The sequence below is a fragment of the Bubalus bubalis genome, chromosome 4, assembly GCF_019923935.1.
Source record: "Bubalus bubalis isolate 160015118507 breed Murrah chromosome 4, NDDB_SH_1, whole genome shotgun sequence".
In the NCBI taxonomy this organism is placed as follows: Eukaryota; Metazoa; Chordata; class Mammalia; order Artiodactyla; family Bovidae; genus Bubalus; species Bubalus bubalis.
The window spans coordinates 119,342,034-119,486,212 of NC_059160.1; the positions used below are offsets into that span (position 1 = coordinate 119,342,034).

Genomic DNA, 144,179 nt, shown 5'->3' on the forward strand with positions numbered 1-144,179 from the left:
TCCCTTCTCCAGCTGATCTTCCCAACCCAGGGATCGAACCCAGGTCTCCCACATTGCAGGCAGATTCTTCACCAGCTGAGCCACTAGGGAAGCCCAAGAATACTGGAGTGGGTAGCTTATCCCTTCTCCAGTGGATCTTCTCAACCCTGGGATAGAACTGGGGTCTTCTGCATTGCCCTCAGTTCAGTTCAATTCAGTGGCTCAGTTGTGTCCGACTGTTTGTAACCCCATGAACCACAGCATGCCAGGCCTCCCTGTCCATCACCAACTCTCAGATTTTACCCAAACTCATGTCCATTGAGTCCGTGACGGCATCCAGCCCTCTCATCTTCTGTTGTCCCCTTCTCCTCCTGCCCTCAATCTTTCCCAGCATCAGGGTCTTTTCAAGTGAGTCAGCCCTTCACATCAGGTGGCCAAAGTATTGGAGTTTCAGCTTCAACATCAGTCCTTGCAATGAACACCCAGGACTGATCTCCTTTAGGATTGCAGGCAGATTCTTTACCAACTGAGCCATCAGGGAAACAGATGGAGAGATATTCCATGTTCCTGGGTAGGAAGAATCAATATTGTGAAAATGACTATACTACCAAATGCAATCTACAGATTTAATGCAATCCATATCAAATTACCAATGGCATTTTTCACAGAACTAGAACAAAATATTTCACAGCTCATATGAAAACAGAAAAGACCCCAAATAGTCAAAGCAGTCTTAAGAAAGAAGAATGGAGCTGGAGGAATCAAGCTTCCTGACTTCAGATTATACTACAAAGCTAAAGTCATCAAGACACTATGGTACTGGCAAAAAAATCCCAGAAATATAGACTAATGGAACAAGATAGAAAGCCCAGAATAAACCCATGGATGTATAGGTACCTTAGTTTTGACAAAGGAGGCAAGAATATACAATGGGGCAAAGACAGCCTCTTCAATAAATAGTGCTTGGAAAACTGGACAGCTACATGTAAAAGAATGAAATTAGAACACTTCCTAACACCATACACAATGATAAACTCAAAATGGATTAAAGATCTAAATGTAAGACCAGAAACTATAAAACTCTTAGAGGAAAACATAGGCAGAACACTTGATGACATAATTCAAAGCAAGATCCTCCATGATCCACTTCCTAGAGTAATGGAAATAAAAACAAAAGTAAATAAAAGGGACCTGATTAAACTTAGAAGCTTTTGCACAGCAAAGGAAACTAATAAGCAAGGTGAAAATACAACCCTCAGAATGGGAGAAAATAATAGCAAATGAAACAACTGACAAAGAATTAATTTCCAAAATATACAAGCAGCTCATACAACTCAATACCAGAAAAACTAACAACCCAATCAAAAAGTGGGAAAAAGACCTAAACAGACATTTCTCCAAAGAAGACATACAGATGGCTAACAAACACATGAAATGATGCTTCGACATTGCTCATTATTAGAGAAATGCAAATCAAAACCACAATGAGTTATCACCTCACACTGGTCAGAATGGCCCTCATCAAAAAGTCTACAAACAATAAATGCTGGAAAGGGTGTGGAGAAAAGCACTCTTGCACTGTTGGTGGGAATGTAAATTGATATAGCCACTATGGAAGATGGTATGGAGATTCCTTAAAAAACTAGGAATAAAGGTCATCAAATGACACAACAATCCCATTCCTAGGCATATACCCTGAGGAAACCAAATTGAAAGAGACACCTTGTTCATTGCCCACTATTTACAATAGCTAGAACATGGAAGCAACCTAGATATTCATCGACAGATGAATGAATAAAAAAGTTGTGGTATATATACACAATGGAATATTACTTAGCCATAAAAAGGAACACATTTGAGTCAGTTCTAACAAGGTGGATAAACCTAGAATCTATCATGCAGAGTGAAGTGAGTCAGAAAGAGAAAGATAAATACCATATTCTAACACATATATATGAATCTAGAAAAATGTTACTGAAGAATTTATTTATAGGGCAACAATGGAGAAACAGAAATAAAGAATAGACTTATGGACATAGGGAGAGAGGAGGAGAGGGTAAGATGTATGGAAACAGTAACATGGAAACTTACATCACCATATGTAAAATAGATAGCCAGTGGGAATTTGCTGTATGGCTCAGGAAACTCAAACAGGGGCTCTGTATCATCCTAGAGGGGTGGGATGGGAGGGAGATGGGAGGGAGGCTCAAAAGGGAGGGGAATATGTATACCTATGTCTGATTCATGTTGAGATTTGACAGAAAGGAGCAAAATTCTGTAAAGCAGTTATCCTTTAATAAAAGATAAATTAATTAAAAAAAACTCAACATTTAAAAGAAAAAGCAAGGAAATACTACTACACACCTATTAGAATAGCCAAGCCTGGAACACTGAAAACATTAAATTCTGGAAAGGATATGGAGCAATTGAAACTCGTTCATTGCTGGTAGGAATGTAAGACAGTACAGCCACTTTGGAAGACAGTTTGTTGGTTTCTTTAGAAACTAAACATACTGTCACCATATGATCCAGCAGTCACACTCCTTGGTGTTTAATCAAATGAGAAGAAAACTTTAAAAAACACACCAAAAACCAGCACACGAGTGTTTAGAGCAGCTTTATTCATCATTGCCAAAATTTGGAAGCAGACAAAATGTCCTTTAGTTACCAAACGGATAAATGGTACCTCCAGATAATGAAATCCTATTGTTGCTGTTCAGTCGCTAAGTAGTGTCCGACTCTTTGTAGCTGCAAGGGCTGCATCACGCCAGACTCCTCTGTCTTTCACTATCACCCAGAGTTTGGTCAAATGCATGTTCATTGGGTTGGTGATGCTGTCTAACCATCTCATCCTCTGCTGCTCCCTTCACCTTTTGCCTTCAACCTTTCCCAGCATCAAGTTCTTTTCCAGTGAGTCAGCTCTTCACATCAGGTGGCCAAAATATTGGAGCTTCAGTTTTAGTATCAATCCTTCCAGTGAATATTCAGGGTTGATTTCCTTTAAGATTGACTAGTTTGTTCTCCCAGTCTCCAAGGGACTCTTGAGAATCTTCTCCAGAACCACAGTTTGAAAGCATCAATTCTTTGGCACTCAGCCTTCCTATGAGTGGGTGCATGCTTTAGCCGTGTCCTAATCTTTGTGATCCCTTGGACTGTAGCCCTCCAGGCTCCTCTGGCCATGGGATTCTCCAGGCAAGAATACTGGAGTGGGTTACCATGCCCTCCTCCAGGGGATCTTCCCAACTCGTGGATCAAACTCAGGTCTCCCTCATTGCAGGCAGATTCTTTACTGTCTGAGCCACCAGGGAAGCACATAAACAATGATATATTGAAAGGAAATATTAAGGCTCTATTTGATCAGCTGTGCTTGGTGTGTCCCACAGAACAGTGACTCAGAGATGGAGGAGAGAAGGGTGTTTCTAAATTCATGTTTGGGAAAACTGGGACTGATGGTACTATTAGCTCCATACACACTTCATCACTCACTCTCATCTCCATGACCTAAAGCAGATGGAATATAAGATACCATGTTGCAGTGGAGAAAAGAATATAAAAAATGGAACCATAGTGAATTTATTTCAAATAGTAAATGCTCAAGTACAAGACCAAATGTATCATAAAAGGAAGGACAGTGGCTATTAGATGAATCAAAAATACTTAGTCCAGGGACTTCCCTGGTGGTCCAGTGGCTAAGACTCCACACATCCAACGCAGGGAGTGTAGGTTCGATCCCCGGTCAGGGAACTAGATCCCACATGCCACAACTAAAAAGTCTGCATGCTGCAATGAAGATGAAACAGTCTGCATGCTGCAACGAAGACCTAGGGAAGCCAAATAAATGTTAAAATAAGTTTTAAGAAAAATTAAAAATATATTGAGTCCATTTTTATTAAGAATATTGAGTATGTTATATGATTGCAAAGAAATGTTACAAGGTGGTGAAATGTGCTGAAGGAAAATATTATTGTAACATGACATTTAAACACTTCAGGTAAACAAGGACTATAACCATCATTTTATTCCAAGGAAACTATGCATGCTATGGCTGACAGAATTGGCCCTTATTTTTCTCATGTAATTGGTCTCCTTTTGTCATGTTATTCTGCCAACTAAAGAAGCCCACTGAGATGCTTCCTGAAGGTTTGCAGCAGACTGAGTCTGCACTCCCAGAGCATGGTTATTTTTCCAAGTGAAAACAACTTTATTGACTTATAAAAAGTTGTTACAACACATTCCTAACCTGTAAGTAGGCAACTGTGACAATTCTCATAGTTATAATATAGTGTAATGGGATCTAAAGTGGAAATATTTTGGTTCATGTTACATAAATGGCAAGAGAACAGTAGAGGTTCAGCTCTGTACTTACTATTACAAATTCATCATCAGCAGAAATAATGGCTATATTTCATTATTATCATTTTTAGTCTCACTGTTAGTGAACTTAAGCAGAAAGTCAGTTATGCACATATTAGACAATTTACAATTTCTTATGACTTATAATAAAAGGATTACTTTTGAATTATTTTCCCAAGTGTGTGAAGAAACACTAAAATTAAATTTGTTTACTCATGACTAGTAATTTAATACAAAACAAAGGAAAACTTGTTCTCCTCAAGCATCAAGGACAATAGAAACATCCCAGTGCCTACTGTGGTTCACTGTGAAAAATAGTGGGTTTACATCAATAAAAACTAGACTAACGTTTCTGATGACTGTTTCTCAGGAGTAAGTAGACTGATCATCACAGCTTTACTTCCAGTGAGACACACTTGGAGGAGATGAACCTGAAGCGCCTTCTCTGATGAAGGAGGAAGTGCACTGTTTGTTCCAGTGACTGTGGGATCAAGCCCCACTCCCTGGCTTTGTTCTCACCTGAGAAGCAGTTCCTACTGCCCAATGGCTCAGTGCTAAAGGGTCTGCCTGCCAAGCAGGAGGCATGTGTTCAATTCCTGAATATATCCCCTGGAGAGGGGAATGGCAATCCACTCCAGTATTCTTGCCTGGGAAATGCCCGTGGACAGAGGGGCCTGACAGGTTATAGTCCGTGAGTCTCCAAAGAGTTGGACACAACTGAGTGACTAACGCTCTCACTTTGAATGAGCACCCACAAGGCAAAAGGAGGCATTGAATCACATCCACAGACCACCAGCATTTACAGCCACAGAGAGACCTGGGCTGTGAAGTCACCCAGCCCTGGGACCAAAGGCATGAGATGAAGAGGAGGAGCTATGAGAGCTTTGTGTCCCCTATCCTCTGCCCTCAGGTAAAGGTGTCTGTCTCCTTTCTACAGAATGGCATTCGAACTTCCTGCTGCAGTCAGGTCCCCAGCGTTGGTTAGGTAACCTGGATTAGCCTGCCCCGCCCCCGGCTCCCACCTCTCCAAGGAAGCCGTCTCTCATTCAGGGACCACGTGAAGCATCAGAATTCTCCACGAATTGTGGGCATCTCCACTTTCCTAGGGGTGGAGACCACACCTCTGCAGAGGAGCCCTCAATCGCACCTGCATGGAGTCAGGGGCATGACACGTTTGTGAGCCTAAAACTAACATGCCAAGATCCAGGGGCACAGTGTCAAGTATCAAGACTAACAGGTGGGACTTCCCTGGTGGTCCAGTGCCTAAGCATCCACCTCTCGGTGCAGGGGACGCGAGTTCAATCCCTGGTCTGGGAAGATCCCACATGCTGCTGGGCAACTAAGCCTGAGTGCTACAGCTACAATATGCTTCACAACAACAAAACAGAAGCCATTGCAATGAGAAGCCCTCCCACTCAGGGGAACTAGATAGTAGCCCCCTGTTGCAGCAATTAGACAAAGCCTGAGTGCAGCAAGGGAAACCCAGCACAGCCAAAAATAAAATAAAAGTCACCCCCCCTAAAAAAAAAAAAAAAAGATTAACAAGTGGTCCATGCTGTAAGTCTTAAATAGCAAAACTGTAATTGTGCAGACAAGTATGAATAACCCATTTATTGACTGCAGTGATCTACTCCAAGAAGGGAGTTTAAAAATAAATCATTTTAATGATCTTTTTGCTGAGTGTTTATCTGCTTTTTTAAAATAACTTTCTGTTAAATACTTTCTAATGGTCAATAAACCATGATATTACTATCTTACATTCTTTACAACAGAAAAAATACATACACATGAAATATATGAAAATGGGAAAATGCCTTTTTTAGAGTACTATGGATATAGAAGGATTTGTATACCAGAGAAAGTGTGTATAATCTCCTAAGATGGTTTCACATTCATGAGACGATCAACATCTCATGTTTCAGCTGCCACTGGACCCATGGGCATTTATAATGCTTTTCTTCATTTAACAATATGCTCAGTTGCTCAGTCGTGTCTGACTCTTTATGACCCCATGGCCTCCACCAGGCTTCTCTGTCCATGGGATTGTCCAGGCAAGAATACTGGAGTGACTTGCCATGCCCTTCTCCGGGGGATCTTCCTGACCCAGGAATCGAACTCCTGTCTTTTGCATCTTTTGCACTAGGAAGTGGATTCTTTACCATTGCAATCCCAAAGAAAGGCAATGCCAAAGAATGCTCAAACTACTGCACAATTGCACTCATCTCACACACTGGTAAAGTAATGCTCAAAATTCTCCAAGCCAGGCTTCAGCAATACGTGAACCGTGAACTTCCAGATGTTCAAGCTGGTTTTAGAAAAGTCAAAGGAACCAGAGATCAAATTGCCAACATCCGCTGGATCACAGAAAAAGCAAGAGAGTTCCAGAAAAACATCTATTTCTGCTTTATTGACTATGCCAAAGCCTTTGACTGTGTGGATCACAAGAAACTGTGGAAAATTCTGAAAGAGATGGGAATACCAGACCGTCTGACCTGCCTCTTGAGAAACCTATATGCAGGTCAGAAAGCAACAGTTCGAACTGGACATGGAACAACAGACTTATTGCAAATAGGAAAAGGAGTATAACAAGGCTGTATTGTCACCGTGCTTATTTAACTTATATGCAGAGTACATCATGAGAAACACTGGGCTGGAAGAAGCACAAGTTGGGATCAAGATTGCTGGGAGAAATATCAGTAACTTCAGATATGCAGATGACACCACCCTTACAGCAAAAGGGAAGAGGAACTAAAAAGCCTCTTGATGAAAGTGAAAGAGGAGAGTGAAAACGTTGGCTTAAAGCTCAACATTCAGAAAACTTAAGATCATGGCATCTGGTCCCATCACTTCATGGGAAATGGATGGGGAAACAGTGGAAACTGTGTCAGACTTTATTCTGGGGGGCTCCAAAATCACTGCAGATGGTGACTGCAGCCATGAAATTAAAAGATGCGTACTCCTTGGAAGGAAAGTTATGACCAACCTAGATAGCATATTCAAATTATTCAAAAGCAGAGACATTACTTTGCCAACAAAGGTTCGTCTAGTCAAGGCTATGGTTTTTCCAGTGGTCATGTATGGATGTGAGAGTTGGACTGTGAATAAAGCTGAGCAGTGGTGTTGGAGAAGACTCTTGAGAGTCTCTTGGACTGCAAGGAGATCCAACCAGTCCATTCTAAAGGAGATCAGTCCTGGGTGTTCTTTGGAAGGACTGATGCTAAAGCTGAAACTCCAATACTTTGGCTGCCTCATGCGAAGAGTTGACTCATTGGAAAAGACTCTGATGCTGGGAGGGATTGGGGGCAGGAGGAGAAGGGGACGACATAGGATGAGATGGCTGGATGGCATCACTGACTCGATGGACATGAGTTTGAGTGAACTCTGGGAGTTGGTGATGGACAGGGAGGACTGGCGTGCTGCAATTCTTGGGGTCGCCAAGAGTCGGACATGACTGAGTGACTGAACTGAACTGAACTGAACCTAAGAAGCCTTAATAGTATACTGGAAATTTAAGAACAAATCCCTGGTTTGACAGAATTGGAGGCTAAATGTAAATCTAACAGCTGTTCACAATAAGTCGACAAAGCCTCTCTTTACCACCCCCTCCAAAGCCATCCTGTCACTAGCAGCAGGAGCTACAGTCGTCACAATAGATAACCTGCAAGCACTGTGTCTCCTCGGTCCTCCTCCCTCTCCCTGGCTCCAGACAAACAGCTTTCCTTGCTGAGCCCCTGCCTTGGAGTCTTTGCAGGTCTGTTTCCTCTCCTGAGAACATGCTCCACAAGTGTCCCGTCGTCTCTGGCACACACAGAGCTCTTTCACTCTTAGAGGGATATCCTTAGCCATCTTTACAAACACTGTGTCATCAACCAGAAATTCCCTAAATCGTTTCCCTGCTCATTTTGTTCACAGCATTTAATGACATATGTCTCTTCGGTTTCCTTTGTTTATGGATTTATTAATCCCGTCTTCTCTTTCTCCCCACTAGACCTTGGACTTCATGAGGACAGGTTTTGATTGCTTACCCAATGCTTGCAACCCGAGAGCCTACACAAGTGACTTGTCTGCAATCAGCTTTTTAAAAAAAAATGGGGTATAGATGCTTTACAATGTTGTGTTCATTTCTAGCATACAGCAGAGTGAATCAGTTATATGTATACATAAACCCCCTCATTTCTGGATTTCCTTCCCACTTAAATCACCACGGAGCACTGAGAAGAGTGCCTTGTGCTGTACAGTAGGCTCTCCTTAGCTATCTATTTTATGCATAGTAATGAGGGCTGAGGGTTAATTTCATATCAAGGGAAATATCACTTCTTTTTTCCTATTCAATAATATCTGCCTGTGAAGTCGCACCTTAAAATGTGAATTATCACCAGCACAGCAACTGAGACCAACCATGATCATTCTGCCTGAGACTCTGAATGTCTCCTGTGTTCTCCTGTGGTCCATGCTGAAATGGGGCAGCACGAAGCCTTACTAGTAAAATCCCAGCACCCGGTTCTGGTGACTCAGCCCTGACAGTACACTGGAAGTCAGACTCAGTGCTGTGGATGGAACTGTTTCAAAGGCTGAGTGTGGTAATCAGAACCAATATTCAATCAATACAGTATTTAAACAAAAAGTGGGTACTCTCATCTCCTCACAAATATGTTTTTATTGATTTTTCTCTTATTTAAATCTTTGTCCTTTTTATTTCAGTACTACAAAATGGACATGAAGCCATTTATTTGGAGGGCTATTTTCTTTTTCATGTCATTTTAAATTGTCTTATGAAACAATATCGTGTTTTTTTCCTTTTTTATCTATTTATTTATTTTATTTTTAACTTTACAATATTGTATTGGTTTTGCCATATATCAATATCAATATCATGTTTACTCAAGCAAACGAAATGCCATAGTCAAAACAGTTTAAATTGGTGTTTATTTTAAAATAGTTTCTGCTCTGTTCTCCAGCTGATTCACCTGACTTTGCTTCTTACCCATCAACACTATTGACATTTTGGACAAATTTAGTCATGGTTCTGGATTTCCAGGGAAAATTTTTATGTAAATATACAAACCCAGAATTATTCCAACTATGGGGATGATATCATTAGAGTGCACACATAATGTGACCTTGAGATATCTTCCACTTGGGTTCAGTATCAAGATGTCTGTCTAGATAAAAAAGAAGGATCTTTAAACAAAGCAATCTGCATTTCACCCTGAAAGTGCACCAACTAATTTGTTTGAGCACAAACAAATTATCCACAACTTATGTTTGCTTTCCCAAGCTAAAAAGTGTCTTTTACTTTATTGCTTGATTCTTCTGTGACTCCCAATCTTATTTTTATTCTTGTTCTAAAACACTTATTTCTTTGTGGAGAACAGCGTTCAGGTATGATAGTTTCAGCTTTGTTCTAGGTGGTTTCTGTTCTTTTGTTCACACAAGTTCAAACATTTCTGAGAGTTTTCAAAGAAGAGATTGGAGTTCATTGAACAGCAGCATTTTCTGTGATAAAACAGCACATATGAAAGGTGTGAAGAAAAACTCACTGAGGGAAACTAAACTCAGGTCACGGGAAAAATGAGAAAATCAATCAATGTCTGGGCTTTCTTCTTCCTTAGGCTTTTCTGGTCTCAAAAAATATCAGAATATATGTGGATCCAAAGGTAGATGACAATGTAGTGAAAGGTGGATGTTTGGATGTACTAAAGTCAAGGATGACATTAGTGGTTAAGATGAGTTCATCTAAGAAAGGATTTATTTACCATGATTCCATACTGATTAATGATTGAAACTGTGCACACTTGAAAATCGATTCTGGGACAGGGGTAAAGACACACATTTCTGAAAAACACTGCAACTTCAGGCAGGGAAGATACACCTAGATGTACAGTTAAAACTTTTTCTCTCTTCTGAAACAGTTTGTGCAAACACTTTGTTGTTTTAATACAACTTTAATCAATGTCAGATCACCACTGTAGGGACTTGTGTTAAAAGTTAATTTAATTAGATATTTCTTCTCTGATACACAGTTTCAAAGATGACTTTACCCTTTAGTTCATCACATTGTTTCATTAATAGAAAAATATCAAAATTTGATTCTGTGTTACCTTGTTCAGCTCAAAAATGCACAGTATTTGTAGTAATTTATTTTTGAAAATGGACTTCCCTGGTGGCTAAGTGGTCAAGAATCTGCCTGTCAATGCAAGAGATGCAGGTTCAATCCCTGGATGGGGAAGATCCCCTAGAGGAGGGCATGGCAACTCACTCCAGTATTCTTGCAGAGAATCCCATGGACAGAGCAGCCTGATGTGCTATGGTCAATGAGGTCACAAGAGTCGGACGCAATTTAGTGACTAAGCAATCACCACCAATATTGAAAATAGAAATAAACTCCCTAGAGCAAAAGAGTTAACATATTCATTTGGTATTGATTCTGAAACTTTAAATGAAAGCTTTAATGAATACACAAACACTTGCATATGTATTTACTCACCTTTCTGAATTCTGATCCAATAATTAAAAATAGCCAGGCTCCATGTGAGTTACCAATGACAGCATCTTGAGTCATTTAGAAAGTATTCATGAGAGAAAAAGGAAAAATTCATAAAGTGATTTAGCTATTGAATCTGCACAAGCCAATAAATATTTGTAAATTTGCTGCAATTCTTCTCAAATATTTGTCTTTCTTGAATATATTCTGTTTTACTTCATGAGATTGCCACCCCCAAGCACTGGGAAGGGAAAGACTTAATGCATAAGCCAGGAAGATAAGGCAAATTTCATGACTTTTAAATTTCTTTTTCATTTAAATTTATATATTTTTTATTTTTTCAAATAAATGAGTTTTGACCTATATACCTTCATTACACATTCCACTGATTTTTTCGGGGGAGGGTGCTGATATTACTTTTTAAAAAAATTTCTTGTTTGGAAGATAATTGTTTTACAGTGTTGTGTTGGTTTCTGTTGTACAACAATATGAATCAGCCATGAGTATACATATGTATCAGCCTAGAGGGGTGGGATGTGGTGGGGTGCAGGAGGGAGGGAATATTTTTATTTTTTATTTTTCCTGTTCTGGCTCTTCCTTGCAGCACATAGCTCTTCTCTGGTTGTGGCTCGTGGGCTTGGTTGACTGGTGGCATGTGGGATCTTAGTTTCCTGACCAGGGATCAAACCTGAGCCCCCTGCATTGGAAGCATGGAGCCCTAACCCATGGACCACCAGGGAATTCATTTCTCCCTTTTCATTTATTTTTTTTTAATTTCTCCCTTTTCTTATCTAAAAATAATAGAAAGTATTTTACATGCCACCTGGATGATGTGATTTTTTAAAACATCAAGTTAAGCTGTAAAAAACCATAAAAATAACAGACAGGGAAGGAGAAAATGAGGATCAGGTGAAGAAGGCTTTGCATAAAAAATAAATAAAAATATGATTACAAAATTTAAAAAAATTAATTCATGCCAAAGTATCATCCATAATTTAAGCCACAGTTGTGGAATTCACAAATAATATGTTGACATCATGAGATGTACTTATGTAGAAATGGACTTATTTCAGTAAGAAACAAAAACCCAGTAAGCATACACAAAAATATTAAATGTGAATGATAAAAAAATATATTAAAATAAAATCCTTCAACTATAACCTGCTGAGATATGTGTCTTACAAGCCTTCCATAACAGGATTAAGCCAGAGAAGCTGAGCTCATGGAAACAGACAGAGTACTAATAGATGGTGGTGAATGCACTTTACCTGAAAATGGACATTAAACATCAATATTCAACATGTCTTTGGTACAATTACATAACAAATTGAATAATGAATTTAAAATGCATATTATTGTGTGGTACACAGCGAGCACTCAGTAAATACCAGTGATTATTATTAGGGGGATGAATGCGAGTAAGATGACCATTGTCATCTGTGAGGCTCAGTTATCTCTTTTTGAGACTAACTTCTTAAAAGAGTAACTCCAAGGCTTCTCTGGTGGCTCAGGGATTAAAGAATCCACCTGCCAAGGCAGGAGACATGGGTTCCATCCCTGGTCCAGGAAGATCCTGCATTCTGTGGGGCAACTAAGCCTATGGCCACAACTGCTGGGCATGCACACCATAGAGCCCGTGTGCTGCAAGTACGGAAACCTGCATGTCCCCGAAAGAGAAGCCACTGCAGTGAGAAGCCCTGTGCTGCAACTAGAGAGTAGTCCCCATTCACTGCAATGAGAAACGCCCACACAGCCACAAAGACCCAGCACAGCCATAAATAAATACATATAAACATTTTCTTTTAAAGTCTAACTTCAAAGATCCATGCATGATTTTGACCCTGTTTAGTTCTGCCTCATCACAGAACTGTTAATATTTAATGGAAGCAACATGAGGAGTGAAATCAGTTCACTAAATAACTTGTTTGTGAGGCCTTCCTCATAACCTGCTGGACGTCAGAACTTGCGCATATTTGACTCACCAGCTTCTGCTGCTTCACACAACAACTGACGTAGGTCCAATCACACTCTCCAGTAAAAACAGGTCAAGGGGTTCAGAAATGGGTGTCCCATCTGCCCACTAGAATGTACAGTTCATGGGATGGGAACCTGTCTGGCACATCACACAATATTTCCTTAATAAATACTGGTGTGGCCTTTTCCACCATCTTTCTTGTTTTTGGACTTGCACTTGTCTCGCACTTAAAGCAAAGTGTTACTTGCCCTTTTCCCTGTTTTGCTTTATTTACCACAACAAAACTCTTCTCTAAGTCTTCTATTCTTAAATTCTTCATCATATCCAGACCTTTATATATAGAGCCTTAGTTGACATATTCAAAGCTAACAACTAAATAAAAATTAGGGGGAAAAAATATACTTTTCTCCCAATGCAAGGGGCCTAGGTTCAATCCCTGGTCAGGAGACTAGGTCCCACATGTCACAAACAAGACCAGGTACAGAAAAATAAATATTTAAAAACTAAATACAAGCTTCTATTTTCTATGAGATTATTTCAGAAACATTTCAGACCAATGATACTGTATTTTCATATGTATGTAAAATGGTTTTACAATAATCAATGCTATAGCTTCATAGAACATGATGTTGAGAATAATTCTCACCAAAGACCGAATAGGTCTTAAGTGATATGACATTGCTGAATTTACCACAGTCCAATACTGGTCTTCCATTTTGTCTGTATTACAGTAGTAAAATGTACTAATAAAAGTATAAAGGTACCACACAAAAAATAAAATAAATAAGTACTGTGGTCAAGAAACCGTGGTCAAGGTCCCTCTGTAGTTTCTCTGGACCTGGAGCTCCCCCAGGCCACACCTGGGCCCCGGTCCCACTCCAGCTCCTCGGCATGCCGTGCTTCTTGACCCCTCTGCCAGCTTTTCAGATGAATTCAGGAGCCCTCCTGCAGCCCCTCCTAACAGTCATGAGCAACAGTGCCAGTGAGGTGAGTGTGTGATGTGTTTACATTTTTAAAGATAAAATTATCAATGCCAATAAACTGTCAAATATGTGAATTTTCAAGACAAGACTTCAAAATGTGTGAAATTATGAGTACTATGTGACTGAAATTTGACAAACTATCCAAGACCATTATCACTGCATAGATTTTGTGTTCTGTTGAAGGGAAGGGATATTTATATAAATAATTGAAAACAGTGATTTTGTTAAAATGAAGGTAATACAACTTTACAAAATATGACTCAATATTTTCCATGTAAATATTACTTTCCCTTTAATAGATCACCTTGATTTGTTCAATGAAAATTTTATTACTTCAAAATTATCTTTAAAATTAAAAGATAAATTATAACAAAAAATATAGAGAAATCAGAATGACTTAAATTAAGCTGAATTTAAATGTTTTTGAAGATATAATTAAATCTTATTTATTTTTATAAATATAAGACTAATGCTTATCTAGTTTGATATAGTTTATCTGCCAAAATAAATTACAGATGTAACATTCCACTCATATTTCATCTAAAGCTACCAATTTGAGAATGGTGCTAATCGTTTAACATGGTAAAATGTTTGTAAAGTATTTGTCCTTTAAGACTGTATGATTTCTATGAAATGTGGGGCAAATTGATAATTTTATTCTCCTCACACTTTTCTATTTTGTTGGCATTTTCCATCTTCTTTCAGAATGACTCGATTGCTTTATTTATACAGACCCTGTGCCTTTCTTCTGGACATTGTTTGTAAGCATTTTATTATTGCTCTGTGTATCATGGGAAAACTGTTTCCCAATTCTATTTCTAGACATGCCTTGTTATTCTAGAGATAAACTATTGATTTTTGTGCTAATTATAGCTTTTGTCAATTTTCAGTTCAGTTCAGTTTAGTCGCTCAGTCGTGTCCGACTCTTTGGACCCCATGAATTACAGCACGCCAGGCCTCCCTGTTCATCACCAACTCCCGGAGTTCACTCAAACTCACATCCATCGAGTCGGTGATGCCATCCAGCCATCTCATCCTCTGTCGTCCCCTTCTCCTCCTGCCCCCAATCCCTCCCAGCATCAGAGTCTTTTCCAATGAGTCAACTCTTTGCGTGAGGTGGCCAAAGTACTGGAGTTTCAGCTTTAGCATCATTCCTTCCAAAGAACACCCAGGACCGATCTCCTTTAGAATGGACTGGTTGGATCTCTTTTCAGTCCAAGGGACTCTCAAGAGTCTTCTCGAACACCACAGTTCAAAAGCATCAATTCTTCAGCACTCAGCTTTCCTCACAGTCCAACTCTCACATCCATACTTTAGGCTTTAGCAAAACACTGTCAAAACCCCCCACTGAACAGAAAAGGCTTACTTTGCTGGATTTGCTGAAATAAGAGGAAAATACCCTGGTAGAATCTTAACAGCCCAGACATGAATAGTGGAGCAATTGGTTTGTAGGGTCTGGCTGGGTGACAGATTCTCAGATGAGTCTTATGAGGCCGGGAGCTCCTTGGGACCTGGTAGCATATGAGACACAGTAACTTTATACTCATGCATAGGAGACCAAGTTCTGAGGAGAGTTTGCTCAACAGTCTTGGTAATTCAGGTGTTTTTGCTGATTTATAGGTAATATTCAGGGCTAAGTATTTCCCAGAGCCAGACTTACCCTTTCATTTTTCTCAGCCTTCACATGACAAGAATGTATCTTGGGAATGTATAGTTTCTAATCACGGAGAAAAACAAAATCATGTGGGTTTTAAGCTCTCAGCCCCTCCCTCTTGACATCCATGTCAGCCCAGGATGGAGATTATAACACCATTGTCTGCAAACAGAAGAGATTTCCATTTTCACTGCTTTTTGGTGAGTTGTGGATATAGGATAAGACTCTGCTGGCAGTTTTCCAGAATCTATTACTGTCAGATTTGCTATTTCTCTTTTTTCAAAGATCACTTGTTGGATCAATTGAAGGGACAAAGTCCATTTCTCAGTATTTCAGATTATGGTGATGATACATTTGAGCAAAGTGACACGGAATAATACTAAGAAAGACATGTCATTGGGTTTGTAGTCCTGTATTCAGCAAGAGCTAAGGGTGCTCAAGCTATATTTCTGTGAAACATGGGCTACAAAATTGCCAACTGTCATTATTGCTCATGTCTAGGTTTAATGGGAGTTTTATTTTTATGGCCACTTGACCCATTGTTTTGTCATTTACAAAGCACTTATTACTTGATTCCAATTACACAGAAAATCACCTTTCCTATTGCAATGAACTAACAACATCAGAGGAAGCTGGTTGTCATTCAAAGGAACACAAGTAAAAACAATAATTATACTGAACGTGCATCTTAATCAAAAGACACACAAAGCAGTGACTCAAAGCATCAAAAGAAAAATTAAAGATGGAAACATATACACATTATCTACAATATACACACTGTAGATAAGAAGTTTGAGTATCTGTTAATAATCTAGATTCTTAAGTAAGTGAAGAAGAAAGCAAAGATCAAGGACAGAACACAGGAGAGCAGACTGAAAGAGGACAACCCGCCTCTGATATTGGGAGCTTGCTTCCTGGGTCTTCTGGAGAAGTTGTCTCCTGGATGAGTTGTCATCTTGGTTGGTGTTCTGGGATTAGGTTTATGGCCCCTGAAAAACTGACTATAAACTTCTTGAGGAGCCTGGCTTGAGATCTCTGGACCCTTTAACCTAAAGACATATGCTTAGTCCTGCTAAAAGTGGCAGGGGGGAAAGTTTGGAGTAGAGACCAGGAGTAGCTCTGGTGACAGCTGGAGGCATTTTGAGAAGAAGCCACAGAAATTCAGACCATGAAGAGCAAGGTACAGTCCCAACAGATCTTAACAAGACAGTCCTAATTTATGAGAGTATGAACAAAAGATACCTAGATTTTTTTTTTTTTTTTTTTGCTTGAGAAAAATTGAAAGTCAAAGTGTTAGTTTCTCAGTCGTGTTTGACTTTTTGCAACCCCATGGACTGTAGCCTGCCAGGCTCATCTGTCCATGGGATTTTCAAGGCAAGAATACTGGTGTGGGTTGCCATTTGTAAAAATTTAATGAGCTGTAATTAATAATTTATGAACTTTTCCACAATGTAAGCACGTTATGATTAAACAAGAATTAAGTATTCTTGCCTTGAGAATTCCATGGACAGTATGAAAAGGCAAAATGATAGGATACTGAAAGAGAAACTCCCCAGGTCACTAAGTGCTCAATATGCTACTGGAGATCAGTGGAGAAATAACTCCAGAAAGAATGAAGGGATGGAGCCAAAGCAAAAAGAATACTCAGCTGTGGATGTGACTGGTGATAGAAGCAGGGTCCCATGCTGTAAACAGCAATATTGCATAGGAACTGGAATGTCAGGTCCATGAATCAAGGCAAATTGGAAGTGGTCAAACAAGAGATGGCAAGAGTGAGTGTCAACATTCTAGGAATCAGCGAACTGAAATGGACTGGAATGGGTGAATTTAACTCAGATGACCATTATATCTACTACTGCAGGCAGGAATCCCTCAAAAGAAATGGAGTGGCCATCATGGTCAACAAAAGGGTCTGAAATGCAGTACTTGGATGCAATCTCAAAACGACAGAATGATCTTTGTTCGTTTCCAAGGCAAACCATTCAATATCACAGTAATCCAAGTCTATGCCCCAACCAGTAATGCTGAAGAAGCTGAAGTTGAATGGTTCTATGAAGACCTACAAGACCTTTTAGAACTAACACCCAAAAAAGATGTCCTTTTCATTATAGGGGACTGGAATGCAAAAGTAGGAAGTCAGGAAACACCTGGAGTAACAGGCAAATTTGGCCTTGGAATACGGAATGAAGCAGGGCAAAGACTAATAGAGTTTTGCCAAGAAAATGCACTGGTCATATCAAACACCCTCTTCCAACAACACAACAGAAGACTCTATACATGGACATCACCAGATGGTCAACATCGAAATCAGATTGATTAATATTCTTTGCAGCCAAAGATGGAGAAGATCTATACAGTCAGCAAAAACAAGACCAGGAGCTGACTGTGGCTCAGACCATGAACTCCTTATTGCCAAATTCAGACTTAAATTGAAGAAAGTAGGGAAACCACTAGACCATTCAGGTATGACCTAAATCAAATCCCTTATGATTATACAGTGGAAGTGAGAAATAGTTTTAAGGGCCTAGATCTGATAGATAGAGTGCCTGATGAACTATAGAATGAGGTTCGTGACATTGTACAGAAGACAGGGATCAAGACTATTCCCATGGAAAAGAAATGCAAAAAAGCAAAATCGCTGTCTGGGGAGGCCTTACAAATAGCTGTGAAAAGAAGAGAAGCAAAAATCAAAGGAGAAAAGGAAAGATATAAACATCTGAATGCAGAGTTCCAAAGAATAGCAAGAAAAGATAACAAAGCCTTCTTCAGGGATCAATGCAAAGAAATAGAGGAAAACAACACAGTGGGAAAGATTAGGGATCTCTTCAAGAAAATTAGAGATACCAAAGGAACATTTCATGCAAAGATGAGCTTGATAAAGGACAGAAATGGTATGGACCCAACAGAAGCAGAAGATATTAAGAAGAGATGGCAAGAATACACAGAAGAACTGTACAAAAAAGATCTTCACGACCCAGATAATCATAATGGTGTGATCACTGACCCAGAGCCAGACATCCTGGAATGTGAAGTCAAGTGGGCCTTAGAAAGCATCACTACAAACAAAGCTAGTGGAGGTGATGGAATTCCAGTTGAGCTATTTCAAATCCTGAAAGACGATGCTGTGAAAGAGCTGCACTCAATATGCCAGCAAATTTGGAAAACTCAGCAGTGGCCACAGGACTGGAAAAGGTCAGTTTTCATTCCAATCCCAAAGAAAGGCAATGCCAAAGAATGCTCAAATTACTGCACAATTGCAGTCATCTCACACGCTAGTAAAGTAATGCTCAAAATTCTCCAAGCCAGGCTTCAGCAATATGTGAACCGTGAACTTCCAGATGTTCAAGCTGGTTTTAGAAAAGGCAGACGAACCAGAGATCAAATTGCCAACATCTGCTGGATCATGGGAAAAGTAAGAGAGTTCCAGAAGAGCATCTATTTCTGCTTTATTGACTATGCCAAAGCCTTTGACTTTGTGGATCACAATAAACTGCGGAAAATTCTTCAAGAGATGGGAATACCAGACCACCTGATCTGCCTCTTGAGAAATTTTTATGCAGGTCAGGAAGCAGCAGTTAGAACTGGACATGGAACAACAAACTGGTTCCAAATAGGAAAAGGAGTTTGTCAAGGCTGTATATTGTCACCCTGCTTATTTAACTTTTATGCAGAGTACATCATGAGAAATGCTGGACTGGAAGAAACACAAGCTGGAATCAAGATTGCCAGGAGAAATATCAATAACCTCAGATATGCAGATGACACCACCCTTATGGCAGAAAGTGAAGAGGAACTCAAAAGCCTCTGGATGAAAGTGAAAGTGGAGAGTGAAAAAGTTGGCTTAAAGCTCAACATTCAGAAAACGAAGATCATGCATCCGGTCCCATCACTTCATGGGAAATAGATGGGGAAACAGTGGAAACAGATGGGGAAACAGTGGAAACAGTCAGACTTCATTTTTCTGGGCTCCAAAATCACTACAGATGGTGACTGCAGCCATGAAATTAAAAGGCGCTTACTCCTTGGAAGGAAAGTTATGACCAACCTAGATAGCATATTCAAAAGCAGAGACATTACTTTGCCAACAAAGGTCCGTCTAGTCAAGGCTATGGTTTTTCCAGTAGTCACGTATGGATGTGAGAGTTGGACTGTGAAGAAGGCTGAGCGCTGAAGAATTGATGCTTTTGAACTATGGTATTGGAGAAGACTGTTGAGAGTCCCTTGGAGTGCAAGGAGATCCAACCAGTCCATTCTGAAGGAAATCAGCCCTGGGATTTCTTTGGAAGGAATGATGCTAAAGCTGAATCTCCAATACTTTGGCCACCTCATGCGAAGAATTGACTCATTGGAAAAGACTCTGATGCTGGGAGGGATTGGGGGCAGGAGGAGAAGGGGACGCCAGAGGATGAGATGGCTGGATGGCATCACTGACTTGATGGACGTGAGTCTCAGTGAACTCCGGGAGTTGGTGATGGACAGGGAGACCTGGCGTGCTGTGATTCATGAGTCGCAAAGAGTCGGACATGACTGAGTCACTGTTCTGATCTCATCTAAAGTGTGGTAGACCCTTTCTGTCATATATTGAAAAGTCCTGCCTACCTCCTGGGATATATGAATGTGAAATTTAGAACCTATCTTCAGAAAATATTTGAAGCAGTATTAACTACCCCTACTCAAAGAAACAGAAACTTCAATTTATTTAAAAAGTATATCAAATGTATTCTTTTTAATGGCTAAGTAATACTCCATTGTGTTTATTACCACAGCTTTCTTATCCATTCATCTTCTGATGGGTATCTAGGTTGCTTATATGTCCTGGCTATTATAAACAGTGCTGTGATGAATATTGTGGTACACGTGTCTCTTTCAATTATATACACAATGGAGTATTACTCAGCCATTAAAAAGAATACATTTGAATCAGTTCTAATGAGGTGGATGAAACTGGAGCCTATTTTACAGAGTGAAGTAAGCCAGAAAGAAAAACACCAATACAGTATACTAATGCATATATATGGAATTTAGAAAGATGGTAACAATAACCTTGTATATGAGACAGCAAAAGAGACACTGATGTATAGAACAGTCTTTTGCACTCTGTGGGAGAGGGAGAGGGTGGGATGATTTGGGAGAATGGCATTGAAATATGTATAATATCATATATGAAACGAGTCGCTAGTCCAGGTTTGATCCACGATACTGGATGCTTGGGGCTGGTGCACTGGGACGACCCAGAGGGATGGTATGGGGAGGGAGGAGGGAGGAGGGTTCAGGATGGGGAACACATGTATACCTGTGGTGGATTCATTTTGATATATGGCAAAACCAATACAATATTGTAAAGTTAAATAAAATAAACTTAAAAAAACAAAATAAAAAGCATATCAACCTGATTGCCAGCGTGTGTTAATGGCTGAGAGAGTATTCTAAAAATATTCTGGGGGCATTTCTGGTGGTTCAGTGGCAAAGAATCTACCTGCCAATGCAAGAGACAAAAGTTCAATCCCTGGTCCAGGAGCATCCACATGCTGCAGAGTAACTAAGCCTGTGCCACAACTGTTGACCCTGTCCTTTAGAGTCTGGGAGCTATGACAAGAGAAGCCACCACTCACCACAACTAGGTAAAGCCCACACAGCAGTGAAGACCCAGCATAACCATAAACAAAAAATTTTAGAAAGATTCTGTGCTATACAGTACGTTCTCATTAATTATCTATTTTATTCATAGTATCAATAGAGTATATATGTCAATCTCAATCTCCCAAATCATCTATCCATCTGTCTCCCTTGGTGACCTAACTGAGAAGGAAATCCAAAAAAAGAGGGGATGTAGTTACACATACAGCTGATTCACTCTGCTGTACAGCAGAAACAAACAGAACACTGTAAGGCAATTATACTCCAATACATTTAAAAAAAAAAAAAAAGGAAAAAAGAGATTCTGGTTTCATGCACCATGTAAACCCTACCTTACAAACAGATCTCTTTCTAAAAAGAATGAGTCAGGTGAAAGCAGAAGTGGCCTTGAACCTGCTAAAATGTTTTAGGTGGCTGGTACAGTCACGTAAGACAACACTTGTGAGCTTCTATATTGCACAAAAACAGCTTATCAAGGACTCAGGGTGGCTCAGTATCTCAGGTAACGATTCATTATGCAAACAAACACTTGATGAGGAGACGTTCGTGTGGTTCCCAGGAACAGGCTACTTATTCTTCAAAGTCTGTCATTTAGAAATAGCCCTGTTGGGAAGGCCTCAGTCAAAATAATGTCTGAACTGTCTTCCTATGTGTCTTGAATATGTTGTCTCCAAGACAAGCAGTCACTCACACACGTGTCTGCCACGGAGCTCATCACATCCTGCTGGCACAGTCACGTTCTCAGGCTTCCCTGAATGACTTGTGCAGATGTCCTCCCAGCTTGTACTTATAATGTGTGGCTTCTGAGTATAGAGAGGATGAAGTCAGACTAACAAAAGTGCATTTTAAAAACTTTAACAGTTATTATCATATAAATGTCATTGAAAACATCATGTCACTGGTGACATCTTGCTCCATTACACTGGTAAGAAGCAAAAGTGTGTCATTCACTTGAATTGTGGCCTACTGTTTGCGACTGCATGGACTGTAGCCCACCAGGCCCCTCTGTCCATGGAGTTCTCCAGGCAAGAATCCTGGAGTGGATTCCATTTTCCAAGGGATCTTTTCGACTCAAGGATCAGTGATCAGTAAATCAAGTCAAAACCTAATGTGCACTTTTTATTGGCACTAAGGAATGTTCCCTTTGCTTATATGGATCATGGACTTCTCCTTGACACTTTAATATTTGAGTGTCATTTATTCTCAGGGCTCCAGGTCTTCACCAGACCTGACCTCAATAGAAACCCCTTTCAGAGGCCAACCTACTCAGGTTTCCTCACTGCCGAGCTGCCTCAAGGCCAGGACTACCTGCCTCTACTCCACTCCTGCATCTCACATGGGAGAACAAAACATCTGGAGTGGAGACACACAGATGGAAATTACCACAAGGAGCCAGTCCAGGGGTAGGAAGGCCTTAACTTTAATTTATGAGTTGCCAGAGGCTCAGTGCAGACAACCTGTGTTAAAAACTCCAGAAAGACCTGGTGATGGGGGAGACACCCACAAGTTCATGGGGTTTAGCCTGAGGAGTTCAACCAAGTCCTCTCATTAAATATCAGTGAGAAAACCCTTAATGCTCTAACAGAGAGAGCGCTCTGTTCTTCTTAATAAGGTTGCCCTTGGGGAAACCTAGGAAGGAGAACCTAACCCACCTGGGGTCATCAGAGCCTAACCGAAGGAGCAGGGGGAAAAAAACAAATGAAACACATGAAACAGTTCATTGTTGTTCAGTCACTGAGTCGTGCCTGACTCTTTGGAACCCCATGGACTACCACACTCCAGGCTTCCCTGTCTTTCACCGTCTCCTGGAGCTTGCTCAAACTCATGTCCATTGAGTCAGTGATGCCATCCAACCATCTCATCCTCTGTCATCCCCTTCTCCTCCTGCCTTCAATCTTTGCCAGCATCAAGGTCTTTTCTAATAAGTTGGCTCCTTGCATCAGGTGGCCAAAGTATTGGAGCTTCAGCATCCGTCCTTCCAATATATATTCAGGCTTGATTTCCTTTAGGATTGGCTGGTTTGATCTGTTTGCTGTCCAAGGGACTCTCAAGAGTCTTCTCCAGCATCACAGTTTGAAAGCATTAATTCTTTTGAAAGACACAAATAGGTACAAAGATACATAAAGACCCCTGACTTGTGTCCTGTCTACAAGGAGGGTTGGACGACGGCCACTTTGCCTTCATTGTGGCCATTTGACTTCAATGATTTGCATTTCTAATAATGAGTGATGTTGAGTATCTTATTATGTGCCTGTTGTCCATCTATTCAGTTCAGTTCAGTTCAGTCACTCAGTCATGTCCGACTCTTTGCGGCCCCATGAATCACAGCACGCCAGGCCTCCCTGTCCATCACCAACTCCCAGAGTTTACCCAAACTCATGTCCATTGAGTCAGTGATGCCATCCAGCCAACTCATCCTCTGTCATCCCCTTCTCCTCCTGCCCCCAATCCCTCCCAGCATCAGGGACTTTTCCAATGAGTCAACTCTTTGCATGAGGTGGCCAAAGTACTGGAGTTTCAGCTTCAGGATCAGTCCATCCAATGTACATCCAGAACTGATCTCCTATAGGATGAACTGGTTGGATCTCCTTGCAGTCCAAGGGACTCTCAAAAGTCTTCTCCAACACCACAGTTCAAAAGCATCAATTCTTCAGTGCTCAGCTTTCTTCATAGTCCAACTCTCACATCCATACATGACCACTGGAAAAACCATAGCCTTGACTAGATGGACATTTGTTGGCAAAGTAGTGTCTCTGCTTTTGAATATGCTATCTAGGTTAGTCATAACTTTCCTTCCAAGGAGTAAGGGTCTTTTAATTTCCTGGCTGCAATCACCATCTGCAGTGATTTTGGAGCCCCCAAAATAAAGTCTGACACTGTTTCCACTGTTTCCCCACCCATTTCCCATGAAGTGATGGGACCAGATGCCATGATCTTTGTTTTCTGAATGTTGAGCTTTAAGCCAACTTTTTCACTCTCCTCTTTCATTTTCATCAAGAGGCTTTTGAGTTCTTCTTCACTTTCTGCCATAAGGGTGGTGTCATTTGCATATCTGAAGTTATTGATATTTCTCCCAGCAATCTTGATTCCAGCTTGTGCTTCTTCCAGACCAGGGTTTCTCATGATGTACTCTGCATATAAGTTAAATAAGCAGGGTGACAATATACAGCCTTGATGTACTCCTTTTCCTATTTGGAACCAGTCTGTTGTTCTATGTCCAGTTCGAATTGTGGCTTCCTGACCTGCATATAGATTTCTCAAGAGGCAGGTCAGGTGGTCTGGTATTCCCATTTCTCTCAGAATTTTCCACAGTTTCTTGTGATCCACAAAGTCAAAGGCTTTGCATAGTCAATAATGCAGAAATAGATGTTTTTTCTGGAACTCTCTTGCTTTTTCTGTGATCCAGCAGATGTTGGCAATTTGATCTCTGGTTCCTTTGCCTTTTCTAAAACCAGCTTGAACATCAGGAAGTTCACAGTTCACACATTGCTGAAGCCTGGCTTGGAGAATTTTGGGCATTACTTTACTAGCGTGTGAGATGATTCCATCTATTAGTTTGGGCCAAAAACAATGGGGCAAATGTGGTTTTGAACAATGACTTTTAAATCATTATAACTAGGCTGAAACATATATTTATTAATAAAAACAGGAACCATTTGAATCATTGCATTTTTGCCAATGAGAAATGTTTGTTTATTCCTATAGCAGAAAAAAAAAAATCCATGCTTCAGGATATGACGAACTCTTGGACAGCACTTTTTGCATCCTTCTGGTTGAGGAAGCATTTTCCCTGCAAAAAGTTGCCAAGATGCTTGAAAAAGTGGTGGTCAGTTGGCAAGAGGTGAGGTGAATATTGCTGGTGAAAATGGCGTAGCCCAATTCATTCAACTTTTGAAGTGTTAGTTGTGTGATGTGCGGTGGGGCACTGTCATGGAGAAGAACTGGGCCCTTTCTGTGGACCAGTGCTGGCTGCAAGCCTTGCAGTTTTCAGTGCATCTCATTGATTTGCCGAGCACACTTCTCAGATGCAATAGTTTCTCTGGAATTTAGAAAGCTGTAGTTAATCAGTTTGGGCAGCAGACCGCCAAACAGTGACCATGGCATTTTTTTTCTTGCAAGGAAGTGTGGCTTTGGGAAGTGCCTTGGAGCTTCTACTTAGTGCATCCACTGAGCTGATCTTCAACAGTGCGTATTTAGGAAAATGGTACATATTGAATAATTTCATTGAGATCTTTGCTTTTATAAGTCCATCTAGGCAAAGTGTATGCTATATTACACATACATCAATATATGTATTACTGTTGCATTACCTGAAGAGAGAAGTTACATTTTTAAAGGCTCTCATTTGAGGTTCAGTAGAGAAGAAAAGCTAAACCCTTTTGCTAAGTAGTCGTTATAGAATAAACAGAATACAATAACATTTACAGAGCCTTAGCTTCCATCAAGGAGAAAGAAAAGGAGTACACAAGTCAGGTAAAGCATCGTTTCCTTTACCTTGGTTCCCCAGACACATTAGAGAGGACGAGAACAACTGTCTTGCTGCTGCTGTTATGAAGGCAGAAAACCCTTCCTCCTCAACTCAGAGGGACACCATGTCTCAGAGGTGGCTGAGGCCATACAAAATAAGAGATGAAGCATTTCAGTATCAGAACCAGAAAAGACAGAGATGCACTGGACAGTCAGAGTCCACAAAAGGATTATAAAATGGATTTCACTGTCTGTGTTTGCTCCAACTCAGCCCATTCTTCCTGTATTTTCTTAGAGTTTCCACAGAGATAAGACAGTCTCACAAAATGAGCCTCTTCTAAGCCACAGATAAATGACACAGACAAGAGAACAAGGAAACAAAGAGAGGAGAGAATTTAATTTAAACATAGTGATGGGAAATGGAAAAGAAATCCTTTTCTTTTGCTGGTGTGATTACTTGGAAAGGCAGTAATTTTGCTAAACAGACTTTTCTGATAGCGTTCAAGAAAGGCCTTGCATTTACTGTTCTATCACAAGCCTCAAATAATGGCATTCTGTAGGATGAAAATTCTGGGGAGAAGTATCTAAATGCTCTTTTACAGTGAAACATTGATTTTTCCCCCCCCCGAAGTATTCTCTTTTTAAAAAATTATCAAAGTTGCACATATATGGGAGAAAATTCATAACTTACTGCAAAGCAAACAGAAAATTTTAAACATTTTCTGTGATTCTGCTACCCAGAGAAAACAGCCACTAATGATGCTTCTAATTAGTGTGTGTAAATATCCACACAGCTCCTTGCTATCTCTCTACAGCATTCCACTACATCAACTTCCTGCTTGGAGGCATGTGTATTGCTGTGTTTTTAAGAAATGATTTTAAATTAGTATGCAAGCAAAGCTTTAAATATAAAACTGAAATGATACGCTCATTACTTCCTTCTGAAGAATTCCAACTACTGGAATTATCTGCATGTACAGCTTCCATAAAATTCTCTTGTGTATAAATTACTTCATGGGCTTCCTTGGTGTTCCAGTGGTGAAAAGTCTGCCTGCCAGTGCAGGGGACACGGATTTGATCCCTGGTCCAGGAAGATCCTACATGTCATGGAACAACTAAACCTATGCACCACAACTACGGAGCCCACGCCCTAGAGCCCGTGCTCTACAACAAGAGAAGCCACCTCAATGAGAGGTCCAGGCACCACAGCTAGAGGAGTCTCCACTTGCCACAACTAGACAAAAGCCTGAGCAGCAGCAGAGACCCAGCATAGCCAAAAATAAATAAACTAACTAATTAATTCTATAAAATTAATTACTTAATTTGATTTTTAAAGCCATCATGTGAGCTGGGTAGGCCCACTCGGACCATGGTTAAAAGTTTATCATATGGATGAGTAAATTGAAGCTATATAATGGAAAGTCACACTTGAACTGAGCTGTATCACCATACATTCTGCATAGTTTTACAACAGTAAACAGCAGAGATACCCATGGTGTATCAAAGTGCTGTTGAATGTTCAGTTCAGTCCAGTTCTGTTGCTCAGTTGTGTCTGACTCTTCGCGACCCCATGAACTGCAGCATGCCAGGCCTCCCTGTCCATCACCAACTCCCGGAGTTTACCCAGACTCATATCCATTGAGTCAGTGATGCCATCCAACCATCTCATCCTCCGTCATCCCCTTCTCCTCCTGCCCTCAATCTTTCCCAGCATCAGGGTCTTTTCCAATGAGTCAGCTCTTGGCATCAGATGGCCAAAGTATTGGAGTTTCAGCTTCAACATCAGTCCTTCCAATAGATCTCCTTGCAGTCCAAGGGACTCTCAAGAATCTTCTCCAGCACCACAGTTCAAAAGCATCAATTCTTCGGGGCTCAGCTTTCTTTATAGTCCAACTCTCACATCCATACATAACTACTGGAAAAACCATAGCCTTGACCAGACAGACCTATGCTGACAAAGTAATGTCTTTGCTTTTTAATATGCTGTCTAGGTTGGTCATAACTTTCCTTCCAAGGAGTGTCTTTTAATTTCATGTTGAGTGTAGCAGTTGTAATAAATTGACAAAGTGAAAGTGAAAGTCACTCCATCGTGTCCAATTCTTTGCAACCCCATGACTATACAGTCCATGGACTTCTCCAGGCCAGAATACTGGAGTGGGTTGCCATTCCCTTCTCCAGGGGATCTTCCCAACCCATGAATCGAATCCAGGTCTCCTGCACTGCAGGCAGATTCTTTACCAGCTAAGCCACAAGGGAAGCCCAAGTTCCAGTCTACTAATGTCTAATGTTGATACAATTACATGTGCAATTATTTGTGTCAGATCTCTAAACAATGAATGGTTGATAATGGTCTCTAAACATAGAAGTTTAAATGAAGCAGACACCAGGTGCACAAAAACTATGCCTTGTGTAACCCTGCCCCGTGGGAAACAGCAGGGTTGAAAGGTAAGCCATAACAGGAGGCTCAGCAGGTGGAGAATCCACCTGCAATGCAGGATACACAGAAGACACAGGTTCCATCCCCAAGTTGGGAAGATCCCCTGGAGGAGGGCATGGCAACCCACTCCAGTATTCTGGCCTGGAGAATTCCATGGACTGTATAGTCATGGGGTTGCAAAGAATTGGACACGATGGAGTGATTTTCACTTTCACTTTGTCAATTTATTACAATCTCATAGATTGGCAGATTACAATCCATGGCATCAAGAAGAATCGTACATGACTGAGAGACCAAACACACACAAGAGGAAGTCTGAGTAAGTTGTAATAACCAATTAGGGTTGGCACATTGTATGTTAGCCACTTTGGTCCTAAGATCAACTCGTATCAGTAGAAATCCAGAGTAAAGCATGTTAAAGATTATCTCAAAATTAAGTCCTAGTGAAGCTGTAAAAATCCATAGCTGAAAGAAAATAAGCTACAAAATAAAATTAACACTGTGTATGCATCATATGAAAGTTAAGAGAGTCTTAAGAGTTCTCAAAGGGAAAATATTTTTCCTATTTATTTAATGTTGTATTTATATAAAATTGGATGTTCACTACATTTTTTATGGTAATCATTTCATCATGTATGTATGTTGACTTATTATGCTATATATTTTAAAATTATACAGTCTCTATATTTTGATTGCACATCAATAAAAGTGAAAGAGAATATATATATGTATATATATAAGAAAATATGCTGCTGCTGCTACTGCTAAGTCACTCCAGTCGTGTCTGACTCTGTGTGACCCCATAGACGGGCAGCCCACCAGGCTCCACAATCTCTGGGATTCTCCAGGCAAGAACACTGGAGTGGGTTGCCATTTCCTTCTCCAAGAAAATATATAAGTATATAAATATGACTTTAACATTTCTGATTACACCACAATGACAATCCACACTAGAATTAGATATCCCTCTACACAGCCCTACATTCACATAATTATAACAACAAAATTATTCATCAGAATAGGATTAGTATCAGCCTAAAAGTCAGAGAACTTGGTGGCGATTCATGCTTCTCTAGAGGAACTTGTTTGATAATCGACAGACTCTGGTAAACTCCATTCTCAGGAACCCTGGTGAGGAGCAGCAGAAAGCATAATTACCATAATTATCAGATGTTCTGTCAAGGTGTAGCCCAGGGGTGAGGAAAATGCAGGCTACATTTTGTACTCCAGGAACATAACTTATACAAAAGTTTTTATGAAATAAAAAACCAAAGGAGAATTTAGTAGTAAATAAACAATAGAGAGCTTGATTGAGTCATGAAGCACACACATTCACCCACTCCAGAATGAGTAATTTCATAGCTCCTAACATACAGGAGGAGATAAATCCTGACAAGATGAACATCCTGGAAAGTGTGCTTGGATGGATCAAAGTGAAGCCTAGAGGAGATTTTAAACATCAGAACACTTTGTGCTAAAACCAGACCAAACTTCCCACCAGACTCAACTCTCATAAGTAAATAAAAGACTTAGCATCTATGTGTAGAAGATAGAAATTTATAGCTGGTGCTATGGTTAAAGTACCATAAAGGATGATGAAAAAAGTTAAATATCCTGGAGCCAGAGGAGCTGCTTTTGGACAGTTTATGACCACAAACTCCTCCTATGATTTATGAGTAGAGTTAATAAGCCTTATAGGCCTGGTGATAGGTGGTTGTCCAGAAAAGAACTTTAGTTCAACTTTAAATATTAATTAAATCATAATTTTAACATAACTTTTAGTGTTATTTTAAAAGACATGTTTTTAGATACAGGTTTTTAGTTACAGGGTACAAATGTCTCTGGGTTTCCCTGGTGGCTCAGTGGTAAAGACTAACCTGCCAATTCAGGGGACTCAAAGATCCTTGGGTTGGGAAGATCCCCTGGAGGAGAGCATGGCTCTCTACTCCAGTGTTCTTGCTTGGAGAATCCCCATGGCCAGAGGAGTGTGGCAGGCCATGAGTCCATGGGTTCACAAAGAGTCAGGCATGATTAGGCAACTAAACAACAACAAACATATCTAGAAAACAAGCATATACAATACCACAGTTAGTTTAAAAGCAGCCATCTATGAAGAAAGCATTCTAGGTCAACCATACAATCACCTAAATATTTATTATTAATAAATACATCAACTACTAATTATTATCAGACTAATTTATTAATTATACAAGAATACACAGAAGAACTATACAAAAATGATCTTAATGACCTAGATAACCACAATGGTGTGATCACTCACCTAGAGCCAGACATCCTGGAATGTGAAGTCAAGTGGGCCTTAGGAAGCATCAACGAACAAAGCTAGTGGAGGTGATGGAATTCCAGTTGAGCTATTTCAAGTCCTAAAAGATGATGCTGTTATAGTACCACACTCAATATGTCAGCAAATTTGGAAAACTCAGCAGTGGCCACAGGACTGGAAATAGTTTTCATTCCAATTCCAAAGAAAGGCGATGCCAAAAAATGCTCAAACTATTGCACAATTGCACTCATCTCACAGGCTAGCAAAGTAATGCTCAAAATTCTCCAAGCCAGGCTTCAACAATACATGAACCATGAACTTCCAGATATTCAAGCTGGATTTAGAAAAGGCAGAGGAACCAGAGATCAAATTGCCAACATCTGTTGGATGGTAGAAAAAGCAAGGGAGTTCCAGAAAAACACCTACTTCTACTTTATTGACTATGCCAAAACCTTTGACTGTGTGGATCACAAAAAACTGTGGAAAATTCTTCAAGAGATGGAAACACCAGACCACCTTACCTGCATTCTGAGAAATCTGTATGCAGGTCAAGAAGCAACAGTTAGAACTGGACATGGAACAAGAGACTGGTTCCACATTGGGAAATGAGTATGTCAAGGCTGTATATTGTCATCCTGCTTATTTAACTTCTATACAGAGTACATTATGCAAACTGCCAGGCTGGAAGAAGCACAAGCTGGAATCAAGATTACTGGAAGAAATATCAATAACCTCAGATACGCAGATGACACCACCCTTATGGCAGAAAGTAAATAGGAGGCTCCTGATGAAATTGAAAGAGGAGAGTCAAAAAGTTGGCTTAAAACTCAGCATTCAGAAAACTAAGATCATGGCATCCAGCCCCATCATTTCATGGCAAATAAATGGGGAAACAATGGAAACAGTGACAGACTTTATTTTGGGGGCTCCAAAATCACTGCAGATGGTGACTGCAGCCATGTAATTAAAAAACCTTGAAAGAAAAGCTATAATCAATCTAGACAGCATATTAAAAAGGAGAGACATTACTTTGCTGACAAATGTCCGTTTATTCAAAACTATGGTTTTTCCAGTAGTCATGTATGGATGTGAGCATTAGACCATAAAGAAAGCTGAGCACCGAAGAATTGATGCTTTTAGACTGTGGTGTTTGAAAAGACTGTTGAGAGTCCCTTGGATTGCAAGGAGATCAAACCAGTCTATCCTAATGGAAATCAGTCCTGAATATTCATTGAAAGGACTGATGATGAAACTGAAACTTCAATACTTTTGCCAGCTGATGTGAAGAACCGACTCACTTGAAAAGACCCTGATGCTGGGAAAGATTGAAGGCAGGAGGAGAAGTGAATGACAAAGGATGAGATGGTTGGATGGCATCACCGACTTGATGGACATGAGTTTGAGCAAGCTTGGGAGATGGTGATGGACAGGGAGGCCTGGCATGCTGCATATCTGGGGTCACAAAGAGTCAGATACCACTGAGTGACTGAGCTAAACTGAATTTATTAATTAATAGAAGCAATACTGTTCATTTTAGTAGCAAGACATATTTCTGCTTGCATAAAGCTATATCAGAATGTGTATACTCACTGATAGTTAAGAGTAAAATAAGCCTAAATCTATATCTAGTTATTTATTAAAGCAATTGTGAATTAGCGTGTTACTGAACAAGTATGTGGGGTCTGGCTGCTCGCTGCTCAAAAGCCAATAAACAGGCCAGGCTGGTGGAAAGGAAAGTGTGTTGTATTTTAGATGCCAGCAACTGCAAGGAGTGGATGGTGGATGTCTGTCCAAAGGCCGTTCCCACCACCAATAAGCAGGGGATGAGAGCTTTTATAGATGGGGTGGGGGTGGGAATAGGGGAGAGGGGCTACATGCAGAAACAGCACAGTCAGCTCAGACAGTTATCTTGGAATTGGTCATCAGTGGTCCGACCAGCATCATCTTGCTCTAGGTACAGTTAATCTTCAGTTCCAGGGTCAGTTTTTTCCCATTTCTTTGTGGCCAGTTCTCTGAATTGTGGTAGCTAATGTCCTGGGTACAGTCTGATTATCATGTAGTTAACTTCTCCACCTGATATTTTGGTATCTATAAGACAGCTCACAGGATATGGCTCAGAATATTATCTACAGGCCTAAAGAAAGAACTAAAGGTCCTTGATGATGCTTAATGACAGCATTTTAATGTGTAGTTTCCCTTGATTGTTTTCCTTTGTTTCAGCATTTGTCATTTCTCTAATTAAACTTATTTGTCTGAAACTTTCCACAGACAAAAGGCAGGCAGAGGGCATGGTGGGGGAGAAGGGGCAAGGGCGACGGGGTCCCACTCTGTTTCAACCACAGACTACATTCAAAGAAAGAGTAAAACAAGTGAATGAACTCAGCGACCACGAATCCTGCCTGTTTACCTGGAACACTGCCTCTTTTGGTTCTGGTATTAGAGGCACGGCCTCTCTGGTGACTGACTGTCATGGGATCCTGTCTGCAGATAGGTAGCATGGCCATGTGTTCTCTGAATAAGAACTTTAAGAATAGCTACATAAGGGTTTTACCAAGTATTTTATTCTTTTTTTTTTTATTCTTTTTCAGTGTATTTACAAGGTTATGCAAGCATTACCACTAATTTTAAAATATATTCATCTCCCCTAAGAGATGAATATATAACCATTATCCTTCACTTCCCTTTTTCTCAGAACCCTCCACAACATGCCCTGTCCTCAGCCACTGGCAACAACTAATATACTTTGTATTTCTATGGCCTTTAAATTATGGACACCTTATATAAATGGAATCATATAGTGTATAGTTTCTTGTGACTATTTTCTTTACCTTAGAATAATATTTCCAAAGTTCATCCATGTTGTAGGATTTAGCATTACTTGATTTCTTTTTTAAAGTGGAATAATATTCTTTGGTATGGATATAACCACATTTTGTTTATCCATTCATCAGTTGATAGTTGAGGTGTTTCCATTCTTCTTTATTGTGAATAATGCTGCTTTCTTAATTAAAATTTTTTGGTTTTTATATTTGTAATTTATTTATCATAATTCTTGGCTGGGGCCAGTCTGACACAAGGGATCTTTTAGGTGTGGCATGTGGGATCTAGTTCTCTGACCAGGGAATGACTCTGTAAGCGCAGACTGTTAGCCACTGGACCACCAGGGAAGTCCCTACCGTGTCCTTTAGTCACTGAAATTGACCTTCCTGGGAAGAGGTGGGAATAAAACAAGAGGAGAAGATCCTACAAAGCATTGATTAATCCATTAATCCAAAAAATAATCAAATCTTAGGGGAAAACGTAGCATGTCCTCTCCTCTGCCTGCCGCCTGTTAGTAGAAAACCTTTAGACTCCCAGGCTTCTCTGAGTTCCAAATAGTACATTGAACGAGAGAAGTGAGAACATGCAGAAAGACAGGAAAACTGTTAAAGAAGACAAAACAATAACTTAGCCATTAAACAAGGTCAAGGACCTATGTTCCTCTTCAAGGGCTGTAGATAATATTCTGAGCTGTGTCGTGTGAGCTGTCTTATAAATGCTGAGATTCCCCACCAGGTAGAGAAGTTGACTGCAGGCTGCCCACAAGCGCGCAGACTCCAGACCTGTTAGAACCAGAAGGTGATGATGTTGTCTCCCGATGACCTCACCACCAGCCAATCAGAAAAAGATCCCTGAGCTGATCACCCACTCCATAACTCCTTCCTTCTCCTTGTTTTTAAACTTACCGTGAAAGCCTTCAGGGAATGTGAGCCTTCTTAGCATGGTCTGCCCTGGACTCCTTGCTCAGCACCGGCAACACAGGCTTCCTTTCCTTCACTACAACGTGGGGTCAGTGGACGGGCTTCACTGTGCTGGGGCCAGAATCTCAAGTGGGGTTCAGAAACTGCACACCAAGGGTTATCAGTCACTCAGTAGAACAGGGAGCACAGCTGCCCCAAAGCTCCTGACCTCATATGAATGCAACAAGAGCAGACAATGGACCACAGGAAAATCAGGGCAACACCGTCAACTCAGATGCTGCAAATCTCAGGGGAACAAGATACGCTACAGGAAAAGGAGAGAGAGGGGGTCTCTGGGTATACACGATCCTGACTCGTGCAGAGGGGTGAGACCCACACAATCTTCAAACCCCGCACCTGAGGTCATCTGTAAACACTCTCATAGGTGACCCCACCCCCAGATCCTGTACATGGGTCACACATCCACAGTCTCCAGGGTGACTCCCTCTCCCAGACCCTGAAACTGGGTTACATGTTCACAGTCTCCAAGGTGAACCCCTTCCTAGACCCTGCAGCTGGGATCACACGTCCACAGGTATGCACAGGGATGGACCTTAAAGGATCATTTCTAAGGGCAGTCGGTCAAGCATAGGAAGACAATAGTGTGTAATGTACCTTCTCGGTAAAATATCAATAGACACACAAAGAACCAAATTTATGAGCCCAAAGCGACTCTGAGATTTCAAACACAAACAAAGGATTCCAAGAAAAGAAAAGTAAAAAAGAAAAGAATGTGAAGGCCCTGAAAATGAATTAGGAGCTCTGAACTAACATAGACATAGAAACCTGTATGTGTAATCAATAATCCCCAAGGATTATTGTCTTCCTTTCTCTCTTCCTTCCTTTCCCATATACATGGGAATTTGTACCTCTCACCTACACATGGAAATATATATCTCTAGGAGAGAATCCACAGAAATTATCTGCTACCTTCCTTCTTTGTATACATAGAAAACTGTGTGAGATACATAATCCAACAGGATCTGCTGCTCACCACTCTGTTTGACCTTCTATGGCAAAAAAAAATCCAAATAAGAATAGACATATCTCATAGATACATTATACTGAATCAGGCAGCTATATACGACAACAGTCAGAACTTTGCAAATCAACTATACTGCAAAATAACATTGGCATGATATTAAAGAGAAGGAAAGAGAAGCAGTGCCTACTTTATTCCCTCCAACCTCCCTGACTAGAGCTGCTATCCCATCCCTAGAGCCTAAGCAGGCTTAGGTCCCACTGCTGGACTGGGATGAGTTTGACACAGCCTGGCAGGGTGCCCTTCACTGAATCCTTTTTAAACATCTACTGTCTGCTATGTTCTGGCTCAGACCAGACTCCCCAGTGGGATCCAGGCCTCCTGGGACTTGGGAGCAAATATTACAGACCATGCACATGCCCTGGTGCTGGGCATTCCAGCTCAAGCCTTCTTTTTGGAGTGCAGCCTCCTAGGCACCTAAGCACATTCAGCAGGGTGCTGTTGACCCAGTAGTAATTAGTCTGGAAGAAACACAAGCTGGAATCAAGATTGCCGGGAGAAATATCAATAACCTCAGATATGCAGATGACACCACCCTTATGGCAGAAAGTGAAGAGGAACTAAAAAGCCTCTGGATGAAAGTGAAAGTGGAGAGTGAAAAAGTTGGCTTAAAGCTCAACATTCAGAAAACGAAGATCATGGCATCCGGTCCCATCACTTCATGGGAAATAGATGGGGAAACAGTGGAAACAGTGTCAGACTTTATTTTTCTGGGCTCCAAAATCACTACAGATGGTGACTTCAGCCATGAAATTAAAAGATGCGTACTCTTTGGAAGGAAAGTTATGACCAACCTAGATAGCATATTCAAAAGCAGAGACATTACTTTACCAACAAAGGTTCGTCTAGTCAAGGCTATGGTTTTTCCTGTGGTTGTGTATGGATGTGAGAGTTGGACTGTGAAGAAGGCTGAGCACCGAATAATTATGCTTTTGAACTGTGGTGTTGGAGAAGACTCTTGAGAGTCCCTTGGACTGCAAGGAGATCCAACCAGTCCATTCTGAAGGAGATCAGCCCTGGGATTTCTTTGGAAGGAATGATGCTAAAGCTGAAACTCCAGTGCTTTGTCCACCTCATGTGAAGAGTTGACTCATTGGAAAAGACTCTGATGCTGGGAGGGATTGGGGGCAGGAGGAGAAGGGGACGACAGAGGATGAGATGGCTAGATGGCATCACTGACTTGATGGACGTGAGTCTGAGTGAACTCCGGGAGTTGGTGATGGACAGGGAGGCCTGGCGTGCTGCGATTCATGGGGTCGCAAAGAGTCGGACATAACTGAGCAACTGATCTGATCTGATCTGATCTGATGGGTGTGTGTGTGTGATGCTTTTCGGGGGAAAGCAGTGAAACAGAAGCCCTTAGGTATTTGCTTAGCTTAACTATAATTCACTCTACTCCACAGCTCAGGATGCTGACTTTCCCAGGAACCAGAGATGAACTTTAAAAAGTGCCTGTAAACATTTCCTGTAACTACAACTTGACCAAAGAGGCTGACTAGCACTTCTAATTCACAAGGCCTGGGATTTTTGTTAAGGACAGCTGCCCTCAGGAAATCTCCCAGGGCAGGGGTTGTAGAAATAAATTCCAAACACAACAGAGTTTCAAGAAATCAATTGCCACAGTAAATTTTCCTCACACCCTTTAATGTAAAGGAAATAAGAAAAAAAAAAAAAAAAGCCAACCTCCACCATAGGAGTAGATGCACAGCAACCCTAACTGCTGCAGGAATGTCAATCAAAACAATGAGAAATCAAATACCACCAGTCAGACTGGCCATCCTCACAGGTCTACAAACAATAAATGCAGGAGAGAGCTGGCAGGTGAGGTGACCGTGGTGCATGTTCAGTGGAAATGGACTTGACAACAGCCCCTAAAAAGCATGGCCTCCGCATGTCAAAAAAAAAGAAAAAACAAAAAAAAAAACCACCTCTCAAGGGAGCCAGTCCTAGGATCAGACATCCGCACACCTGGGCTGATATCCTGAGAAAGTCATCATTCAAAAAACACGTGCACCCCAACCTTCACTGCAGCTCTACTTGCAACAGCCAAAACAGAACCTGCAAAATGTCCACTGACATTAAAGGTTAAAGAAGATGTGTTACATACAGACGATGGGTGATTACTCAGCCATGAAAAGGCACCACTGAAATTATGAAATTATGCCACTGGTTACTAGGAGGATGGACCTTGAAGGATCATACGCTAAGTGAAATCAGCCAAACTGAGGAAGGCAACAGCCTTTGATGTCCCTTGTAGGAAAAATAAAAAAGAGATACAAAGGAACTAAGTTTCAACCCAAAAAGAGACTCTGAGAATTCAAACACAATGAAAAAAAAGGAAGTTAAAAAAAAAAAGAAGAAAGGGTGGGGATGAATTTGGAGGTAGGGACTTACCTATACACATAAATAAATAGCTGTAATAGATAATCCAAAAGGATTATCTCTTTCCTTCCTTCCATACATACACAGAAATCTGTAGCTGTCATAGATGCTCAAGAAGGACCTGATGTTCAGCAAGTCAGCTTTGCTTGAGCTTATGCAATCATATCTGTGGCTAAAGAATCCAAAGAGGAACAGATATACTGTCATAACTGAATCAGGCGGTTGTACACTATCAGGAGGCACAAAACTGCAAATCAACTGCACTTTGACATAACTTCAGCATGTCCTAGACAAAAAGAAAAAAAATCAGTGCCTAATTTATTCCCTGCAACCTCCCTGATTTGGGCTGCTATCCCATCCCTGGAGCCTGAGCCAGCTTGTGTCTTGTGTTTGAACTGGGGTGGGGTCCAGAATACAGCCAGAATATTGAAAAAAAAAAAAAAAGATGGATAACCTTGTGATTTTGACCCCCTAAGGTACAATCGCCAAGGCTGGAAATCAAGCTAATTGTAGAAGCACAGTTGAATTGATACATGGCATACATGAACACAATGCAGTATTTCTCAACTGTAAAGAAGTAGGAAATAATGCCAAGGCACGCCACAGGAGCAGAAGTAGAGATGATCATTCCGAGTGAAGTAAGGGACACAGAAGAGACAAGTATCAGTATCATATGATAGATGTAATCTAAAGATGGATGCAGTTGAACTTCTTGTCCAGAGACAGAGCCTCACAGACTAGAAACTTCTAATCATCAGGATATAATGATGTGGGGCATGGAGAAATGAGTTGCTTCAGACTAATATATGCACACTACTATTTATAAAATAAATGACCAGGATCCACTGTATAGCACAAGGACACTTATTCCACACTCTGTAATAACTTATATGGAAAAAAACCTCAATATGTATTAATAGAAGTGTAACTAGTTGTGGTAGAAGGAAAAAAAAAGCCACCCACAAGACTGTAATTCACCTATATACTCCAGTTCAAATGATGAGATAAAAACGGTAAAAGCAAAAAAGAAATAGTGACTCTATTTCCCTCAGGACACAGTAACCTGGAGCCTGATTAGCTTGGGTCCCAAGGCTGGAGTGTCCTGGGGCTGAGGGAGCTGGGGACATGTGGCAGGCAGTGTGCCTCCACGATGAACCTGGAATGCCTGTTGCCCTCCAGACACAGGCTTGATAATTGAAGGGATTGGAATTAACATATACACATTAATATATATCAAATAGATGATCAAAAAGTACTTACTGAATAACATAGGGAAGTTTATTGAACACACTGTGATCATCTACATGTGAAAAAGAAACCAAAAGAGAATAGATAAATGTCTAGGTATTAATGTAACCGAATCTAGTTCCTGTACATCTGAAACAAACACATTAGAAATCAATTATATCCAATAGAAAATAAGGAAATTACAGGTTAAAACAAAACAAAAGAGCGCAGCATGGAGAAGTGCTGCCGCCTTGTGGCCATTTTCTATAACAACACCATGAAGAGTAGTGCTGCCGGGCATTTATGTAAGGATTCAAGGTCTGTTGTCAACTAAAAAATACAGTCACAACCTGAAAGGATAAAGTTATTTTACTTGGTGGGAATGTTTACAACTCCAAGTCTGGGAGACAGCATCTCAGTAGCTCTGAGATAACTGCTCCAAGGAGGCAGGAGGGGAAGTCAGGCTATACAAGTTTACACCAAGGGAAGCAGGCGGTCTGTAAAGCAAAGATCAGATATGCAGTTAAGGAATTCAGCGTTCTCTGGGAAGGTGCAGCCTCCGGGCTCGCTGAGTCCGTTCCTTTCACAATCGCCTCAACCGTCCGAGGCCAGCCTTGCTTCCCTGCTCACCTTGCTCTTGCATCCCCCCCGCTCCTCAGCCATCACCGTGGGGGTGACGGCATCCTCTGGGTCGCCGTTTGGGGAGCACTCATTCACATTTGGACACCAGAAATCACTGATGTCTGTGACGTTTCACGTTTACGAATATGGCAGGAGATACTCACATTTCACAAAGTAAAAAACATCTGCCCTCCTAAGGCATGGAGAGCTGCCTTAGGGGTGGTCATCGGAAAAGAATTCAAAACAAGGCAGGCATTAATGAAGCCAATTTCAAGAAGTAAGTTTAACTCACACCCTTTAAAATGATTACAAGAAAAGATGCCAACATCACTATTTATTAGAGAAATGCAAATCTAAACTACAGCGAGGTATCACATCACACCAGTCAGAAGTACCATGGTCAAACACTCTAAAAACAGTAACTGCTGGAGAGGGTGTGCAGACAAGGAACCGTCCTCCACTGATGCTTGGAATGTAAGTTGGTAACAGCCACTATGGAGGACACTGTGAAGCTTCCTTCAGCCATGAAAATGAGAAAGAGATTAGAATACTCCTTAACACCATACACAGAAATAAACTCCAAATAGATTTAAAAAATCTAATTGTTAAGGATGGATACTATGAAATTCTTCAGAAAGATAGAAATAGGACACAATTTGACATGAATGCAGCAAGTTCTTTGTGGATCCACCTCTTAGAAAAATAAAAAAATAAAAAATGAAAATATGCACAAATCAGAAAATGAGACCGAATTAACCTTAAAAGCTTTTGCATACCAAAAGAAAACCCTCAAGGAAAGACAAGGGCAGCCCTCAGAATACAAAGAAATATTTGCAAAGGAAGAGACCCACAAGGAATTTATCTCCAAAACATACAAACAGCCTGTGCAGCTCAATATCAAAAATACATACAAACCAAGAAAAAAAAAGGGGGGCCAAAGATTGAAATGAATGTTTCTCCAAGGAAAACTTACAGAGAGCAGACAGGTACATGAAAAGATGCTCAGCATCACTAATGACTAGAGAAATTAAAATCAAAAGTCCAATGAGGTAAGCACTCACATTCATCAGATTGGCCACCTCAAAACATCTTAAAGAATAAGTGCTAGAGAGGTTGTGGAGAGAAAGAAACCCTCCTGAGCTGTTGTTTGCAATGTACTTAGGAGAATGTATGGAGGGTCACGTAAAAATAACCTACAAGTGTTGCTGGCCAAAATCTTGGCTTTCTCGGTCCACCGTATTCAAAAAAATACGGAGACAAAGCTTGGAGGAATTGAAAGGTGGCTTTAATCCTCAGCCAGTGGAGAGGGGAACACAGTGGGCTCATGCCTCAAAAACTGTGCCGCACCCCCCTCCACGAGGAGTCTAGCGGCTTATATAAGGCAAGGGCTCACAGTGAGGAGTTGGTGAGGAGGAACAAACGTGTTAGAATCGTCTCAAAAAATAGTCACAGGCCAGCATCAGTAACCCAGTAATTGAGTCTGGTAGTTCGGTGGCTCTGCAGCCTTCTTTCTGATTTGTAACTACAAGGGGAAGAAGGGTGTTGTAATGGTAATCAAAGGACAATAGGTGTGTAATGTAGCTCCTGCAGAGTGAGGGGGCAGAGAAGCAAACTAAGTTACAGACATGCAAAGTTAGGAGCGGCTAAAGTAAAAAAAAAAAACAAAAAAACAAACAAAAAAAACCTAGAAATGCTCAGGCCTGCTCACTGTTCTGTTTATCTTCTTTGTTCTCAGGAAAGAAGAAAAAAAACTCACTTTTTTTTTTTCCTTTTCACTGCAACAAATTCCCCTGTCATTTTATTTCCTCCATATGAGTGAAAAGGTAAATGGGTGTCGTTCTTGTTCTTGCCTGGCTGAGGACAAAACCTCAGTTTTGCTCTGTGTGACAATCACCAGCTGTTCAGCCCAGGGGCCCATCTTTTCTTCAGCCCAGGGGCCCATCTTTCTCCTACTTCAATTTTTCCTTGAGAGATGTGAACTCCAAGAAATCTTTATTGGGGTGACAAGGGACAGAAGGTCAATCTTTCACAGCATCTTGAATGCTGACATGGAACTCAAAGACCCTGTCTAATCGGGGTCATGGCACTCTTGCCTTGTTTGATTAAGGGGCCCCAGGGTGACTTTTGTGGTTATTCCCACAGGATCTGTTCAGAGGAGTGGCTGTAACAGCTTTGGGGGCGTGGCTTTTCTCTCTTCATCGTTATTATCTTTATATAAATCTGTTGTCATCTGGAGGAGACAAGTTTAGAAAACAGAGGCCATAGATGAGTAAAAGAGTTATTGTAACCAGGGCTCAAAGAACGAGTAAGAACCAAGTTATGTTTGATGGCGATTTTGACTGTGGTCAAGACAGGGTCAGTGCTTGGGTCATCCTGTCCAAAGTGCTGGAGCCATTAGGACTCAGAAATAGTCGGAGGAATGACAACCTGAACATTAATAGACAAATTAGAAGAAATTAAGCCTGAAATTGAGCCTGAGTCCTAATTTAGACTTAACACTTTGAGGGGACTTGTAGCCAGGTCACCAGTTGTCTAGGTTTATTTAGGTAGGTCTTAACCTTTAATGTGGCTATTGGTCATTACACATAATTTTTCTTGTCAACATATGATCCAGAGCAATTTCCTTGTCTAAACATATAACAGTTACAAGAATTTTTAACCGTACTTTAAAAAGTACCGTTGTTGTCACCTACTGCTAGCAGACTTGGTTATCAAAATGGCTGATGACATCCTAAGTTTGATACAGCTCAGAAACCTCAAGTTCTCAACAATACAAGGACTTGTCTGAAATCACACCATGGTGTCACCTAGTTATTTACTCTATTTTGACTTTAATTGTAAATTTTTTTCTTAATAGCTAAAGTGGCTGTTGCTGTCAGAGATGTTAGTCTTTCTCCAGGTTTAAGATACAAGAATCAGGGGTCATAAAAATTTCCTCCCCAAAGTGTGCAACTATCTGAAGGCCTTTTCTGCAGTTTTTTTCAGAGCACAGAGTGCCTCATTCCTAATTTCTACCCTGAACTCCTTTCAGGGGGTGTTAAAGGTCAGTGGCCTCAGTGGCAGATGGCAGAGCCTCTTCAGGGTCATGAATCTGACCATAGTTTGGGGGCATTACATAACCATTTTGTCACACACTTGGTAATGTAGAGGACACTGCTTTTTAAAAATTCTTTAAAAAATTAATTAATTTATTTTAATTGGAGTATAATTACTTTAAAATATTGTGGTGGCTTTCTGCCACACATCAACATGAATCAGCCAGAGGTGCACATGTGTTCCCCGATCCCGAAACCCCTCCCACTTCCCTCCTCCTCCCTTCCCTCTGGGTTGTCCCACAGCACCAGCTTTGAGTGCCCTGCTTCATGAATCAAACTTGCAGTGGTCACCTACTTTACACATGGTAATACACATTTCAATGCTATTCTCTCAAATCTTCCCACCCTCACCTTCTCCCACAGAGCCCCAAAATGTGTTTTTACATCTGTCTCTTTTGCTGCCTTATAGGGCTGTCATTGCCATCTTTCTAAATTGCATACATATACTTTAATATACTATATTGGTGTTTTTCTTTCTGACTTACTTCAATGTGTATAATAGGCTCAGGACAAGACTTTTGAGACAGGCAATATAGAAAACAATATAGCTAGCAATAATGATAAGCTCATCAGTAAGAACTTGAGTCAAGAACTTCCATTATGCATAGCCCAGTATATATGTAAGTCATCTGCCTTAGTTTGTTCCATACCAATCCTTATTTTTTAGGGAAACTATATACTGGCATTGTTATAAGGCACCCAGCCTAGCTTTCTAGTGTTATTAGACTGATTGTCCTTTGTATGATTTAACTGTTCCCAGTATAGAGGAGATTTTACATAGGGCAAAGTGTAGTTCCTACAGAGTTAGGGGCAGGAAAGCAAACTTGGCTGCAGACATGCAAAGCTAGGAGTGGCTAAAGTAAAAAAGTAAAAAAAAAAAAAAAAGAAAAAAGAAATCTAGGAATGTTCAGGTCTGCTCACAGTTCTCTTTATTGCCTTTGTTCTTAGGAAGGGGAAAGAGAAAAATTCATTTCTCTCTCTCTCTTTTTTCCCTTTTCATTGCAACACAAGTACCTTAGGACCCAGCAGTCCCACACCTGGGCATAAACCCAGAGAAAATAAAATTTAAAAGACATGGGAACCCCTGCAATCTTGGCCCAACAAGGTAAAATAGTCAAGTCTGGAAAGCAAGCTAAATGTAGAAATTACAGATGAATGGAAACAGAGGATGGGACACATGTACACAATGCAATATTTCTCGACAATAAGGAAGTAGGGAATAATGCCAAGTCCAGCCGCAAGAAATAAAGTAGAGATGATCATGCCGAGTGAAGTAAGGGAGACAGGGAGAGACAACTATCATATCACAAGTCTCGTATCATTACACAACACTAGGTATAATCCAAAAATGGATACAAATGCAGTTCTTTCCCAAAGAAACACAGCCTGACAGATTTAGAAAAGAAACTTCTGGTCACCAAGAAAATCAAGTTGCATTAGATTGAAAAGCAAAAAAAGCCCCACAAAATTGTAATTCACCTATATACTCCAGTTTAAATCATAGTGTAAAAACAGAAAAATATGGAAGAAGAAATGCTGATTCTATCCCCCTCAGGCCATAGCGATCTGGGCTGGTGTCTCATCCTTGGAGCCTGCTTGGCTTGTGTACCAAGGCTGGAGTGTCCTGGGGCTGAGGGAGCTGGGGGCACGAAGCAGGCCACGTGCCTCCACAATGGACCAGGAGTGCCTGTTGCCCTCTGCAGAGCCCCCAACCTTCAGAATCAGTGGGAGAAATTAAGAGTTTGGAATTAATATATACACAGTAATATATATCAAATAGATGATCAAAAAGTAACCACTGAAAAGCATAGGAAAGTTGATGAATACACTGTAATCACCTATACGTGAAAATGAACCCAAAGAGAATAAATAAACATCTATGCATATCTGAATCATGTATTTGTACAACTGAAACAAACACATCAGAAATCAAAAACATTCCACACTAAAATAACAAGGAAATTACCGGAAGAAAACAGTGGGACATGAAGAAGTGCTGCCCCCTTGTGGCCTTTTAGTTAACAACGCCATGAAAAGCAGTGCTCAGGTCCATTCAGTTGCTCAGACGTGTACGACTGTGACTGCATGTACTGAAGCACACCAGGCTTCCCTATCCATCACCAACTCCCGGAGCTTGCTCAGATTCATGTCCATCGAGTCAGTGATGCCCATCCAACCATCTCAACCTCTGTTGTCCCCTTCTCCTCCCGCCTTCAATCTTTCCCAGCATCAGGGTCTTTTCAAATGAGTCAGTTCTTCTCATCAGGTGGCAAAAGTATTGGAGTTTTGGCTTCAGCATTAGTCCTTCCAATGAATATTCAGGACTGATTTCCTTTAGGATTGACTGGTTGGCAGGAATCCCTTAGAAGAAATGGAGTAGCCACCATAGTAAACAAAAGAGTCCGAAATGCAGGACTTGGATGCAATCTCAAAAACAGCAGAATGATCTCTGTTCATTTCCAAGGCAAACCATTCAATATCATGGTAATCCAAGTCAATGCCCTGGCCAGTATCTCTGAAGAAGGTGAAGTTGAACCGTTCTATGAAGACCTACAAGACCTTCTAGTACTAACACTCAAAAAAGATGTGGTTTTCATTATAGTGGACTGGAATGCAAAAGGAGGAAGTAAAGAAATGCCTCAAGTAACAGGCAAATTTCACCTTGGAGTACAGAATGAAGCAGGGCAAAGGTTAATAGAGTTCTGCCAAGAGAATGAACTGGTCATAGCAAACACCCTCTTCAAACAACACAAAAGAAGACTCTACACATGGACATCACCAGATGGTTGACACTGAAATCAGATTGATTATATTCTTTGCAGCCAAAGATAGAGAAGCTGTATACAGTCAGCAAAAACAAGGCCAGGAGCCGACTGTGGCTCAGCTCATGAATGCCTTATTGCCCAATTCTGACTTAACTTGAAGAAAGGGAGGAAAACCACTAGACCATTCAGGTATGACCTAAATCAAATCCCTTTACAGTGGAAGTGAGAAATATATTTAAGGGACTAGATCTGATAGACAGAATGCCTGATGAAATGTGGACAGAGTTTCATGACATTGTACATGAGACAGGGATCAAGACCATCCCCAAGAAAAAGAAATGCAAAAAGCAAATGGCTGTCTGAGGAGGCCTTACAAATAGCTGTGAAAACAAGGGAAGTGAAAAGCAAAGGAGAAAAGGAAAGCTACACCCATTTCAATGCAGAGTTCCAAAGAATAGCAAGGAGAATTATGGAAGACTTCCTCAGTTATCATTGCAAAGAAATAGAGGAAAAGAGTAGAATGGGAAAGACTAGAAATCTCTTCAAGAAAATTACAGATGCCAAGGGAACATTTCATGCAAAGATGGGCTCAATAAAGGACAAAAATGATATGGACCTAACAGAAGCAGAAGATGTTAAGAAGTGGTGGCAAGAATACAAAGAAGAACTATACAAAAAAGATCTTCAAGATCCAGATAATCATGATGGTGTATCACTCACACTTAGCTAGAGCCAGACATCCTGGAATGTGAAGTCAAGTGGGCCTTAGAAAGCATCACTATGAACAAAGCTAGTGGAGGTGATGGAATTCCAGTTGAGCTATTCCAAATCCTGAAAGACGATGCTGTGAAAGTGCTGCCCTCAATATGCCAGCAAATTTGGAAAACTCAGCAGTGGCCACAGGACTGGAAAAGGATGTTTTCATTCCAATCCCAAAGAAAGGCAATGCCAAAAAATTCTCAAACTACCACACAATTGTACTCATCTCACACGCTAGTAAAGTAATGCTCAAAATTCTCCAAGCCAAGCTTCAGCAATACATGAACCATGAACTTCCAGATGTTCAACCTGGATTTAGAAAAGGCAGAGGAACCAGAGATCAAATTGCCAACATCTGCTGGATCATCAAAAAAGCAAGAGAGTTCCAGAAAAACATCTATTTCTGCTGTATTGACTATGCCAAAGCCTTTGACTGTGTGGATCACAAGAAACTGGAAAATTCTTCAAGAGATGGGAATACCAAACCACCTGACCTGCCTCGTGAGAAACCTGTATGCAGGTCAGGAAGCAACAGTTAGAACTGGACATGGAACAACAGACTGGTTCCAAATAGGTAAAGGAGTACGTCAAGGCTGTATATTGTCACCCTGCTTATTTAACTTATATGCAGAGTACATCATGAGAAATGCTGGACTGGAAGAAGCACAAGGTGGAATCAAGATTGCCGGGAGAAATATCAATAATTTCAGATATGCAGATGACACCACCCTTATGGCAGAAAATGAAGAGGAACTAAAGAGCCTCTTAATGAAAGTGAAAGAGGAGAGTGAAAAACTTGGCTTAAAGCTCAACTTTTAGGAAACAAAGATCATGGCATCCGGTTCCATCACTTCATGGCAAATAGATGGGGAAACAGTGGCTGACTATTTTTCTGGGCTCCAAAATCACTGCAGATGGTGATTCTAGCCATGAAATTAAAAGACGCTTGCTCCTTGGAAGGAAAGTTATGACCAACCTAGATAGCATATTAAAAAGCAGAGACATTTCTTTGTCAACAAAGGTCCATCTAGTCAAGGCTATGGTTTTTCCAGTGGTCATGTATGGATGTGAGAGTTGGACTGTGAAGAAAGCTGGGTGCCGAAGTATTGATGCTTTTGAGCTGTGGTGTTGGAGAAGACTCTTGAGAGTCCCTTGGACTGCAAGGAGATCCAACCACTCCATCCTACAGAAGATCAGTCCTGGGTGTTCGTTGGAAGGACTGACGTTGAAGCTGAAACTCCAATATTTTGGCCACCTCATACAAAGAGCTGACTCATTGGAAAAGACCCTGATGCTGGGAAAGATTGAGGGCAGGAGGAGAAGGGAATGACAGAGGATGAGATGGTTGGATGGCATCACTGACTCAGTGGACACGGGTTTGGGTAAACTCTGGGAGTTGGTGATGGACAGGGAGGCCTGGCGTGTTGCCAGGGTCTCAAACAGTCGGAAACGACTGAGCGACTGAAGTGTACTGAGACTGGTTGGAGATCCTTGTTGTCCAAGGGACTTTCAAGAGTCTTCTCCAACACCACAGTTCAAAAGCATCAATTCTTTGGCGCTCAGGTTTCTTTATAGTCCAACTCTGACATCCACACATGACTAATGGAAAAACAATAGCTTTAACTACATGGACCTTTGTTGGCAAAGTAATGTCTCTGGTTTTTATATGCTGTCTAAGTTGATCATAACTTTTCTTCCAAGGAGTAAGTGTCGTTTAATTTCATGACTGCAGTCACCATCTACAGTAAATTTGGAGCCCCCCAAAATAAAGTCAGTCGCTATTTCCACTGTTTCCCCATCTATTTCCCATGAAGTGATGGCACCAAATGCCATGATCTTAGTTTTCTGAATGTTGAGTTTTAGGCCAACTTTTTTACTCTCCTCATTGAATTTCATCAGGAGCCTCCTGTTTACTTTCTGCCATAAGGGTGGTGTCATCTGCATATCTGAGGTTATTGATATATCTCCCGGAAACCTTGATTCCAGCTTGTGCTTCCTCCAGCCCAGCGTTTCTCATGATATACTATGCATATAAGTTAAATAAGCAGGTTGACAATATATAGCCTTGACATACTCCTTTTCCTATTTGGAACCAGTCTGTTGTTCCATGTGCAGTTCTGTTTCTTCCTGACCTGCATATAGATTTCTCAAGAGGTAGGTCAGGTGGTCTGGTATTCCCATCTCTTGAAGAATTTTCTATAGTTTATGGTGATCCACATAGTCAAAGGTTTGGCATAGTCAATAAAGCAGAAATAGATGTTCTTCTGGAACTCCCTTGCTTTTTCTATGGTGCAACAGACGCTGGCAATTTGATCTCTGGTTCCTCTGCCTTTTCTAAATCCAGGCTGAACATCTGCAAATTCATGGTTCACCTATTGCTCAAGCCTCGCTTGGAGAATTTTGAGCATTTCTTTACAAGCATGTGAGATGAGTGCAGTTGTGTGGTAGTTTGAGCATTCCTTGGCATTGCCTCTCTTTGGGATTGGAATGAAAACTGACCTTTTCAGTCCTGTGGCCACTGCTGAGGGCTGCTGGTATGCACAAGGATTAAGGGGCTGTAAGTGAAAAACACCTGCCTTCAAGAAATATCCTAGGTGTCACTAAAAAAATTTCAAAACAAGGCAGGCATTCAAGTGGCAAGTTTCAAGAGGTAATTTAAATTCACACCCTTTGAAAGAATCACACGAAAATGTGTCAACATCAATAAATATGAGATGTGCAAATCAAAACTACAATGAGGTACTTCCTCACATGGTTCACAATGACCAATATCCAAAAGTTGATAAACAATAAATGCCAGAGAAAGTGTGGAAAAAAGGAAACCCTCCCACACTGTTAGTGAAAAGGTGAATTAGTAGCAGCCACTATGAAGAACACTATGAAGGCAGGTTTTTTAAGAATTGTCATGAAAATAAAATTAAAATACTGCCTAACAGCATATACAAAAATAAACCCTAAATAGATTAAAGACCTAAATAAAAGGACAGACAACATGAAATGCTTAAGGGAAAAAGCAGAACACACTTTGACATAAAATGCAGCAAGTTTTTCTTTGACCCATCTCTTAGAATCATAAAAAAATAAAACAAAAATAAATAAATGGGACTTAATTCCCCTTAAAAGTGCTGGCACATACCACCCAGAACAATCTATAGATTCAATGCAATCCCTATCAAGCTACCAACAGTATTTTTCAGAGAACTAGAACAAATAATTTCAAAATTTGTATGAAAATACAAAAAAAAAAACAAAAAACAAAAACAAAAAACAAAAACAAAAACTCAAATAGCCAAAGCAATCTTGAGAAAGAAGAATGGAACTGAAGGAATCAACCTGCCTGACTTCAGGCTCTACTACAAAGCCACAGTTATCAAGACAGTATGGTACTGTCACAAAGACAGAAATAGAGACCAATGGAACAAAATAGAAAGTCCAGAGATAAACCCACGCACCTATGGACACCTTATCTTTGACAAAGGAGGCAAGAATATACAATGGAGAAAAGACAATCTCTTTAACAAGTGGTGCTGGGAAAACTGGTCGACCACTTATAAAAGAATGAAACTAGAACACTGTCTAACACCATACACAAAAATAAACTCAAAATGGATTAAAGATCTAAACGTAAGACCAGAAACTATAAAACTCTTGGAGGAGAACATAGGCAAAACACTCTCCGACATACATCACAGCAGGATTCTCTATGACCCACCTCCCAGAATATTGGGAATAAAAGCAAAAATAAACAAATGGGACCTAATTAAACTTAAAGGCTTTTACACAACGAAGGAAACTATAAGCAAGGTGAAAAGACAGCTTTCAGAATGGGAGAAAATAATAGCAAATGAAGCAACTGATAAAGAATTAACCTCAAAAATATATGAGCAACTCCTGCAGCTCAATTCCAGAAAAATAAATGACCCAATCAAAAATGAGCCAAAGAACTAAACAGACATTTCTCCAAAGAAGACATACAGATGGCTAACAAACACATGAAAAGATGCTCAACATCACTCATTATCAGAGAAATGAAAATCAAAACCACAATGAGACACCATCTCACACCAGTCAGAATGGCTGCTATCAAAAAATCTGCAAATAATATATTCTGGAGAGGGTGCAGAGAAAAAGGAACCCTCTTACACTCTTGGTGGGAATGCAAACTAATACAGCCACTATGGAGAACAGTGTGGAGATTCCTTTAAAAACTGGAAGTAGAACAGCCATATGACCCATCAATCCCACTGCTGGACATACACACTGAGGAAACCAGAATTTAAAGAGACACATGTACCCCAATGTTCATTACAGCACTGTTTACAATAGCTAGGACATGGAAGCAACCTGTTTGCCCATTGGCAGACAAATGGATAAGAAAGCTGTGGTATATATACACAATGGAATATTATTCAGCCATTAAAAAGAATCAATTCTAATGTGGTGGATGAAACTGGAGCCTAATATACAGAGTAAAGTAAGTCAGAAAGAAAAGCACCAATACAGCATATTAATGTATATATATGGAATTTAGAAAGATGGTAACAATGACCCTATATATGAGACAGCAAAAGAGACACAGATGTAAAGAACAGTCTTTTGGACTCTGTGGGAGAGGGCGAGGGTGGGATGATTTGAGAGGATAGTGTTGAAACATGTATATTATCATATGTGAAACGAATCGCCAGTCCAGGTTTGATGCATGAGACAGGACACTCAAAGCCGGTGCACTGGGATGACCTGAGGGATGGGATGGGGAGGAAGGTGGGAGGGAGATTCAGGATGGGGGACACATGTACACCTATGGCTGATTCATGTCAATATATGACAAAAACCACTATAATATTGTAAAGTAATTAGCCTCCAATTAAAATAAATTAATTAATTTTTAAAAAGTGCTGGCACAGCAGAGGAAACCATAAACAGAACAGAAAGACAAACCTCATAGTGGAGCTAATATGTGCAAACAAAGACACCCACGAGAGATTTCTCTCCCAAGCATACAAACAGCTTATGCACCTTGATATCAAAGAAGCAACCCATCAAATAGGGGCATAATATTTAAATGGACCTTTCTCCAAAGGAGACGTAGAAATGGCCGTGAAGTACATGAAAAGATACTCAGCATCTGTAAGTATTAGAGAACTGTGAATCAAAAGTGGCATCACCTCACACACATCAGAATGGTCAGTATAGAACATCTACAACAATAAATGCTAGAGAGGGAATGGAGGAAAAGAACTCTCTTCCCTGTTGGTGGAAATGAAAGTCAGTAAATCCACAAATGAGAACAGGACAAAGGTTCATGAAAAAGTAAACAGAGAAGTGCCATGAGGCCCAGCAATCCCATTCCTGGGCACAGATCCAGAGGAACCACAATTTTAAAAGACACGTGCGCTGCAATGTTCATGGCAGCACTATGTATGAGAGCCAAGACATGGATGAAGCCTAAGTGGGTAAGGACAGGTGTATGCGTAAACAAGATGGGGTACACACACACGGCAATATCACTCAGCCATAAAGAAGGTGACATCATGCCATGTCCAGCAACAAGGAATGAAGTAGAGATGATAATACAAAGTGACGTAAGTAAGACAAAGGAAGACAAGTATGTGATATCTCTTGGAGGTGGATTCTAAAAATGATACAAATGAACTTCTTTACCAAACAGAAACACCCTCACAACATAGCAAACCACCTTATGGCTACCAAAAGGGAAAGGTAGTGGGCAAAAGAAATGAGAAGATGGAGATGAATATACACAAACATGACTCTATAAAATAATCAACAAGAACCCACTACAGGACAAGGACCCCTACTCAACACTGCATAATAGAACCCAAAAAAGAACATGCACCTGGCTATGCTTGAGTGAATTATGTTGCTGTACACCTGAAACAAACAAACAAACAAACAATCAAAAAACACTCTACAACACTGTAAGTCACATCTACACCAAAAAAAATACTTCTTTCAAAAAGAGAATGCTGACTCTATTCCTTTCAGGCCTTAGTGACCTGGGCTGCTGCCACATCCCTGAAGCCTGGGCAGGCTTGAGTCACTTGGCTGGACTGTCCTGGGGCTGAGGGAGGTGGGGAGGATGTGCCAGCCAATGAGTCCTGCCCATGGACTTGTCATGCCTGTTCCCCTCTGCACCGGCCCACAACTTCCAGATACAGGCAGGACCTCCTGCAGTGAAACTACACCTACTGTACCCAAAGGAGGTGGAGCTCCTAGGCTGGAAGAGCTTTGGCAAGCCCCCTGGGCTCCATGTCTCCAGTGATGGTGTTCTCACCTCCAGCTTCCTTCCTTAGGGTCACCCCACCTATGGTGAAAGCACTTTCCACAGAGGGGTGCAGGAACTGGGATGTGTCCAGGGCATAGGGGTAAGGGAGAAAGACGGTATGGGACATAAACCTTGCATATTTCTTCTAGCACATTTGACTCTAACTGACAATCCAGGAACAGAACTTTCCCTAAGGCTCTGGTTCCCCCAGTAACCAGGAGTAAAGACATGCTGCTGCCTTGTGGCCATTTCCCATAACAACAACTTTGAAACCTTTGCTCACAGGCACTTAATATTCACCAGGCACCCCACTCCAGCACTCTTGCCTGGAAAATCCCATGGACAGAGGAACCTGGTAGGCTGCAGTCCATGGGTTCGCTAAGAGTTGGACATGACTAAGTGACTTTACTTTCACTTTTCACTTTCATGCATTGGAGAAGGAAATGGCAACCCACTCCAGTGTTCTTGCCTGGAGAATCCCAGAGACAGGGGAGCCTGGTGGCTGCCATCTATGGGGTCACACAGAGTTGGACACGACTGAAGCGACTTAGCAGCAGCAGCAGGCCTGTGGGCTGTAAGTAAAAAATACCTGCCCACAAGAAATTTTCTAGGGGAGGTCAACAGAAAAATATTGAAAACAGAGCAGGCATTCAAGAAGTCAATTTGAATAAATAAGTTAAAAAAATTACATGTAAAGATGTCAACATTGCTAAATATGCGAGAAATGCAAATCAAAACTTCAAGGACCAGTCAGAATGCCATAGATGGAAACTCTACAAACAATAAATGCTGGAGAGGGTGTAGAGCAAAGGGAACCCTCCTACAATGATGCTGCGAATGGAAATTGAGAGCAGCCACAGTGGAGGACACTGGGCAGGTTCCTTAACATGAAAATGAGAATGAAATTCGGATGCTCCCTAACACCATACACAAAAATAAACTCCAAACACATGAAAGATCTAAATAAAAGGACAGACACTATAAAAATCTTGAGGAAAAGAGCACATGCCTTGACATAAAATGCAGCAAGTTCTTTTTTTGATCCACCTCTTAGAATCATGAAAACAAAACAGAAATAAACAAGTGGGACCTAATAAACATTAAAAGCATCTGAACAGCAAATGAAACCATCAGTGAAAGAAAAACAACCCACAGAATGGAAAAACAAAATTCTTGCAAAGATACCTACAGGGAATTTCTCTTCAACACATACAAACCACTAGTAACAGCTCAATATAAAAAAAACCCAAACAACCCAATGAAAAAAATCAGCCAAAGAATAAATGCAGATTTCTCCAAAGAAGTCATAGTGATGACCATAAAGCACACGGAATAATGCTCAGCATTCCGACATCATCGAGTCAGGCAGGAGGAAAAGGGGACAACAGAGGATGAGATGGCTGGATGGCATCACTGACTTGATGGACGTGAGTCTGAGTGAACTCCAGGAGTTGGTGATGGACAGGGAGGCCTGGCGTGCTGCGATTCATGGGGTCACAAAGAGTTGGGACATGACTGAGCGACTGAACTGAACTGAACTGAAACTACTGGACAACCAGGGAAGTCCCTCCCTATTTTGAACTTATATAGGAACTGTGTTCACCCCAGCTCCATCTTATTCTGATCTTGTTGAGGCTGCTTGCGGGATGCATCCTGCAGTTTGCCTAGCCCTGGTTTGGTAAGCCTCCTCTCAACACAAACACCTGTTTTTCTTGCAGTGAACACTGAAATGAGTCTTGACTGTCAGAGAATTCGACCAGGCTGGTGGGCCAGGCAGGGAGGGATGAAGATGCCAATTATATTCCACAAGCAGAATAAGCTAATATACAGATTTAAAGAAAATGCACTTCAAGAACATCCTACAGTAAGAACCTTTTATTGAAACAGAATACTACATGTATGAAGGCAGAATAAGATGGACAGTGTTGCATGTTTCCCGAGCCTGTTAAGCTCATCAGATTAAGTGAGACTTTCTCAATGAAAGGGATGCTGGTCAGGTTGACAGCTGCTCAGTTAGTGATCCTGGGGATGCTTTTGTCCTGCTTTCCAGGCACTGAAAAAGGATTCTCATAGACCCTCTTGAAAGCTTCCCACTGTGTCCTTTCAACAGGATTGAAGGAAACACTAATCAATTGTCAGCTGATAGGTTACCCAGCTTTTCTTGTGACACTTGGTTATGTAAATGGGAAGGAATTGAATGAATAAGTTATTCTCTTCTGAGCAAGGTATCTGTGCTAATATCTAAGACATACAAACTAGAAATAGATCTAACTATTGAATCTTTTCTCTTCCTAGCAATTAGTCATTGGTCATCTTTGGATACATGTTAAAAAAAAAAAGAAAGGAAAAAGTATTCATTCTATTAAAAATGTATTTCAAATAGATTTATTTTTAATAATTATAAAAATGTGCAATCATATATATATTAATTTAATGAGTGTGAATTACTCATAAATGTAATGATAATTCAGAAATAAATGTAACCCTTAGAACTTTATGATCATAGTAAAAAAAAAAATCTTATGTACTTCTAAGCATGGTCATGTTGGGTGATCAACAAGGCTTTTATGTGACAAAGTCTTTTGCATTGGAATAACATTCTCTGAGTGATGTTGGGTGAAAAGACAGGTTCAAACAGAAAACAAAGATCAGGAAGCCAGACTGAAATGTTATGTCTGGTGTGACCCCAACTAGAAGACGTGTCGGGGAGGGCAGATTATGGAGACAGTAAGAGGACGGTGTTGCCAGGGGCTGGGAATGTAGAACAAAGAGAGCACAGAGGATTTTTAGGGCAGCAAAATACTCTGAATGATACTGTAATGGTGGATATATGACATTGTGCATTTGTTCAAATGTATATATATGAACTTGATCTACATACACACACATACAAAATAACCCAATAATCATCTGTGTCCCAATAACAGGTAGCCCAGCAGAAAACAGGGCCATTCATGAATAGTTTTTCACATGAGAGCAAACTGCATAGGCCAATTGACAGCAGTGAGGTGGTTGGGGATGCAAGTCAAAATAAATGAAACAGTGACTTCCCTGGCCGTTCAATGGTTAGGACTTGGTACTTTCACTGCTGTGGACCCAGGTTTGATCTCTGGTCAGGGAACTAAGATCTTATAAACTGTGCACTTTGGCCAGAAAAAAAAAAATAACATAAGAAAATACTCTGCACCGTTCAAAAACAGTAAGACTAAAACAGCAGACAACATACGGTATGTGGGGCTTCAGATCCACAAGAAAATTTCCATTTTGCTGATAGGAGTGCAGAATGGTGAGACTCTTCAGGAAACTAGCAGAACTCTTGGTCAACCCTCTCAAATATAAATGCAAGAATGTGGAGAGCACCAGGATGTGTTCACTGAGTTGTTTGCGGTGATACTTGGTCCAGAACCATAAAGACATGAAACACTCACAAAGATGCCTGGCAGGAGAGTAGAGGGGAGGAGGCTGCCCAGGGATCCAGTCAGCAGGGTCACAGAGCAACTGGAATGAGCAAAGGACTTCCCTGGTGGTCCAGGGGCGAAGATGCAGGAGGCCCAGGTTCAGTCCTAGGTCAGAGAACTAGATCCCACATGCCACAACTAAGATCCAGTGCAGGCAAAATAAATAAATGAACAAATAAATGTTTTTTTTTTTAAAGGAGAAAAGCTTTTTTTTTTTTTTTTTGGTCACACCACTTCATGGCAGGGGAATCTTAGTTCCCTGACCAGAGATCAAACCTCAGCCACCTACAGTAGAAGCCTGGAGTCCTAAACACTGGACCACCAAGCAACTTTGGAGAGGCTTGTTTTTAATTCTTTCATATAAACTGTTTTTCGGTATGATTCTGAAAGGTTGCCATTGCAAGCCATGTGCTATGTGGGATTCGTAACTTCTGGAGCAGAGGATTTTGATCCTGGGGCAGAGATGAGTCTTGACTACTCAGAGCTTTTTCTGTAGCAAAGTTTTATTAAAGTATAATAGAGATAGGGAAAGCTTCTGACATAGACATCAGAAGGAGACAGAAAGAGTGCCAACTTTCTAGTTTTCAGAAAGGCATTTTATGTGTTAGTGACCTGCTAATCAAATAAGAGAGACACATCAAGGCTGAGGGAGTCTCACCAGGCCCTCCTCCCACAATATGCATTTTTGAGGTAGAATGGCCCAAGGTGTGTCATCCCCACTCCCTCACCATAAAACAATTGACATGAACACTGGTTTGTTGAGCCATGATCAGCCCAAGGTTTGAGAAAAGAAAAAAGAGTTAGTTTTAGGTGATTTGAAGAAAGGCAGATTCCAAAGCAAATAGACAGCTTCATTAACATAGCTTAAGAAAAACATTTCCATATGAAAAACACATTGGTTAGCTCAAGGTTTGAGAAAAGTTAAGTTCAGGTGGAACCAGGTGTCAACAGAGAAGGGAAAACAGTGTGCCACTTGCAGTTTATTTTCTCTTGCCGCTTGGGGACCTCTGGCCTCCCTACAGAGGCGGTTAACATTCTCAGTTCCAAACAAATTGTCATCTAAACCATATTTTTAATTTTATTTGTCAGGTCCAAATAGGTATACCATTAAAAAAAAGGGGGGTAGTAGGATTTCAAAATGTGTGTTTTGCGGTTCTTAAATGTCTCTACTGCTAAGTAAAAACACTTCAACCTTAGTTTTTAATTATGCTGAAAGCACGTGCTAATTCTGCAGTCTAGAGAATTAAAATTTTCATTATCCATTAGCTTATCAGGGACCTGTTAGGGGAAGCACACTGACTGAAACCGCCCACCTTGGCCAGGCACCATAGTTATCATGTGCATGAATTGTTTTTCGATAGGAGGTCCTGGTAAGCAACATGGAACTAATAGGTCATCACCAACCGGAAGAGTTTAGGAAAGGTCAAAAGGTGACACCACGTGTCCAACATAGAAACTGTGGTGTCGGAAAGAGACAAGCGGCACTCAAAGGTACAGAACAGCAAGGTTTATTCAGCACTGGCACAGGCCCAGTGGAGTCACCTTCAAAGGCTGAGTCCCTCAGTTGTCTGGGTATCTTTTATACACCGTAAACTTCCCACTCAAACAGCTCAGATCCCTCCCCTCCCCAGGTAGTCCTAGTTCCTGAGGATATAATGAGCAAGCAAGATCACAGAAGCAAAGTGGTTATTGACGAGTAGCAGCTGTTTAAAAGGCAATGGCACCCCACTCCAGTACTCTTGCCTGGAAAATCCCATGAATGGAGGAGCCTGGTAGGCTGCGGTCCTTGGGGTCGCTAAAGTGGGACACGACTGAGCGACTTCACTTTCACTTTTCACTTTCATGCATTGGAGAAGGAAATGGCAACCCACTCCAGTGTTCTCGCCTGGAGAATCCCAGGGACAGGGGAGCCTGGTGGGCTGCCGTCTATGGGGTCGCACAGAGTCGGACAGGACTGAAGCAACTTAGCAGTAGCAGTAGCAGCAGCAGTCCAATTAATAACCAATACATCTGACTTTTGTTGGTTCCGTTGGTTCCTCAAGCTTCAGCCCTGCATTGACTGGCCAGCTTCCAGTGTGGTGAGAGTAAGGCTTCAGGCTGTTTCCTTCTTCACACGATCAAGCACAGGGGTTCCTCTGGACTGAGTGAGGGTTGCTTCCCACATCCTTCAGCTATTGGTTGGACTCTGGAGTAATGGATCCAAGCGTCTATTCCTGCCACCTTGAGAGCAGTGGGGGTAGTTAAGATTACAGAATAGGGCCCTATCCACATGGATTTTAAAGGCTCTTTTTTCCAATCCTTTACCCATACTTGGTCCCCTGGTTGGTGGGGATATACTGCTATACTTAAGGATATGGGTATTCTATTTACTGTCCATGTTATGTATTTGAGAGACTGTGTGTCCTAACCCTTGCAGCTGCATATGTAAAACCAAGTTCCCCAGTTCTCTGGTGTCACCCCTTAGGTTGACTAGCAGGGGTGGCCATCCATACAGGATTTCTAATGGTGAAAACCCTATCCCTGCCTGGGGTGAACACCTCATCTTCAAAAGGGCCATGGGTAACATGCCTACCCAAGGTATGCTGGTCCCCTGGCATAGTTTTGCTAGGATTTGTTTGAGAGTTCAATTCATGCGTTCCATTTTCCTTGAGTTCTGGGGATGGTAGGCAGTATGTAATTTTCACCAAATCTTCAAAGCCCTTGCCACCTATTGTACTGTCTTGGCTACAAATGCCCGTCCATTATCCGATCCTCTGGTCAGAGGCATTCCACATCTGGGGACAATGTCTTTCAGGAGTGCCTTTTTCTTTGATACCCAGTACCCAGCTTCCTCTAACAAGGAGAGAAGGGCCCTTTGTTCCTTCTAGGCAGAGAGCCTGTGTTGTGCTGGCCAGCAGGAGGTCATTGTCGTATTGCAGCAGGACACAGTCTAACTCCTGTCCAGGAAAGTTAGCCAAGTCAGCAGCCAAAGCTCTGCTGAAGAAGGAAGTTCTTGAACCCCTGAGGAAGCCTTGTCCAAGTGAGCTGTTCCTTGTTTCCCGTGTGTGGGTTTTCCCATTCAAGGGCAAACAGCAGTTGGCTGACAGGTACAACCCAAAGGCAGAAAAAGGCATCTTTCAGGTCCAAGCAAGTAAACCATTTGACTGTGGAAGGGATCAGTCCTAGCAGGGTGTACAGATTAAGCACTGCCAGGTGCAGAGTAATTGTTGCCTCGTTCATAGCCCTTAAGTCCTGAATTGGATGGTAGTCATGAGTCCCTGGCTTCTTCATGGGTAGTAATGGGGTGTTCCAGGGTGACTAGCATTTCATCAGAAGTCCGTGTTGGAGTAGTCCGTCTAAATGAACCTGGATTCCCAGTCGGCCCTCCAGGGGAATTGGATACTGTCATAGTTTTACAGTCTGAGTTCCCGGTTTCAGATAAATCAGGATGGCATGGTGTTTTGCCATACCCAGAGGATTTTTCTCAGCTCAAACTGGTGGGTACTCAGTCTCTAATTCAGGAGGAATGGTCCCTTCTCCTGGAGGGGAGGAATACAGGTTCCATTCTTCTCTCCTTAGAGTGAGAATCATAGTCAAGGAGGAGGGTGGTCCTGCTAGCTTTAGCAGAGCTGACCCATCAGCAGAAAAGGAAATCTGGGCCCTCATCTTAGCAAGCAGGTTTCTTTCCATCAAAGGAACAGGGCAGTTGAGCAGGATTCGTGCATTACCACATGGCCCCCTAGTCGGCATTGTCAAGGACCGCAAAATGGCCTGCGGATCTGTGTGCCTGTGGCCCTGATGATGGTAGTTTCTTTTCCCAAGAGGGGGCTGTCTGCTGGGTGACCACTGAATGCTCAGCGCCTGTGTCCACCATAAAGTCCATTGGATGGCCCACTACTTGAACTCTGACCACGGGCTCTCAGGGGCCCAGTTAGAGAGAACCTGCTCGCCTCCGCCCGTCGCCCCCTCCCCGCCCCATGCAGTTGGATTCTGCTCCAGCTAGCCGGATCAGGTTAGCACTGGGTGGCTCAGGTTGATATTGGCTCAGTGGGCCTGCTGCTTTTGTTTTCTTCTGAGGGCAACTGGGGCACTCATTTTTCCAGTGTCCCTTTTCTTTGCAATAGGCACACTTATCATGGCTGAGGAGAACTCTCCCTTTTGGACCTGGGCCCCTTGCCTTATGGGGTGGTCCTGCCAGGGGTGCAGACTTTGACAGGGCAGCTGCCAGGAGTGAGGCTTTTTGCTTCATCCTCTTTTCTGCTTCTTGGTGTGCTGTTTAGTTATGATTGATAAAGACTTTGTTAGCTATTTGTGGCAGTTCTGTGAAATAGAACTGAAATAGCTAGAAATAGCTATTCCTAGCATTTTTACCTGCAAACCCTTCTAACTTCTGTAATTTTTTTTTGGATGTCTGATTGGGCCTGTCCCACAAAGGCTGCATTTATCATCTGTTGATGTAGAAATCGACTGGATTTTCACCTGCCTTTTGTAGCATCTCAGTGGTCAAGGCCATGTTAGTAGGCTTCTTAGTCCTGGCTTTTACTCCCTGTAGGAAGACCTGTCGATACATCTCCAACTGGTTTCTTCCCCATAGATATTGGGGTCCCAGAGAGGCTCTCCTTCTGGGGAGTTCTCCCAAGCCCAGTTCTCTGCATCTAATTGACCCCCTGGGGCATTAGCCTAGAGCCATTTCTAAGCCTCTGACATGACTCGTCAGTGCTCCTCTGTAACAGGAACAGGTGTTCCTGTTCCAGCAGGAGAAGCTGCTGGAAGTCTACCCAGGTGGGGTGGTGGGTCAGGAAGATGGGTTCTAAGAGACTGACCAGTGCTTGGGGCTTTTCAGAGTAGAGGTTGGTGTGATGTTTCCAGTTAAGGCGATCAGTCATGGAAAAAGTCTGGTAATAAAAAATGGGTCCCTCCTCTTGTAGGGTCCCATCAGAAGCAAAGTTCTGTGGCCCTTGAGTCTCTCGTAAGGGCATTTGCAGTGCTGAGGCAGCTGCTCCCTGAGCCGACCAGAAGCGCCTAACCATCCGTGCTGGGGTGGCTGGCCGTGGGGGCACAGCAGCTTCAGGAACATCAGGAGGAGGAGGTGAAATGGAAGGTGGCTGTCTGGTAAACAGGGATCTCTGCTTTTGGTGGAGGAGCCATGGGGATGTAAGGTGGGGACACTGGAGGCATTTCTTCAGCCTCACCCTGGAGGATAGGTTGTTCCTTCTCTAGGCACGAGGTTCTTTTCTTGACTGAAAAACTAGGACTTTACACTGTCCCTGACCTGCCACATAAAATCGAACCCAAGGGGGCCCTAAGTGGACAATTTCCAACCATTGATTGATATATGGGAATTGGTCCAGGTGGCTGGAATCTCCGGCTATGACGCTGCTCAGACAGTGGGCACATCTAAGGTCCCTTCTGGGGGCCATCGGACCCCAAAGGAGGGCCAGCCCAGGATACAAAGAGTGTGCAGTTTTTCAGGACTCAATTTTACACCATAATCTCCAGAAAAAGTGAAAGTCGCTCAGTTGTGTCCAACTCTTTGTGACCCCTATGGACTATACATTCCATGGCATTCTCCAGGCCAGAATACTGGAGTGGTAGCCTTTCCCTTCTCCAAGGGCTCTTCCCAACCCAGGGATACAAACCCAGGTCTCCCGCATTGCAGGTGGGTTCTTTACCAGCTAAGCCACAAGGGAAGCCCAAGAATACTGGACTAGATAGCCTATCCTTTCTCCAGCAGATCTTCCCAACCTAGGAAGAGAACCGGAGTCTCCTGCATTGCAGGCAGATTCTTTATGAACTGAGCTATGAAGGAAGCCCAATCCCCAGAAAATCCTTTCTTAAATTCTTTACCATATACTCTAAGATAGTGAATTTAGAAGTCAAATTGCCCATTATGTGAAAGTTTCCACCCTGAATCAGTGTCCCACAACAAGACAAAGGGGGACACTGACTTTCATCCACCTGGCCACTCCCCTTAAGGAAATTTAGATGCCTCTTAGCACTGGCAGCTCAGTATAAACCCATGACCAAGACCAGCCTCTCAAGGACAGATTAAATCCCCCAGAGGCTGGCACTGTCCTGAGCTGAATGAGGTTGTCATGGAACCACAGGTTCCTCTCAGGTTCCTCTCAGGCTCCATAATCCGAAGACAGTGGAGCGCTGGCTTTCACTCTGCTCAGTCATTCTCTCACACACACCAGAAATGACCATCTGAGGGAACAAACCCTATTCTGAGTAAGTCTCTGGTCACTGGGAGGTGATCAGGCACCCCTTCCGCCATATGGTGGGTCCTGACTCAAGCAGATGTCCCCGGGGCACTCACCCATCTGACATCCTGTCCTGCTTCTGCTCTGAGTCCGTTTGGGAAGTGGCATGGGCTGAGGCCGGTGTGGCTTGAGTAAGAGTTGGGATGCGGCAAATGGCTGAGTGGTGCCTATCCGTCTGTCGCCAGGCCTGCAGCCGCGGCTTTCTCTGGTTACCTGACAATGGTGGCACAAGGGACCAGTTTGTTTGTTGGTTTCCTGGCCAAAACAGCAGAAAATATTTAGTAACCATGGTGTCCAAAAGACACAAGTGGCACTCAAATATACAGAACAGCAAGGTTTATTCAACACTGGTGCAGATCCAGTGGCGTCACCTCCAAAGACTGAGTGCCCCGGCTTTGTCTGGGTATCTTTTATACACTGTAAACTTCCCGCTCAAACAGTTCAGATCCCTCTCCTCCCCACGTAGCCCTAGTTCCTGTGGATATAATGAACAAGCAAGATCATAGAAGCGAAAGTGGTAATTGATGAGCAGAAGCTATTCAAAAACAAGATAATGGAAGGGAAAGCAAAAGGTTGTTACTTTAATGGGAGGCTTTGATCTTGCTTCTATTTCACAACCACCTCCCAGAATCCTTCTCGCTGACATCTCTTGGCTGAGCAACGTGTGCACCACCAGGAAGGACTCTGAATCAGAATGATTGGCCAAAGACAACCTGGAAATGAATCCCTTCATGGTTAAAAAAACCCAAGACTGGGAGACACATGGCAGAGCAGTTCGCCTGGATTCCCTTACCCAGCTGCTCTTTGCCCAGGTCCCCCTTCCCAATAAAATCTCTTGCTTTATCAGCACATGTGTCTCCTCAGACATTCATTTCTAAGTGTTAGACATGAGCCCACTTTTGGGTCCTTGAAGGGGTCCCCCTTCCTGCAACAAATGGCCCTTGGCCAGGACTCTTCTTCTCTGTGACTGACATCCTGACCACTCGGGGTACTCAGGGTCAGCTTGCCCACTGATGGACCAGATCCAGCTGCCACAACTGTGACCTTTTCATCCCTGGTTTCCTCCTGGCGTGGACAACTGGCCAGAGTGCCTCAACTGGGTAAGGAACAAGAGACTTTAATGATCTCTCCTTTCTCTCTCTTTCCTCTCCTTAACCCTCCCTATCCTACCCCCTTTTTTTTCCCAGTCCCCTGGACACAAGAATCTGGTCGAAGGGCCTCATCCTGAGCTGAGGATTGGAGGCTGATCACCTCTTCTTGGCAAAGAACTCAAATTTTGGTTCTGTTCCAGTTTCTGGCAGGAGATGTCTGTAAGCCCACCATTTTTGCCCCCCTCTCCTGCCTCTTCCCCCCTCTTCTTTCAACCTGGCATTCTTTCCTCTCTTTGAAGACCTGAGATGTTTTCATTTACTCTATTAGTACTTGGATCTGAAGTTCTGTGTCTCTATAGGAGGTTTTCTGAGACTGTATTCTTGTATTTAAGGGAGTATCTGATTAAGACTGCCATGTCTATATTTGTGTTTTAACTCTGTGTTTTGTGTTGTGATTTTTGATGGCCATTTTGCTTTGCCTGGCCACGACTTGGTTTGGACCTGCCACCATTTTGTTAGAACTTGATTTCCTTTCCTTGTGCCTTGAGACCAGGGCTCTCAAGGAACACTTATCTAGGCCATCTCTAACTCCTGAGACTGAGAAAAAATGGGAAGAAGCCTTTAAAAATTTTATTTCATCCAACTTATGTACAAAATAGTGAATTTTATATTGTAACATCTAATTCATGACTAAGTTTAGAAAATGAAGCTAAATCTTGCCTTGTGTCTGAATATGTGTATGTCTCGGTATGTCTTTGTTTCTGGATAATATTCTTGAAATTAATTTGTAAATAAGTTCTATTTAATTGGCTTTTAAAAAAAGTAAGCACTTATAAATCAAATAATGAACTGGGAAATATACCTGGTAACATAGACATGTCTTTAGAACCATCAACAAGTAGAATACTTCTGTTGTACCTAGGTTTGCTAGAGGTCAAATCAGACTGTATTCTGTAACAAATTTGTCTACAAGAAAATGTGCCTCATTGTGTAAAATACTTTAGGGACACTTAGATGTGTTTTCAGTAGAAGAAGGTATGAAAACAATTACTGAAAAGAGTTATGCACGATCAGGATTTTCTAAAATTGGATTACAGTTAATTGGATAAATGGATTTTGTTAGGAATGACAATGCTGTAGGGGAATTGGTTAGAGCTAACTAGGTCCAAGATGGCAGAGTTGACTTTCACTAGACCTTGAGCCTCAGTATATATACCCATTGTGACATATCAGCAATCTAAATGATACATCAATCTGCATTGACTAAATCTGACCAAATGTTCTAAACCCTTTTGATTTTTTTTACAAAACTTCCTAAGTCAAATTCTGTTGAAATTCTTTTGACCTCTAGCTAGCTTTGGGTTGCTTTAGAGGGCCCCTGAAACATTCCAAAGAGAGATATTAAACTAATTCTGCTTATTTGGTAGGTTAAATTACATGGGAAATATTATCAGATGAGTAATAAATCCTCTTAGGTTATACTGTATGGTAAATATTACTAATATAGATATTAGTAGAATATCTAGAAATTATGTAGCGTTCCTAACATTCTGATATGTCCTGGTATTCTAATGGGAAACCTGATGACTTCACAAATGTTAGCAAAATGACTGAATGAATCAGTGAAGATACTTATAACTTTTATGGTTTCCTTTAAAAAATTAATTTGTTTATGTTAATTAGAGGCTAATTACTTTACAGTATTGTAGTGGTTTTTGCCATACATTGACATGAATCAGCTGTGGGTGTACATGTGTCCCCCATCCTGAATCACCCACTCACCTCCCTTCCCATCCCATCTCTCAGGGTCATCCCAGTGCACTGGCTTTAAGTGCCCTGTTTCATGCATCGAACTTGGACTGGTCATCTATTTCACATATGGTAATATACATGTTTCAATGCTATTCTCTCAAATCATCCCACCCTCTACCTCTCCAAGAGTCCACAAGACTGTTCTTTACAACTGTATCTCTTTTTCTGTCTCACATATAGGGTCATTGTTACCATCTTTCTAAATTCCATATATATGCATTAATATAACTGTATTGGTATTTTTCTTTCTGACTTACTTCACTCTGTATAATAGGCTCCAGTTTCATCCACCTCATTAGATCTGATTCAAATGCATTTTTTAATGACTGAATAGTATTCCATTGTGTATATGTACCACAGCTTCCTTATCCATTCTTCAGCCGATGGACATCTAGGTTGCTTCCATGTCCTGGCTATTATAAACAGTGCTGCAATGAACATTGGGATACATGTGTCTCTTTCAATTCTGGTTTCCTTGGTGTGTATGCCCAGCAGTGGGATTTCTGGGTCATAAGGCAGTTCTATTTCCAGTTTTTTAAGGAATCTCCACATCCTAGTTTGCATTCCTACCAACAGTGTAAGAGGGTTCCCTTTTGTCTGCACTCTCTCCAGAATTTATTGTTTGGAGGCTTTTGGATAGCAGCCATTCTGACCTGCTGGCCTCATTGTGGTTTTGATTTGCATTTCTCTGATTATCAGTGATGTTGAGCATCTTTTCATGTGTTTGTTAGCCATCTGTATGTTTTCTTTGGAGAAATGTCTGTTTAGTTCTTTAGCCCATTTTTTGATTGGGTCGTTTATTTTTCTGGAATTGAGCTGCAGGAATTGCTTGTATATTTTTGAGATTAATTCTTTGTCAGTTGCTTCATTTTCTATTACTTTCTTCCATTCTGAAAGCTGTCTTTTCACCTTGCTTATAGTTTCCTTCGTTGTGAAAAGGCTTTTAATTTTAATTAGGTCCCATTTGTTTATTTTTGCTTTTATTTCCATTACTCTGGGAGGTTGGACATAGAGGACCCTGCTGTAATTTATGTCGAAGAGTGTTTTGCCTATGTTCTCCTCTAGAGCTTTATAGTTTCTGGTCTTACGTTTAAATCTTTAATCCATTTTGAGTTTATTTTTGTGTATGATGTTAGAAAGTGTTATAGTTTCATTCTTTTACAAATGGTTGACCAGTTTTCCCAGCACCACTTGTTAAAGAGACTGTCTTTCTCCAATGTATATTCTTGCCTCCTTTGTCAAAGATAGGTGTCCATAGTGTGTGGATTTCTCTCTGGGCTTTCTATTTTGTGCCATTGATCTATATTTCTGTCTTTGTGCCAGTACCATACTGTCTTGATGACTGTCGCTATAGTCTGAAGTCAGGCAAGTTGATTCCTCCAGTTCCATTCTTCCTTCTCAAGATTGCTTTGGCTATTCGAGTTTTTTCTTTTGTATTTCCATACAAATTGTGAAGTTATTTGTTCTAGTTCTGTGAAAAGTGCCATTGGTGGCTTGATAGGGTTTGCATTGACTCTATAGATTGCTTTAGGTAGTACACTCATTTTCACTATATTGATTCTTCCAATCCATGAACATGGTATATTTCTCCATCTATTTGTGTTCTCTTTGATTTCTTTCATCAGTTTTTTATAGTTTTCTATATATAGGTCTTTTGTTTCTTTAGGTATATTTATTCCTAGGTATTTTATTCTTTTCGTTGTAATGGTAAATCTAATTGTTTCCTTAATTTCTCTTTCTGTTTTCTCATTGTTAGTATATAGGAATGCAAGGCATTTCTGTATTAATTTTACACCGTGCAACTTTACTATATTCATTGATTAGCTCTAGTAATTTTCTGGTGGAGTCTTTAGGGTTTTTATGTAGAGGATCATATCATCTGCAAATAGTGAGAGTTTTACTTCTTCTTTTCCAATCTGGATTCCTTTTATTTCTTTTTATTCTCTGATTGCTATGGCTAAAGCTTCCAAAACTATGCTGAATAGTAGTGGTGAGAGTAGGTACTTTTGTCTGGTTCCTGACTTTATGGGAAATGCTTTCAATTTTTCACCATTGAGGATAATGTTTGCTGTGGGTGTATCATATATAGCTTTTATTAATGTTGAGGTATGTTCCTTCTATGCCTGCTTTCTGGAGAGTTTTTATCATAAGTGGATGTTGAATTTTGTTAAAGGCTTTCTCTGCATCTCTTAAGGTAATCATGTTTTTTATCTTTCAGTGTGTTAATGTGGTATATCACATTGATTGATTTGCAAATATTGAAGAATCCTTGCATCCCTGGGATAAAGCCCACTTGCTCATGATGTATGATCTTTTAAATATGTTGTTGGATTCTGTTTGCTAGAATTTTCTTAAGGATTTTTGCATCTATGTTCATCAGTGATATTGGCCTGTAGTTATCTTTTTTGTGGCATCTTTGTCTGGTTTTGGTATTATGGTGATGGTGGCCTCATAGAATGAGTTTGGAAGTTTACTTTCCCCTGAATTTTTCCAGAAGAGTTTGAGTAGGATAGGTGTTAGCTCTTCTCTAAATTTTTTGCAGAATTCAGCTGTGAAGCCTTCTGGTCCTGGGCTTTTGTTTGCTGGAAGACTTTTGAGTACAGTTTAGATTTCCATGCTTGTAATGGGTCTGTTAAGATTTTATATTTCTTCCTGGTTCAGTTTTGGAAGGTTATACGTTTCTTAGAATTCGTCCATTTCGTCCAAGTTGTCCATTTTATTGGCATATAGTTGCTGATAGTAATCTCTTATGATCCTTTGTATTTCTGTGTTGTCTGTTGTGATCTCTCCATTTTCATGTCTAATTTTATTGATTTGATTCTTCTCCCTTTGTTTCTTGATGAGTCTGGCTAATGGTTTGTCAATTTTATTTATCTTCTCAAAGAACCAGCTTTTGGCTTTGTTGATTTTTGCTATGGTCCCTTTTGTTTATTTTGCCTTTATTTATGCCCTAATTTTTAAGATTTCTTTCCTTCTACTAACCCTAGAGTTCTTCATTTCTTCTTTTTCTAGTTGCTTTATGTGTAGAGTTAGGTTATTTATTTGACTTTTTTCTTATTTCTTGAGGTAAACCTGTATTGCTATGAACCTTCCCCTTAGCACTGCTTTTACAGTGTTCCACAGGTTTTGGGTTGTTGTGTTTTCACTTTCATTCATTTCTATGCATATTTTGATTTCTTTTTTTATTTCTTCTATGATTTGTTGGTTATTCAGCAGCGTGTTGTTCAGCCTCCATATGCTGGAATTTTTGATAGTTTTTCTCCTGTAATTGACATCTAATCTTACTGCATTGTGGTCAGAAAAGATGTTTGGAATGATTTCAATTATTTTGAATTTACCAAGGCTAGATTTATGGCCCAGGATGTGATCTATCCTGGAGACTGTTCCATGTGTACTTGAGAAAAAGGTGAAATTCATTCATTTGGGGTGAAATGTCCTATAAGTATCAATTAGGTCTAAGTGGTCTGTTGTATCATTTCAAGTTTGTGTTTCCTTGCTAACTTTCTGTTTATTTGATCTATCCATAGGTGTCAGTGGGGAATTAAAGTCTCCCACTATTATTGTGTTACTGTCAATTTCCCCTTTCATACTTGTTAGCATTTGCATTACATATTGTGGTGCTCCTATGTTGGGTGCATATATATTTTAAAATTTTTTTATTTTCTTGGATTGATCCTTTGATCATTATGTAGTGTCCTTCTTTGTCTCTTTTCACGGCCTTTATTTCAAAGTCTATTTTATCTGATATGAGTATTGCTACTCCTGCTTTCTTTTGGTCTCCATTTGCATGAAACATGTTTTTCCAGCCCATCACTTTCAGTCTGTATGTGTCCCTTGGTTTGAGGTGACTCTTTTGTAGACAGCATGTACAGGGGTCTTGTTTTTGTATCCATTCAGCCAGTCTTTGTCTTTTGATTGGGGCATTCAACCCATTTACATTTAAGGTAATTACTGATAAGTGTGATCCCATTTGTAAACCCTTTCTCTGTTTCCTGTCTAGAGAAAATCCTTTAGCATTTGTTGAAGAGCTGGTTTGGTGGTGCTGAATTCTCTCAGCTTTTGCTTGTCTGTAAAGCTTTTGATTTCTGTTTCATATTTGAATGAGATCCTTGCTGGGTATAGTAATCTGGGTTGTAGGTTTCTCTCTTGCATCACTTTAAGTATGTCCTGCCAGTCCCATCTGGCCTGAACAGTTTCTATTGAAAGATCAGCCATTGTTCTTATGGGGATCCCCTTGTGTGTTATTTGTTGCTTTTCCTTTGCTGCTTTTAATATTTGCTCTTTGTGTTTCATCTTTGTTAATTTCATTAATATGTGTCTTGGGGTGTTTTGCCTTGGATTTATCCTGTTTGGGACTTTCTGGGTTTCTTTTACTTGGGTGGATATTTCCTCCCTCATTTTAGGGAAGTTTTCAATGATTATCTCCTCAAGTACTTTCTCATGCCCTTTCTTTTTGTCTTCTACTTCTGGGACTCGTATGATTCGAATGTTGGGGCATTTAACATTGTCTCAGAGGTCTCTGAGGTTTTCCTCATTTCTTTTAATTCTTTTTTCCTCTCTGCTTCATTTATTTCCACCATTCTATCTTCCATCTCACTTTTGCTATCTTCTGCCTCAGTTATTCTGCTGTTGGTTCCTCCTAGAGTGCTTTTGATCTCATTTATTGCATTATTTATTATTGCTGCTGCTGCTGCTAAGTTGCTTCAGTTGTGTCCAATTCTGTGTGATCCCATAGATGGCAGCCCATTAGGCTCCACCATCCCTGGGATTCTCCAGGCAAGAACACTGGAGTGGGTTGCCATTTTCTTCTCCAGTGCATGAAAGTGAAAATTGAAAGTGAAGTTGCTCAGTCGTGTCTGACTCTTCGAGACCCCATGGACTGCAGCCAACCAGGCTCCTCCATCCATGGGATTTTCCAGGCAAGAGTACTGGACTGGGTTGCCATTGCCTTCTCCATATTCATTATTGATTGACTCTTTTTTATTTCTTCTAGGTCGTTATTAAACATTTCTAGCATCTTTTCAATCCTTGTCTCTAGTCTATTTATTTGTAACTCCATTTTGTTTTCAAGATTTTGGATCATCTTTACTATCATTATTCTGAATTCTTTTCCAGGTAGACTCCCTATCTCCTCCACTTTTGTTTGGTTTGGTGGGCATTTATCATGTTCCTTTACCTGTTTAATATTTATCTGCCTTTTCATTTTGTTTAGATTGCTGTGTTTGATGTGGCCTTTCTGTAGGCTGGAAGTTTGTGGTTCCCCTTATCCATGTGGGTGGGGTTGGACGAGTGGCTTGTCATAGTTTCCTGGTAAGCGGAGCTTGCATCTGTGTTCTTGTGGGTGGAGCTAGATCTCTTCTCTCTGGAGTGCAATGAAGTGTCCAGTAGTGTGTTTTGGGGTGTCTATGGGTTTGGCATGGCTTTAGGCAGCCTGTCTTTTAATGCTCAGGGTTGTGCTCCTGCATTGCTGGAAAATTAGTGTGGTATGTCTTGCTCTGGAACTTGTTGGATCTTGGGTGGAGCTTGGTTTCAGTGTAGGCATGGAGACTTTTGGGTGAGCTCTTATCTATTAATGGTCCCTGGAAACAGGAGTTCTCTGGTGCTCTCAAATTTTGGATTTAAGCGTTCTGCCTCTGGCTTTCAATATTATTATTACAGTAGCCTCAAGACTTCTCCATCCATACAGCACAGATGATAAAACATCTAGGTTAATGGTGAAATGATTCTCCAGAGTGAGGGACATGCAGAGAGGCTCATAGAGTTACATGGAGAAGAGAAGATGGAGGAGGGCGATAGAGGTGACCAGGAGGAGAAGAGGGGCAGTCAGTGTGGAACACTCAGGGAGATTCACAGAGTTAAGTAGAGAAGAGAAGGGGAGAGAGGAGATAGAGCTGACCTGAAGGGGAGAAAAGGGAGAATCAAAAGGGGAGAGAGCAATCAAGCCAGTAATCACACTCCTAAATGAAAATGGGTACTGAAAATTGGATTCTTAAAGGTACAAAATTGATAACAAATACCAAAAAGCAAAACTTAGAAATCTAAAGTAGAGGTTAGGCTCTAAAAAATACATTAATAAAAATACAAAACAAAATCAATCACAAAAATTATTATATATATATATATGAAATTTGCTTTAAAGATAGGGTCTTTTTTATTTGCAAGGTAATAGTAGGTTACAAAAATGAAAACTAAAGGAGTAATAAAGAACTTAAAAATAAGAACAAATTAAAAAATGATAATAGTAGAAATATATCTAGGAATATCTCTGGAGCTGTTGTGGGCAGTGTGGGGTCAGTTCAGTTTCAGATAGTTCCTTGTTCCAGCTTGTACTTCTTCTCAAGGTTGATAGGCTCCTTCCAATGCTTCAGTTCTGTTCACTTCAGTTCAGTCACTCAGTCATGCCCGACTCTTTGCGATGCCATGAGTCGCAGCATGCCAGGCCTCCCTGTCCATCTCTAACTCCTGGAGTTCACTCAAACTCACGTCCTTCGAGTCGGTGATGCCATCCAGACATCTCATCCTCTGTCGTCCCCTTCTCCTCCTGCCCCCAATCCCTCCCAGCATCAGAGTCTTTTCCAATAAGTCAACTCTTCACATGAGGTGGACAAAGTACTGGAGTTTCAGCTTTAGCATCATTCTTTCCAAAGAACACCCAGGGTTGATCTCCTTTAGAATGGACTGGTTGGATCTCCTTGGAGTCCAAGGGACTCTCAAGAGTCTTCTCCAACACCACAGTTCAAAAGCATCAATTCTTCAGTGCTCAGCTTTCTTCACAGTCCAACTCTCATATCCATACATGACCATTGGAAAAATCATAGCCTTGACTAGATGGACCTTTGTTGGCAAAGTAATGTCTCTGCTTTTCAATATGCTGTCTAGGTTGGTCATAACTTTCCTTCCAAGGAGTAAGCATCTTTTATTTCATGGCTGCAGTCACCATCTGCAGTGATTTTGCAGCCCCCCAAAATAAAGTCTGAGACTGTTTCCACTGTTTCCCCATCTATTTGCCATGAAGTGATGGGACCAGATGCCATGATCTTCATTTTCTGAATGTTGAGCTTTAAGCCAGCTTTTTCACTCTCCATTTTCACTTTCATCAAGAGGCTTTTGAGTTCCTCTTCACTTTCTGCCATAAGGGTGGTGTCATCTGCATATCTGAGGTTATTGATATTTCTCCTGGCAATCTTGATTTCAGCTTGTGCTTCTTCCAGCCCAGCGTTTCTCATGATGTACTCTGCATAGTAGTTAAATAAGCAGGGTGACAATATACAGCCTTGACATACTCCTTTTCCTATCTGGAACCAGTCTGTTGTTCCATGTCCAGTTATGACTGTTGCTTCCTGACCTGCATATAGGTTTCTCAAGAGGCAGGTCAGGTGGTCTGGTATTCCCATTTCTTGAAGAATTTTCCATAGTTTGTTGTGATCCACATAGTCAAAGACTTTGGCATAGTCAATACAGCAGAAATAGATGTTTTTCTGGAATTCTTTTGTTTTTTTTCCATGATGCAGAGGATGTTGGCAATTTGACCTCTGATCCTTCTGTCTTTTCTAAAACCAGCTTGAACATCTGGAAGTTCACGGTTCATGTATTGCTGAAGCCTGGCTTGGAGAATTTTGGGCATTACTTTACTAGCGTGTGAGATGAGTGCAATTGTGCAGTAGTTTGAGCATTCTTTGGCATTGCCTTTCTTTGGGATTGGAATGAAAACTGACCTTTTCCAGTCCTGTGGCCACTGCTGAGTTTTCCAAATTTGCTGGCATATTGAGGGCAGCACTTTCACAGCATCATCTTTCAGGATTTGAAACAGCTCCACTGGAATTCCATCACCTCCACTAGCTTTGTTCATAGTGATGCCTCCTAAGACCCACTTGACTTCATATTCCAGGATGTCTGGCTCTAGGTCTGTGATCACACCATCGTGATTATCTTGGTTGTGAAGATCTTTTTTGTACAGTTCTTCTGTGTATTCTTGCCACTTCTTCTTGATATCTTCTGCTTCTGTTAGGTCCATACCATTTCTGTCCTTTATCGAGCCCATTTTTGCATGAAATGTTCCCTTGGTATCTCTAATTTTCTTGAAGTGATCTCTAGTCTTTCCCATTCTGTTGTTTTTCCTCTATTTCTTTGCATTGATCACTGAAGAAGGCTTTCTTATCTCTTCTTCTTTTCTTTGGAACTCTGAATTCAGATGCTTATATTTTTCCTTTTCTCCTTTACTTTTTGCTTCTCTTCTTTTCACAGCTATTTGTAAGGCCTCTCCAGACAGCCATTTTGCTTTTCTGCATTTCTTTTCCATGGGGATGGTCTTGATCCCTGTCTCCTGTACAATGTCACAAACCTCTGTCCATAGTTCATCAGGGACTCTATCTATCAGATCTTGTCCCTTAAATCTATTTCTCACTTCCACTGTATAATCATAAGGGATTTGACTTAGGTCATACTTGAATGGTCTAGTGGTTTTCCCTACTTTCTTCAATTTAAGTCTGAATTTGGCAATAAGGAGTTCATGATCTGAGCCACAGTCAGCTCCCAATCTTATCCAATGCTTAGTCAATGCTAACTACAGGGTTTTAAACTGTTGCACCTGTCATTGCCAGAGGCGTTCCCTCTTGTTTGTTTGTTTTGGCTTCCTCTGTTTGAATGTCTAATTTCCACCCTGACACAAGGGGGCGAAGGTGGTCACTTATCTAGGATCACTTGTTCAGTTGTAATGTGGGGAGAGAGGACCACTGCAAACAAATATCACTGGTTCATGTGGGGAGTGCTTACAGTGTATGGACCACACTGGGTTTTCCCCAGCTCATGGAGGCATGTGTCTTCTGGATCTACACTGCTTAGGCTCCAGGGTGTTCTGCAGGGGAACTGTCTAAAGCAAACCCTGGATTTCATGCACTTCCCAGGTCTAAGCTGCTAAGGTCCAGGTTCTTGGGTACTCCCCAAGGGCACAGACTTGGTTGGGCATGTGTTTTGTGCCTTTCTTAGGTCTCAGTACCTCAGGCAACCAGGTGTTTGGCGAGCACAGTGTCCCAGGTGGACCGTGCATCTTAATCACCTCGTGGTCCAGGCCGCTTGGTTTCTAGGTGCACCGGGAGAGCTGTGTTTCTCCTCTGGAGAGCTGATCGCAGGCTGCGATCCTCCTGGCAGATGTCAACGGTCCAGGATCCCAAGAAGACATGGTTAGCAACTGGGAGCCTGCTCAAAGTTTGGTGTGCTGTGTTTCTCCTCTGGAGAGCTGATCGCAGGCTGCAATCCTCCTGGCAGATGTCAACGGTCCAGGATCCCAAGAAGACATGGTTAGCAACTGGGAGCCTGCTCAAAGTTTGGTGGAAGATGGTCGTCTCTGGAGCCGAGATTGCCCTTTGCCTTCTGGCTCTGTCTATCTCTTGCCTGCCTCTCTGCCTCTGGCGGTGGGGAGGGGCCTGTACTCAGCTGGCTAGCTCTCCTTTGATATTTGCTCAATCCTTTCAGGTATGACCTAAGTCAAATCCCTTATGATTATACAGTGGAAGTGAGAAATAGATTTAAGGGTCTAGATCTGATGATAGAGTGCCTGATGAACTATGGAATGAGGTTTGTGACATTGTACAGGAGACAGGGATCAAGACCATCCCCATGGAAAACAAATGCAAAAAGGCAAAATGGCTGTCTGGAGAGGGCTTACAAATAGCTGTGAAAAGAAGAGAAGTGAAAAGCAAAGGAGAAAAGGAAAGATATAAGCATCTGAATTCAGAGTTCCAAAGAAGAGCAAGAAGAGACAAGAAAGCCTTCCTCAGCGATCAATGCAAAGAAATAGAGGAAAAACAACAGAATGGGAAAGACTAGAGATCACTTCAAGAAAATTAGAGATACCAAGGGAACATTTCATGCAAAGATGGGCTCAATAAAGGACAGAAATGGTATGGGCCTAACAGAAGCAGAAGATATGAAGAAGAGGTGGCAAGAATACACAGAAGAACTGTACAAAAAAGATCTTCACGACCCAGATAATCATGACGGTGTGACCACTGACCTAGAACCAGACATCCTGGAATATGAAGTCAAGTGGGCCTTAGAAGGCATCACTATGAACAAAGCTAGTGGAGGTGATGGAATTCCAGTGGAGCTGTTTCAAATCCTGAAAGATGATGCTGTGAAAGTGCTGCCCTCAATATGCCAGCAAATTTGGAAAACTCAGCAGTAGTCACAGGACTGGAAAAGGTCAGTTTTCATTCCAACCCCAAAGAAAGGCAATGCCAAAGAATGCTCAAGCTACCCCACAATTGCACTCATCTCACATGCTAGTAACGTAATGCTCAAAATTCTCCAAGCCAGGCTTCAGCAATATGTGAACCGTGAACTTCCAGATGTTCAAGCTGGTTTTAGAAAAGACAGAAGGATCAGAGGTCAAATTGCCAACATCCTCTGGATCATGGAAAAAGCAAGAGAGTTCCAGAAAAACATCTATTTCTGCTGTATTGACTATGCCAAAGCCTTTGACTGTGTGGATCACAATAAACTGTGGAAAATTCTTCAAGAAATGGGAATACCAGACCACCTGACCTGCCTCTTGAGAAATTTGTATGCAGGTCAGGAAGCAACAGTTAGAACTGGACATGGTACAACAGACTGGTTCCAAATAGGAAAAGGAGTACATCAAGGCTGCATATTGTCACCCTGCTTATTTAACTACTATGCAGAGTATATCATGAGAAACGCTGGACTTTAAGAAACACAAGCTAGAATCAAGATTGCCGGGAAAAATATCATTAACCTCAGATATGCAGATGACACCACCCTTATGGCAGAAAGTGAAGAGGAACTCAAAAGCCTCTTGATGAAAGTGAAAGAGGAGAGTGAAAAAGTTGGCTTAAAGCTCAACATTCAGAAAATGAAGATCATGGCATCCGGTCCCATAACTTCATGGGAAATAGATGGGGAAACAGTGACTGACTTTATTTTTTTGGGCTCCAAAATCACTGCAGATGGTGACTGTAGCCATGAAATTAAAAGGCGCTTACTCCTTGGAAGGAAAGTTATGACCAACCTAGATAGTATATTCAAAAGCAGAGACATTACTTTGCCAACAAAGGTCCATCTAGTCAAGGCTATGGTTTTTCCTGTGGTCATGTATAGATGTGAAAGTTGGACTGTGAAGAAAGCTGAGCACTGAAGAATTGATGCTTTTGAACTGTGATGTTGGAGAAGACTCTTGAGAATCCCTTGGACTGCAAGGAGATCCAACCAGTCCATTCTGAAGGAGATCAGCCCTGGGATTTCTTTGAAAGGAATGATGCTAAAGCTGAAACTCCAGTACTTTGGCCACCTCATGTGAAGAGTTGACTCATTGGAAAAGACTCTGATTCTGGGAGGGATTGGGGGCAGGAGAAGAAGGGATGACAGAGGATGAGATAGCTGGATGGCATCACTGACTCGATGGATGTGAGTTTGAGTGAACTCCGGGAGTTGGTGATGGACAGGGAGGCCTGGTGAGCTGCGATTCATAGGGTCGCAAACAGTCGGACACGACTAATTGACTGAACTGTACTTGTTCTGTAAGCAGGCCAGGCTATGAGGTAGATTAGAGCCTTTCACAGTAAAGTTCTCTCTCTCTCTTTTTCCCTCTCTGGCTATCCCACAGGTTGGGTTGCTATCTCACATTTGCTCCCTCAGATTGTCCTCAGGGCATTTAGGCCTGGTGCTTACCCTAAGTATGTAGCCCGTGCCACCCTGTCCAACCCCTGCTTGCTGGTGGCAGATGTGATCATGTGGGCTACTTCTCCCCTGGGAGTTGTAGTTAGGTTCATATTCTGTAGGTATTTTTCCCCCTCCCTGTTATGTTGCCCTTTCAAGTTCCAAAACTCCGTAAAGACTCACCTGTGAGAGGGTTTCCTACTGTTTGGAAATTTCCCCTCCTTCTTGACTCCCTCCCCAGGATGGGTCTCCATCCCTAACTGTTTTGTCTTTTTGTCTTTTATATTTTGTCTTACCTTCTTTCAAAGAGAATGGGCTGCCTTTCTGGGTGCCTGGTGTCCTCTCTCAGTATTCTGAAGTTGTTTTGTAGAAGTTGCTCAGCATTCAAATGATCTTTCGATGAATTTGTGGGGGAGAAAGTAGTCTCTTCATCCTATTCCTCTGCCATCTTGGGACAGCCCCACTTTTATGGTTTCTATATGAAAACATTACAGGTTTGAATCTGTGTTTTCCAAGAGTAGGGAAAACCTTCCTCTCTAATTAATTATGACAATAATTTGGTAAAATTATATGTTATAAGCAAAATTAAAACAATAATATTTTCTCTCTGACTCCTCCAGAGACTAGAAAATCTTAGGTTTCCAGTAACTTTATCAGATGAGTTAGGAAGGTTATTTCACTAACAGGTACAGAACTCTGAAGGATTTTTTGAGACCTTGAAAGGGAAGAATTCACCTAGATTTGTTAGGTGAAACTTGTGATAAGCCTTTGCCATGACTTTCCCAACCCTATTTTATTTTAAAAATTCAGTCTGAGAATCTATGAGCGTTTCAGCAAAACATCAAAACATCAATTATGGTTATATAAATCATTTGCCCAAATTTATTGAGAGCAGACCTATTTTGCAAACAAACTAGCCTTAGTTTGGTTATATTTGATAAAAAGGAGAGTAATTTTAGGGAGAAAACATGTTTCAATAAATGTTAAATCCCAGTTTGTTAATGGAGGTCTGTATCTTGTAAGACTCATCTCCTGGATAGTTCTTTGCTGTTATGTGATATTAATGTGAAATTTAATTGAATTCCTAAAGACGACTCTAAGTTTGTTTCTGAAGCATATATCAGTAATCTATCTTTGGATAAAGATCAGATGCCTCATAAGCTGCAACCAGGACTGGAAAAAAGGAAAAATTTAAGGGGCTGTCTCTACCCTTGATGGAAGGACCTTCTTATTAGGTATTCTTAACTAGCTAATGAACAATGAAACTGAAGGGAAATTGGCTCTTATATTAATTCACACTTCCAAAGGCCCCTACACTGAGTTGTCTATAGAGAGGAACACTGACCTGATCTCACCTTAAAATGATGCTCAGAGTAATAGCTTATGGTGAACGGTGTCAGATTCATGATCCCTGAAGAAGATTTAGCTTCGGGACCAGGGACCAGGCTTGATCACACAAGAGCTTTTGTGTAGCAGAGCTTTATTAAAGTATGAAAGTGACAGAGTATGCTTCTGACATAGTCATCAGATGGGGGATGGAGAGTGACCCCCTTTCTTGTCGCCTGAGCAAGGAGTTTTATACTTGTTAAATTAGTAATTACAAAAATCAAAAGAATGTCTCAAGGTTGTAAAGATTTTACTAGATCCACTCCCATAATACACATTTTAAGATAACAGGATTAGCCAGAAGGTTTTCAGGAAGGAGAAACATATCCTCAAGCAGGATACATTATTGTTATACAATCCTTACTAAGGAATGTAGAAAAAGACATTTGTCCTTTCCTCCTCCTTGAGAATTCCAGACCCCTTTCTCCTCCTCAGGGACCCTAGACTTTTTATCAAGCTGAGTAGGAATTGACTCTCTCAAGAGGAGAAACTGTACTACACCAGGAGGAGAAGAAGACAATATCAGAGATAGATAGTTTGCCCAAAATGTGGACCTGATTCATATAATCATTTATAATGTTTTCTTGAATTCTTAGACCTTTGCATATAAATCAAATGCTTTTCTATCATAGGCCTGATCCTATGCTAGTTTTAGAAATCAATCCAATTGTTGGGTTTGTGGCCAATTATCTGTGTCTAGTTCTGTGTTACCTTGTTGAATTTCTTTACTCCAAATCTCTAACTTGTTGACCCTCTAGAAAATTTACTTAAAAAAAATTATAGTCATATTCAGGTCATGGTTCACATACTGTTGAAGCCGGGGCTTGGAGAATTTTGAGCATTACTTTGCTAGTGTGTGAGATGAGTGCAACTGTGTGATAGTTGGAGCATTTCTTGGCATTGCCTTTCTTTGGGATTGGAATGAAAACTGACCTTTTCCAGTCCTGTGGCCACTGCTGAGTTTTCCAAATTTGCTGGCATATTGAGTGCAGCACTTTCACAGCATCATCTTTTAGGATTTGAAATAGCTCAACTGGAATTCCGTCACCTCCACTAGCTTTGTTCATAGTGATGCCTCCTAAGGCCCGCCTGACTTCACATTCCAGGATGGCTGGCTCTAGGTGAGTGATCACACCATCATGATTATCTGGTCGTGAAGAACTGTTTTGTACAGTTCTGTGTATTCTTGCCACCTCTTTTTAATATCTTCTGCTTCTGTTAGGTCCATACCATTTCACATGAACTGTGAACTTCCAGATGTTGAAGCTGAATTTAAGAAAAGGCAGAGGAACCAGAAATCAAATAGCCACATACGTTGGATCATCAAAAAGGCAAGAGAATTCCAGAAAAAAACATCTACTTCTGGCTTTATTGACTATGCCAAAGCCTTTGACTGTGTGGATCACAACGAATTATGGAAAATTCTGAAAGAGATGGGAATACCAGACCACCTAACCTGCCTCATGAGAAGTCTGTATGCAGATCAAGAAGCAACAGTTAAAACTGGACATGGAACAACAAACTGATTCCAAATTGGGAAAGGAGTATATTGTCTCCTGTTGTAGATTGTCACCCTGCTTATTTAACTTATATGCAGAGTACATCACGAGAAATGCTGGCCTGGATGAAGCACAAGCTGGAATGAAGATTGCAGGGAGAAATAACCTCAGATATGCAGATGACACCACCCTTATGGCAGAAAGTGAAGAACTAAAGCACCTCTTAATGAAAGTGAAAGAGGAGAGTGAAAATGTTGGCTTAAAACTCAACATTCATAAAACTAAGATAATGGCATCTGGTCCCATCAGTTCAGATCATTTCAGTCACTCAGTCATGTCTGACTCTTTGTGACCCCATGAATTGCAGCACATCAGCCCTCTCTGTCCATCACCAACTCCTGGAGTTCACCCAAATTCATATCCATTAAGTCGGTGATGCCATCCGGCCATCTCATCCTCTGTCGTCCCTGTCTCCACCTGCCTCAATCCCTCCCAGCATCAGAGTCTTTTCCAATGCGTCAACTCTTCACATGAAGTGGTCAAAGTACTGGACTTTCAGCTTTAGCATCATTCCTTCCAAAGAACACCCAGGACTGATCTCCTTTGGGATGGACTGGTTGGATCTCCTTGTAGTCCAAGGGACTATCAAGAGTATTCTCCAAAAGCACAGTTCAAAAGCATCACTTCTTTGGTGCTCAGCTTTCTTCACAGTCCAACTCTCACATTCATACATGACCACTGGAAAAACCATAGCCTTGACTAGACGGACTTTTGTTGGCAAAGTAATATCTCTGCTTTTGAATATGCTATCTAGGTTGGTCATATTTCCTTCCAAGGAATAAGCGTCTTTTAATTTCATGGCTACAATCACCATCTGCAGTGATTTTGGAGCCCTCCCAAAATAAAGTCTGACACTGTTTCCACTGTTTCCCCATCTATTTCCTGTAGCAAATAGATGGGGAAACAGTGGAAACAGTGGCTGACTTTGTTTTTCTGGGCTCCAAAATCACTGCAGAGGGTGATTCTAGCCATGAAATTAAAAGATGCTTGCTCCTTGGAAGAAAAGCTATGACCAATCTAGACAGCTTATGAAAAAGCAGAGACATTTGGATTGCAGCCATTCTGACTGGCGTGAAATGGTACCTCATTGTGGTTTTGATTTGCATTTCTCTGATAATGAGTGATGTTCAGCATCTTTTCGTGTGTTTGTTATCCATCTGTATGTCTTCTTTGGAGAAATGTCTATTTAGTTCTTTGGCCCATTTTTTGATTGGGTCGTTTATTTTTCTGGAATTGAGCTGCAGGAGTTGCTTGTATATTTTTGATATTAGTTGTTTTTCATTTGCTTCATTTGCTATTATTTTCTCCCATTCCGAAGGCTGTCTTTTCACCTTGCTTATAGTTTCCTTTGTTGTGCAGAAGCTTTTAATTTTAAATAGGTCCCATTTGTTTATTTTTGCTTTTATTTCCAGTATTCTGGGAGGTGGGTCATAGAGGATCCTGCTGTGATTTATGTCAGAGAGTGTCTTGCCTATGTTCTCCTCTAGGAGTTTTATAGTTTCTGGTCTTACATTTAGATCTTTAACCCATTTTGAGTTTATTTTTGTGTAGGGTGTTAGAAAGTGTTCTAGTTTCATTCTTTTACAAATGGTTGACCAGTTTTCCTAGCACCACTTGTTAAAGAGATTTTCTTTTCTCCATTGTATATTCTTGCCTCCTTTGTCAAAGATAAGGTGACCATAGGTGTGTGGATTTATCTCTGGGCTTTCTATTTTGTTCCATTGATCTATATATCTGTCTTTGTGCCAATACCATACTGTCTTGATGACTGTGGCTTTGTAGTAGAGCCTGAAGTCAGGCAGGTTGATTCCTCCAGTTCCATTATTCTTTCTCAAGATTGCTTTGGCTATTCGAGGTTTTTTGTATTCCATACAAATTGTGAAATTATTTGTCCTAGCTCTGAAAAATACCGTTGGTAGCTTGATAGGGATTGCATTGAATCAATAGATTGCTTTGGGTAATGTACTCATTTTCACTACATTGATTCTTCCAATCCATGAACATGGTATATTTCTCCTTCTATTAGTGTCCTCTTTGATTTCTTTCACCAGTGTTTTATAATTTTCTATATATAGGTCTTTAGTTTCTTTAGGTAGATATATTTCAAGTATTTTATTCGTTTCATTGCAATGGTGAGTGGAATTGTTTCCTTAATTTCTCTATTTTCTCATTATTAGTGTATAGGAATCCAAGGGATTTCTATGTGTTGGTTTAATATCCTGCAACTTTACTATATTCATTGATTAGCTCTAGTAATTTTCTCGTGGAGTCTTTAAGGTTTTCTATGTAGAGGATCATGTCATCTGCAAACAGTGAGAGTTTTACTTCTTCTTTTCCAATTTGGATTCCTTTTATTTCTTTTTATGCTCTGATTGCTGTGGCCAAAACTTCCAAAACTATGTTGAATAAAAGTCTACAAGCAATAAATGCTGGAGAGGGTGTGGAGAAAAGGGAACCCTCTTACACTGTTGGTGGGAATGCAAACTAGTACAGCCACTATGGAGAACAGTGTGGAGATTCATTAAAAAACTGGAAATAGAACTGCCTTATGACCCAGCAATTCCACTGCTGGGCATACACACCGAGGAAACCAGAATTGAAAGATTCTGATTTTACCCCAATGTTCATTGCAGCACTGTTTATAATAGCCAGGACATGGAAGCAACCTAGATGTCCATCAGCAGATGAATGGATAAGAAAGCTGTGGTACATATACATAATGGAGTATTACTCAGCCATTAAAAAGAATACATTTGAATCAGTTCTAATGAGATGGATGAAACTGGAGCCTATTATACAGAGTGAAGTAAGCCAGAAAGAAAAACACCAATACAGTATACTAATGCATATATATGGAATTTAGAAAGACGGTAATGATAACCCTGTATGTGATAGAGCAAAAGAGACACAGATGTATAGAACAGTCTTTTGAACTCTGTGGGAGAGGGAGAGGGTGGGATGATTTGTAAGAATGGCATTGAAACATGTATAATATCACATAAGAAGCGAATCGCCAGTCCAGGTTCGATGCAGGATACAGGCTGCTTGGGGCTGGTGCACTGGGATGACCCAGAAGGATGGTATGGGGAGGGAAGTGAGAGGGGGGTTCAGGATGGGGAACTCGTGTACACCCGTGGTGGATTCATGTTGATGTATGGCCAAACCAATACAATATTGTAAAGTAAAAATAATAGTAATAATAATAATAAATAAATGATAAATGGTTAAAAGTAATAATAAATTAAAAAAATAAAAAAAATAATAAAAAGTGGAGGCATTCCTTTGCCAACAAAGATCCATCTAGTCAAAACTATGGTTTTTTCCAGTAGTCATGTATGGATGTGAGAGTTGGATTATAAAGAAACCTGAGTGCCGAAGAATTGATGCTTTTGAACTGTGATGTTGGAGAAGACTGTTAAGAGTCCCTTGGACTGCAAGGAGATCCAACCAGTACATCCTAATGGAAATTAGTCTTGAATATTAATTGGAAGGACTGATGCTAAAGCTGAAACTCCAATACTTTGGCCACCTGATGTGAAGAACTGACTCATTTGAAAATATCCTAATGCTGGGAAAGATTGAAGGCAGGAGGAGAAGGGGACGACAGAGGATGAGATGGTTGGATGGCATCACTGACTCCATGGACATGAGTTTGAGTAAGCTCCGGGTAATGAACAGGGAGGCCTGACATGCTGCAGCCCATGGAGTCACAAAGAGTTGGACATGACTGAGTGACTGAACTGAAATGCACTGGTTCAGGTCACTATTGATATTGCTAGATGGAATCCCCTCACCTGGCCAATTAATAATGCCTGCTCTGACCCTGGCCATAAATTTTAGTTTTCTTCTATAGCTCAGTTTCAATCAGAGCAACAAGCAAAGTTTCAGCAAAGGAATAAATCTCCCACCATTATGGGATGGATTTATATATGATAATCTAGGTTTAAAGTCTCCTTTGTGTTGGAAGCAATTAAATCATACTAAGGATAATCAGTCTAGTAACACTAGGAAACTGGGATATGTGCCTTATAGACAGTGCCAATATATAATTCCCTGGAAGATAAAGATTCGTACAGAATAGACTAAGTCAGATGACCTGGGATATACTGGGCTACTTCTAATGGAAGTTTTTAGCTTAAGTCTTACTTATGACTTTACTAATACTGCTGGCTATGTTACTTCTCTTTCACCTGTTTTAAAAAATTGCTGTTTCTTATACTGCCAAATGTGTGACTGAGGCCTCTGATAAAATTATATATAGTTCCATATGAGATCAATGATGGTAACAGTGTAACTCTAGATATGGGAAGAAGCAACAAGAGGGAAAGTTTTCCTGGACCAAGAAGCTAGTAAGACAGGTGGTCCAGAGAATTTTGGATGCTGTTTTATGCCCTAGTCCAGTAACAGCACATTGAGTGGCCTGTCAACAAAATCTTGAGATTTTGGCCAGACCTGAGAACAGACATTCTCAGCATCCTGGGATGAAATGGTCATGAAATGCCCTCCCTTAAAATCATAACCAAGGTTATGACCAAGAAGAGGTTCTGCCAACTAAAAACTGACACTTGCCATCTATGTCTACAAAGGTTAAATCATGGCCACTGCAGTTGCTGACCTTCAACGCCCCTGAAAGGAGTTCAGGGTGGAAATCAGGAATGAGGCACTCTGTGCTCTGGGAAAAACTGGCAGAACAGGCCTTCAGATAGTTAGATCTTTTCAGGAGAAAATTTTATAAACCCCAATTCTTGCATCTTCTCATACCTAGAGAAACACTGACATCATTAATGGTGACATCTGCTTTGGCTATTAAGGAGACTTTTATGATTAAAAGTCAAAATATAGTATCTATGGTTCAGACATCCAAGGTAATAACTAGGTGATACTGTGGGTATAATTTCAGACTAGATCTTGTATTGCTAAACACTTGAGTTTTCTGAGTTGTGTCAGACTTGGATGCCACCAGACATTCTCAAAGCAATGTCCGCTGGAAGCTGGTAACTGCAACTTTACTTTTTATAGAGCTAGGCAACTGGCTACCCGGCTATAAGTCTTCCCAAAATGCCAGGTTCAGACTGGGTTTCAGGCATATTCTCTGAAAAGAAATGAGATTTATTTTGTCTATTATAATTCCAGTTGTCACTCCTCCAACTACTTCTAATTTGGTCTGTTACACCAAAATGATAGACCAAGGGATTGAGATTTTAATTATATAAGACTCAGATCTAGGACTTGGAACTCAGGAATACTTCCAATTCAGTGTCTATTCTCCAAACTGAGGCAGTTATCAGAGACATAGTTGCCCAATTCCCTGAATTAAAACTGAGCAGGACTCCATGGGGCTCTGAAGTACAGATATGTTCTGTGTTCTCCATTCTTGTCTGTAGGATATAGGCTTCATTCAGCCTCTTTGACCTTCTCTGAATCCCAAAGGGCAGATTCAAACAGTTGCTAATCAGAGAAGGGTGGGGATACAGAAACAGGAAGAACAATGAAATGGTGGTACAACCTTAAGGCAGGGTCTGGGTTCCTACTCAAAAAGTATACATAACAATGTCTTTGAGTTCTGCAGAACTGGGGCCCCCACCCAGGTGAAGGGTGGTAATTTCAGTCTGAGCACAAGATTCCTGGAGCACCACTCTGTTGCCTCACCACCAACCAATCAGAAGAAAGTCACACACCCTACAGCCCTCACCCCAAATGTTGCCTTCTGTTTCTGGGGCCCAGTGATGACCATCCTTTTAGGCCTCCTATTTGGCCCTGTCTATTTCTCATCTGACAAGGGCCAACAGTTTCAAGCTAAATTGCTGTTCTTACAAGAATGATGTTGTAATGATGTGAATGATGGTTTCAGGCACACAATATCTTGACTTAGATCCTGAGAAATCTATATTCAGGTCAAGAAGCAACAGTTAGACCCGGACATGGAACACCAGACTGGATCCAAATTGGGAAAGGAGTATGTCAAGACTGTATATTGTCACCCTGCTTATTTAACTTATATGCAGATACATCATGTGAAATGCTGAGCTGGATGAAGTGTAAATTGAAATCAAGATTGCCAGGAGAAATATCAATAACCTCAGATATGAAGATGACACCATCCTTATGGCAGAAAGAGAAGAGGAACTAAGGAGCCTCTTGATGAGAGTGAAAGAGGAGAGTGGAAAAACTGGCTTAAAACTCAACATTCAAAAAACGAAGATCATGGCATCTGGTCCCATCACTTCATGGCAAATAGATGGAAAAATAATGGAAACAGTGACAGACTTTATTTTCTTGGGTTCCAAAATCACTGCAGATGATAACTGCAGCCATGAAATTAAAAGATGCTTGTTCCTTGGAAGAAAAGCTATGATCAACCTACACACCATATTAAAAAGCCAGAGACATTCCTTTGCCAACAAAGGTCCATCTAGTCAAAGCTATGGTTTTTTCAGTAGTCATGTATGGATGTTAGAATTGGACCATAAAACATGCTGAGCATCAAAGAATTGATATTTTTGAGCTGTGGTATTGGAGAAGACTTTTGAGAGTCCCTTGGATTGCAAGGAGATCCAACTAGTCAATCTTCAAGGAAATCAACCCTGAATATTCACTGGAAGGACTGATGCTGAAGCTGAAACTCCAATACTTTGGCCACCTGATGCAAAGAACTGACTCACTTGAAAAGACCTTGATGCTGGGAAAGCTTGAAGGAAGAAGGGGATGACAGAAGATGAGATGGTTGGATGGCATCACTGACTTAATGGTCAAGAGTTTGAACAAGCTCCGGGAGTTGGTGATGGACAAGGAAGCCCTGCATGCTTCAGTCCATGGGGTTGCAAAGAGTTGGACATGATCGAGCAAGTGAATTGACTGACTGACTAGATTAGGTAGAGAGAGACTTCTATTCTGCTAGGCAGCCCTATGCCCATAAACAGCAGGAAGAAATTATAGAAGAAAGAGACCTCCATCCCAATTCCCAAGAAGTATCTTGAGTATGAAGTCTCTCAGGGGGTAGTTGTTAGGGGAAGCACACTGATTGAAACCACCCACCCTGGCCAGGCACCATAGTTACCATTTGCATGAGTTGTTTTACAACAGGAGGTCCTGGTAAGGAACATGTAACTAATAAGCCACCACCAACTGGAAGAGTTCGGGAAAGGTCAAAAAGTGACATCACATGTCCAGCCACCTCCCAGAATCCTTCTCGCTGGCATCCATCTTAGCTGGGCAATGTGTGCACCACCAGGAAGGACTCTGAATCAAAGTGATTGGCCAAAGACAACCCGGAAACTAATTCCATTGCCATAAAACCTGAGACTGCTAGCCATGTGGTGTAACAGATCTTCTGGGTTCCCTTACCCTACTCCTCTCTGCCCAGGTGCCCCTACCCAGTAAAATCTCTTGCTTTGTCAGCTGTGTGTCTTTTCAGACATTCATTTCCTAGTGTTAGACAAAAGACCGCTTTCAGGCCCTGGAAGGGGTCCCCTTTCCTGCAACACACCCATTTTTGTTTTTCTCTTTCTCTCTCTCTCCTCTTTTTCCCCTTCTTTATTTCCTTCCATCTGTTTTTCCCCATCCTCTCTCCCTTTTTAATTTATTTTTTAACATTTTGTTAGAAAATACATTGGAGAAGGACATGGCAACCCACTCCAGTACTCTTGCCTAGAGAATCCCATGGACAGAGGAGCCTGATGGGCTGCTGCCTATGGGGTCGCAAAGAGTTGGACACGACTGAAGTGACTTAACATGCATGCATGCATTGGAGAAGGAAATGGCAACCCACTCCAGTATTCTGCCTGGAGAATCCCAGGGATGGGGGAGCCTGGTGGGCTGCCATCTATGGGGTCGTAGTGAGTCGGACACGACTGAAGCGACTTAGCAGCAGCAGCAGCATCGGAAAATACATGAGTTCCAGATGCACAGAAGCACAGATTTTAATTTTGATTTGTACTCTCAGCACCATATTTACTGTTTTTCTCTTGGTGAGTTAATTACCCCTGTGAAGTTAAGTTTCTTCTATTACAAAATGGAAACAGTGATATATAACTTACAAAGTTTTGAGGATGGACTGAATGAGCCAATACATGTAAATGCCCATTGTAAGCACATAATACTAAGGTCATTTCCCCTCCATTTTTATCATAATCTAGTTTGGAGATAAATATTTTTTTAGGTATTACCTGTCCAACTATACAGCTAACACTAAATTAAGACTGAACTCCAGATACAATAGCAAAGAAAAAAAAAGTCATCATTTTCTTTGAGAGACAGAGAGATGAAGAGAGACAGAAAGTGTGTGTGAAAGAGAAAGAGAGGTGTCAAAGCTGACCTCCAGGCCTTCTATTTCAGAACTTCCCAGGGTGTTCTGCTTTTCCAGACTGGCAGGAGCACATAGGAGTGGAGTTGTACAGGTGCCAATATGACCAGTGACAAAGGACTGAATTACCCCAGACCTAGGGAATTTCAGTTTCTACTCTGATCCTGCCTATGAACACAGTGATATTTTAGTTTCTGTGGAGTCAAGGAGTATAAAGCCTCCCCACTAAACAGTCAGGACAATGTGGAGTCGGACACTGAGCTCCCTCCATTCTCCAGTAAGCCACCTTGAATGCCAGCCAGTTATAAACTTAAGTTGCTTTCTGAAAATGTGGTGTCACGTGAACATCTCAGACAAGACAACTCCATAAAAGCCCACCTCTGTAGCACCACTTTGAAATATCCTCAGGATTTAGAATCTTATTCCCAAGTCTGAAAGATTATGATTTAGAAAGTTCAGTTCAGTTGCTCAGTCGTGTCTGACTCTTTGTGACCCCATGAATCGCAGCACGTCAGGCCTCCCTGTCCATCTCCAACTCCCGGAGTTCACTTAAACTCATGTCCATTGAGTCGGTTAGGCCATCCAGGCATCTCATTCTCTGTCGCCCCCTTCTCCTCCTGCCCGCAACCCCTCCCAGCATCAGCCTTTTCCAATGAGTCAACTCTTCTCATGAGGTGGCCAAAGTATTGGAGCTTCAGCTTTAGCATCAGTCCTTCCAAAGAACACCCAGGACTGATCTCCTTCAGAATGGACTGGTTGGATCTCCTTGCAGTCCAAGGGACTCTCAAGAGTCTTTTCCAACACCACAGTTCAAAAGCATCAATTCTTCAGTGCTTAGCTTTCTTCACAGTCCAACTTTCACATCCATACATGACCACTGGAAAAACCATAGCCTTGACTAGATGGACCTTTGTTGGCAAAGTAATGTCTTTGCTTTTGAATATGCTATCTAGGTTGGTCATGACCTTCCTTCCAAGGAGTAAGCGTCTTTTAATTTCATGGCTGCAGTCACCATCTGTGGTGATTTTGGAGCCCCCCAAAATAAAGTTTGATACTGTTTCCACTGTTTCCCCATCTATTTGCCATGAAGTGATGGGACCGGATGCCATGATCTTCGTTTTCTGAATGTTGAGCTTTAAGTCAACTTTTTCACTCTCCTCTTTCACTTTCATCCAGAGACTTTTTAGTTCCTCTTCACTTTCTGCCATAAGGGTGGTGTCATCTGCATATCTGAGGTTATTGATATTTCTCCCGGCAATCTTGATTCCAGCTTGTGTTTCTTCCAGCCCAGCATTTCTCATGATGTACTCTGCATAGAATTAAATAAACAGGGTGACAATATGCAGCCTTGATGTACTCCTTTTCCTATTTGGAACCAGTCTGTTATTCCATGTCCAGGTATAACTGTTGCTTCCTGACCTGCATATAGGTTTCTCAAGAGGCAGGTCAGCTGGTCTGGTATTCCCATCTCTTGAAGAATTTTCCACAGTTTCTTGTGATCCACACAGTCAAAGGCTTTGGCATAGCCAATAAAGCAGAAATAGATGTTTTTCTGAAACTCTTCCGTTTTCCATGATCCAGTAGATGTTGGCAATTTGATCTCTTGTTCCTTTGCCTTTTCTAAAACCAGCGTGAACATCTGGAAGTTCACGGTTCACATATCACTTACCTAGAGCCAGACATCCTGGAATGTGAAGTCAGGCGGGCCTTAGAAAGCATCACTATGAACAAAGCTAGTGGAGGTGATGGAATTCCAGTTGAGCTATTTCAAATCCTAAAAGATGATGCTGTGAAAGTACTGCACTCAGTATGCCAGCAAATTTGGAAAACTCAGCAGTGGCCACAGAACTGGAAAAGGTCAGTTTTCATTTCAGTCCCAAAGAAAGGCAATGCCAAAGAATGTTTAAACTACCTCACAATTGCACTCATCTCACATGCAAGTAAAGTAATGATTTAGAAAATGTGGTCCTAAATATCTCTATAGTAACAGAAAAAAAGTTCAATATCAGTATGTGAACATTGGAAAAGTTTCAATTTTACTTAATTGTTTAGTTTCTGTACTGCAAAGTTGTAGTCCTCTAGATAAACTCCCTGCCCAGTAAGCACAAGCTTGTGGAACTGTTGGTATATTAGTCAGGGTTCTCCAGAGAAATAGAACCAATGTACATAGATAATTAGACACATGCATATATACACACACAGCTACAAATATACAGATAATATATACATGCATACATAGGTAGATACACACAGATAGATGACAGATACTTACATGCATATATATCAGTTCAGTCGCTCAGTCATGTCCGACTCTTTATGACCCCATTGACTACAGCATGCCAGGCATATATATAGATGGTAGATATACACATTCAGAAATATATATATATATATATTTATATATATATACACACACACATACACACACACTTACACAGATATATATATATATATATTTCTCAGATCAGTTGCTCAGTCATGTCCGACTCTTTGCGACCCCATGAATCGCAGCACACCAGGCCTCCCTGTCCATCACCAACTCCCGGAGTTCACTCAGACTCATGTCCATCGAGTCAGTGATGCCATCCAGCCATCGCATCCTCTGTCGTCCCCTTCTCCTCTTGCCCCCAATCCCTTCCAGCATCAGAGTGTTTTCCAATGAGTCAACTCTTTGCATGAGGTGGCCAAAGTACTGGAGTTTCAGCTTTAGCATCATTCCTTCCAAAGAAATCCCAGGGCTGATCTCCTTCAGAATGGACTGGTTGGATCTGCTTGCAGTCCAAGGGACTCTCAAGAGTCTTCTCCAACATCACAGTTCAAAAACATCAATTCTTCGGTGCTCAGCCTTCTTCACAGTCCAACTCTCACATCCATACATGACCACTGGAAAAACCATAGCCTTGACTAGAGGGACATTTGTTGGCAAAGTAATGTCTCTGCTTTTGAATATGCTATCTAGGTTGGTCATAACTTTCCTTCCAAGGAGTAAGCGTCTTTTAATTTCATGGCTGCAGTCACCATCTGCAGTGATTTTGGAGCCCAGAAAAATAAAGTCTGACACTGTTTCCACTGTTTCCCCATCTATTTGCCATGAAGTGATGGGACCGGATGCCATGATCTTCGTTTTCTGAATGTTGAGCTTTAAGCCAACAATGTATATATAAAGGACGTCCTTGTTGGTTCAGTGGTAAAGGATCTGCCTGCCAATGCAGGAAACACAGGCATAATCCCTGGGTCAGGAAGATCCCCTGGAGAAGGAAATGGCAATCCACTCCAGTATTCTTGCCTGGGAAATTCCATTAATTGAGGAGCCTGGCGGGCTGTAGTTCATGATGTTGCACAAGAGTGGGAGACAACTTAGCACATGAGTATATCTTTATGGTAGATAATGATGACGATGATGATAGACAGATTTTCTTTTAACTGGCTGAAAACTGACCCAATATGCAGAAAATAAGGAATATCTAGATCCAAGAAACTCAGATATCTCCAAATAAGATGAATTGAGTGACCCATGGTGAAGCAAATTATAATCAAATTGTCAAAATTTCAAGACAATTTAGGACTTTTAAAAGCAACAAGAGAAGAGCATATATGGGAACCCCCATAAGGTAATCATCAGGTTATTGAGCAGAAATGTTGAAGGCCTAAAGGAAGAGGCACAAACAGTCAAAGTGATGAGAGAAAACACCCTGCCAGCCAAAAGTACTCCACCCAGGAAAGTGGTCCTTCAGATGAGAAACATAAGCAAGACCTGTGTAGACAAGCAAAATATGAAACAGTTGATCACCACTGGAGAAGTTTTACAAAAATTCTGAGAGAAAATGCTTCAAGCCAAAACAAAAGTTTGATAGTAACAGAGAAACATATAAAAGTATAAATCTCACCAGGAAAGGAAAATGTAAACTTACATTCATAATACTCTAATGTTATAATGCTGGTGGGTAATTCACCTATAAATCCAACATGGAGGTTGTAGACAAAAATGGTATTAACTACAATGGCATAAACTGCTAGTGAATTCAGATGATAAAATGATGAAATTCTTATATAAAAATATAAAATGTGGGAGAGAGAATGAAAAAGTAGAGCTCTAGTATGCATTCAAATCTAGGAAGTTATCACCTTAAAAAGGACTGCTATAGGTTATTTTTATATAAGTATATATAGTTCATTTTTATATAAGCTTGACAGTATATATCCATGGAGCAAAAACTTGTAATCAAAACACAGAAGCAAAAGAGAAAGAAATAAAAGCATATCACTAAGAAAAATCACCAAATTACAACAAAAGAGGATAAAAGAATATGGACACTTATAATTTCCTGATGGTCCAGTGGTTAGGGCTTGGTGCTTTCACTACCAAGGGCCCTGGTTTGATTCTTGGTTGGGGAACTAAGATCACCCAAGCTGGGTGATGTGGGCAATAAATAAATAGATAGATAGGGCTTCTCTGGTGGCTCAATGGTAAAGAATCCACCTGCCAATTCAGGAGACACTTGTTTAACCCCTGGTTGGGAAGATTCCATGTGTCGTGGAACAATTAAACCCACGTACCAAAGCTACTGAACCTGTGCTCTAGAGCCATCCTCTACCAAAAGGGAAACCACTGTAGTGAGAAGGCTGTGCACTTCAACTACAGAATAGCCCCTCTCACCGCAACTGCAGGAAGCCCTTGCCCAGCAACCAAGAGCCAGAACAGCCAAAAGTAAATAAATAAATTAAAATTTTTTTGTTAAAAAGAAGGAAGGCAGGCAAGATATGGAAGCAACCTAGATGTCCATTGACAGATGAAAGGATAAAGAAGCTGTGGTACATATATACAATGGAATACTACTCAGCCATAAAAAGGAATGCATTGAGCCAGTTCTAATGAGGTGGATGAAGCTAGAGTCTATTATACAAAGTGAAGTAAGTCAGAAAGAGAAAATCAAATACTGTATATTAATGCATATATAGAAGATATAATGCGAACTAGAAGGATGGTACTGATGAATCTGTTCACAGAGCAGAAATGGAGATACAGACATAGAGAACAGACTTATGGACAAGGGTGGGGCAGAAGAAAGAGAGGGTGAGATAAATGGAGACAGTAGCATGGATGCATATACACTAACATATATAAATAGACAGCCAATGGGAATTTACTGTATGACTCAGGGAATCCAAACTGGAACTCTGTAAAAACCAAGAGGAGTAGGAATAGGCAAGAGGTGTGAAGGAGATTCAAGAGGGAGTGTACATATGTACACCCACGGTTAATTCATGCTGATGTATGACAGAAATAAATCAATATTGTAAAACAATAACTAGTCAATTAAAAATACATTTAAAATTAAATAAAATAATTTTTAAAAAGGAAAAAATAAAAGAAGGAAGGTAGAGGTTCACACTCCCAGGACTCCCTCTGAAGCTAAGGGAGGAGCCATCTGTTACTCTGAACTCACTTTGGGTTTAGACAAGGAGAGATTAAAAAGAAGAGGAAAACCCCAGTGCTGAAGAGCATCTGAACTCTTGAAATGGAGAAATGTCTTGAACCTGCCCCTGAAGATGCCCAAGAAAACTTTTGTTAGCCCTGGAAACAGGAAGCTCAGGTCAAGACCCAGCTGCCACTCGGGTCACTCTTCTAGCCAGTCTCTGGCTCAGTTTGCACTCTTAGAATTTACAAATATTACAGGACACCAACAAGTGGTTTTTCAAGATTTATTTGCTAGTGCTGTTTGAAGACACCAGATATGAGAATGTCAATGCCTCTTGGCCACCCCAGATGTGTGGAAGTCTACTGTCTCCTGCAGATTTCTAGAATATGCAGTTCATCTTTGCCATCTTATTACTGTTCTCATCACATGTACTGACATGACTTCTATATTACCAGTGGTTGTATGGGGTCAGAAGGCTAGTTTATAATTTACTTCACAACTACTGTCACTTTCTGAACTCCAGCAGTTACTTTTACCCCCTTATCTCCCTCACTTCCTTATCTGTGGAGGTCTTGGTACTTTTAACTTTGGAGGCCACACCAAAGAGGAGTGCAGCTATGAGGGCATAAATTCGACTAAAGACCAGTCTCAAATAAACAATGGATCTTTCTTTTGTTTTACTGAGCATGTTTCTCTTGCAGTGGGTCCACTGTCCATGCTCCCTCCCTCACCTCTGCTTAAGCACAGTGGAGGTTTACAGCCTACATGGCAATGGCAATGCTTTCTATTGTTGCAAATTCCTCTATGATTGCATACCTTAGGGTCACAGTCATTATTTATTGCTTCTAGAGTAGCATTACAGCTGTTATCAAGACAGAACTTCCCAGGAGCACAGGGGGTACCATTTCTCACATGATCAACATCAGTTATTCCTGGGGAATAGTGTATGCCTAATCCCCAACACCAAACACCTGACACCTCTGACTGAAAGAGTGAAACACGTCCTGCAACTGGAGAAGATGAGTAACATTGACACACTGCAGTCTTCCACACTTATGGTCATTGGCACCACAAGCATGGAATCTCAAATGCCTATAGTCTCTTGTACAGTGTCCAAATTGTCTGCCTCTGCTATTTATTATATAGCATTCATCATTACCATTATGAGTGTGTCTTCCAAAGATTTCTCTGTAGTGCATAATATGGTCAGTGCAATTCCCACAATAGCAGTAGCCTTCTTCAGTATAGGGTGTTCTATCCTGCATATAAAAACCTGCTGGACATTGATTGGTTGTTCCAAAACAGTACTCTGGAAGATCACATATATTCTGGATTTGTCTGCAGAGTGTTCCAGGTTCAGAGTACATATAGTTTATGCAGCATAGTCCTGTATTACAAACAGCATCTCCCTGAAACTTACAGTACTGTTGACAGCATTTCTTGTTGTAACACTGCTTGAAGGAGCCACAGTCACACTGCTCCCCAGCCTCCACTCTGGTGTTTCCCCAACGCGGTTTTGTCAGATTTTCATTAAAATAATGCACTGTTAGGCTTAATATACAATGGCCCTGTGCTCCTACTACATTCTACCAATGTGCAATGGAACAGTTACTGAAGGAATCGGACAAGACTGGGTACGGTGCCATGAGGCAGGCAGTCCATCTCATACAAAAGCAGGTAACATTATCATACCACAGACCCACACTTCTCCAAGTGAGTTGTGCTGTTACAACAGCTAGCATGTAATAATGCCTGTCTAAATAACCAACAAACAGTAGAATACTACCACCTTTACATACACTACACAATTTTGACTGAAATGACCTTGTTATGGTCCATCACAATTCATCATGAAAGATGTAGAGAGATATAACTGGTATCAAATTGTCTTGATAACGAGCATATGCACCACCTGGTGCATTGTATCATTCGTGACAGCTGGATCTCTTGCAGTGTACAGTAGCACTGCAGTGAGACAGTACCTTGTAAAAAGAGCTTGAGAGAAGGTGTCTATTATACTACTCATATATATCAAGACTTCTACACATTTGGTTACATTATTGTATATGTGATACATTGAATTAGAAAACTGGGCAAATACTCTTAAAAATCCCTTATGCACTGCAAAGAAACTAGGACTAACCCTGGAGGTTACACTGACATCCACTTCAGGGGGAAGTGGCTGCCTATCCTCCTTGTGTCCCTGTCTGTACGTAGGTCCTACTTCACTGGCATCTGCCACAAGCTGAGAAACTATGTGTTCAAACCTTTCAGAATTCGTGAGGGGCTTGATTTCATAAGTAAGGTCATCCAACTTCATGATACCTTCGAGACCCCCATAGCAAGTGTTCAGAGTGTCATAGTTATGCTAACTGGACACTGAGTCCACAGACCACAGTCACTCCAGGAGGAGTCACATGGCACTGGTTGGGAGGAGCCCAGTGTTATCCTGAACCCAGTTTGGGTTTAGACAAGGAGAGATTAAAGAGAAGAGGAAAGCCCCAGTGCTCAAGAGCACTGAACCCTTGACATGGAGAAATGTCATGAGTCTGCCCCTGAAGAAGCCTATAACAACTTTCGTTTGTTCTGGGACCAGTGAACTCAGGTCAAGACCCAGCTGCTGACTCAGGCCTCAATCCTGGCCAAACTGTCCAGCTCAGTTTGCTCTTTAGAGTTTACAAATACTACAGAACACCAACAAGTGGCTTTTCAAGATTTATTTGTGAGGGCTGTTTGAAGAGAACTGATGTGAAAATGTCAATGTCTCCTGATGGCTCCAGATGTTGGAACTCTCCCCATAATCACCTGCAGGCTTCTAGAACATGAAATTCACCTTTGCTGTCTTTTTGCTGCTCTCATCACATGTAGTGGTATGACTCCTATATTTCCATTGGTTGTATGGGGGTCGCGAGGCTGGATCATCATTTAATCAACATTTGCTGTCACTTCCTCAACTGTGGAGATCTGGGTACTTTTAACATTGGTGGCAAACCAAAGAGGAGTGCAGCTATGAGCACATAAAGGCGACCACAGACCACCCGCAAGTAGTAGACTGGTTCTTGACTTGTTTTTACGGAGACAGTGTGTCCTGAACTTTGAGATCCACTCAAGATGCTCCCTCCAGGACCTCTGAGTATGCACATTGGAGGTCTCCAGCTTATGTGGCAAAAGCACTCCCTGTAGTTGTTGCAAACTCCTCTAAAATTGCATTTCTTTGGGGGGCAGTCATATTATATTGATGTGAGATCAGTATTGCAGCACCTCTTGTAACAGATCTTTCCAGGAGCACACAGGGTACCACTCCTCACATAACCAACATCAATTGTCTTAGCATGTGTAATGTGAACGGATGTTCCCCAACACCAGGCCCCTGATATCCTTGACTGATGGAGTGAACCCTGTTCTGGCATCGGGGGAAGTTGAGTGACATTGCTACACTGGAGCCTTCCACACTTTGTATCTCTGTCAGTACAGGGATTATAGTGCAAGATTTGTAATAAATAATTACAGTGTCCAAATTGAGTTTGTCCTTTATTTATTGTATAGCAGACATCATGACCCTGAAAAGTGCCACTTCCAAAAATTTCTCTGCAGTGCACATTAAGGTCAGTGCAGGACCCATTATAGCAGAAACCCTCTTCAGAACAGGGAGTTCCATCCTGTATACAAAGATCATCCCTGCATATAGGGACTGTTCCAATACAGTATTCTGGAAGATCACATGTATTTGTGACTGGTCTGCACAGTGTTCCTTTTTTAGACCAGGTACAGTTTGTACAGCACTCTACCTTATACACTCAGCCCCTACCTTGAGCATACAGTTATATTTACAGCATGGGTCATCATAACACTGCTAGAAAGAGCCACAGTCACAGTCCTCTGATGTATCCACCTCAAAGTTTCCACAACCTTCTCTTCAGTTCATTCAGTTCAGTTGTTCAGTCACATCCGACTCTTTGCAACCCCATGAGCAGCAGCACACCAGACCTCCCTGTCCATCTCCAACTCCCAAAGTCCACCCAAACCCATGTCCATTGAGTCGGTGATGCCATCCAACCATCTCATCCTCTGTCGTCCCCTTTTTCCTCCTGCCCTAAATCTTTCCCAGCATCAAGGTCTTTTCAAATGAGTCAGCTCTTCACGTCAGGTGGCCAAAGTATTGGAGTTTCAGCTACAACATCAGTCCTTCCAATGAACACCCAGGACTGATCTCTTTGAGGATATACTGGTTGGATCTCCTTGCAGTCCAAGGGACTTTCAAGAGTCTTCTCCAGCATCACAGTTCAAAACCATCAGTTCTTCTGCACTCAGCTTTCTTTATCATCCAACTCTCACATCCATACATGACCACTGGAAAAACAAAAGCCTTGACTAGATGGACCTTTGTTGGCAAAGTAATGTCTCTGCTTTTGAATATGTTATCTAGGTTGGTCATAATTTTCCTTCCAAGGAGTAAGCATCTTTTAATTTCATGGCTGCAATCACCATCTGTAGTGATTTTGGAGCCACAAAAATAAAGTCTGACACTGTTTGCACAGTTTCCCCATCCATTTCCCATGAAGTGATGGGACCAGATGCCATGATCTTTGTTTTCTGAATGTTGAGCTTTAAACCAACTTTGTCACTCTCCTCTTTCACTTTCATCAAGAGGCTTTTTAGTTCCTCTTCACTTTCTGCCATAAGGGTGGTGTCATCTGCGTATCTGAGGTTATTGCTATTTCTCCTGGCAATGTCGATTGCAGTTTGTGCTTACTCCAGCCCAGCATTTCTCATAATGTACTCTGATATAAGTTAAATAAGTAGGGTGATGATATGCGGCCTTGACGTACTCTTTTTCCTGTTTGGAACCAGCCTGTTATCCCATGTCCAGTTCTAACTGTTGCTTCCTGACCTGCGTACAGATTTCTCAAGAGGCAGGTCAGGTGGTCTGGCATTCCCTCTGTTTCAGAATTTTCCACAGTTTATTGTGATCCACACAATCAAAGGCTTTTGCATACTCAACAAAGCAAAAATAGATGTTTTTCTGGAGCTCTCTTGCTTTTTCAAAGATCCATCGGATATTGACAATTTGATCTCTGGTTCCACTGCCTTTTCTAAATCCAGCTTGAACATCTGGAAGTTCAGAGTTCACGTATTGCTGAAGCCTGGCTAGGAGAATTTTAAGCATCATTTTACTAGCGTGTGAGATGAGTGCAATTGTGCTGTACTTTGAGCATTCTTTGGCATTGCCGTTCTTTGGGATTGGAATGAAAACTGACCTTTTCCTGTAGCCACTGCTACTAGCCACTGATGAGTTTTCCAAATTTGCTGGCAAACTGAGGGCAGCACTTTTACAGCATTATCTTTCAGGATTTGAAATAGCTCAACTGGAATTCCATCACCTCCACCAGAAGCTGTAAAGGGCAATATTGCATAGTAACCTGGAATGTTAGCTCCATGAATCAAGGCAAATTGGAAGTGGTCAAACTGGAGATGGCAAGACTGAACATCGACATTCTAGGAATCAGCGAACTAAGATGGACTGGAATGGGTGGATTTAACTCAGATGACCATTATATCTACTACTGTGGGCAGGAATACCTTAGAAGAAATGGAGTAGCCATCATAGTCAACAAAAGAGTCCAAAATGCAGTATTTGGATGCAATCTCAAAAACAACAGAATGATCTCTGTTCATTTACAAGGCAAACCATTCAATATCATGGTAATCCAAGTCTATGCCTGACCAGTAACACAGAAGAAGAGGCTGAAGTTGAACAGTTCTATGAAGATCTACAAGACCCTCTAGAACTAACACCTGAAAAAGATGCCCTTTCAATATAGGGGACTGGAATGCAAAAGTAGGAAGTCAAGAAACACCTGGAGTAATAGACAAATTTGGCCTTGGAACACGGAATGAAGCAGGGCAAAGGCTAATAGAGTTCTGCCAAGAAATGCACTAGTCATAGCAAACACCCTCTTACAACAACACAAGAGAAGACTCTACACATGGACATCACCAGATGGTCAACACCGAAATCAGATTGATTATATTCTTTGAAGCCAAAGATGGAGAAACTCTATATAGTCAGCAAAAACAAGACCAGGAGCTGACTGTGGCTCAGATCATGAAGTCCTTATTGCCAAATTCAGACTAAAATTGAAGAAAGTGGGGAAAACCACTAGACCATTCAGGTATGACCTAAATCAAATCCTTTATACAGTGGAAGTGAGAAATAGATTTAAGGGGCTAGATCTGATAGAATGCCTGATGAAATGTGGACAGAGTTTTGTGACATTGTACAGGAGACAGGGATCAAGACCATCTCCAAAAAAGAAATGCAAAAAAGCAAAATGGCTCTCTGAGGAGGCCTTACAAATAGCTGTGAAAGAAGGGAAGTGAAAAGCAAAAGAGAAAAGGAAAGATATACCCATTTGGATGCAGAATCCCAAAGAATAGCAAGGAGACTTATGGAAGCCTTCCTCAGTTATCATTGCAAAGAAATAGAGGAAAAGATTAGAATGGGAAAGACGAGAAATCTCTTCAAGAAAATTACAGATGCCAAGGGAACATTTCATGCAAAGATGGGCTCGATAAAGGACAGAAATGGTATGGACCTAACAGAAGCAGAAGATATTAAGAAAACGTGGCAAGAATACATAGAAGAACTGTACAAAAAAGTTCTTCATGACCAGATAATCATGATGGTGTGATCACTCACCTAGAGCCAGCCATCCTGGAATGTGAAGTCAAGTGGGCCTTAAGAGGCATCACTACAAACAAAGCTAGTGGAGGTGATGGAATTCCAGTGGAGCTATTTCAAATCCTAAAAGATGATGCTGGGAAAGTGCTGCTCTCAATATGCCAGCAGATTTGGAAAACTCAGTGGTGGCCACAGGACTGGAAGAGGTCAGTTTTCATTCCAATCCTAAAGAAAGGCAATGCCAAAGAATGCTCAAACTACAGCACAACTGCATTCATCTCACATGCTAGTAAAGTAATGTTCAAAATTCTCCAAGCCAGGCTTCAGCAATATGTGAACTGTGAACTTCCAGATGTTCAAGCTGGATTTAGAAAAGGCAGAGGAACCAGAGATCAAATTTTCAACATCCAATGGATCATTGAAAAAGCAAGAGAGCTCCAGAAAAAGATCTATTTCTGCTTTATTGACTATGCCAAAGCCTTTGACTGTGTGGATCACAATAAACTGTGGAAAATTCTGAAACAGATGGGACTACCAGACCACCTGACCTGCCTCTTGTGAAATCTGTATGCAGGTCAGGAAGCAACAGTTAGAACTGGATATGGAACAACAGACTGTTTCCAAATAGGAAAAGGAGTACGTCAAGGCTGTATATTATCACCCTGCTTATTTAACTTCTATGCAGAGTACCTCATGAGAAACACTGAGCTGGAGGAAGCACAAGCTGGAATCAAGATTGCCAGGAGAAATATCAATAATCTCAGATATGCAGATGACACCACCCTTATGGCAGAAAGTGAAGAAGAACTAAAGAGCCTCTTGATGAAAGTGAAAGAGGAGAATTGAAAGTTGACTTAAAGCTCAACATTGAGAAAACTAAGAGCTTGGCATCTGGTCCCATCACTTCATGGCAAATAAATGGGGAAACAGTGGCTGGCTTTATTTTTCTGAGCTTCAAAATCACTGTAGATGGTGATTGCAGCCATGAAATTAAAAGATGCTTACTCTTTGGAAGGAAAGTTATGAGCAACCTAGACAGCATATTAAAAAGCATTATTAAACATTTCCGTCTAGTCAAGGCTTTTGTTTTTCCAGTGGTCATGTATGGATGTGACAGTTGGATTACAAAGAAAGCTGAGCACCAAAGAATTGATGCTTTGGAACTGTGATGTTGGAGAAGACTCTTGAGAGTCCTTTGGACTGCAAGGTGATCCAAGCAGTCCATCCTAAAGGAGATCAGTCCTGGGTGTTCATTGGTAAACTCCAATACTTTGGCCACCTGACGCGAAGAGCTGACTCATTTGAAAAGACCCTGATTCTGGGAAAGATTGAGGGCAGGAGGAAATTGAGATGACAGAGGATGAGATGGTTGGATGGCACCACCGACTCAATGGACATGGGTTTGGGTGGACTGCTGGAGTTGGTGATGGACAGGGAGTCCCGGTACGCTTTTATTAATGGGGTCGCAAAGAGTCAGACACAACTGAGTGACTAAGCTGAACACATGTGATTAACTGAGAAACAAATGCTGTGTTCACTCCAAACAAAAGATTTATCCTATATCATAGCACCTGGGGTTGCTACTCTGAAAATAATAAGATCTTTAGCAAAATATGTACCTACAGTGGAATCTTCCCCCTGCCCCCCCCCCAAAAAAAAGACCAGTGTAAGTTGAGCCTCTCCAGATATTTCTAGTGTGGATCTGATGACCTCATTTTTTTTCCAGGAATGAAAATAGATACTGAAGTCCTGGGCAACATGACTAGGTGAAGAGAAATAGATAGCTGTCTAAACCTGTTCAGATCAAATCAGATCAGATCAGTCGCTCAGTCGTGTCCGACTCTTTGCGACCCCATGAATCACAGCACACCAGGCCTCCCTGTCCATCACCAACCCCCGGAGTTCACTCAGACTCATGTCCATCAAGTCAGTGATGCCATCCAGCCATCCCATCCTCTGTCGTCCCCTTCTCCTCCTGCCCCCAATCCCTCCCAGAATCAGAGTCTTTTCCAATGAGTCAACTCTTTGCATGAGGTGGCCAAAGTACTGGAGTTTCAGCTTTAGCATCATTTCTTCCAAAGAAATCCCAGGGCTGATCTCCTTTAGAATGGCCTGGTTGGATCTCCTTGCAGTCCAAGGGACTCTCAAGAGTCTTCTCCAACCCCACAGTTCAAAAGCATCAATTCTTCGTTGCTCAGCCTTCTTCACAGTCCAACTCTCACATCCATACATGACTACAGGAAAAACCAGAGCCTTGACTAGACGGACCTTTGTTGGCAAAGTAATGTCTCTGCTTTTGAATATGCTATCTAGGTTGGTCATATCTTTCCTTCCAAGGAGTAAGCGTCTTTTAATTTCATGGCTGCAGTCACCATCTGCAGTGATTTTGGAGCCCAGAAAAATAAAGTCTGACACTGTTTCTACTGTTTCCCCATCTATTTCCCATGAAGTAATGGGACTGGAGGCCATGATCTTCATTTTCTGAATGTTGAGCTTTAAGCCAACTTTTTCACTCTCCACTTTCACCTTCATCAAGAGGCTTTTGAGTTCCTCTTCACTTTCTGCCATAAGGGTGATGTCATCTGCATATCTGAGGTTATTTCTCCCTGCAATCTTGATTCCAGCTGTGTTTCTTCCAGTCCAGAGTTTCTCATGATGTACTCTGCATATAAGTTAAATAAACAGGGTGACAATATAAAGCCTTGATGAGCTCCTTTTCCTATTTGGAACCAGTCTGTTTTTCCATGTCCAGTTTGAACTGTTGCTTCCTGACCTGCATACAAATTTCTTAAGAGGCAGATCAGGTGGTCTGGTATTCCCATCTCTTGAAGAATTTTCCACAGTTTATTGTGATCCACACAGTCAAAGGCTTTAGCATAGTCAATACAGCAGAAATAGATGTTTTTCTGGAACTCTCTTGCTTTTTCCATGATCCAGCTGATGTAGGCAATTTGATCTCTGGTTCCTCTGCCTTTTCTAAAACCAGCTTGAACATCAGGAAGTTCACGGTTCACATATTGCTGAAGCCTGGCTTGGAGAACTTTAAGCATTACTTTACTAGCATGTGAGATGAGTGCAATTGTGGTGTAGTTTGAGCATTCTTTGGCATTGCCTTTCTTTGGGATTGGAATGAAAACTGACCTTTTCCAGTCCTGTGGCCACTGCTGAGTTTTCCAAATTTGCTGGCATATTGAGGGCAGCACTTTCACAGCATCATCTTTCAGGATTTGGAATAGCTCAACTGGAATTTTATCACCTCCACTAGCTTTGTTCATAGTGATGCTTTCTAAGGCCGACTTGACTTCACATTCCAGGATGTCTGGCTCTAGGTCAGTGATCACACCATCGTGATTATCTTGGTCGTGCAGATCTTTTTTGTATAGTTATTCTGTGTATTCTTGCCATCTCTTCTTAATATCTTCTGCTTCTGTTAGGCCCATACCATTTCTGTCCTTTATCGAGCCCATCTTTGCATGAAATGTTCCCTTGGTATCTCTGATTTTCTTGAAGAGATCTCTAGTCTTTCCTGTTCAATCATAGGTCTATTCATTGCCCTTAGTACCTGGAATTATTACAAGTTATACTCTAGCCAAAAGATGTGTCCTGCATAATAATAAAATTACCATTTCCCTGGCACTGCAATTAATCAAACCTCGCTGCAAATATAGGCAAGAGAGTGAAACAGAAATTTCTAGTTTTGCAGATATTCAAATGTATTGGAGCATTACCCACAATTGACTGATTAAATCTCTGATCAATATTTTAGGGTGTGTGATTCATGATTTCATGACTTCAGTTGAGAAGATGTAGCAACAGAGACCTAGAAGCAAACCATTCACCCTATTCCATGTATTCTGCATGATAAAGGAAATTAGGCAGCTTGTCATTCTGGGTATATCTATCTGTGACCCCACAATCCCAATCTTAAATATTTATCCAACATATGTAAATACTAAACAGCCCAGTTGTCAGTTAATAAAAGAATGGACAAATTGTTAGATGTCCATGCAATGGAATTCTGATCATCAATGAAAGTGAACAATTTACCATTACACTAGACTTCAGGTGAGATCACTGAGGCTCAAATATGAAAAAATATCTACCATTTTTCAGTTAGGTAGGTTTGCATTGTCAGCCTGAGATCCATCCTTCTATCTGTTCATTATACTATATGTGGGAACTCAGACCTTTCCAACAATAACCATGGAAACTGCTCTGAGTCCTTTGAAAAAAAAATTAGCCTATGTAAATGTAATATTTTTTTCTGACATTTTTGTTTCTTTGTTTTATGACATGGAGAAAAGAAGTCTTTTGAAAATCATGCACCCAATAATTTAACTGTTTTGCTAATTAGAATAATTTGTAAATAATTGGAATTCTTTATAATAACGTGCCTGTGAGCAATGATCAGTTAGATCATCCCTTATTTAATTTATTTTTTTAATTGGAGAATAATTGGTTTAAAATATTGTGATACTTTCTGCCATACCTCAACATGAATCAGTCATAGGTGAACACATGCATCTCCCTCCTGAAACTCCCTCCCACATTTCACCCCATAGCACCCCTATAGGTCGTCAGAGAGCACCAGGTCTGAGTTCCCTGAGTCATACAGCGAATCCCCACTTGCTAACCATTGTACGTATGCTCAAGTATACGTTTCAATGCTACTCTCCTAATTCATCCCAGCCTCTCTTTCCACAACTGTGTCCACAAGTCTCTTCTCTATGTTTGAATCTCCACTGCTGCCCTGCAGATAGGCTCATCAGTACCATCCTTCTATATTCCATATATGTACATATGTAAATATATGATATTTGTTTTTCTCTTTCTGATTTACTTCTCTTTCTAAATTACTCCACCTTTCTCTTTCTTACTTATTCATCCTAGTATATTAGGCTGTAGGTTCATCCACCTCATTAGAATTGGCTCAAAAGTGCTCTTTTATATGATTGAGCAATATTCTGTGATATACATGTATTACAACTTCTTTATCCATTCATCATCAATGTACATCTAATTTGCTTCCATATCCTAGCTATTGTAAATAGTGCTACAATGAACTTTGGGATACCTGTGCCTTTTCAACTATGGTTTTCTCAGGATATATGCCCAGTAGTGGAATTGTTGGTTCTTAGGGGAATTTTCTTCCTAGCTTTCTAAGGAATCTCCATACTGTTCTCCATAGTGGCTCTATCAATTTACATTTCAACAAAAGTGCAAGATAGTTCCCTTTCCTCCACATCCTCTCCAGCATTTATTATTTGCAGATTTTTTGATGACGACCATTCTGACTGGTGTGAAGTGCTACCTCATTGAAATTTTGATTTGCATTTCTCTAATAATGAGTGGTATTGAATATCTTTTCATGTTCTTATTAATCATCTGTATGTCTTTGGAGAAATGTCTGTTTAGGTCTTTTGCCAACTTTTAGAATGAGTTTTTTTTTTTTTTTTTTTTTTTTGGTATTGAGTTGCATGAGCTGCTTGTATTTTTTGGAGATTAATCCTTCGTCAATTGTTTCACGTGCTATTATTTTCTCCCATTTTGAGGGCTGATTTTTCACTTTGTTTATAGTGCCCTTTGCAGTACAAAAGCTTTCATGTTTAATTACATTTTTAAAGTACATTTAATGAATTAATTACATTTAATTCTGTTCAGTTCAGTCACATCCAACTCTTTGCAACCCCATGGACTGCATCATGCCAGGCTTCCCTGTCCACCACCAACTCCTGGAACTTGCTCAAACTCATGTCCATTGAGTTGGTAATGCCATCCTACCATCTCATCCTCTGTCGTCCCCTTTTCCTCCTTCCTTCAAGCTTTCCCAGCATCACTTTTCCAGTGAGTCAGTTTTTCACATCAGGTGGCCAAAATTTGGAGTTTCAGCTTCAGCATCAGTCTTTCCAATGAATATTTAGGACTGATTTCTTTTAGAATGGACTGGTTGGATCTCCTTGCAGTCCAAGAGACTCTCAAGAGTCTTCTCCAACATCACAGTTCAAAAGCATCAATTCTTCGGTGCTCAGCTTTCTTTACAGTCCAACTGTCACATCCATACATGACTACTGGAAAAACCATAGCTTTGACAAGATGGACCTTTGTTGGTAAAGTAATGTCTCTGCTTTTTAATATGCTGTCTAGGTTTGTCAGAGCTTTTCTTTCAAGGAGCTAATATCTTTTAATTTCATGGTTGCAGTCAGCATCTGCAGTGATTTTGGAGCCCAGAAAAATAAAGTCGGTCTCTGTTTCCATTGTTTTCCCATCCATTTTCCATGAAATGATGGGACCAGATGCCATGATCTTTGTTTTTTGAATTGAGTTTTAAGCCAACTTTTTCACTCTCCTTTTTCACTTTCATCAAGAGGCTCTTTAGTTCTTCCCTTTCTGCCATAAGTGTGGTGCCATCTGCATATCATGTTATTGATATTTCTCCCTGCAATCTTGATTCCAGCTTGTGCTTCATCCAGCCCAGCATTTCTCATGATGTACTCTGCATATAAGTTAAATAAGCAGGTTGACAATATACAGCCTTGACATACTCCTTTCCCTATTTGGAACCAGTATGTTTCTCCATGTGCATTTCTAACTCTTGCTTCTTGACCTGCACACAGATTTCCCAGGAGGCGGGTCAGGTGGCCTGGTATCCCCATCTCTTTAAGAGTTTTCCCCAGTTTGTTGTGAACCAGACAGTCAAAGGCTATAACCTACTAAATAAAGCAGAAGTAGATGATTTTCTAGAACTTTCTGGGTTTTTCAATTATCCAACAGACGTTGGTGATTTGATCTCTGGTTCCTTTGCCTTTTCTAAATCCAGCTTGAACATCTGGAAGTTCATAGTTCATGTCCTGTTGAAGCCTGGCTTGTAGAATTTTGAGCGTTACTTTGCTAGTGTGAGATGAGTTCAATTGTGCAGTCGTTTGAACATTATTTGGCATTGCCTTTCTTTGGGATTGGGATGAAAGCTGACCTTGTCCAGTCCTGTGGCCACTGCTGAGTTTTCCAAATTTGCTGGCATACTGAGTGCAGCACTTTCACAGCATCATCTTTTAGAATTTGAAATTGCTCAACTGGGATTCCATCACCTCCACTAGCTACATTTAATTAGCTTGTTCTTTTTTGTTTTTATTTCTACCACTCTAAAAGGTGGGTCATAAAGTATCTAACTGTGATTTATGTCAAAGAGTGTTCTGCCTATGTTTTCCTCTAAGAGTTTTGCAATTTCTAGTCTTATATTTACATTTTTAATTCATCTGGAATTATTTTTGTGTATGGTATGAGGAAGTTTTCTAATTTCATTCTTTTACACATCAGTTAAGTTCAGTTCAGTCGCTCAGTCATGTCTGACTCTTTGCCACCCCATGAATCGCAGCATGCCAGGCCTCCCTGTCCATCACCAACTCCCAGAGTTCACTCAGACTCATGTCCATCAAGTTGGTGAGGCCATCCAGCCATCTCATCCTCTGTCATCCCCTTCTCCTCCTGCCCCCAATCCCTCCCAGCATCAGAGTCTTTTCCAGTGAATCAACTCTTCGCATGAGGTGGCCAAAGTACTGGAGTTTCAGCTTTAGCATCATTCCTTCCAAAGAAATCCCAGGGCTGATCTTCAGAATGGCCTGGTTGGATCTCCTTGCAGTCCAAGGGACTCTCAAGAGTCTTCTCCAACACCACAGTTCAAAAGCATCAATTTTTCGGGGCTCAGTTTTCTTCATAGTCCAACTCTCACATCCATACATGACCACAGGAAAAACCATAGCCTTGACTAGAAGAACCTTTGTTGGCAAAGTAATGTCTCTGCTTTTGAATATGCTTTCTAGTTTTCCCAGCATCACTTATTGAACAGGCTGTCTTTTCTCCATTGCATATTCTTGCCTCCTTTGTCAAAGATAAGGTGCCCTTGCATGTATGTGTTTGTCTCTGGGCTTTCTACCTTGATCCATTGGCCTATATTTCTGTTTTTCTGCCAGTACCATACTCTCTTAATAACTGTAGTTTTGTAGTATAATTTGAAATCAGAAAGATTGATTCCTCCCAATCCATTTTTCATTCTTAAGATTTTTTGCCTTTCAGGGTCTTTTGTGTTTCCAAGTAAGTTGGGATTTTTTTTTTTTTTTAGTTCTAGTTCTGTGACAAATACCATTGGTAGATCAATAGGAGTTGCATTGAATCTACAAATCTCTTTGAATATTATAGTCATTTTCTCAGTATTGATTCTTCCAATCCAAGAACATGGAATATCTCTCCATCTTTTTGTGTCACCTTTAATTTCTTTCATCAGTATCTTATTGTTTTCTACATACAGATCTTTTGTTTAGTTTAGGTTGGTTTATTCCTAGGTATTTTACTCTTTTGTTGCAATGGAGAATGGGATTGTTTTCTTTATTTCTCTTTCTGATTTTTCAGTTTTAGTGTATAGGAATGCAAGGGATTTCTGTGTATTAATTTTATATCCTGAGACTTTACTATATTAATCAACTAGCTCTATTAATTTCTGATGGCATTTTTAGGGTATTCTAAGTATAGTTTTGTGTCATCTGCAAACAGTGATGGTTTCACTTCTTCTTTTCTGATCTGCGTTTCTTTTATTACTTTTTCTTCTTTGATTTCTGTGGCTAGGACTTCCAAACTATGTTCAATAGTAGTAGCAACAGTGGGCACACTTGCTGTGTTCCTGATCTTAGTGGAAACACATTTAAGCTTTCACTGTTGAGAATAAATTCGCTTTGGATCGTCATACATTGCCTTTGTTTATGTTGAGGTAGGTTCCTTCTATGTCTACATTCTGGAGAGTTTTTTTTTTTAATCATAAATGGATGCTGGATTTTGTTGAAAGATTTCTCTGCATCTATTGAGATGATCACATTGTTTTTATCTTTCACCTTCTATTATCAATAACACTGATTGATTTGTGTATACTGGAGAATCTTTACATTCCTGGAATAAACCCTACTTGATCATGTTGTGATCAAGTGTTGTTGGATTCTGTTTGCTTGAACTTTGTTGAGAATTTTTGCATCCATACGTATCAGTGATATTGGCCTCTAATTTTCTTTATATCTGAAATCTTTGTCTGGTTTTTGTATCAGGGCAATGGTGGCCTTGTAGAATCACTTTGGCAGTTTCCCTTCCTCTGCAACTTCCTGGAAGAGTTAGAGTAGGATAGGTGTTAGCTGTTTTCTACTTTTGGTAGAATTCACCTGTGAAGACATCTTGCCCTGGCCTTTTTTGTTGTTGTTGGAAGATTGTTGATTACAATTTCCATGCTTGTGATTGGTCTGTTTGTATTTTCTATTTCTTCCTGGTTCAGTTTTGAAAGGTTATACTTCTCTAATAATGTGTCCATTTTCTGCCAGGTTGTTCTTTTATTTATTGATTGATTTATTTTTTGTCGTAGAGTTGCTTCTAGTAGTCTCTTACAATCTTTTGTATTTCAGTGTTGTCTGATGTAATTTTTTTTTTCATTTCGAGTTTTACTGATTTGAGTCTTCCCTTTTTTTCATAATGAATCTGTCTAATGATTTGTTGTTCTTTCTTAATCTTCTCAGCAAGCTTTTAAATTTATTGATCTTTTCTATTGCTTCCTTCATTTCTTTTTCATATATTTCTGCTCTGATTTTTAGGATTTCTTTCCTTCTACTAACTTTTGGTGTTTTTTATTGTTGTTGTTCTATTTCTTTTTCCAGTTGCTATAGGTGTAAGGTTAGACCATTTATCTGATGGTTCTCTTGCTTCTTGAGGTAGGCTTGTATTGCTATAAACTTCCCTCTTATCATTGTTTTTACTGTGTCCCCTAGGTTTTGAGTTGTCATGTTTCATTGTCTTTTGCTTCTAGGTATTTTTTTTTATTTCCTCTTTGATTTCTTCAGTGACCTCTTGGTTGTTCAGAAGCATGTTGTTTAGCCTTCATGTGTTTGTGTTTTTTTTTTATAGTTTTATTTTTTATTTATTTATTATTTATTTATTTTTTCCCCCATGAAAATGAAAGTCTCTCAGTCTGACTCTTTGCAACCCCATGAAGTATACAGTCCATGGAATTCTCCAGACTGCAAGAAGATCAAGCTGCAAGGAGGTCTCCATACTGGAGTGGGTAGCCTTTCCCTTCTCCAGGGGATCTTCCCAACCCAGGAATCGAACCCAGGTCTCCCACATTGCAGGCAGTTTCTTTACCAACTGAGTGCAGTTGATATCTAATCTTATAGCATTGTGGTTGTAAATGATGCCTGAAATGATTTCAATTCTTTGTGATTTACAAAGGCTTGATATGTGACCCAAGATGTGGTCTATTCTGGAGAATGTTCCGTGTGCAATTTGAGAAAAAAGTGCAATCTACTGTTTTGGGATGAAATGCCCTATAGATATCAATTAGATCAAACTGACCCAATATATCATTTAAAACTTGTGTTACCTTATTAATTTTCTTTCTGGATGATCTGTCCATTGGTGTGAGTGCTGAGTTAAGTCCCACATTATTTTTGTGTTACTGTTAATTTCTCCTTTAATAGTTGCTAGCATTTTCCTTATGTATTGAAGTGCTCCTTTGCTTGGTGCATGCTGCTGCTGCTGCTAAGTTGCTTCAGTCATGTCTGACCCTGTGCGACCCCAGAGACAGCAGCCCGCCAGGCTCCCCCGTCCCTGGGATTCTCCAGGCAAGAATACTGGAGTGGGTTGCCATTTCCTTCTCCAATGCATGAAAGTGAAAAGTGAAAGTGAAGTCGCTTAGTCGTGTCCAACCCTCAGCGACCCCATGGGCTGCAGCCTTCCAGGCTCCTCCCTCCATGGGATTTTCCAGGCAAGAGTACTGGAGTGGGGTGCCATTGCCTTCCATATTTATAATTGCTAAATCTCCCAGGATTGATCCCTTGATCATTGTGTAGTATCCTTTGTTGTCTTTATTTTAGAGCCTCTTATATATGATATATGTAGTGCTGCTGCTGCTGCTGCTAAGTCGTTCAGTCGTGTCCAACTCTGTGCGACCCCATAGATGGCAGCCCATCAGGCTCCCCCGTCCCTGGGATTTTCCAGGCAAGAACACTGGAGTGGGTTGCCATTTCCTTCTCCAATGCATGAAAGTGAAAAGTGAAAGTGAAGTCACTCAGTCATGTCCGACTCTTAGAGACCCCATGGACTGCAGCCCACCAGGCTCCTCTGTTCATGGGATTTCCCAGGCAAGAGTGCTGGAGTGGGGTGCCATTGCCTTCTCCATATGTAGTGCTACTCTCACTTTATTTTGATTTCCATTTGCATGGAGTATCTTTCTCAGCCCCCACTTTCAGTCCGTATGTGTCCCTAGGTCTGAGGTGGGTCTCTTGTGGAGAGCAAATATAGGGGTCTTGTTTCTGTATCCATTCAGCCAATCTGTAGCCTTTGGTTGGAGCATTAATCCATTTACATTTAAATTAATTATTGATATATGTGAACCTATTACCATTTTCTTTATTGGTTTGAGTTTGATTTTGTGGCCTTTTTTTCCCTTTATTGTATAATGGTATTTCCCATCTTAGAAATGTCTTTGACATTTTTTGTAAAGCTGGTTTAGCAGTGCTAACTTCTCTTAATTTTGGATTGTCTGTAAATCTTTCAAAATTTCCTTCAAATCTGAATGATATCCTTGCTAGATAGAGTAATCTGGCTTCTAGGGTTTTTTCCCCCTTTAATTACTTTAAATGTATCCTGCCACTTCATTCTGGGCTGCAGAGTTTCTATTGAAAGATCAGCTATTATTCTTATATGGATCCCTTTGTATGTTATTTGTTTCTTTTCCCTTATTGCCTTTAAAATTTGTTCTTTGTGTTTAATTTTTGTTAGTTTGATTCATATGTGTCTTGGTGTATGTTTCCTTGGATTTATCCATGGTATGGGACTCTGTGGGCTTCCTAAATTGGGTGGCTATTTCCTTTCCCATGTTAAGGAAGTTTCTGAGTATAAATCTCCTCAAATATTTCCATACCCCCTTTTCTCCTCTTCTTCTGGGCCCACTCTAATTTCAATGTGGATGTAAATAACGTTGTCCCAGAGGCCTCTGAGACCATCCTCATTTATTTTATTTTCTTTCTTCTGCTCTGGTTTAGTTATTTCCACTCTTCTATCTTCCAGCTCACTTATCTGTTCTTCTACTAATTTATTCTGCTATTACTTCACTCTAGTGTGTGTTTCGGAGAAGGCAATGGCACCCCACTCCAGTACTCTTTCCTGGAAAATCGCATGGACAGAGGAGCCTGGTAGGCTGCAGTCCATGGGGTCGCTAGGAGTCAGACACAACTGAGCGACTTCACTTTCACTTTTCACTTTCATGCATTGGAGAAGGAAATGGCAACCCACTCCAGTGTTCTTGCTAGGAGAATCCCAGGGAGGGGGAAACCTGGTGGGCTGCCGTCTATGGGGTTGCACAGAGTCGGACACGACTGAAGCGACTTAGCAGCAGTAGCAGCAGTGTATGTTTAATCTCATTTATTGTGTTATTCATTGCAGATTGTCTATTCTTTTATTCTACTAAATCCTTCTTAAACATTTCTTATATCTTTTGGATCTCTTATGCCTCTAGTCTATTTATCTATGCCTCCATTTTATTTCCAAGATTTTGGATCATCTTTACTATCATTACTCTGTATTCTTTTTCAGATAAATTGCTTTTTTCCTTTCATATTTTTGGCCGGTGGTTTTATACTGTATTCTTTCATTTGCTGCATGTTTCTCTGTCTTTTCATTTTGCTCAATTTACTGTGTTTGTGGTCTCCTATCTATAGGCTGGAAGGTTTTAGGTCCTCTTAATTGTGGAGTCTGTCCCTATGGGTGGGTTTGGACCCATGCTTTGTTAAAGTTTTCTGGTTAGAGGGATTTGTGCCTGTTCTCTGGTGGATGGAGCTGGACATTGTCTCTCTGGAGGGTGGTGCCACGTCCAGTGGTGTGTTTCAGTGCATCTGTGGGCTTTGGGCAGTCTTCTGCTAAGGGGAAGGGTTGTGTTCATCTTTGGCTAAAGGTTTGCAGTGAGGCATCTGGCACTGCAGCTTGCTGGCCTATGGGTGGGGCTTGGTCTTAGTGTTGAGATGGAGGCCTTTGGGAGAATTCTCACCAATTAATGTTCCATAGTGTCTGGAGTTCTCTAGTGGTCCAGAGTCCTAGACTTCTGTCTCCCACCTTGGTAATTCAGGCCCAGCCTCTTACTGTCACACCAAGATTTCATACGCCACACAGCTCAGCAGACAAATCCCCAAGACTAATGATGAAACAACACTCAATAGCCAAGAACACCCAAAGAGACTCACACACTTTCAAAGAGCAAAGAAGAGAGAAAAAAGAGGGTGGGGAAAGGATAGAAACTGGAGTCAAAAAGAAGAGAGCAGTCAAGCCAATAAACAAACCCATAAGTGAAAATGAATACTAAAAACTAGACTAGCAAAATTACAAAATCAAAAACATGGAAAACATGAAGAAGAACTAGACAGTACTGTAAAAATAGAATAAAATAAAAATTAAATGAATTTATTAAAAATATCTATTTTTTTAAAAAAGGAAACTAGGTTATAAAAATAGAAATTGAAGTACCAAAAAGAAAGAACAACAGTAGAACAATATGATAAAAATTTAATAAAGGAAAATTATATATACAGTGTGAGAAGGTCTTCATGATTCTTCCTTTTTCTTCTTGACACAGTGTGTGCTCCGGTCAATCTGCCTACTCAGGAAATCCTCCAACATTTCTAGAGAATTCTCTGAACCTGTTGTGGGCAATGTGGGGTAAGCTCAGACTCAGACTCAGAACTTGCCTTACTCCAGCTTATACTTGCTCCCATAATCCACAGTTGTCCCTAAAGTCCAGTCTCAGGCCAATTGAAGGGATTTAAGCCACTGCAGGACCTCATTCCCCTCCTTCTTCTTTGGCTCCACATCCCTGGTGTTTCGCTCTGGTTCTGGGTATCCCTGCTTATAGGCTGCCTTCTAGTTGGTGTTTCTTCCCCACCCAGACAAGAGGGGTGAAGGTCAAGGCTTATTAAGGCTCACTTGTTCAGTTGAGCTTGGGAGAGGGAGTGATATGGCAGCCACACATGGGACATACTGGAAGTACCTGTGGTAGTCGAGATCCAGCAGATATTATTACAGTCTGAGGTATGCCATGCATTATCCTAGAGGACTTGGCCCCACTTTGTGTGTCCCTATGAAGAGCCAAGCAGCTTAGGCTCCCAGAAAGGTGTGTGCAGTAGCCTGTGCCTACTTATTATTCACTTCTGGATTCGGGATGACTGCAGCAGCATTTTCTCTGCTGCCTCAGGCACTCTCCTTGGCTTTGGCAGTAGCTAGTGGCTTATGTTCCCCACTCTAGGACGATAAACTGCACTTATGTCTAGTTCCACCACTGGCACTGGTGCTCCTGCCAGCTTTGGTGACCACCACCAGGCACATAGCCACTGTCTGTGAGAGTGTGAAAGTAGAGTGTCCTGACAGCAGTGATCTCTTGCTTTTCCGGGCAGCCCAGCCTTCCCTGAATTCCCTCAGCTGTGTCATACTAACTCCCTCAGAGTACATTATGACAGCCAACCCTAGTCCTCTCCCTGACTTGCATAGCATGAGCCTGATCCTGAGCCTCCAGCCCCGACTTGCTATGGATGTGGGCATGTGAGGAGCTTCTAGGCTGGAAAAGTGCTGTTAGTCAGTGATCTTTGGTGAATTTTCTGTTTTGCCTCTGGAGAGCCTGTTGCTGCATTCCTCACTGGAATTCTGAAGCTTTCTCCTGAATCCCCCCATGAGGAGGTTTCCAAGTGTGAGGAAACTTTTTCTCCTTAATAACTCCCTCCCTGAGGTGCAGGTCCCTATCTCAAAATCATTTGCCTCTTTATTTGTCTTTATCTTTTTCCCTACCTCATCCTGACTTGCCATTAAGTGGCTCAGAAGTCTGCCTGCAATGCAGAAGACTCAGGTTCAATCAGTGGGTCAGGAAGATCCCCTGGAGAAGGGAATGGCAACCCACTCCAGTATTCTTGCCTGGGAAATTCCATGGACAGAGGAGCTTGGTGGGCTACAGTTCATGGGATTGCAAAGAGGCAGACATGACTGAGCAACTAACATACACATCTCATTCTGAGGAGATTGGCTTGCCTTTTTGGAAGTCTGAGGTCTTCTGCCTGCGTTCAGGTGTTCTGTAGGAGTTGCTCCACATGCAGATGAATTTTTGATATATTTGTTAGCAAGAAGTTGGTCTCCCCATCTTATTCCTCTACTATCTTGAAAATCTCCCCTGATTCATTCTTTCCAAATAGCAACAACAGAAGACTAGTATACAGTAGCCTATATTCAGAAGATTCTCATGCAAAAATATTTTAATAAAAGAGAACAAATAAAGAAACTGACCTTTCCAAAACAAAATGAAAAAAGACAGAAAATCTGGTTACGAGGCAAATGCTGTTATAAATGACAGTTTACAAAGGTAAAGCAAGAAAGTAACTTGGCTTTGAAAATAGAGGAACAATAAAAACTTAATAAGTAAGTAAACATTTAGGTACACCATAAAACAGTAAAAAAAAAAAAAACTTTTTAAGTTTTAAGTTTTTAAAAAAACTCAGGGAATATAAAGTGATATTAACATAAAGGTAAGAATCACAGATGAAGAAGCCAACCATAATTTTTATTATAAGTAACATGAAATGATATAATATGCACTGCTTTAAACTAAACAAACAAAAACCAGAACTTTCTTTTCAGCTTTGCCACTAACTATTCTCTGATTTGATGAAAATTATTTGTCAGGTTTATTGATCATACAATATCTGTGATGTTTTCATACTCAAAATTTTTCTTTATTGAAAAATCTTTAAGTTGTTTCAGTTGAAATTAATGAAGTGGTTTATCTAATTCCTATAGCTAGGCTGACTATGATAATTTATGTGATTAAAAAATAGCAATACCGGGGGAGGAGCCAAGATGGCGGAGGAGTAGGACGGGGAGAATACTTTCTCCCCCACAAATTCATCAAAAGAGCATTTAAACGTGGAGTAAATTCCACAAAACAACTTCTGAATGCCGGCAGAGGACATCAGGCACCCAGAAAAGCAGCCCAACTCTTCGAAAGGAGGTAGGAAAAAATATAAAAGACAAAAAAAGAGACAAAAGAGGGAGGGACGGAGTTCCATCCCGGGAAGGGAGTCTTAAAAAGAGAGAAGTTTCCAAACACCAGGAAACCCTCTCACTGCCGAATCTGTGCCGAGCTTTGGAAGCACAGAGGGCAACATAAAAGGGAGGGGGAAAAAAATAAACAATTAAAAATCTCGGATTGTGAGCCCTACGGGAACTCCCCCAGCGGAGAAGCAGCGCAGACGCCTGCACACGGCATTAGCAAGCGGGGGCTGGGCAGGGAAGTGCGGCGCGGGCTGTGTCCCTTAGAGTAAGAATCGGGCGGAATGTCCTGAGCGCTATCTGAGCGAAATAATTTGGGCTAGCAAACCAGACTGTGGGATATCTACCACGCGAAAAGCCAGCCCTAACCTAAGACACCGCCAGGCCCGCGCACAGAGCAAAGGACTGAACAGAGATAGCCGGCGGCAGACCTTCCCCCTCCGGTGACAGGCAGCCAGATCCGGAAGGGGGCAATCGCAGCCCCAGAGAGACACTATCTATAAAACTGTAAGCAGGCTTCTTTGCTAACTAAAACTTCTTGGGGGTCTGGACGGTTAACATCTACCTGAGAAGGTGCGCCGGTTTTACACCCAGATAACCGAGTGGCGGGGAGGCGATAAGTCGCAGCATTGGCGCCCGCCAAACACCTCATCACCTGAGCTGCTCGACCTGGGAAGAACACAAAACGCAGGCCCAACCAAGTCTGCGCCTCTGAGGACTACCCGAGTGCCTGAACCTGAGCGGCTTGGACCTGGGAGCTCAGCCCAGGGCCGGCCTCTGATTGTTCCCGGCGGAACAACCTAGAGCCCGAGCAGTGTGGGCAGGGAGGCTACACGCCCCGTGAGCGGGGGCAGACCCAGTGTGGCTGAGGCACTCCGAGCGCACGTCAGGGTTATCTGTTTGCAGCATCCCTCCCTCCCTCCCCACAGCGCGGCTGAACAAGTGAGCCTAAATTAAAAAAAAAAAAAAAAAAAAATAGTGTCCTCAACCATCCCCTTTGTGTCAGGGCGGGAACCAGACACTGAAGAGACCAGCAAACAGAAGAAGCTATAACAGAGGGAAACGCCTTGGAAGCTACAGGCCATAGATTAAAACCCTGTGGTTACTACGGATTACATAGGAAGGGGCCTATAGATCTTGAGAAATATAAGTCGGACTAAGGAACTGCCAAAAATGAACTGAACCCACAATACTCACAACAAAACCAGAGAAAGACCTAGATATATTTTTACTATTTTTACGATCAATCTTTCTTTCTTTCTTTTTAATTAAAAAAAAATTTTTTTAAGTCCTCTATTGTCCTTTAATTTTCACTTTTATAAATATTACTTTGCAAAAAAAAAAAAAGACCCTACTTTTTTTTTTTTTCTTCTTCAGCAAACTTCATATATATATTTTATAATTTTTTGACCGTGGTTTTTTTTTTTTTTTTCTTTTTTCTTTTCTTCTTTTCTTTAACATTGTATTTTTGAAATTCCAAACTCTACTCTAGATTTTTAATTTTAGCCTTTTGATATATGTTATCAATTTTGTACCTATAGTTTTTTTCATAATTGCTGTGACTTTTTTTTTTTCCTCTGTTTCTTTCTCTTCTTCTTTTATATAACATCGTATATCTGCAATTCCAAACTCTACTCAAGATTTTTAATTTATGCTTTTTGGTATTTGATATCAATTTTGTACCAGTATTTTCTTTATAATTTTTGCGACATTGTTTTTGTTGGTTTGTTTGTTTTCTCGCTTTATTTTTCTTCTTCTTTTTTTTTTTTTTTTAAACGATGTATTTTTGAAATTCCAAACTCTACTCTAGATTTTTAATTTTTGCTGTTTGGTATTAGTTATCAATTTTGTACCTGTAGTTTCTTTATTACTTTCACGACCTTGTTTGTTTTTCTTTGTTCGTTTTTTCTCTCTTTCTTTTCCTTCTCCTTTTCATTAACATCGTATTTTTGAAATTCCAAACTCTACTCTAGATTTCTAATTTTTGTTTTTATGTATTTGTTACCAATTTTGTACCTTTAAGAACCCAATCTTCAGGACCCATTTTTCACTAGTGTACGAGATTACTGGCTTGACTGCTCTCTCTCCCTTTGGACTCTCCATTTTCTCCACCAGGTCACCTGTATCTCCTCCCTAACCCCTCTCTACTCTACCCAACTCTGTGAATTTCTGTGTGTTCCAGACGGTGGAGAACACTTAAGGAACTGATTACTGGCTGGATCTGTCTCCCTCCTTTTCATTTCCCCCTTTTATCCTTCTGGCCACCTCTGTCTCCTGCCTCCTTCTTCTCTTCCCTGTATAACTCCGTGAACATCTCTGAGTGGTCCAGTTGTGGAGTGCACATAAGGAAGTGACTACTGGCTAGCCCACTCTCTCCACTATTGATTCCACCTCATCTCATTTGGGTCACCTCTAACTCCCTCCTCCCTCTTCTCTTCTCCATGTAACGCTGTGAACCTCTCTGAGTGACCCTCACAGTAGAGAAACTTTTCATCTTTAACGTAGATGTTTTATCAGTGGTGCTGTATAGAAGGAGAAGTTTTGAAACTACTGTAAAATTAAGACCGATAACTGGAAGTAGGAGGCTTAAGTCCAATCCCTGACTCCAGGGAACTCCTGACTCCAAGGAACATTAATTGACAGGAGCTCATCAAACGCCTCCATACCGACACTGAAACCAAGCACCACACAAGGGCCAACAAGTTCCAGGGAAAGACATAACAAGCAAATTCTCCAGCAACAAAGGAACACAGCCCTGAGCTTCAAGATACAGGCTGCCCAAAGTCACCCCAAAACCATAGACATCTCATAACTCATTACTGGACATTTCATTACACTCCAGAGAGAAGAAATACAGCTCCATCCACCAGAACATCGACACAAGCTTCCCTAACCAGGAAACCTTGACAAGCCACCTGTACAAACCCACACACAGTGAGGAAACGCCACAATAAAGAGAACTCCACAAACTGCCAGAATACAGAAAGGACACCCCAAACTCAGCAATTTAAACAAGATGAAGAGACAGAGGAATACCCAGCAGATAAAGGAACAGGATAAATGCCCACCAAACCAAACAAAAGAGGAAGAGATAGGGAATCTACCTGATAAAGAATTCCGAATAATGATAGTGAAATTGATCCAAAATCTTGAAATTAAAATGGAATCACAGATAAATAGCCTGGAGGCAAGGATTGAGAAGATGCAAGAAAGGTTTAACAAGGACTTAGAAGAAATAAAAAAGAGTCAATATATAATGAATAATGCAATAAGTGAAATTAAAAACACTCTGGAGGCAACAAATAGTAGAATAACAGAGGCAGAAGATAGGATTAGTGAATTAGAAGATAGAATGGTAGAAATAAATGAATCAGAGAGGATAAAAGAAAAACGAATTAAAAGAAATGAGGACAATCTCAGAGACCTCCAGGACAATATTAAACGCTACAACATTCGAATCATAGGGGTCCCAGAAGAAGAAGACAAAAAGAAAGACCATGAGAAAATACTTGAGGAGATAATAGTTGAAAACTTCCCTAAAATGGGGAAGGAAATAATCACCCAAGTCCAAGAAACCCAGAGAGTCCCAAACAGGATAAACCCAAGGCGAAACACCCCAAGACACATAGTAATCAAATTAACAAAGATCAAACACAAGGAACAAATATTAAAAGCAGCAAGGGAAAAACAACAAATAACACACAAGGGAATTCCCATAAGGATAACAGCTGATCTTTCAATAGAAACTCTTCAAGCCAGGAGGGAATGGCAAGACATACTTAAAATGATGAAAGAAAATAACCTACAGCCCAGATTATTGTACCCAGCAAGGATCTCATTCAAGTATGAAGGAGAAATCAAAAGCTTTTCAGACAAGCAAAAGCTGAGAGAATTCTGCACCACCAAACCAGCTCTCCAACAAATACTAAAGGATATTCTCTAGACAGGAAACACAAAAATTGTGTATAAATTCGAACCCAAAACAATAAAGTAAATGGTAACGGGGTCATACTTATTAGTAATTACCTTAAACGTAAATGGGTTGAATGCCCCAACCAAAAGACAAAGACTGGCTGAATGGATACAAAAACAAGACCCCTGCATATGTTGTCTACAAGAGACCCACCTCAAAACAGGGGACACATACAGACTGAAAGTGAAGGGCTGGAAAAAGATTTTCCATGCGAATAGGGACCAAAAGAAAGCAGGAGTAGCAATACTCATATCAGATAAAATAGACTTTAAAACAAAGACTGTGAAAAGAGACAAAGATGGTCACTACATAATGATCAAAGGATCAATCCAAGAAGAAGATATAACAATTATAAATATATATGCACCCAACACGGGAGCACCACAGTATGTAAGACAAATGCTAACAAGTATGAAAGAAGAAATTAACAATAACACAATAATAGTGGGAGACTTTAATACCCCACTCACACCTATGGATAGATCAACTAAACAGAAAATTAACAAGGAAACACAAACTTTAAACGATACAATAGACCAGTTAGACCTAATTGATATCTATAGGACATTTCATCCCAAAACAATGAATTTCACCTTCTTCTCAAGCGCACATGGAACCTTCTCCAGGATAGATCACATCCTGGGCCATAAAGCTAGCCTTGGTAAATTCAAAAAAATAGAAATCATTCCAAGCATCTTTTCTGACCACAATGCAGTAAGATTAGATCTCAATTACAGGAGAAAAACTATTAAAAAATCCAACATATGGAGGCTGAACAACACGCTGCTGAATAACCAACAAATCACAGAAGAAATCAAAAAAGAAATCAAAATTTGCATAGAAACGAATGAAAATGAAAACACAACAACCCAAAACCTGTGGGACACGGTAAAAGCAGTCCTAAGGGGAAAGTTCATAGCAATACAGGCACACCTCAAGAAACAAGAAAAAAGTCAAATAAATAACCTAACTCTACACCTAAAGCAACTAGAAAAGGAAGAAATGAAGAACCCCAGGGTTAGTAGAAGGAAAGAAATCATAAAAATTAGAGCAGAAATAAATGCAAAAGAAACAAAAGAGACCATAGCAAAAATCAACAAAACCAAAAGCTGGTTCTTTGAAAGGATAAATAAAATTGACAAACCATTAGCCAGACTCATCAAGAAACAAAGGGAGAAAAATCAAATCAATAAAATTAGAAATGAAAATGGAGAGATCACAACAGATAACACAGAAATACAAAGGATCATAAGAGACTACTATCAACAATTATATGCCAATAAAATGGACAACGAGGAAGAAATGGACAAATTCTTAGAAAAGTACAACTTTCCAAAACTCGATCAGGAAGAAATAGAAAATCTTAACAGACCCATCACAAGCACGGAAATTGAAACTGTAATCAAAAATCTTCCAGCAAACAAAAGCCCAGGTCCAGACGGCTTCACAGCTGAATTCTACCAAAAATTTAGAGAAGAGCTAACACCTATCCTGCTCAAACTCTTCCAGAAAATTGCAGAGGATGGTAAACTTCCAAACTCATTCTATGAGGCCACCATCACCCTAATACCAAAACCTGACAAAGATCCCACAAAAAAAGAAAACTACAGGCCAATATCACTGATGAACATAGATGCAAAAATCCTTAACAAAATTCTAGCAATCAGAATCCAACAACACATTAAAAAGATCATACACCATGACCAAGTGGGCTTTATCCCAGGGATGCAAGGATTCTTCAATATCCGCAAATCAATCAATGTAATACACCACATTAACAAATTGAAAAATAAAAACCATATGATTATCTCAATAGATGCAGAGAAAGCCTTTGACAAAATTCAACATCCATTTATGATCAAAACTCTCCAGAAAGCAGGAATTGAAGGAACATACCTCAACATAATCAAAGCTATATATGACAAACCCACAGCAAACATTATCCTCAATGGTGAAAAATTGAAAGCATTTCCTCTAAAGTCAGGAACAAGACAAGGGTGCCCACTTTCACCATTACTATTCAACATAGTTTTGGAAGTTTTGGCCACAGCAATCAGAACAGAAAAAGAAATAAAAGGAATCCAAATTGGAAAAGAAGAAGTAAAGCTCTCACTGTTTGCAGATGACATGATCCTCTACATAGAAAACCCTAAAGACTCCACCAGAAAATTACTAGAACTAATCAATGACTATAGTAAAGTTGCAGGATATAAAATCAACACACAGAAATCCCTTGCATTCCTATACACTAATAATGAGAAAACAGAAAGAGAAATTAAGGAAACAATTCCATTCACCATTGCAACGGAAAGAATAAAATACTTAGGAATATATCTAACTAAAGAATCTAAAGACCTATATATAGAAAACTATAAAACACTGGTGAAAGAAATCAAAGAGGACACTAACAGATGGAAAAATATACCATGTTCATGGATTGGAAGAATCAATGTAGTGAAAATGAGTATACTACCCAAAGCAATCTATAGATTCAATGCAATCCCTATCAAGCTACCAACAGCATTCTTCACAGAGCTAGAACAAATAATTTCACAATTTGTATGGAAAAACAAAAAACCTCGAATAGCCAAAGCGATCTTGAGAAAGAAGAATGGAACTGGAGGAATCAACCTACCTGACTTCAGGCTCTACTACAAAGCCACAGTTATCAAGACAGTATGGTACTGGCACAAAGACAGAAATATAGATCAATGGAACAAAATAGAAAGCCCAGAGATAAATCCACGCACATATGGACACCTTATCTTCGACAAAGGAGGCAAGAATATACAATGGATTAAAGACAATCTCTTTAACAAGTGGTGCTGGGAACTCTGGTCAACCACTTGTAAAAGAATGAAACTAGAACACTTTCTAACACCATACACAAAAATAAACTCAAAATGGATTAAAGATCTCAACGTAAGACCAGAAACTATAAAACTCCTAGAGGAGAACATAGGCAAAACACTCTCTGACATACATCACAGCAGGATCCTCTATGACCCACCTCCCAGAATATTGGAAATAAAAGCAAAAATAAACAAATGGGACCTAATTAACCTTAAAAGCTTCTGCACATCAAAGGAAACTATTAGCAAGGTGAAAAGACAGCCTTCAGAATGGGAGAAGATAATAGCAAATGAAGCAACTGACAAACAACTAATCTCGAGAATATACAAGCAACTCCTACAGCTCAACTCCAGAAAAATAAATGACCCAATCAAAAAATGGGCCAAAGAACTAAATAGACATTTCTCCAAAGAAGACATACAGATGGCTAACAAACACATGAAAAGATGCTCAACATCACTCATTATCAGAGAAATGCAAATCAAAACCACTATGAGGTACCATTTCACACCAGTCAGAATGGCTGCAATCCAAAAGTCTACAAGTAATAAATGCTGGAGAGGGTGTGGAGAAAAGGGAACCCTCTTACACTGTTGGTGGGAATGCAAACTAGTACAGCCACTATGGAGAACAGTGTGGAGATTCCTTAAAAAACTGGAAATAGACATGCCTTATGATCCAGCAATCCCACTGCTGGGCATACACACTGAGAAAACTAGAAGGGAAAGAGACACGAGTACCCCAATGTTCATCGCAGCACTGTTTATAATAGCCCGGACATGGAAGCAACCTAGATGTCCATCAGCAGATGAATGGATAAGAAAGCTGTGGTACATATACACAATGGAGTATTATTCAGCCATTAAAAAGAATACATTTGAATCAGTTCTAATGAGGTGGATGAAACTGGAGCCTATTATACAGAGTGAAGTAAGCCAGAAAGAAAAACACCAATACAGTATACTAACGCATATATATGGAATTTAGAAAGATGGTAACAATAACCCTGTGTACGAGACAGCAAAAGAGACACTGATGTATAGAACAGTCTTATGGACTCTGTGGGAGAGGGAGAGGGTGGGAAGATTTGGGAGAATGGCATTGAAACATGTAAAATATCATGTATGAAATGAGTTGCCAGTCCAGGTTCGATGCACGATACTGGATGCTTGGGGCTGGTGCACTGGGACGACCCAGAGGGATGGAATGGGGAGGGAGGAGGGAAGAGGGTTCAGGATGGGGAACACATGTATACCTGTGGCGGATTCATTTTGATATTTGGCAAATCTAATACAGTTATGTAAAGTTTAAAAATAAAATAAAATTTAAAAAAAAAAAAAAAAAAAAAATAGCAATACCTTATACTAATGCTGTGTTTAGTCACTCAGTCATGTCCAAATCTTTTCAACTCCATGGACAGTAGCCCACCAGTCTCCTCTGTCCATGGGGATCCTCCAGGCAAGAATACCAGAGTGGGTAGCCATGACCTCCTCCAGGGGAATCTTCCCAACCCAGGGGTTGAACCCACGTCTCCTGCATTGCAGGTGTATTCTTTACTGTCTGAGCCACCAAGGAATCCCACCCTATACTAATACTGTTCTTCAAAATGCCCTTTCAACCTTGACCTTCTTTAATCCTGGTCATAACCCTGTGTAATAAGTATGATGGGAAATTAGTAGAAAATGTAAGTAAAACTCAAAGCTGATAAGTGATTTACCAAAGGCCCCCAGCAGTGTATTAACACAAAATAAAAAGTGCTATTAAGTAAAACCTAGGGTTTTAAAGAGAAGGAAATGGCAACCCACTCCAGTATTCTTGCCTGGAGAATCCCATGGACAGGGTAGCCTGGTAGGCTTGTCTATGGGGTCACACAGGGTCAGACATGACTGACACGACTTAGCAGCAGCAGCAGGGTTTTAAATTACATTTCCCCCCATAATGGCACTTATTTGAAGAGCAACTAATGGTAAGTGACATTCAGCTTAATATTATGAGGTACTGTCAATGGCTAAGAAAACATATATATGTAATGTAAAAATGTTTGCATTTGAAGAGTTTAAATTTTTTGAGGATTCTTGGAATAGGGGAGTAATAGTCATCAGGAAATCACAGGGGAAGTTTAGATGTCCTGGGTAACTCTGCCATGTATGAAGAAATTAGAATAGATCATGGGCTTTGAAGGAGTAAAAATGTACAGAAACAAATCTATTAAAGAGATGGCAATACCAGTCCACCTTATCTGTCTCCTGAGAAACCTGTATGCCAGCAAAGATGCAACAGTCAGAACCAGACATGGAGCAGCTGACTGGTTCAGAATTGAGAAAGGAACAGAACAATGGTGTATATTGCCACCCTGCTTGTTTAATTTATACACAGAGTGCATTATGTGAAATGCTGGGCTGGGTGAACCACACATTGGATTCAAGATTGCCAGGAGAAATATCAACAACCTCAGATATGCAGATGATACCACTATAAAGGCAGAAAGTGAAGGGTAATAAAGAACCTCTTCATGAGGGTGAAACAGGAGACTGAAAAAAAAACTGGCTTAAAACTCAACATTCAAAAAATGAAGATCATGGCATCCATTCCCATCACTTCCTGGCAAATAGATGGGGAAACAATGAAAACAGTGATAGGCTTTACTTTTTTGGGGCTCAAAAAATCACTGCAGATGGTGACTGCAACCATGAAATTAAAAGACACTTGCTCCTTGGAAGAAAAGCTCTGACAAACTTAGACAGCATATTAAAAAGCAGAGACATTACTTTACCAACAAAGGTCCGTCTAGTTAAAGCTATGGTGTTGCCAGTAGTCATGTATGGATGTGACAGGTAGACTGTAAAGAAAGCTGAACACCAAATAATTGATGCTTTTGAACTGTGGTGTTGGAGAAGACTCTTGAGAGTCCCTTGGACTGCATCCAACCAGTCCCTTGCATTGCATCCAACCAGTCCATTCTACAGGAAATCAGCCCTGAATATTCATTGGAAGGACTGATGCTGAAGCTGAAACTCCAGTACTTTGGCCACCTGATGTGAAGAACTGACTCACTGGAAAAGACCCTGATGCTGGGAAGGATTGAAGGCAGGAGAGAAGGAGATGACAGAGGATGAGATTGTTGGATGGCATCGCCGACTTGATGGACATGAGTTTGAGCAATCTCCAGGAGCTGGTGATGGCCAGGGAGGCCTGGCGTACAGCAGTGCGTGGGGTCGCAAAGACTGAGCATTCCGGGGAAGCCCATGGAACTATTTAGATTGATGCAAATGTAATTGCGGTTTCAGATGTGCATTTTAAATCATTATAACTAGGTTCAAACACATCTTGATTACTCGAAATAGGAACTGTTAAAATCAATACATTTTTGCCAATGAGAAATAAGGAAATCAGTGTGTTTATTCCTGTAGGGTAAAACCCCATGTTTTGGGAATAGATGAGCTCTTGGAAAGCATTTTCTGCCTCCTGCTGGTTGTGGAAGTGTTTTCCCTGCAAAAAGCTGTTGAGAAGGTTTAAGAAGTGGTAGACAGTTGGCGAGAGGTCAGGTGAATATGGTGGATGAGGCAAAACTTCGTAACCCAAGTTGTTCAACGTTTGAAGCACTGGTTGTGTGACATTCGGTCTCCTGTTGTTGTGGAGAAGAATTGGGCCCATTCAGTTGACCGGTAAGGCTGCAGGCATTGCAGTTTTGGGTGTATCTCATCGATTTGCTGAGCATACTTCTCAGATTTAATGGTTTCACCAGGATTCAGAAAGCTGTAGTGGATCAGACGGTCAGCTGACCACCAAACAGCGACCAGGACTTTCTTTTGGTTCAAGTTTGGCTTTGCAAAGTGCTTTGGAGCTTCTTATCGGTCTAACCACTGAGCTGGTCATCTCCAGTTGTCATATAAAATCCACTTGTCATCACATGTCACAATAATCTGCTAGAGATATGGCTTGTTGTTGCATAGAATAAGAGAAGATGACACTTCAAAATAATGATTTTTTGATTCTTGGTCAGCTCATGAGACACCCACTTATTGAGCTTTTCACCTTTCCAATTTGCTTCAGATGCTGGATGACCCTTGAATGGTTGACATTGAGTTTTCTGGCAAGTTCTCATGTAGTTGTGAGAGGATCAGCTTTGATGATTGCTCTCAGTTGGTTGTTGTCAACTTGTGATGGCTGGCCACTATGCTCCTCATTTTCAAGGCTCTTATCTGCTTTGCAAAATTTCTTGAACCATCACTGCACTTTACCTTTGTTAGCAGTACCTGGGCCAAAAGCACTGTTGATGTCGCAAGTTGTTTCCACTGTTTTATGACCCATTTTGAACTTGAATAAGAAAATTGCTCGAATTTGCTTTTTGTCTAACATCATTTCCATGCTCTAAACTACATATAAAATAAACAGCAAGTAAAAGTCATTAGCAAAAAAAAAGCAAAATATGCTCATTAAAATGATGCATAACATAACCACATTTATTTAAGAATATATTCCAACATCAGATGGCAAAGTGTAATAATGCAGAACTGCAATTTTGTACCAACCTAATAATAAGCCGTTAAATCCTATATATAGGTCAGGAGGCAACAGTTCGAACTGGACATGGAACAACAGACTGGTTCCAAATAGGAAAAGGAGTACGTCAAGACTGTATATTGTCACCCTGCTTATTTAAGTTCTATGCAGAGTACATCATGAGAAATGCTGGCCTGGAAGAAACACAAGCTGGAATCAAGATTGCCGGGAGAAATATCAATAACCTCAGATATGCAGATGACACCACCCTTATGGCAGAAAGTGAAGAGGAACTAAAAAGCCTCTTGCTGAAAGTGAAAGAGGAGAGTGAAAAAGTTGGCTTAAAGCTCAACATTCAGAAAACTAAGATCATGGCATCTCGTCCCATCATTTCATGGGAAATAGATGGTGGAAAAAGTGGAAACAGTGTCAGACTTTATTTTTCTGGGCTCCAAAATCACTGCAGGTGGTGATGGCAGCCATGAAATTAAAAGACGCTTACTCCTTGGAAGGAAAGTTATGACCAACCTAGGTAGCATATTCAAAAGCAGAGACATTACTTTGCCAACAAAGGTCCATCTAGTCAAGGCTATGGTTTTTCCAGTGGTCATGTATGGATGTGAGTGTTGGACTGTGAAGAAGGCTGAGCAACGAAGAATTGATGCTTTTGAACTGTGGTGTTGGAGAAGACTCTTGAGAGTCCCTTGGACTGCAAGGAGATGCAACCAGTCCATTCTGAAGGAGATCAGTCCTGGGTGTTCTTTGAAAGGAATGATGCTAAAGCTGAAACTCCAATACTTTGACCACCTCATGGGAAGAGTTGACTCATTGGAAAAGACTCTGATGCTGGGAGGGATTGAGGGCAGGAGGAAAAGGGGATGACAGAGGATGAGATGGCTGGATGGCATCACCGACTCAATGGATGTGAGTTTGAGTGAACTCCGGGAGTTGGTGATGGACAGGGAGGCCTGGCATGCTGCAATTCAGGGGGTTGCAAAGAGTTGGACACGACTGAGCGACTGAACTGAACTGAACTGAAAGCAAGGTTGTAGGATAAAGGTTAATGTACAAAAGTCAATTACTTTCATATACACTAGCAGTAAACAAGTAAATCTAAAATTAATATCACAATACCATTTGTATTAGCACCCCCCTGTGTTGTCCTTAGTCATATAGTCGTGTCCACCAGGCTCCTCTGTCTGTGGGGATTCTCCATGCGGGAATACTGGAGTGGGTTGCCATGCCCTCCTCCGGGGGATCTTCCCAACCCAGGAATCGAACCCAAGTCTCCCACATTGCAGGCAGATTTTTTTACCATCTGAGCCACCAGGGTAGCCCATGAATACTGGATATCCTATCCCTTCTCTGGGGGATCTTCCCAACCCAGGAATCAAACCTGGGTCTCCTGCATTGCAGGTGGGTTCTTTACCACCTGAGCTACCAGGGAAGCCTCAAAAGAAACTACCTAGATATAAATTCAACAAAACTCTGATGAATGAAATCAAAGGAAAGCTAAATAAGTGGAGAGATATTCCATGTTCATGTATAGGAAGACTCAATATTGTTAGATGTCAGCTATTCCCAGCTTGATCTATAGGTTCAATGTACCCCAATCAAAATCCCAGAAAGTTATTTAGTAGATATCGATGCACTAACTCTAAAGTTTGTATGGAGAGGTGACAGACGCAGAACAGCCAACACACTACTTAAGGAGAAGAACAATGCTGTAGGACTGACACTAACTGACCTAAAGACTTTCCATAAAGTGACAGTAATTGAGACAGTGTGGGCCTGACAACGGAGCAGACAGAGAGATCAGTGGACCAAAGCAGAGCGCCCAGAAACAGACACACACAAACATAGCCAACACATCACTGACAGTGGAGCAAGGACAGTCTTTCAACAAATGGTGCTGGAACCACCAGACGTTCACATGCAAAGAACTTAATCTGGACACAAACGACACACCCTTCAGCAAACTTAACTGAGACTGGGTCATAAATGTAAATGTTAGACACAGAACTATGAAACTCCTAGAGGATAGTGTAGGAGAAAACTAAGATGACCTTGGGTATAGTTATGGCTTTTTAGATGCAGTATCAAAGGCATGATCCATGAAAGAAAAAGTTGACAAGCTGGATGGACTTCATTAAAATTGAAAACTTCTGCTCTGAGAAAGATGATGTCAATAGTAAGAGAAGACAAGTTTCAGATGGGAGAAAATATTTGCAAAAGACATATCTGATCAGGAGAAGGCAATGGCACCCCACTCCAGTACTGTTGCCTGGAGAATCCCATGGATGGAAGAGCCTGGTAGGCTGCAGTCCATGGGATCGCTAAGAGTTGGACACGGCTGAGAAACTTCACTTTCACTTTCCACTTTCATGCATTGGAGAAGGAAATGCCAACCCACTCCAGTGTTCTTGCCCGGAGAATCCCGTGGACAGAGAAGCCTAGTAGGCTGCAGTCCATGGGGTCGCACAGAGTTGGACACGACTGAAGTGACTTAGCAGCAGCAGCAGCAACTGATCAAGGGCTGTTAACCAAAATAAACCAAAAACTCTTTAACACTCAGCAATAGGAATACATGACAAACAGACATTAGGAAAAAATGGACCAGAGACCTGAACAGATACCTCAGCAAAGAAGATATACAGATGGCAAGTAAACATATTAAAAGATGCTCTGTATCATTTATCTGCAGGGAAGTGTAAGGGCAGAAAGGCAGGCAGGGAACAGGAGCCCTTCCCTCGGTACCCCTCAAAGGCTGCAGCTGCTCTGGTGGGAGGCAGGGGCACAGCTGGCCCCTGTTCCCTAATCAGCCTGTGAGCACTAAGGAGCTGGCAGGAGCTCCCATCAGCATTATGCTGGTAGCTGGATTTGAAGGGGGTCCAAGCTACCTGGCTCCCATTGGCCTGGGGTGCAGCTGCTGTGGGAGTACAGGGTCTTACGGACCCCCCCACCCTCCTTTCTGTGTCCCCCTCCTTACAACACAGCATCCTCAGTGGGTGGAGCCCAAGCAAGTGGGTTCAGAGGGTAGGCTTGGGACCAGTCTTGTAGACAGGGTCAGGCTGTGTGAATGGTACACAGTGTGGACGGCTGTGGACAGTGGGCAGGGTAGGGGGTGTGGCACTTGGCTGTGTGTTCTGTGGCTGTGCCGGGCCGTGACTGTGTGGAGGGCATGTGTCTGAATGTGTAAACAGGCATGAGGAGTGTGTGCACTGTTACCAGTGAAGCGGATGCAGCCAACGGTGCAGATGGGGGAGAGCTGTGCCACTGCGTGTGCGTAGCACCTAAAGGTTTGGGCCCACTGCCCCGTGTGTTGTGCTCAGACCCTCAGCAACTTTCTGGTCCCAGTGCTTTCTGCTGTCCCCCTTCCTGCACTCTATTCCAGCATCTCCCCAACTCGTGGGTTTTCTGCCCCCGTCACCCTTCCAACCCCCTCCCTAGCTGCAGGGAGGGCAGGTTCCTGGGTCTCATACCTCCATCCCCCTCCCAGGCTGGAGGGAGGGTGGGCTCCTGGGTCTCAGGAAAGGATGCTCCTGGAAACTTCTGCTGCCTTGGGCTTTCATGGGTGTTGATGCATGGATTCCCTGAGGTGACCCTGGGAGGTGCCAGTGCTCTTCTTACCCCATTTACAGAGGAAAGCACAAGGCTCAGAGGGGTTCAGGGACTTTCTGGGGCTTGAGGTGCCCCTCTGAGCCTCCATCTAGAAGTCTCACTGTGGCTGACAGAGCAGCCTTCAGAAGCTTGGCTTCAGGGCCCCAAATGGTCTGCCCCCACATCCCTGCCTACTCTTAGGGCCAGCCTGCTCATCTCGCCCCCATGCTGCCCTTGCTCATGGGCGCAGGGTCTCTGAAACTCCCTGCCTTTGTGCAAGGCCTGGTGCCTCCTCTTCTTTGATTATGGGGCCATCACTGTCTGCTGGCTGCTAACCTGGTGCCAGGATCTTTAATGCCCCTCTGGGGGCCTGAGACCCCTGAATGGGTGACCTGTCAATAGGAGGTGGAGGCTTGAGTGGCAGGAGGCTGGTGGACCCTGGACAGTTAGGACCCCCAGCCCTTCCTTCCACAGCTGACGGCTGAGCGCCCACTGCCAGGTGCTGGGCTTGTCCCTACAACCCATTATACAGAGCAGGTTGCAGAGATCCGAGTGCAGCCTCCAGGTCCCTCCTGCTCCACCTTCCAGCCCTCATGTCTCCACTGAGGGCCCACATTAGGGCTAGAATGTGGCCTCCCTTAAGCTCGGGGCTGGGGGTGCCACCAGGGCTCAAGGGGGCTGTTGCCATTGCTGGTCACAGCCCACATGGTCTTCAGTATTCAGAGGCTACCTTCCTGTGCCTCAGTTGCTTCTGATGTCAAAGCAGGACTCTTGGGAGGCTTAAGGGAGACCACCGAGATAAAATCCTGGGGACCCAGGTGGGCGTGCACACTCATTTCTGGCTCTGCACATGGACATCAGCCCTCGCTCGTGCCCGGTGACTCCAGTGATGAATCAGATCCAGAAGCTTGGGATACCTAGTGTGGCCAGGGTTTGTGTGACACAAAGAAAGCCAGGGGCCACAGAGGGTCGGGGGTGGCCCGAGACCCTGCCCGAGGGACAAGGCAGAAGCTGGCCAGTGGCTGGCACTCTGCCAGTGGGAGCTGCTGGGGTTCAGCGTTGCCAGAGCGAACCATCGGAAAACGTGCATTCATCTTCTTTCCAGAAACTCTTTCTAGGCCCTGCTGGGGCCACAGAAAAGGGCTGCCTGGATATGCTTGAGGACTCCAGCCTCAGCAAGCGCCTGAGAGCCAAACAGGCTCCTCATCCCACTCGACCCCAAGGCCAGGGCAGCTGACACCCTTGGGGGACACCTTTGCCTGGGCCTGCCCTCGGGGGCCCATTGAGGGCGTTCAGTGCCCGGGCCACGGGGCATGGCCCCTCCCCACACTCCCCCAGCCAGACCACAACCCTGCCTGTGTGCCAAAGATGTGCAATCTTAGGACTGCAGCTCAGATGAGGCCAGGCCCTGGGCAGCTCACTGGCCTCACAGGGCCTTGCATCCCCATCTGTAATGTGTGGGCATTCAGACATGACTGCTGAGAGGACTGACAAGTGTATAAAGAGCCTAGAGAAGAGTGACCACCATCACCATCATGAGCAGCAGCAGCATTTCTGAGCCAGGCACCAGGACAGTAGAAGGGACCCACTCACTTTAGCCCTGCCCCTGCTGTGTGCTCATGGTCTGTTTCCAGGCCTGCCAGGCCCCAGGAGCCCTGGACATGCAACTGAGGAGTTGGAATCTTAGCCCAGAATTGGCATGCTGCAAAGCCCATGCAAAGCCCATGCAGCTCTGTGGGTCACAGGTGAGCTGCTTCCCACTTTGCAAATGCCGACATGAAAGCCTTCACTGCGGTCACATGCTGAGTGGTTGCTGTGTGAAGGCCCAGCGCTGGGCCCCACATCTCAATTGCTCAGCCCCCCTCAGAGGGCCAGTCTGCACCTGTCTTACAGATGAGGACATCGAGGCCCTGAGAGGGGCCCATGCTGCCCTCTGGCAGCCAAAGTTCTAGCTGGCTCAGTTCCCAGGGTCTCAGGAGAAGTCAGGGATTACAGGATGCCTGAGGGATGGGCAAGGGATTCCTGAAACCCCCTGTCCAGTGCTGCTGTGGCCAGGCGACAGGCCCCTTGTCTGTGAGGGTGACAGTCAGAGGTCAGCAGCAGGATGCCAAGTCTCTTCACACTTGTCCCTGTGCTGATGGCTGGGCCCTTGGAGGCACCAGAGTCAAACAAGCTGGCCTCCACAGCTGTCTGGAAGGTGGGCTGGGTGTTGAGGCAGGGCCACCTCACAAGGTGAAGGGGCCCCACATGGCTTCTGCTTCAGGTAGCAGTGGGGACTGGCTATGCTGAGCCATTCTCTCCCCCAACCCTCCCCCAGTGCATGTGACTCCAGGAGTGTCAGGGTGTGCACATACCTGGCCCCAGTTTGTTTCCCCAGAAACAGAGCTAGAGTGGAGGATTTGGGAGCAGGCCGTTCACTTGGGAGGTGACCAGAGAAGGACAGCAGGAAGCAGGTGGTGCGGGAGCTGGAGGCTGCAGTGGCTGGGAGTCAGGGTGCTATGGTTCATGGCACAGCTGTGTGGCCAGCGGTGGCACTCATGCAGAGACCAGGGCATGAGGTACAAAGCTCACACACCAAGCGGTGCACGTCTATACATCCCTGCTCCTCTGGGAACATCAGTAAAGGGGCCTGGCCTTTGTCCTCACAAGGGCACATCTGTGCCTCCATCACGCCAGGGCTGGACACCTTGGGGTGAGTCTCCATGTGTCTGTTCTTGCACGCATGTATGTGTATGTGTGAGCTGTGTGTACACACATGTGTACGAGGTGTGACACAGCCATGCACACACGTTCAGGCTACGTGCATGCACTTAAGTCCCTCACCTGACCCTGGCTGTGGCTGTGGGGTGATGGAGATGGCCTGGTCACCCTGGTAACATGGCAGGAGCTGTCTAAGCTGGAGCAACCTTGGTTCAAAAGGAAAAAAAAAATTAAACCACTGAACATAAAGAGGAGCAGGTGATCAGGCCTCGAACACAGGGCTGAGGTTCACTGGTCCCCAAGCCCCACCCTCCAGGGGAGGCTGTCGTTGGTGAGGATGGGGACATTGGTAGTGGAGCCAAGTGGTACCCGGCCTATGCCCAGTGCACTTCCCCCATTGCATTGCAGCAAGGCTGAGCAGGAAGGAGAAGTGACCCACCCCTGACTGATAGGATGGTCCTGGGGGAAAAGCAGAGGGCTCCCCTCCCTTTCTGGGAGGCTGAGGGACAGTCTCGCCATCACATCAGGTCATCCCTGTCAGCTGCAGACTCTGCCCCTGCCTTGACCTTCCCTGTCCAGGACTGTGACCCCCCCCCCACCAGGAGAATGTTTAGTGAACCTCAGAGGGTTGGGGGTCACATCTGTCTCATGGGCCGTGATCACCGCAGGGGAAGCTGGAGTGCTGGAAGCGCATCAGATCCTGGGCTCTTGTCCCTGAGCTCCGTGCCTCACTCTGTGGCTCTGAGTCTCACTCTGTGTCTTTGTGACCCAGGGCAAGTCCCTGCTCTGCTCAGAGCCTCTGTCTCCTCCTTGTGGAATGGAGCTGATTTTGCTTCCCTCATAGGAGAAAGCCTGTTCTAGGCAGCAGGGAAGCAGAGGCTGAGAGAGCCCGGGGCAGGAAGGCCAAGTGACCCCAGGAAGTGGGAGGCCGGTGCTCCTCCATCTGCCCTCCCCACAGCCGGGTGTCATCCCCCCTGCTCAGAGTTCCAGCCCTTAGCGACCTCACCCATCTCAGCCTCGGTTTTCCCATCTATCCCTCAGGGTTGGCTGTGAAGGTTGGCGTATCACTGAGGCCAGGAACCCAGCACGCAGGTCCTGACATGGTGGGTGTCCACTCCAGGGGAAGAACAAGAGGTCAGAGGCCCAGGAACTGGTCATCGCTGTCAGACGTCCATCGTTTTTAGAGGAGCAGATGGCAAGGCCCCTGGCTGCTGCTCTGGGAACCACGAGGGATGGAGAAGCAGGGGGCTGAGGGCTGGGTGTCTTGGGGTGAGCCTGAAGTGAAGGGAGACCAGCCAGGCCACCTCCTAAAAGCAAGTGGCTGGTGAAAGGCAGAGTTGCAACTGACACTGGGTTTGTATGCTTCTAAACCCACCACTGGTGCTGCCTCAGGAGGTTTGTGGTGTGGGGCTGGCTCACACCACACCAGCTGGCCCTTAATCCCAGCTGGAAGATCCAGCGTGACTGGACAACCGCCAATATGGCTGGGAGAGTGTGGCCTGCACGGGTGCTGTGGCCAGGTGGACTCACTTCCAAAGACCCCCTGAGGCCCCCTCCCCCCTCCCCACTGCCCTGGCTTTATGGCACCCTGCAGAGGAAGGCAGGGACTGTCCAGTCACAGTGGGGCCTGTGGTTGGTGTGCCAAAGGCTCTGCAGGCAGCCAGGTGCAGAGGCCAAACCACAGGGTCCTCAGTGACCTGAGGAGGACTGCCACGGCGCCCATCTCTGCAGCAGGAGTGGCAGTGGCTCCGACTTTGTAGGGTTCCAATGCCATGAGACTTGCCTGACTTGGTGCCTGTGAAGCACCTACCAAGTGTCTGGCACACAGTAGGCATTCAGTGACTGTCAGCAGCCACTTTCTCTGGGGGCCTACATCGCACTGCCTTCCTCTGGTTCTCAAAGGTCATTATGAACAGACCCACGGGGTCCTCCACTTTCCACGGGGTCTGGGGAAAGCAAGCAGAGATGGGGGTTTGTGTGGAAGTTTGTAACTGTTGAGCTCCCCCCACCAAGGAGAATGATAACTGTGCTCTTTCAGCTTCAGGGTCTTCCAGCCACTGAGACCTCTCCATCTGGTGCCTGGGAAATGGCAGCCACCGCTAGCACAGCCTTGAAAGTGGTCACTTGTTTGGTGAGCACCATTACTCAGAAGATAGGGCTCCAGAGGTAAGACTGGGTCACGGATGTGCACCTGTCCACCCAGTCATCCTTCCAACCAGGCACTCATCTTTACCCACCTGCCCATCCACCCATCCATGCACCTATGTGACCTCTCATCCACCCTCTATCCGTCTTCCATCCATCTAACTCTTCACCTACCTACCCAACCCATCCAGCCATCTTTCCATTCATTCACCACACCACCGCCTCGCCCCAGCTATCCAGCCACCCATCCATCCTTCCATCCGTCCACCTACCCACCTCTCCATCCATCTGTTCATCTGTCCACCTGTCCTTCCACTCATCCATTCATCCACTCAAACATCCATGCATCCACTCACTCATCCATCCACTCACTCATCCGTTCACCCAACTCATCCAGACGTTTTTCACCCACCTAACTGATCCACCCCTCTAGTCATTCTCCATCCATCCATCCACCTGTCAGGCCCATTTATCCATCTACACACTTGACCACCCACTGGTATATGTACCTATCTCCTCACTCATGGATTCATGCATCTCCTCATCCATCCCTCTGTTCAGCAGCTTATTCCCTCATCTTTGTCAGAGCAGCAGACATTTACTGGGTGCCCGCTCTGTTCCAGGCCTTCCCAGTCTCTCTGGACTTCAGAGATTGGCCAGAGATGGGGTCAAGGCAAAGCCAACTCTCACACAAGGTGGAAAAGCACCTTCTGGTCCTAACAGAGGAAGCCCAGGGCCACAGAATCTAAAAGGGCCTCAGGGAAGTGGTGGGCTCCCACTGGTTCCTGACCAATGGATCTCCAGCATTCCCATTTGCTGTGATTTGGAGACTGGACCACATGGGGTGAGGGTCACAACAGGAACATCTGTAAGGAGCCTCTTGCAGCATCTAGATAGGAACGCCTGGTCAGGAGGGGCCTATGGGCAAGAAGTGCGTGGATGGCTTTGATCATTCAGGAGGTAAAATGTATAGGACCTGGGGAAGGAGTGGATTTGGGGGCTGAAGGGGAGGGAGTTGCTGGGGTGACTGGGGAAATGGTTGGGCTGCGCAGTGACCCCATAGGGTGCAAGGCGTATGAGGAGAGAAGGAGACTGAAGATGGGGGAGTAGGGGGAAGGGGGTAAGCCTTGGAGAAGAGGAGGAGCATGTGGGCTCCATGGTGCTGGGAGGATGTGGGGGTGGTGGGCTTGGGGTTGGGAGTCTCTGCTGTGGAGCACCCCAGAGGCCTGAGGGAGGCCCAGGACTGAGGGGCCCTGCGAGCTTAGCAGAGCAGGAGCCCCAGGTGTGCTGTTTGGAGTAGGGAGCTGCTCCCTGGCCTGCCAGTGCACAGGCGGAAAGACTGGGGTTGGTGGTTGGAAACTGGGCAGGTTTCCTGGAAGCGGGGAGGGTCCAGGGACAGCCGAGTGCCAGCCAGGCTCATCACCAGCGCACAGAAGGCCTATTCTCAGGCCTCACATGGGCCTCACAGAGGCCTGGCCCTGAAGGCCTGCACGGTGTTGACCCCAAACGTTTGACGTCTGGGGAAGGGGAAGGACTGTGTCTGGGAAATGTAGGCAGGCACAGGGGATGGCCGTCATCTCCCCAGACTGTGAGGGCAGAGGTGTTGGGCCCCTAGCCCCCTGCCTCCTGGCCAGGTCAGCTCTCGGTTCTCCTCAGCCAGCCTCAGCCTGCTTACTGGACCCTGAGGTGCCAGCCTGCCCTCCCCACACCACTGACACCCCTCCCCCACCTCTGCATCCTGAGCTGCCCTGTTTCCCTGTGGTGAACCCTCCAAGCCTGGCCCACACCGCTCACTCCCTGTGTGGCTGAGTGAGGGCACCCTTCTCAGAGCCTCAGTCTCCCCACCTGCGGATGAAGGGTTGCATTTTTCAAGCCCTTGTGCTGAGTCTGATAGATAGTGACTGGATTAGAAAAGAGGGTGAGGCCACCGCAGGGTGTCCTGAGAAAGTGTTCTGTGATGGGTTAGTGATGTCTGCCTTGGGCATGGACTGGGGAGGAGGTGTTTGTAGGCCACATGCTGGCTTTCCCTGAGACGAGTGCTTTGTAAGGATTCTTCCTGTTAACCATGGACTTGTAAGGACTTGACCATGAGGTAGTGAGTGCCACTTCCCTGGATGCCCCAAGCCGGGCCTGAATGGCCATAGATCAGGGGGTTCTGGCGAGGCTCTTGCCTCTGCTTTTGTTTGCTGAGAGAGGGGCTATTTGTGTCATCACCACGTGGCATTGCAGGGACCCTGAGCACTGAGGATAGGAATACAGTGTTGTGTCCACAATCTGACCTTGGGGACTAGAGGAGATAAGGAGATGGGCAGTTGAGCTCTCTTCTACCCCCGACTAGAGGAGATAAGGAGATGGGCAGTTGAGTTCTCTTCTACCCCCGACACTAGGTGGTCACTCCTAAAAGGCTATGTGACCCTGGGTAAATGACTCAAGCTTTCTGAGATTCAGTTTCCTCACCCAGAAAGTCATCAAAAGGGATTACAGGAGCTATTTGATCTCTTAGTGCCTGGTAGGTAGTAAACACCGAACAAGTACTGATCACTCTGTTCACACCTAAGAAGGGGTCCTGCCACCTGGAAGGGGGACATTGAGTTCCTTCTCAGTGGCCCCTCTGTCAGTGCTTTCTTGGCTTCACCCTGGTCTCTTCTCAATGTTGCAGAAACCTGAGGCCCAGAGCCTCAGGCGACCTGGCATAGGGTGGTCCACTCCACCCAGAGGCTCCTCCTGAAGCCCCAGCCTCAGTCGTGTGTTAGCTACCTGCCTAAAAGCTTGCATCCCAGTCCCTGCTGAGGCACTGAGCCTGCCGGGTGCCAGAGGCTTTGTGCGTGGGTGCTGTGGCCGGCGGGTGTGCCGGCTCTGGAGACGCTGGGCTCGGGACAGCTTCGCCTCCTCTTGGGGCTTTCTGGGTCCAGCCCACTGGGTGTGCCTCACACCCCATCTCCACTGCTGCAGTCACCTGGCCTGGCTCAGGTGGGAGATCCCAGTGCCTGTCTCTCCTTCCCCTCCTAGCAACACCTGGGAACCCTGCCAGCCAACCTGGGCTTCCAATTGCTGTGGTGTTCACTACTTATTGTCTATCATGTATCTCAACCTGGCCCAGGAAGTGTTTTGTGACCTGGGACAAGTCTCAGCCTCAGTTTTCCCATCTATAAAATGGAGACCTAGCCTCCTTGCTTGCTAAGGCCTCTTCCAGCAAAGCAAATTTAGCTTCCTGTCTGTCTAAACTAACCATATGCATGTGTTGAGCAGGAGCCAAACAGGCCTGTACATCTGTGGTTAAGGATATTGTCCCACTTTTCTCTTTTCTGGCCAAGCCCTGCAACTTTCGGGGTCTTAGTTCCCTGACCAGGGATGGGATCCAACTCAGGCCCACTGGAGTGGAAGTGCAGAATCCTAACCACTAGGCCACCAGGGATGTCCCCCACATTTCTTAAACTGAGTCCTTAAGGACCACAGAGCCCTGCAAACTTGCCTTGTGTGTATGGAGGGTCCCTGGATGTTTGGCATGTTTGTGGTGCTGGGGCTCCTCCTGTGGGTCCTCTTCTTAGCCTTCCTTTGTGGTGATGTGTTCACCAAGAGCTGCATGGACTCCCCACACCCCTGGCATCTCGTGCACGCACGTGCATGCACACAGAGCTGTCTGCTGTGTTTCTGCTCCTTGGCTTCCAGGGGCCTTTGCCCAGGTGACTTCACTCTAAGTACCAGTTTCCAGCTCTGAGAAGTGCGGTAGTGGCTGTGAATATGACCTGTTGATTTTCTCTATAGTTTTAGGAGGAACATCAATAGAAGAGGTCTGGGTGGGGGGTAGGTACCCAGCCCAGGCAGAGACACCAGTGGTCACCGTGACACCCACCACCTGCCTGGGAGTCGGCTAGGTGTGAGGCTGCCCCGTTCCTGGGAACAGCTGTCCCAGTCTGGGCTCTCCTGGCTTTGATTTTTTCAATTTCTGTCCCCGATGAAGGCCTCAAGCAGCTCAGAGCCTCATGCGGAGCAGCCGTGACCACCTGGATGTCCTGCAAGTCCTCCTGGCCACACAGACGTGCCCCGCCCCCCACCGCCCCTGCAATCTGGTGGCATGCTGCCAGCATCTGAGTGTCCCGCCCTGGTCACCTCTTCTTGGAAGGCCCAGGAATCTCATGCTAGGCTATCTTCTAGGCACAGTCCCTGAGGCACCCCCACTGCTGGCTCCTTGCCTCCTGGCCCAGGCAGAAGCACCATCCACCATTATAGCCTCAGGCCTCAGCTCCTCAGACCCAGGGTGAGGTGGTCAGCTGTAGGGGAGAACCACAGTGTGAGGAGAGGCCACTGCAGAGCCTGGGGTTCCCACAGTGGGAGACGTTGTGTTAGACGGGAGTAGTTCTGAGTTCAGCTCTCCTTCTTAGTGGTTATGTGATTTGGGGGAAGTCACTTGACCAATCTGAAACTCCATCCAGAGAGTAGAAATAGCCACGGTAGGTACCTCCTTGGACCGCTGAGTCCTCCCTGGACTACCTCCTTGGACCCAGGAGTGTTTGCTGACAGGTCTGGACTGCTCTCCCTGTGGATGGATGAGCAGGGAGCATTGTGTACCTGCCAGACCTGGGGATCCAGTGACACTGGCAATGAGACGGACCCTGGGAGGGGTCTGCAGCCTGGCTGGTCAAGTGGGCTCCACCTTCCTTCTCCCAGGTGTTTGAAGCAGAGGTCAGAGGCAGTGCCCTCTGTGCGGCTCTGGCTGTACCCTGTCCCACACCAGGGCTGATCTCAGCTCTGCCACCTCCTGGCTGTCACCTCCATTCCCTTTCTCCTGGTCCAGTTGCCCTGGAACCTTCTCTGTGGCCTCAGTGTCTGAGTGCACTCAAGTGCTCCCAGGCCCGTCTAGCTCTGATCTCATGATACAACTGGTTTGGGTTTGGGGGTGTGGCATGGGGTCCATCATTACCTGCCACATTATTCTGGCTTGCTGCCCTACATGGCAGCCATGTGGCCTCAATGCCCACCCATGGGGCCAAGTGGAGCTGGGGTCTCATGTCTACAGATGCTATGCCAGAGCCAGCAGGGGCCCAGGGATGGGTGGCTGCTTGTGCGTCTGGGGCCTGGATGCTTGCCCCCAGCAGTGAGAATGGGGTTTTTCTGGCTGCAGGAACAATGCCGTGGGTTATGGCCTGGAATCACCCAGTGTGCAAGTGTGTGTGCCAGCCAGGTGCCATGCTGAGTTGGCGGAGGACAAAGACTCTTCTGAGTGCTCCCCACAAGTTCTCATTTAGAGCTGAGGAAGGCAGGGGTGGTGGAGGCCCCCAGGCTTAGGTCAGCAGTCAGTGACCCCCCTGGAGGCTGACTCATGGACCCCCTTCTAGCCACCTCTGGTGACGGGGAGGCCACAGGCCTAGCATATGGGCAGTGAGAATAGGCATCTGGGGGAGAGTGTGAGTGTCAGGAGGGTGGTGGCCCCAGCTTTGGGTGTCCTTCAGGCCGAGGTCCAGGCTGCAAGAGTGAAACTGCCGTGAACCAACAGCAAACCCCTGTGCTCAGGGAGCTGGTTGTCTCGTGCTGGGACGGCTTGTGCAGCCCCGAGCAAGCTGTTGCTGTGGTTACTCATACTGTGAGGTCAGAGAGGTATGTGTAGGATTCCAGTGGGGTTCTGGGGGGGGTGGGTGCACAGTTTTCTCAGGTGCAAGGAAGCCCTGGAGATGCCCCTGAGGCATCACAGCCAGGGCTGAAAGGAGGGTGTCCAGATGGGCCCAGGAATGAGCAAGGGTGAGGCTGGAGACCAGATGGACTGACTCCTGGGGGCTGCCACGGGCACTGGCATCAGGGTGGGAGCAGGAAAGCCAGTATGGTGTCTTTCATGCTGGTCTTCATGGGTGATTTCAAGGACTCAGGCCGGGAGGGTAGAATAAAGGAGCTGGATCCTGAATCCTGAACATATTGGAAAGTAGAGTCCTGGGTGGGAGAAAGGGGGAATGAGGAAGAACCAGGGTTCTCCTCTGGAGCAGCCGGAAGGCTGGAGGCAGGCAGGGAGCTGGCTGAGGTGGGAGGGAGGACCAGGAGCTGGCTGTGGGTGAGTCTGGGTCTCTACAGCCAGGATTGGGCCGGGGCGGAGGCAGCAGGGGGCAGGCTCCCACCAGCACAACCGACAACCCCGCCAGTCCTATCCATTGCAGGAGTTGCCCAGCCCTCAGCCAGTCTGGGGGCGAGCAGGGTCCTGCTGCCCCCACCTCCTGGATGACTGTGTCCGGCCGTGCAAACCCCTACAGCATCGTGTCTACAAAGGACGGGCTGCACCTGCTCACTGTGTCTGGTGCCAACCGCTTTGGGAATGGCAAGGTGCACACACAGTACAGGTGCAGAAATCACTTCATCAAGAAGAGTGGCCGGTGCAACATTGAGCTCGCCAACAAGTCCGCTACCTGGCAGGCATGCTCACCACATGCGTGGACATCTGCTGGCGCTCCATGCTGCTCATCTTCTTGCTGGTCTTCCTCACCTCCTGGTTGCTGTTTGGTGTCATCTTCAGCATCATTGCTGTCGCCCATGGGGACCTGGAGCCCGCGGAGGCCCACAGCTGAATGCCAGCACGCTGCAGGTGCTTGGCCTCATGGCGCCTTCCTCTTCTCCATCGAGACGCAGACCACCATTGGCTATGGGCTGCGCTGCGTGACCAAGGTAGCAGTGCTCATGGTGGTGGTGCTGTCCATTGTGGGCGGCATCAGTGACTCCCTCAGGATTGGCACCATCATGGCCAAGATGGTGCAGCCCAAGAAGCATGCCCAGATGCTGCTATTCAAGTACAATGCAGTGGTGGCACTGCACAATGGCAAGCTCTGCCTCACATGGTGTGTGGGCACCTAGGCAAGAGCCACATGTGGAGTCCCATGTGCAGGCCCAGCCCATCAAGCCCCGGGTCATGGAGGAGGGCGAGTACATCCCACTGGACCAGATCGACATTGATGTCGGCTTTGACAAGTTCCTGGACCGCATCTTCCTGGTGTCTCCCATCACCATCCTGCACAAGATCGATGAGGCCAGCCCTACTGCTTGGCATCAGCCTGCAGGACCTGGATACGGAGGACTCTGGGATCGTAGTCATCCTGGAGGGCACGGTGGAGGCCACGGCCATGACCAGGCAAGCCTGCAGATCCTACCTGGCCAACGAGATCCTGTGGGGCCACCACTTTGAGCTTGTCCTCTTCAGAGAAGAACCAGTACAAGATCAACTACTCACATTTCCACAAGATGTCTGAGGTGCCATCCACATCCTGCTGCAGTGCCAGGGACCTGGTGGAGAACAAATTCCTGCTGCCAAAGCACCAACTCCTCCTGCTACAAGAATTAGCAGCCTTTCTGAGCCACGAGGAGGAGGACGAGGTGGATGGAGAGCAAGACAGCCTCAGCTCCCAGGCCACGTGCAACTTTGACAGGCCACAGGCTGGCACAGCCCTTGTCCTTACAGACGGGAGTCTGAGATCTGAGCTGCTATCGATCAGTTGTCTCGAGTGGCCTGGGGCACCTCCTCTCAGGCCTGTCCACCTTCCAGACTCACACTGGATGGCTCAGGCCACAGACTCTGCAGGAGGGCCACTCCAAGCAGCCTTTCATCTCTCACCAAGAGCAGATGCTGTGTTTTCTAACTCCATTGTCTGATTTTTGCCTCCTCTGTGTTTATTTATTTATTTATTGTTTATGCTAAAGACCAAAACAGTCTCCCTCTTTAGCGCCCTTGAAACAGGAGGGCAGATGGATGAGCTGTGAGTGCAGAGGCAGGATCAGGTGGTCCCTGACCTTGGGCATGTGTGCCCGTGTGTGAGGTGTGGAGTGTGTGAACCCACTGAGTGTTCAGCGTGCCATGTGCTGTGTGTGCAGAGCACGTGTGTTCTGTGGGAGTGTGTGGGCACACGTGTGTTGGTCACATGTGGCCTGTGTGCTGTGCAGGTGGGTGTACAATCCTACTCTGCCCCTGCCCGCTGGCGGTGGTATTTCCAGGAAGCTTCCTAGTAGCCTGTGTCTGGTGGTGCAGAGGCTAGAGCTGGCGAGGCGCCCTCTGCCCTGAGACACCAAACTCCTTACGTGGGGAGGGGCCTTGAGCAAAGTGTGTGAGCGCCGAGGCGTGAATTCCCATGTGGAGTCATCTCATCCATGTGCCAGTGAAGTGTGTCCAGTGACGGCTTTTCCTGGAAGTGCTTGAGTCTGTGCATGGGAGTGTCCTGCAGATGCGTGCCCATGACCATCTCCAACATGTGTGTGAATCTGGGCACTTGGTGTCTGTGCATGGTACATACGTGTGTATCTACCCATGGATCTGTTTGTGTGCTGGGTGGTTACTATGTTTCCAGGCTGTGGGGCTGGGCACATAGCACTGAGGACGGACTCCAGTTGTGGTCCCACCAGCATTCTGCCCCGATTCTGCCCACGTGGGCATGTGAGGGGCACAGGCGACAGGGTGAGGCTCCTCTGTGCCCGTTGGCACAAGGTGACAGCCACACGAGTATGT

At 42.6% G+C, this 144,179-nt stretch overlaps 1 pseudogene; it reads left to right on the top strand.

Moving 5' to 3' along the window:
- Positions 1–141,913: 141,913 nt before the first annotated feature.
- On the top strand, positions 141,914–143,160 carry LOC102412335 (annotated as a pseudogene).
- The last annotated feature ends 1,019 nt before the right edge of the window (positions 143,161–144,179 follow it).